Here is a 112,608-nt window from a genome sequence, read left to right on the forward strand (position 1 = left end):
TTATTTGTTCCTGTTTTAAGCTTCGACTCTTGTAAGAGTAGTTAAAAGGGGGGTAACGAGGAATTACGATGTTGTCATGCAAGCTAGTTGCACAATGATAGGAAGAGCCTTAGCTTTAATTTCATAACAACTGACTAAAAGACTCTATGCCAAAGGTGTTAATCATTGCTTGACTCGCGTAATTATTATCTTACACAAGTGATTTATTTCTAAATGAAGAGAAGATCCTGGCAGTTATGAACACAACTTAAGCAGTTGCGAAAAGAAAGCCTGCCTTTTTATTAAGTTTATATTTGGCAGTTACAGTTAAGTATATATAATTTTGCTGTCGTTGCGTCCAAATGCGTGGTCTTTGTAGGCCTCATCTATATTTCCAACTCAGACATCCTTGACATTCAGCTGTTTTTCTAAAACGTAGGCTATTTAACACAAGTATTTGCAAGTAGCTGCAAAAGCAATGCGAAACTTCCAAACGGCATATATTAAACTTATTGTAACTGACATTTTAGTCCTGTATAGATAACGTTTTCTTGTTGTTGGAAAGCTTGGAGGAAACCATTTCCGATTTACAAAAGATTGATACGGGGTTTATTGAGCAGCAACACAAGAAATGTATTTTAAATAGTGTACATAATACAAAGAGTACTTTAAAATGGCATTTTAAATTTACAACCACAATTATTTGTTCCACTGTGTGTCTGGACATTACATAGTAACAGCTGAAAATTTTTAATAGGACATTTATGCCCTGGCCAAAGATAGTGTTTATAATAAACTTAACGTAGTGTTAATACATTATGTTAATTAGATTCAGTGGTTTTGGTATGCTAGTAGAAACTAACCATGATCTGCGTGCGAATCCATGCATTTGATTGGCTGTATGTGATAGCATGTGACCTGCATATTTAAGATTTTAAAATGGATTGACAGCACTTTTCCGATTTATCTCACTAGTGTAATTATAAGTACAATAAATATGTAACACGATGTAAAACGTATGTGACATGTTATGAGTTGATTTAAGTTAGAAGCATTTATTGCAAGTGTAAATAATGTCTAGCAAAATACAATACATTTTTAGCCACTGACAAGATGTTGAAAAAATTAAATTTAGCTTATTTGACTGTGTGATGTCTACAAGGAAAGTTTCCATGTAAGAAATCAAAACGCTCGCCGTCGGTTCTCCTCAGCGAAAATCAACTCAGCTATTTGCAGTGAAAACTCGAGCTCATAGTCTAAATATTAAATAGTCAATACAAGCCTTGTGTCAAACTTGGCAGAGACCAATTGTGATCGGGCAATTTCTTATTAATTGCATCATTCTTTCTTTTTCTATGACCATAATGAAACACATAAAGAAACACTCAATAGCTTTTTTTTTTCAATTTTCCCGTTATGCTTTAAAAATATCGGCCTCAAGCTATCTTCTCCAGTGTTGATGGTCGAGGACTTAGGATAATATTCTGATGAAGTTAAAGCAGGTCTGTGTTGCGACCTACTACATCGGCAAGTTCGGCACGAGTTTGTATAGTGAAGTAAAGGGAATACTTCATTTACCCTCGGATTGTAAAGTAGCTTTTAACATAGCACATTGTACCGTTGTACAACGGCAAAGACCAGACCACAACACCGGAAACTCCATGCCCCAATCTTTACGATAAGTATGTGGGTTCTTTAACGTCCCCTGCTGACCATAACACTGCGGTTCATCGTCCTTATCCGAGAAGACTAGAACATCTAATCATTTGCAGATATGATTGCGCAAGGCAGCATATTCTCCTAAGTTATTTTAAGACCCTGAGTGTTGGTCCGGTCTGGGAGTCGAACCCGAAACCTCCCGCATGGTATTCCGGCGCTCTACCAACTGAGCTAACCGTTCGGCAGTTACAAATTGGCGGTTAAATTAAGGATTGTCTTGGAAGTTCGGGCCTCATTATACCAATTCTATCACGATTGTCTGTGAGGGGGAAGGAGTCCGCACCTCCCCCTCTATATCGCCAAGCTTGTTAAAGCTGCAACAATTTTCTCGAGCTGGGTAGCATGGCACGATGGCGTCATATGACATGGGAATTACGTCATGGTTTCCAAACTGCCGCCATCTTGGATCCACCTTCTTGGATTTTGGGAATTTTATGTGACGTCAGAAAACCAGCAAAACTGACTCAAAAGTGATCAAAACCATAACAAGTATGCTTACGTGACAACATAAGGTTTCTTAACCAAACACATACCAAATTGTTTGAGATAAATTTTAGGTAAAGTCACAAAGTTTGGTGGCACTGACTTCGATATTAAAAATGTTATTTACTTTTAATGTCCGTCCGGGAAAATTTCGGCTGGCGAGTCGAAGAGTTGCGTAGCATTAAAAGTGATAAAGGCCCCTGTATTAGGACCCATAAATCACTTTCAAGTGGAAAACGCAGTTTGTTTTGTCAAAACTTATCCGCTGGATAATGATTTATCCGGTAGACAGCGTTATCTACTGGTTTAAACAACCGGGGCCTGGTATCACAGGAAAGTGAAATGTAAACAGGAAATGAATGTTTCTGGAGGACGTTACGTACTCCCCTTCATAAGCTACAAGGAAATCCTGTAGCTACATAGATATGATTGATGGATTGTGAGCTGTTGCATATTTTGCCTCTTTGGTCTAATTGAATAAGTTTATAAGAGGGAAAGGCAAGTTGTAATAAAAAACAACACAAAAACAAACAAACAAATAAAACGCAACAAACATAGCTTCAGGTGTGAAAAGATCAGTACTAAAATAGCTACTGGAGGGCAGGCGCGTGTTTCTGGAACCTCCCAAAGCCATTTTGAACCGGATATCTATTTTTTAAACTTGAATTCTATCAATTGACGATGTCGGTCTTAGACCGACAGCAGCCCTTCATGTTTGGTACACGTAAATTTTATTGATGACCTTTAAATAAACAAAAGCTGAATGTTTGTTTGTAACATTCGATCGGCCAACATCATCAAACGTCTTCGGAACTATTGAGAAACGCACGTCAACAAACATTGCTCACTAATTGCTTGGGAGTACCCCGGGCGGCTAATTTCAGAATTCAGAAACTCTGCTATTATTGTCATCAAAGGTTGGTTGTCGCTGGCAGAATAGTTTGATACCAAACCGTAAGCGAATTCGGAAGTCAACATACCATGTTTATTTTTTCAGTTAAGTGATGGCTAAATGCTGCATGATAATAAAGACCCCGGGGAAACAACAGCATCGGACAGGACATCAAAGGGCAAGCAAACGTACTCTTCACAACTGATTACCATACGGTATCGCATTTTTGATGTCAGATATTTCACTTTGAATTGAAAAACAGGAAGTCCTAAACGAACAAAGAGGAGTTTAAGTTTGGACGGTTTGAAAACAACTCTGTGGGAGTCTGTTCCGCAGCACGCTATTTTAAAGTATAAATAAAAAGTGATTTAGTTCACTTACACCAAACCGGCACTTTTGCACACAAGTACAGTGATGTGGTAATAAAAAATGAAAACATCGAAAAACGAAGGTTTAATTTCACAATATCAGAATTTGTCCTAAATATCGCTTTTAAGTTGTAATGTAGCCACATATAAATGCGAATTTTCAATAATATACAGCCACCGTAATTATATTGCTAATAACGCTAATATCAGCGATCATTAGAATGTCATTGATTAATGTTTTCACTCCAGGGTCGTGATTGTAACAGCGATGCAATTTTGATCCTACTTTAATCCTAGGTTTAATTTTACTTTATTACTTGATGATCTAGAAGGTCGTTGAGGCAAAAAGACTGATATGTATTGTTAGCAGTGTTACCCCAAGTTATCTTCAAACAGTTGGCCAATCTTTGCTTTCAAAGGGGCCGCACAGCTCGCATTGTTAGTGGTCCCTAGCTGAATATTGCACACTCATCAGATCAAAAAAAAGATCCGCCACTCATCATTGGTGCAAAACGAGTCTTCGGTCCATTTCAGTGGGCAGTGCGTGTTTTGACTTATTAGCGGCCCTGAATACTGACTGGAGGAGCCATGATTTGGCAGAGGATCCAGACATTTGTTCTTGGTGTATTAGTCCTCGTTACCTTCTCAGGTTTGCACTTAATTGTAACTTTATAGCCCAAGTTTCATCTATTTTTACTGCCACGCCAAGGGGTTGGAGAGTAATCGTGCTTTGTGTTTTTGGTTCTAGTCGCCATGCTGATTTTCACACTGAATCTTAACGCAATTTATTGATTTTTGCTAGAAAAAAAGCAAGCCACAGAGCGTTTTAAACCTTATTCAGAACAAATTTTAAACTTTGGAAAAAAAAAATTTTTAAACCCGGAAATTTACGAAAAATTGGACTTAAAGTCAGGCAAACGAGAAATAGGACCGCAATGTGTGCATTTCTGAATTAAATCTTGATCGATCATGATTCAGTGAACAAAATCTTTAACTTCAAATAATGAATGAGGTTGGATTCGAAGTAGCGAGGATGGCTGAAACCTATCACTGGCAACGTGCTGCAAGTGTAGGCTCTATTCATGTATTTTATAGCAATGTGTTTCGCTATAATTATGCTGTCGTAACCGGGAGTGTATTTCCTTTTTTGCATGACGATGCTTTCCAAAAAAAATTTATATTGTGCAAGATTATTACATTCGAAATTCGAAGTAGCGAAAATGACTGAAATTTATCACAGGCTACATGCTCGAAGTGTCGGCTCTATACAGTACTTACTTGATAGCCAAGTGTTTCGCATATATGCTGACGTAGAACCAGGGGTGTAGTTCCGTATTTCACGAAGTAGCTTTTCAGAAAAATATAGATCTATTGTGCAAGATTATTAAATATTATCTATATCCGAATCCACTTCTTCACATAAAACAAACAGAAAGAAAGAAAGGTTAGCCAGTAAGATTGTTTTCAGTCTTGTTAATTTCCAGTTGGGTTTTCTCGTTTTATCCTTCAGTTTTGACTTTGGCTGATGTCAAATTCCACAAAACATCAAACTCGTATAGAGGGGAAAGTAAAACCTCGATTTACTCTTAGCCCGGAATCTGAGCGTAGATCAGCTTTCCAACATTTGTGCCCAGGGGAGGATTTCATGAAGACTGAAAATCTGTAATCAGTAAGAAGTAGCACAAATATGAACAAACAAATATTGCTGAGTTTACATTTACTTAATTACGTAGTGAGAAGGGGGTAAAAATAGACAGTTACTCGAGATAAAGGGTGTTACTGAATATTAGACCAATTGACGTCAACAGTTACTTGAGGCCCCGTCCACAAGTATCCGTTTTCGTTTGAAAACGCAACTTTTTCTTAGTTAATTGGCCTTATGTCCTGACTGGCATCCGTTGAAAACCGTGACAAAAACGCAACTTTTCGAAAATATCATGCTCTTCAAAGTGGAAAGTTTTGAAAAAAGCCGTTTTTATGTTTTCGCGTGGACGGTGAAAACGGAACTTTTTGAAAACGATGACGTTAAAGAATCTGATCTCGTGCAACATAAGGATGTTTTACTGCCGCACCGCCTTTTTAAAGACTTAGAGCATATCTTAGGTTGATATTTTCGTTCAGGTAAAATGTCAAGCTAAAATGTCAGGTTGGATTCTTTTACTGCCAGGCTCAATAATGAGCCTGTCTATGGGTACGCCAAGATCACCGCCGAAAAAAACCCGAAGATTTCAAGATCTGAAATTGACCAAGGATTCACGTGATCACAGTAAACACTCAGATATAAAACTGTTAAAACTCGTAAAAAGTACGGAAAACATTTGTAATTTCTGTATTTTGGCATTTGATCACATTTCACGAAGAAAACACGAACGACGATTGCAACGTTTTTTAAAGTTATTATTGTCGTGTTCAGTTTAGCTCATTGTAATTTTCTCATTTAATGTATTGTATCATTGACTCACATATACCCCGTAGGGACAAGCTAATATAGTACGTATGTATGTAAAAGATCAGAAGTCAATAAAGACTTCTAGCAAAAATTGTTAAACTATCCAGTGATACCACTGTCACACTCAAATGGTCTAAACTGTCTTGTAATGGAGATATATGTCTTATCTCTTTTGTGTTTAGAAGCTTTAAACTCAACAGTTACAAGCACAAATAAAACAACTGGGTAAGTTTCACATTTTCCTTAATTTTACCTATTGCCTTCTGAAATAAGCCCGAACGCAGGGACTATCTAATGGCTTTATCAGGCTGGAAACAGGTGCTAATTTCAATAAACCTTCGTCGAACTAAAATAAGAATTTAAGGGAAAGTGTCGCCATAATTCAGTGCTACTTGAAAATGCTATGAAGCAAGACTAGACGAAGCAAGTGCCTCGTGTTGCCTCTTGCTAGTTACGGCCCTGGCTTGATTTTGAATTAATTTCCGTTATTTTGTGACTTTTTGAGAAATTGTTGAAATTCAAGATGGCGGATTCAAGATGGCGGCTCTAATGACGTCACGTGACGTCATATGACGTCAAATCCAATTAAAATCATGTCATCTTGAAGAGTAAGCTACGGGCTCTTTTCTCAGTGCAAAATAATTTCGCTACGCCTTTTAAAAGATAACCGAAAACTCCGGGGAGGGGTTCCATCCACCCCCCCCCCCCCCCTGTACGATGGTGTTTGTACGTCCGAGGGTTAACCACTTTTTGTTATATAGCTAACGTTTAATGTTGCTGCCATACAAATTTTGGCAGTGCTAGCCACAAGTACAAGGGGCACGAGTCAGTTTTTTGCACGTGCATGAGGAAACTGAACTCCTTGTAATGTAGTTTAACGATATTAACACTTTTAATTATAATTACTACTTCGACCTTCGGGATTTATTTTCCTATTAAGAGATGAGGTATAAGCAGGAATTAGATAGAACAAAAGGTATTTCACCACAGAACGGTATTGGAACGTAATCTGAATAAATTTGAAACAACACTGAAACAAGAATCTTCCTTTTCTTAGATGCGTCCTCGCTGAAAGAACTAAATGGTCCGCTGCTCATTCAGAACCGGGGGTGTGCACACCATATCAAGCCACATTTCCAAACGGTTACTGCAAAGGTGTCATTGGTTATCAACGAGTCTATGGAACAAACCAAAACGAACTGCAACACAGCGAAAGGAAAATGTTGCGCTATCATGTAGCAAAGAGCTTTTTAGTGCAGTCACGAAGGAATTCGACAGAACAAGGCAGGAAAATAGTACTTAACCACAATTCTTTTGTTGTGCGGCAAAGCTGTCTGGATATGGTGGACGATGTTTACTGTCACCATTATTTTAAACGCTGCTACATTTCTTCAAGACCACCGCCTATTTGCAGAGAAGCATGTGAGGACTTGTTTTTTAAGGTGTGTGATCGGGAGTTCAAGATGGTGGTAGACTTCACAAAATCAACGGAGGCGTACTATTTACGCTACTATTTTGAGCTCATAAACTGCACGACTCTGCCATTTCAGAATGATTCGTCCGACTGCTATTATCCGGACAAGATACGAGGTAAGTAGAGAGGACTGGTACCTAACGACAGCGACGCTAATAAAAACGATGAAAAAAAAAAAAGAATTTATGTTCGTCGGTACTCTCTAGACTATGCTGAATTTGGTCAATTTCGCGTTGTTATTCCTTACATGAAGTGGTAAATTTACACGCAAAATAAACTTTACCAGTAAAAGTTGTATGTACTAATTAATATCTTCCTTTTTACCTTTTTTTACGAACAGATAAACTTAACATTCTGGAGAGTGAAGGTAAGTCTATTCAAATTCCTTCAGGAAATTATAATTAGTTCCACCAGGGTCCGTTAATTAAGCTTGTAATTTGCTGTAAGTAATTAATTAACATTGCAATATCGGTAGATTTTCAAGTAGATAGGTGACAAGAACATATAATAGGTGGTATGATATACCATCAATATTAGGACAGCTATTAATAAGAGTGTATGTCAATCAGATTAATTATATATTGTATTAACTCATGCGAACCTTTCAACAGGAGTTAATGGTCTTAGTTTTAATTCTGGTAATCTCTTTTATTAGAAAGGAAGCTTGCTATAACTTTGTATCAGCGAAAGGTCTTTTTTCTCAAGCCAAACATACGCAGCTTCCTAATTTTTCCGCGCTTTTTGTGTCCGTTACAATTGGCTCACTCAATGTACAACCAACAAAAGTATAATTTCGTTCCTTTACAAGTTCTGTTCGATTATAAAAAAAAACATGTTTTAACGGTCCAATCAGCAAAAGGCTTATTCTACCGAGTCAATCAGATACAGAGCTCTTATTTGTCACAGAATATGATTGCGATTTTCGAAATAAGCAACATTCTTATGCATTTTGTTTATGTAATTGAAGCTTTGTACCTAAGTAAACCTCAATTAATCTGTTGTTCGCAGACTGTTTCTACGGAGATGGACGTGGTTACCGTGGCAACAGAAGCGTCACAGTTTCCGGGTACACCTGTCAGTCGTGGAATGCTCAATGTCCCCATAAACACAATATCAATGGAAAGATTTACAAAGAGATTAGTGGAAATTGATGCCGCAATCCAGGAGGGTACGCTTTGGATGGGCCGTGGTGTTTCACCACAAATAGGACTGTCAGATGGGAGTACTGTGATGTTCCTAAATGTCCCGAACGACGTAAGTAGATTGAAATACCAAGACATATCTTCACAAATTAAACTGAAGTATTATTTTTTATTAATCTATTTCCTCGTTGTTGACTCAAATATTGATTACTGCAGGATGTTTCTCGGAGTTATTATCATACTTTACTACACAGAGAAATAAACACACGCACCTTTTCGATGGTTTAATAAATACACATACTTCATTCGATGGTTTAACATATAATACGCACTGATATTTTGCGAATTCCGTAGTACTTTTCCGAGCCCCGTAGGGGCGACAAAAAATACAAGCAATGAGCAAAATGTCCGCTCGTATTATAGGTTAAAACATCGAATAAGGGTTTTATTATTCCACCATTTTTCCACTAAGTTTGTCCATATTTCGTAAGTTTGTCCGTCCGTATTTTTGCCCTGTTCCACAGTGTAATAACTCTTACATATTTTTGCGCGTTCTTTTCCCTTTATATGGTAAAATGGCGCAATAGTTGAATAATAAGCACGTATATTTTGCGAGCATCGTAGTATTTTTCCGACCACGGTAGGGGCGTGAAAAATAGGAACAATGAGCAATAGGTTTTAAACTTGACAACTTCCTCTATAACACATAGCACCTTCAAGTCCACCAACCAATTTCCGAGGTCACAACATGAGCTCAACAAGCATAAAACTCACCTGGGAAGATGTTCCAAAGGACCTTATTCATGGAGTCTTTCTTGGATATCACGTGGTCTGCGAGAGACCCAACACGTTAGACAGACATTTTGTGGATTTGTCACCTTCAGAGCATAAATGGGTGTCCGAAGGACTCCAAAAATATACGAACTATAGTTGCTGGCTGAGGGCGTACAACAACTATGGAAATGGTACTTGGAGTGAAGAATTGGTGATTTTAACTGACGAAGATGGTATGTTGATAAAAATATAAATAGAGAAGAGGGAAGGATCTACTCATTAACTGAAAGAACATGTCATAAAGTACTATCTGTTTACTAGCAAATTTTTGCAAAATCGAATTAGAGTTAAGGGAAGGACTGTACTAAAATGGTTAAAAAGGCTAAAACGTACCCTCGCTAATAAACATGAGCTTAGCACATCAGATTTTAATTTGGTTCCCACAATAAGTTAGCAGCAGCTGAACGTGCTTTATTCAAGCATTGGGTGGTCTGACCTGAGTTGATGATGTAATTTCCTCCTATTTACCCCTTTAATTTTCTCTCAGTTGGTCATACAAACGTTCCAAAAATTGGCAAGAAATTTATTCTTAGTATAAATTTATGAACTCGGAAAAAGGAATAATAATCTGCTGATTTTTTTTACTGCCGATACTTAATCAGTTATATTAGTAAGCAAATATGCTTTATCTGTTTGATAGCCCCCGATGCTCCACCTGAAAGTCTAAACGCCTGGAATCTAAGCTCTACTAGTCTTCACATTCAGTGGGATCCAATCCTTTTCGAGTATCGGAATGGGAAAATCCTTCACTATAAAGTGGAACTAAACGCAGAAGAACAAACGAGGGAACGACAAAAAATTATAAAGTACACAGAATCGACATCACTCACACTCGAGGGACTTCAGAAGTACAGCAAGTATGTGATCAGTGTTTCTGGGATAACAAGACGAGGCAATGGTCCTGCGCGTTCAAAAGTGGTGCAAACGGACGAAGATGGTAAGAGTAAACTACGATCATAATTCTTAGCTATTCTTGGGACTAATTGCTCAAAGGTCCGGGTCGTAACCAGGTATAGGGATCAGGGATCACAGCCTTGGGATCAGGGATCACAGCCTTGGGATCGGGATCACAGCCTCGGGATCGGGATCATGGACCCGGGATCCCGGGTCACAAGTCATGGGATCCGGACGGCCAATCAGATCGGATCAGAATGGAATCAGGGATCAAATGTTGCCACATTTTAGGGATTAGGAATCAAAATTAAGAGCTAAAATTTGGGATCAGCGATGAAAAAATATACCTGGTTACGACCCTGCAAAGGTGAAACGCCTTTCAAGTCAATCAAACTTTGCATCAAGGTGATGTCAAAATATGGCTTCGACAAGCACCAAAAAATGTTGGAACTTTGATGTGCACCAAATTAAAAAACGGTGCTAAAGGCAGACAACATAATTTTTGTTACAGCGTTTGATGTGATCCATTAGGTAATTGAATTAGATTGATACCACTGTCATCTCATATATATCAAAAGGAACAACACGGTAAAATACCCAAACTATACTAGGCCGCGAATAATTAGCTACCTATGTGTTCCACTAACATTTTAGCACTGCATGTTTGTCTTCCCTTTCTTAAGTTCCAGATCGCCCTCCAAAGGACATAACTGTAGTTAGCATAGGAACAGATACAGTACAAGTTGACTGGAGCCCAGTTTCACCGGAATATACCAATGGAGAGGTGCTTGGGTACAAAGTGCTTTTCAGTGATGTTAATGACACCTCACGCGCCAACAGCAGTTTAGTGTCACCGAAAGAAACCCATTCATGGATCAAAGGATTGAAAGCCAACACCAATTATAGTTTTCAGGTTCTGGCATTCACAGCCAAGGGAAATGGGCCTAAGAGTATGTCGTACTTTGTTAGAACGTTTTCAGGTATTCAATTTTTTTTTTGTTTATTTTCTTTTAATGCTTACAGTGGTTGGATATGAAGTGCTTTACAGTGATGTCAATGATACCTCACGCGCCAACAGTACCTTGGCTTCACCGAAGGAAACCCATTCAAGGATAAACGGATTGAAAGTCAACACCAAATATAATTTTCAGATTCTTGTATTTACAGCCAAGGGAAATGGGCTTAATAGTTAGGCCTACTTGGCGAAGACTTATCTAAGTATATAAATATTATAATTCCTTGTTGCTTATCTTAATGAGTCTTTCAAAATCGGTTTCGATGTTGAATTAACTCATCAAAAGATAAAAGTATTCCTAGAGGAAATGACTTATTACATCCGTCCTTGTTTCATTTGATTTTTAGACCCACAAATGGACCCTCGCATGGGCACGGACACGTCGTCTACTGCAAAAAGTAAGTAAAAAAAAATACAATTTCTTAATAAAACTCACTACTTACATAACTTGTATCAGGTTGATGGTATATAGTTGCGTATTAAAAGTTTTTCAGGCTTTCTTTTGCCTAACAATAATTCATTGTCGTACAAAGGGATGCACGTATAGGTTGGACAACCAAGGTTGATTGTATTGCCTGGAATAAATCTTAGTTCTTTTGATTTGCATCTCATGCATTTACGAATACCTCTTGTGAAATAAGAGAAGAACAAACTCCTATTTGGTTTTATCAATCAATCAATCAATCAATCAATCAATCAACCAATCAGTCAGCCAATCAATCAATCACATTGTCTCGGCCTTTTGATCTGGCTGGTGAGTCACTGGCACGTCAATATATACGAAATCCTCGTTCTCTGGGTTACTTTAACGAGCTAGGACCGACTAAATGCCTGTTCAGTTACGCCAAACATCATATCTACGGACACCCCGTTAAGAGATTTTCGCACCTATTGACTGGGTTTCAACAAAAGGCAGACAAATGCGTGTGTAACTTGACAGCTACCTACATCATTCGTATTGAATCAGTAAAAGCTTTACCAGATAACTTGAACAGACACTTGACATTTCAGAAATCAATTCCTCGAAATATTTTGCATTGTAATTTCACACAACACAGAATTTAGCGTGATATGACTTTTGCCCAATGTGCAACACAGCGGAAAAGCTGGACAGTTCAGAACCCACTGATACTTTTTATCTTACAATATTACAGTGGGCATAATTGTTGCTGCTGTGTTTTCCGCCATCCTTGCATTTGGAGTTGTTTTCCTGGTAATATACTTGGTCCAAAAAAAGAGGATTTCAAGAAATTCCGATAATGGAAATGGTAGGATGATAAGTCATTATTAATTTAGTGTCTTTTTCGTATTTACCCTTATTGCCGTTATTTTGATGTACCTCAAGATCTCAAGAGATCATTTTAGAGATTCAACTCTTACATCTTTTTTGAAATCTTTATTTATTCTAATAAGCCTTTACTTCCTTTTTTCCTTTTGCCCGCCCATCTCGCAACTTAGAAAGGCCTTGAAAAGAACTATAGCGCTAATGGAACTTTTTACTGAGCAGTTTCCATTCTTCAAAACTATGGACAATGAAATCATGTTATGGAAATAACGTGTACCTTTAAAAGAAAATTTTAAACCTGACGGGTCTGCAATGATTACTCCCTGCTTTCTCTTCGCATTTATTTAAAATTCTCTTCATTAGTGTCCCATCGTCCAAGGGAATACAAGGTAAATCGTATGTACAGTTGGTAAACTCTGCAAGCTACTCTGCAAGCTAAAGCTCCGTTTGTTACCCAAAGACATCGTACGAAAAATTCATTTTTTTATAAGCCCGTTAAGATATTGTTTTGAATTATCATTTTGGGACCAGGGGGTGGACACCGTACTAAACGTTTGTTGTGACTCAATGGTGGGGGTTGAGATTACTAAAGACAGTAGGTATGAGGACGAAATTAAGGTTTAAGACAATTGAAAGTTTATAATTCAGTGGTTCACATATTTATTTCAATAATAGCAAGGTTCTCAATTACATCATCCTGGTTTAGGTTGTTCTGTAACACCTTACGCCGTTTCCTCTCCTGACTGGCTTAATGAAATCATCAACACTCATAGCCACGGATACGACACGATCGATGATGACAACGTTGCCACCACAACACGCGAACCAAATTACATCAATATTGCTGCTGATGGCTCGCTCGACCTTCCACCACACTTAAAGAATATTGTTACCGAGTTTGAACTGCTGTACGAGAACACACGCTACAACAGGCTGCATCGTCATGGCAGGCGGCGATCTGTTGAAGGAGGTAAGGAGCAGTGGATGGGTTTAGAAACCCCGTGTATAATAAGCTGCAAAGAGCTCTTTCTTCAACTGATCCTTGCCAAGGCAATAGATGTACAATAGGTGTGCAATCAGGTACCACTGCAACGATGGAACACAAGAAAGGCTGCTCTGTTGATCTGGGCGAGCTACGAGGGTTTGTTGGAGCTCTTCAGGGCAATATATGCAGCATTGAGATGACAGAAATGGGAACCGTGGAACAAAGATGTCGGCGCCGTTTCTCTGTTGACATGGGTCAGGTAAGAGAGTTTATTGCTCTCAGAGAAATGAAGACCTCGACCAAAGAAGAGAAAACGTCTCTAGCTGACCAACCAGAAGCAAAGGAAGAAAGTCGCAATGACAAGACTTGTTAACTGTTTATACATGGAGAGAAATGCGCTTTGATACATAAAAGGATTATCATAACATCAGCTGATCATGATGTATGACCACCTTAGTATCAACAGGATCAGGCCATTTGTTTTTGTCGCAGTTAATATCTTTATAACTCTCCGCGAATGAGCAGCTTTCGCGAAATCAGATCGCAGAATCGAAATGAAAAGATCAGTTAGCAGATCGTGAAAGCAGCGACCCTTCAAACGTAACGGCCCTTCGAAAGGCAAAAAAGGTCATATAATAACTCATAAAAGAGACTGAATAGGCTCTCACCAGGCTGCATCATTTTCCATTTTGTGCACTTCGCCACATATCAAGTACCCTGATGTTATCAATAACGTTTTTGATTCTGAGTCTCACAATAGAAAACCCTGAGGCAATTACTGTTGTTTCATGATCTAGGTCTGTGGGTGAAACCTTGTAACAGAGTGTGACCATTGGGCAGTACTTTCATGTAGTGCTGTTTTCTCTACATTTTCATTTTATTGGAAAAAAGTAAAATTGGAAATGAAATGAAGTGTTCTACGTATCATTCCTACGTATCATTTGCATGATTTACACGCAAGTTATTTACACAACGTAACGATAGGAAGAGCCAGTTCTGTCTACATGTTAAGAAATAAATGACACGAGGACAACAGAAACAATAAACTTTATTGAGGAATTAAAGATTGAGTGGCGAAACTAACGTTTTAAGCCTATTGCAGTAATACAATAAGCAAAAATGACATTTTGATTTTATTTGAAAAAAGTAAAATTGGAAATGAGGAATTATGAAAGTGTTCTCGGTTGTATCATTCCTACGTATCCTCTGATTACTTACACAATGATAGGAAGAGCCAGTTCATTGAGGAATTAAGGATAGAGTGGCGAAACTTACGTTTAAAGCTATTGCAGTAATACAATGAGTGAACATAACATAATGTGATAATGCACGTGACGTATTTGATTAACGTGACGTTAGTAAACTAGATTTATTGCGCAAGTGCAAGCTGTGTCTGTCTACAATAAATGTGGGTTTAGTGATTAAACAAAACGTCGAAAAAATTAAATTAAATATGATTGCTTGAGACGTTTCTACCTAAGAATTCAACTCGAGTTCAGACCAACTGTGATCGGTCCATATCCTACTTATAAGAATTATTTTTCCATGACCAAAGTAAAGCTAAGCATGAGAATTAAGGGGTTGGGTAAGTTGGGCAACAGTTTCGCCATGCATAAACGTGAAAGGTTTACATAGCTCACTCCGTTATTTGTCCACGCTTTACAAATATGTATCAGTCCCAAGCAGGTCTGTCTTCGGGTTTTGCTGCCACCGACTACATTGTTAGAGCCCTATACACCAACCAGGAGTTTACGATCCTCGTCTAAAAACTTACAAAAAAAATACCATCTGTGAAGTTAGTAAGCTATGGCCAAAGGTGCTTCCCATTTGTAGCACCTAGCCTATGGAACTCTCTCCCGAACTATATAAGAGAGAGCGGCTCGCTATCACTTTAAGACTTGTATAAAGACATACCTGTTTAACAAATTTTATAATTAGACTTTAAGTTAGTCAGTTAACCAATAAATTAGATAGTTCAGTTAGACAGTTAGTTAGTCACTTAGTTAATTAGTTAAGTTAGTTATAGTTAGTTTTTTTAAGATTTTAATGATTCTAGTTTTTATTTCCATTTTTACAGCTCAGCTATTTTATTTGTTAGTATTTCCTTTATCACTGATGTAAATTTTTTAAGTAAATTTTACTTTTTAATAATATTTTTACTGTAAAGCGCCATGAGCCATGGATATGGCGCTATATAAATCTTTTATTATTTATTATTATTATATAAGGTCGCTGCGTGTGTTGACGGAGGGCTGCGGTAAAGTAAGGGCAGTGATTCTACCCTTGGCAGACTTGAGGGCTCAGAGCCAAAGAGGCGTCCTAACGTATTATGCGTGTAATGTATCATTCTAACGTACCGTGGTTTTTGGTCTGCTACTGGGAAGGGGATGGACTGAAGCCTCTACCCCAACCTTACTCTTTTTAGACAAAGACTGCATTGTCTAAACGAATCTCATGTAAATGCTGCCACAGGCTCGACAGATTTCCTTTTTTAGCGCTCTATGGTCTCTATGGTAACTGCCCCGGATCAGCATTGGGTGTGGTTGCAGATACTCCAAGAACGGAAGTAGTTTAATTATAAAAAAAAGCTAATTATCTACTACTAATTATAGATCATTTCCGTCGTCATGATCTTGATTATGAATTACATCGAAGCACTTGCTTCCGTTGTTTCGTTCGTGAAGCTATTTTTACATAAAGTACTGGCTAGCTGCTGATATGGATTCTAATGAATTTTCTTGTCCTCTCAGCTGTGGGCGGCTTCTCAGCTTTCGTTAGCCATGTAGCTTTTGGCTTCTCAGCTCTTTTACACACGATACGGTCATATTGTAAGTGGTATAAAGTCAATTCTGCACCTGCTGTTTAGAGGCATCATGATTTTGCAGACTATCCTTCCACTATTTCTTGGTTTAGTCCTCAGTACCATTACAGGTAACTGTGTTTTAGTGGTAGCTTACAAGTTGCCAATCTAGGAGTTCAGGGTGTCGTGCTCAAACGCCGTTTACATGTTACTTTTGATAATATTATCTAAAAGCCGAAAAGTATAGAACAATAGCTCATAATTGTAGGATTGATTTATCATTATTGTCTCCTTTATTCCTTATTCTTTTTCATAAAGAAATTTCGAATAAGCGCGGGCGACTGGACCTAATTTTATACTAATCTAGTGTGAACTTACTGTGAGTGTCAGCTAAATATATGTACTTTATACGGTACGGCATTTGCTGTTGCTACAATTCTCGACATTTCTTTATTCAGTGAAACGTGGTTTGAGAGGGAAGTTCATCAATTGCTCTAGTTGTAATCCACGTTATATATGGCGAAAGAGAAGGAAAACAAAAATGAAATAAGATTTCTGTCGCCAAAGTGAGAGGAGTGAAGAGTGAGAGGTATATTAGGTTTGTTTTTGACACTGCAAGAAAAAGGGGTGCAGTTCAAGGATTCAGTTATTTTCCACTTGAAGTGATACTCTTCATTTCGTCTTTGCCAAAGATCAATACAATTTAAGCTGGGAATAACTAGAACTAAATCATTCGCCTTTAGCTTTATTTTAAATCTGCGTGCTGGGCATTCATTCCACTCGTGACAAGTTTCAGAAGTTTGTGCACCGAAATCTCAAACCGCCGGTTGGAAAAATCAATCTTATGACTTCATCGGCTCCAAAGCAAAACATGTTGAGCCTTAGAAACAACCTCTGTCTCTCACTTGAGACCCTGCTCTGTTTCTGTGTTAACAAGTTGCTACTTTCTTTAATTGCTTTTCAGAAGCCAAAAATTCTACAGTTACAGGAATTAATGGCACAGCTGAGTAAGTCAACTTTACTTAATTTTATTTTGAAAACGTCTTTAGGTTTTTCCGTGATAATATCAAATAGCATCGCGGAAAACATTTCACGAGTTGGTATTTGCAAAACATTTTGAATTATCTTCTGATAAGTCAAAGACCTGTCTGGGTGCGTTGCGCAAGGTTTAAAAATCAATAAGCGTCGATATCATTAAAAACAAAGTCACATATGAGATATTCTATTTATTCAACACTGTCGTCTGGCGTCTGTCAACATTCAAAAGTACAATAAACTCTCCTTTATACGAAGATACGAAGAAGAACGAGTGTTACAATAAGATACTGTGAGCCAGTTTTGGGCTAGTTCTGTAACTGCTATTTCTTTGGTACAGCGAATCATATATATGATTCGGCAAAATGAGCTACATATATCAATGCATGAGAAAATAAAAGTCCTTGTAAGGAAAATTAGCCTTGTATATTTATGTAGAATGCCTGCCTTATTAAGGGAATGAAAGCACTCACTGGGTAAACTTCTGTAGAAATAAAAATACAACAAGGACCTTCGGGATTGTACTTCCGATTAAGCTATGAAGTGAAGCAGAAGTAATATCAGTGTAGGACACATGATATTTTGTCGAACGGCGAACACGTGAATGGATATTTAGTTAGCTAACTAAAGTTAACTGGTATATTTGTTGACATTTTGCAAACAGTATCCTTTTATTCCCTTAGATGCGTGCCCGCTGACACTTCTAAACCGTCTACAGCTCATACAGAACCGGCGGTGTGCACGCCATATCAAGTCAAATTTCCAAACGGTTACTGCAAAGACATCATTGGTTATCAACGAGTCTACACCGGAACGTATCCACTAGAGCTGCACCACAATGAAAGGAGAATGTTGGGCTTTCAGAAATTTTTAAAGCGGTCACGAGGGAATTTAACAAAAGAGGGCTGGCAACTAATAATCAAAAACAATACTTTTGTTATGCGGCAAAGCTGTCTGGATATGGTGAACGATGTGTACTGTCGCCATTATTTTAAGCGCTGCTACATTTCTACCAGACCACAAGTTATTTGCAGAGAAGCATGCGATGAATTGTTCTTCAAAGTGTGTGATCGGGAGTACGAGATGGTTAAAACGTTGAAGTTTGACATAATAGACTGCACGACTCTACCATTTCGAAATAGATCATCCAACTGCTATTACCCTGACAAGATACGAGGTTAGTCCGCCGTCGTCTGCCACGTTTTGTGTTTGAGGTATTTCGAAAGGGAGAAGCCCTACAAACCCCTGCGCATCTAATTTCAGGGACCTAGGAACCAGATTATCGAAGACTGGTAGCACAAACGGCCAAACTGTTCCCTTGATATCGATATTTCCCACATTTTAAAAGTTGTAATATGGATTAATGAAGAAAAGGAGATAGGTGGGAAGGTCCGCCTTTCTACTAAAAAACACGGCCGGGAAACAAATCAAAACAGTAAAATTATTAGCACTAATATCTACATTTTGATTTTTTGATGATTAGACAAACTTGACGTTTTGGAAAGTGTAGGTAAGTTTTTTATATATATTTATTAAGGGCATACGTTTTGCTAGAGTCTGTACTTACTTATTCCTCTTCTTCCCTGGTGGGACATAAGGCGGCAACGATCTGCTTCCATCGGGACCGATCTTTTGCTACAAGTTGTGCCTCGCCCCAAGTCAAGCCCATCTCGTTTAGCTCGGCCATCACAGTACGTCTCCAGGTTGTCTTGGGCCGCTCTCGCCTCCTTTTACCAGGTGGTGTCCATTTAAGAGCGGTCTTTGGGATACAGTCTTGGTCCATTCTGAGGACATGTCCAAGCCAACGGAACCGGCGGCGTTTGATCTCAAGCACCACACTTTGGCTCTTTGTTTTGCTAGAGTCTGTACATCAATATTATGTTATGTTTACACAAGTGATCGGTTGAGAAGTAAGGTTTTGAAGTAAGCAGGTGACGGGACTATAGAAGATCACCGATAAGGAAACTGCATTTGACTGGCAAGGGTTGTACACCTTTCGGCTTGGTTTGTTAAAGCATTTGTTACGTTTTTAAATTATCATTGTTTTGCATTTGATGAGGCAGCACGCTTTAATGAGCCAATCGGTCGTTCTCTGTCCAGCCAATTGGATATAGAAGCTAACAGCAACATTACTGCTCGCGCTTTTTGTCTCGGTTACGGGTCAGCTGGGACAAGCAATCAAATAATTGGTAAAAATTTTTATTGTAATGTTGTGAATATTTTTCTTGTATTTACTTACCTTTTTCTTATTAAAACATCGTCTCTAAGTCAATTTCAATCTTTTGTTTGCAGACTGCTTCCATGGAGATGGACGCGGTTACCGTGGCAACAGAAGCGTCACAGTTTCTGGGTACACCTGTCAGTCGTGGGGTACCCAATGCCCCCATCAACACAATATCAGTGAAAAGATTTACAAATCTATTGAAGATAGTGGCAATTTATGTCGTAATCCAGGGGGGTACGATCTGAATGGGCCGTGGTGTTTCACCACAAATGGGACTGTGAGTTGGGAGCACTGTGATGTGCCTAAATGTGCTGAACGACGTAAGGGGATTGGAATACCATCATTTTACAACCAAAAAACATTCACATGATTATATTGTGCGTACAGTTCTGTACATTTAAAGGTGTTTCAAGTTGATAAGGGACTGGTCAATAAGTACAGGAGGGTGGGCCGGAGCAGAAAGGGGGTGGGTCATCATTTTTGAGCCCTCGAAAAGGGGTGGGTTATGTTATTTTGATCTACACGTAGGGGGTGGGTCATCTTATTTATTCACTAACTTTTAACTGTTATAGTTCCAAGAAAAGCTGTATTCATCAGTATATAAAATTGATAAATTTCTCTATGTAAGCAGTTTTAAATGAATTTCTAGCGATTTCAAAAGGCCCAAATATAAACATTTCCCGGGGGAAGCATGCCCCCTGACCCCCCTAGATGGCTTGTAATCATATCATTAGTTTTACCTGACTCTCTTCAACCTGCACAGATTCACGCTGGGCTTTAGGCCTTTTAATACCAGTTAACTCTTTTCTCGAACAATTTGCAAATATGAATGATGGACAGTGGTTGTATTTTATGTTATTAATTTCTGTATAAAAATATGAACTATAAAAATAAGCGAAAATAAGCCACGACGTTTCGAACTCATCTTATTCATTATCAAGTAGAATGAGTAAAATACGGTCGAGTTAAGTTTAAATGCAAATAGAAGTGATAAAGTATATTAGAATATTTTAAAAGCAGTGTTTCGCGGTCAATAGCGTTCACAGTGTTATGTGTGCGGTATTTAATTAGGTAAATACTTTCGCACGTATCGAGTCCGCCTGCGTGTTTAGTTCTGGTTTTCTCTCGCGAATTAAAAGCATTTCGTTCACTAAACAATCCAGTTTCCCTTTGCATTTCTTTAAGACGGAAAACATATTTCTTATGTCAGGACTCTCGACACCGTGGATTTCTTTTAAGTGCTTGCCAATACTGAGGTTTTGTGTTCATCTATGCGCTGATGTAGATGTCTGTGGTGTAACCCACATAATCAGCATCACACTGATCACATTTAAATGAATAAACAACGCATTGATTGTTCACCAAAGCAGGAACACTGCTTTTAAACACTGCTTTTAATTTCTATACTCTATCACCTCTTGCATTAACTTAACTCGACCGTTTTTTACTCAACTATGATATGAACTCAAGATGAGTTGCGTCGTGCTTATTTTCGCTTATTTTTATAATTAATTGTATATCGAAATGTTCTCTCATTAAAAATATGAACTCTTCAATAATTGATTATGAATTAATATCATATACTGATTCAGTTTTTTGCATATGTTTGTGTCTAAATTTTCCCATGGACTTTACACACAAATATGTGGAAAACTTACAAAAGGCTAGTATGAGAAGTGATAAATTCATCCTTCTTTGGTGTGTTAAGAAATGGAAAAAGACGTACATGGGGGTGGGTCATGTAATTTTCAACCCCCTGTTAGGGGTGGGTTAGTCAGTTTTGAGCCAGACGGAAGGGGTGGGTCACAAATTTTCGAGCCACCACTTTTCCAATTGCTCCGGACCACCCCCCCCCCCCCCTGATACTTATTGACCAGTCCCTAAGGAATTCTTGCTGACTTTTCCGCCAACGTAGTACAACAATGCCCGGTTTTAGCAAGGTTTTTTGTGGATACTTTCTAGCCGTTTCAACAATAACTGACCAAACGTGTCACTCTCTTTGTTACTCTTAAATAGGTCCAATTACTACTTTGACCGAGTTAAAGTTAAAGTTAAGTTTCCAAAGTTTATCTTTTTATCTTATAGCGCCCTCAAGCTCACCAATCAATTTCCGAGGTCACAACATGAGCTCAACAAGCATAAAACTCACTTGGGGAGATGTTCCAAAGAACACTATTCATGGAATACTTCTTGGATTTCACGTTGCCTGTGAAAGAGACGGCAACGTGTCAGACAGGCATTTCGAGACTGTGGTGCCTGCAGAGCATAAATGGATGTTTGAAGGACTGCAAAAATATAGGAATTATAGTTGCTTGCTCAGGGCGTACAATAACTATGGAAACGGTACCTGGAGTGAAGAATTGGTCATTTTAACTGATGAAGATGGTATGTTAGTAAAAGAAGGAGAGAAAAGGATATATTTACTGTTACAATGAGATTATCTGGTAAATTGTTTAATTGTACAATAATAATCCTTCTGCCGATTCCTTAAGTTTTGTTTTTACTACTCGAAAATAAACTACATGTATATCGCCCATATACTAGATGGCGAAATTTGTTTGAAATGTGATCCAATCATTCGATGTCAAGTGACCTGTAGGTGCCTTAGTACTATTTGAACACTGCACATTTTCTCCCTCTTTCTAGTTCCAGATCGCCCTCCAAAGGAAATAACAGCGGTAAGCATAGGAAGTGATACAGTACAAGTTGACTGGAATCCAGTCCCACCAGAATATACCAATGGAGAGGTGCTTGGGTACAAAGTGCTTTACAATGATGTCAACGATAGCTCACGTGTCAACAGTAGCGTAGTTTCACCAAAAAAGACCCATTCAAAGATCGAAGGATTGAAAGCCAACACCAACTATAGTTTTCAGGTTCTTGCCTTTACAGTCAAGGGAAACGGGCCTAAGAGTGTGGCGTACTTTGCTAGAACTTTCAAAGGTGTTTAAGACATTTTTTGTTTAGGTTACTTTGTACAAATTCTGTCATGTCTATTCTTTTCAGAAACGTGCGTTTTCAAACCTTTCGTTTAAAATTTGCTGTTTTGGCGGATGTTTTTCAAAGTCTGTATAGTATGTAAAAATTATTTTGTTCCCATGGTGATTAGTGTTGTCGCAAACAAAGGTATTTATTGGGCACACTCTCCTTAAGCCGGTCTACATATTTCATAACCAACAAAAACAACAACATAAACAGCTAACAAAATAGCTAGGTTAAAACGCTAGGTAGATTACAAAGTTCCTCCTTAGATCAGGCAGCGGGTAAAATATATAGCCTGCTAAATTCTCCATTTAAGCCCACAATGGCCGATAAAATTAGAATAATCATTCCTTATTGCATCGTTAAATTGAAGATGAATTCCAGTCCGTACTGCGCAATCTCGGTTGCAATGTTTATGTGAGCCTCACACGAAGGAATGTTTACAGCAAAGCTAAATATTCCGCGACAAACTTAGCTCTTTCTTCATTATTAGCACCAGATATCCTTGCAGAACAAATAATAACGAGTAGAAGAACCTTGACTCTATTTCAAACCGACGTTTCAGCTCATCGGAAATTCTTTGAACGAAACGAACTGTAATGGCGGACTAAAAATCTTCATGTATGCTGTCACCGAAGTGTAACGTTTCAACGAATTCAAAACAAAAACGAAAACAAACGCCGAGTCTGCGCAGTACGGACTGGAAATCAGCTTTAACTCACCCAAAGATATAAACTTTCATTTAGGAGAAAACGTACTACCTTCGTTCCAATTGTCTTTCAGACCTAACCAATACGAAGAACGTCGACCCTAGCACTGTAGACTCAGGAGAGTTGCATAGTGCAAAAGGTAATGAAAACAACACAAATTTTCCCATGAAGCTTAATCCTTACTAAAATGTATTAAGTTTGACTCAGGCTAGATTTGGGGGGAGAAAGAAATATTAGAATATATAACGTGCCACTAAAAAGTGCAAATGCAGAGCTGTATGTATCACTCAAATTTCATAGTAAACTTGACAGTGTTCTTAGACAAGCAAACACTGAACAAAGTCTTTTTTGTGATATGACTTTTGTGCCATGTTCAACACAAGGGAAACGCTGGACAATACAAAACCTACTGACACTTTTTATCTTTATTATTACAGTGATTATTATTGTTGTTGCGGTGTTTTTCGGCATCGTTTCACTTGGGGCAGTTGTTTTGGTGGTTTACTTTGTCCGAAAGAAGATGGGTCAGACGAGAGACTCAGAGTTTGTTGTTTTTACAAAAATGAGGACCTCCAACAAAGAAGAAAGCTCGACCTTAGCTGACCAACCAGATGCCGAGGAAGAAAGTCGCAATGACGACACATGTAAACTGTTTTTACATTGACAGAAAAACGCTTTGATATAAAGTTCTAATCACTACGACCACTTTATTCTGTAGTAACAATTAGGTCTAGTATCCAGACTGCTCGGCAACTTTTTAACAACATTTGAAATTTTAAGCAACGTTCTAGCAAACAAGCTAAGCAACTGCGAACACATTTTTCTAAACTTACTACATTTTATTCCAGTTTCCAAATATGGACTTAATCCCTGAACCTTTTGACCACTAAACAGTACTTTGATGTAGTGTTGTTTGTTTTTTTCAATTTTGTTTTCCTGTTTAAAACTTCGACTCTAGTGTGAGTAGTAAAAGGGGGCAATGAGGAGTAAATAGTAGGAAGAGCGAATATTTCTTCACCATAGCTTTAAATTCGTTACTAGTGCTAAAGGTGGTGATCATTTATTTATTCTAAATTTATAATTTTACATTGCCAGAAAAAAAGACAAAGTTGCTCAACATTACAGAAAGTGAGACCTCTTTATTCCTGTATTAATTAATTTAGATAATTTCCCTTTCCATTTTACCATTTTAATAACCCAACAATGTTTTTAGGTCACTTTTTTCGAAACGGCTTTATTTACTTTTTGTTGGAAGCTGTTGTTTGCTTTGTTATGATTCCAATTTCTTATTTTGCTCTCCTTAGCATATTTCACTCGTGTTTTTTATTTTTGTAACGTGCATATGTTTGCAGTAAGTAATTTTAGGCTTGTAAATAATAAAGATGGTAAATTTTAAGCTCGGTGATAAATAATGAATAATAATGAATTTTTCAAAAAGTGACCTAAAAACATTGTTTGTTGGGCTATTAAAATGGTAAAATGGAAAGGGAAATTGTCTAAATTAATTAATACAGGAATAAAGAGATCTCTTTTTTTGTAAGTAATTATTTTATTGTAGTAGTGTAAGTAAAGTTAGGATTGTAAGAAATGGCAAAGAAATATAATAAAAATCTGAAAAATATCATTTCTTGATTCTTGAATATCTCACACAAGTGATTTATTTGTCTTTTTATATTAGGTTTATATTTTGCAGTAACAATTACATTCATGCATTCATCCAGGTTTCCAATAGTACAGGTTGATATCCAGCAGTTCTAAAAAGTAAAAAATTGAAATGTTGAAAAATAATTGAAATTCGTTATCAGAAGGAAATTTAGTTTACATTTCCAAAAACATTTAGATTATTCGCTCTCTATTTCTATGAAGTGATCGCTGATAATATTGATGATGCCGAAGGCCGAATCAACTTTCATCTCATAAAAATGTCAATCCCTGAGCTTATAGGCACACATACACAACCTCTATTCTTGAGCTAGCATATATAGTAATGTAAGAAATCTTGATAGGTTATTTGTATCTTAATCGGACACATTGAGGTCATTAAGCGTGTGATATTTTTGAGAAATTGAAAATGTCACATCCTAAATACATACAATGGTTTATGTTTTTTTCGGTTTCGCCAGAAGGTGACACTTCTTATGGCTGAACACTTCCTAAAACCTTTTTATTAAGTGTGATCGACAATTGTTTTTCTTTAAATTGCTGGGCTTAGAAAAAAAAAAACAATTTTACAAGATACTGTATTTCAAAACTCCACGAAAAAAGGTCGTAATTAAAATAAAAATCAGCTAACATGTATATAGTATCTAAAATTATGTACTTCGCCATTTCTGAAACTGGGATTACATAATTAATGTTCCTTACTGAAGACATAGAGGATTTTTGCCAGCTGCTGAGAATGATCCCATTTTGATTGGGTGGCTTCTCAGTTGTGGTCGGCTCTCAAGCTGGGCGGGTCGCTGTAAAAAAGTACAGCTGTATTGATCGATTTTCAATTGGATCGTATATGGTGGCATGCAAGTTGCAGTTAAGACAAAAATCTGCTAAATCACCGTGACGTATTTCCTTTTAGTCAGCGTTAGTAGTACAAAATAATGGTGATCTTACCCTTGGATGACGTGAGGTCTCGTGTTAAACCTTATATTCAGACGCGGCTTTTTGGTCTGGGACTGCAAGGGGTTTGGAATCAACTAAGCCTCTACCCAAATCCTACTCTTTTTAACAAAGACTACAATGTCTAAACGAAGCTCAAATACCGTCACAGGCTCGACAATGCTCGATTACTGCCTCGGGTGATCAGCCGTTCGGTGTGGTAATGAGAGATTCGTGGCTTCCCTTACTTTCATTGCATATATTTTTGCTGGTTTTCAATTTCATTTAGGTTCCAATTTTGTTCAAACAATTTTTGACTATTTTCATCACTACTTCCTGTCCCTGTTCGCCTACTCGCCTTCTCGATGTCTCTACTGCCAAGGCAAAAACCGTTATTAATAGAAAGCACCTATTCAACGGGGATTCCGGCAAACGACAAGTTACTATAATTACAATGAATAAGTAACAGCGAGGCATTGCTTCCGTTGCTTTCGTTCATGAAGCTATTTTTGCGCAAAGTACTGTCCGGCGGCTGATACAGTTTCCACTTAATTGGCTTGCCTTCTCAGCTGTGGGTAGCTGTTCAGCTTTTTGGCTTCTCGACTCTCTGCATACACAAAACGGCCACATTTCCCGGTGTAATACCAAATTTTACACTGGCTGTGAAGAGAAACCATGATTTTGCGGACTATCCTGCCATTGGTTCTTGGATTAGTTTTCATTACCATCTCAGGTAACTTCCATGTTGGTTTAATATAAAGAACTGTGTCTTCTAAAATTACTTCAAGTTCAAACGAGTCTTCATGGAAATTTTGATATATACACCTCTCTATTATGGACAATCTCCGATCGCGATGGCCCGACAAAATTTTCACATACTTTCTTTAGAAAAAACCTTTATAATACGGCCGGGACCCTCTATAATACGGACAACGGACAAAAAATCTCGGCAGAGCAAATTCATATAAACTTATAACCACATTATTACGGACACTCCGGTGAACAGATCAGGTGATAATATTTTATGTATGTAATAGAATTTCCTGTTTGTTGCTACCTTAGACATTTTCAGAATAGGCCTTATCACGGTTTTCGACGCCATTTTGACGAGTAGGCAAAGCGGGTAGAAATAACAGTGTTTGTATGGGTATCCGACGGCAAATATGTTTTAGAAAAATTGAATTCTGGACACTTTATGAATAGTAAAGTTAAGATACATGGCAAAAGTTTTTTATTCGCCAAGTTTGAAGGTTGTCGCTGGGCTAGAAAGCGTTCAGTTACGTTTTTAATTTTTTCCATACATTTGTCTATAATTTTTCCGGAGACCCGCGTCAATCATACGAAAAAATATAGACGAACGTACGGCAAATTAAAAACGTAACTGAACGCTTTCTAGCCCAGCTAAATCCTACAAACTCGGAAAATAAAAACGTTTGCCTAGTATCTTAACTTTACAATTCATAAAATGTCCAGAAATCGATTTTTGTGAAAGATATTTGCCGTTGGATTCCCATACAAAAACTGTAATTTCTATCCCCTTTGCCTACTCGTCAAGATGGCGTCGAAAACCGTGATAAGGCCTATTGTGCTTAAAATTACTTTTTCGGTGTCCGCATTACAGAGGTTCAACTTATCTAAAAGCAAACATATAATATTTTGATCGGAATCGATTGGTGTATCGGTACAGACTCGCTAATACCTCCTCGTAATTAAAGAGAGATAGAACTAGCGCCGGCGATAGGCGTTAATTTCATACTAATTTACAAGGCTGCGCGCTAGCACTGGGTGTAAGCTCAATATCATGTACATGGTACAGTATTTGCTATTACTTCAATCTATCCATTTCCTTATTCAATAAAATATGGTTCTGAAGGCGATTTGACAATTCAATTTCATTTATTCTTCTAGCGGGAATCCGCTTTACATGTGCCACTGGCGGAAGAGAAGTAGAACAAAAACGAAATACAACTTCTGATGCTATTTATTGGCGAAACTTTAATGTAGGGAGATTCACGAGGAAGAAAAAGTGATATTAGTCTTGTTTCTGGCATTGCAACGGACATCTGGGGCATTTACTGAATTACTGAGGGTATTGTTCAAGGACAAATTCCCACTAAGTAATACTTTGTCTTTTCTTAGTTAACAGTAAGGACAATTTATAACATCTCTAAATTTATTACCCATAGCTTCTAATTCTTTGCGCTGTGTATTCGCCCGCATGTCAAGTTTGTGCATCGGAATCGATCCCAGCCAGATGGGAAAACCAAGGAAGGGCTTCCCCTCCAAAGCAAAACAACCAGGGCTTAAAAAAGCTCTCCCCACACGAGAGGCTGCCTTGTTTCTGTGGAAGCTGCTAATTTCTTTAATTGCTTTTCAGAAGCTGAAAATTCTACAGTTACAGACATTAATGGTACAGCTAAGTAAGTCAGCTTAACTTGATGTTATTTTGAAGCTTGTTAAAGTTTTGCTGTGATAAAATTACACTAACTGTTGGAAGACATGGTTTTATTACGTCAGGAAACAAATGTGCCCGCTCCATCACATAGCATCGCAGAAAAATTTCATGTGACGTAATTTTACTTGCATGAGGCAATTACCTCCTGATTAGCCAAAGAACAGCACATTTATTTCGGCTGGTCTTGGCACGTTGCACACTATTTTAAAATCATTCAGTGTAGATATCATCAAACACGAAGTCACAAAGTGGGGCATTCAACGATGTCTACTGGTTTCTTCTAATATTCAACAGATATACAATGCACTTGTTGACATGCTTTAAAATATTTCATTTTGTTGCTTAACAATTGTTCACGAGTGTATCATTGTTACAGTAGGATTGAAGCAAATGAATAAGTCAGCTATTTCGATTCTTCTTTACCTTAGATGCGCGCCCGTGACTCAACAAGTTCCACTAGCAAAGTGCTCGCCATACCAAGGCACATTTCCAAATGGTTATTGCAAAGATATCATTGGTTATCTACCCGTCTATGGAAGTTATCAAGACCTACACGAGAGCGAAACCAAGCTGCGCAACTATCAGATGGCCAAGAACTTTCTTCTCAAGACACGACAGCAAAGGGGAATCAACGGCATCTATTTCTCTGTACGACAAAGCTGTCTGGATATGGTGGACGATGTGTATTGTCATCATTACTTTAAACACTGCAACATTTCTTCCAAACCTCAATTTATTTGCAGAGAAACATGCAACAAGCTACTCTTTGAAGTATGCGATAGGGAAATAAAATTGGTGAAAACATTCGCAGAGGAGGAGCCCAGTATTTTCATGGAAATCATAAATTGCAGAACTCTGCCATTTCGAAATGAATCATCCAACTGCTACTATCCCGACAAGATACGAGGTCAGTAGAGAGGAGTGGTACCCTGGGCTATCAATTTCTTCATTTGAAGCAAGAGAAATTAGGAGGGAAAACGTGCGTGAGCAAGTCACAATTGATTTTTGTTTTAGTTTTGATTGGCTAAGGAGGTGGCGCGAGATTTTTAAGCCAATCAGTAAGCGTAGTAATGCAAAACCAAAGCAAACGAGAATTACTTTCAAAACTCGAGTGCACAAAAGAGATTAATATGCTTCGACGCATTATTTGCAGAATAAAACCTCTTATCACCTTGAGCTATAACACTGTTTCTCTGGGGGAATCAAGTACCAATTTCTTAACCGATTACGTCTGAAAAAAATTGTTCATTAAGCTGATGTTGCAACTTAACCGCACTGAGAGTTAGATTTATCGCAAAGGTTCTTTTTTCGCTGAGACTTCGTCTGTCTCCGCTTAGTCAGCATTCCACGTACTAATGTTCCCTCTTTTTCTTTTCTCTACGATTTAGACAAGCTTAATATTCTGGAAAGTCAAGGTAACAAATACTAAGAACCAAGACATACAACGGTACAACGGTTTTGCTGAAACTTGTTGGTGGACACTGGCGTTACCTTTTAATAATAACTTTATGTACCACGGGTAATTTTAGTAACAGTATCAAACAGGCAAAGAATTTGATTAGGTTCGAGAAGGTAACACCCTTAAGCTTTCAATGTAGGCGAAAAACTCCAAATATTAGCCAATCAAGTGTAAATGTAACAGCGAACGTTTCGCGAACTTTATTGCCCTGTTTACAAATTATTTCACAAAACAGTTATTAATTTTTTTTTCCAAATACGGCTTAATTTGAGGAACTACCCTAGTACGTTTTGATGAAACAATCCGTCGATTCTCACGATTTCGGAAATTTTCAAAAATCACGGTCAATCTTTTGTTGCAGAATGCTTCTACGGAGATGGACGTGGTTACCGTGGCAACAAAAGCTTTACAGTTTCCGGGCACACTTGTCAGTCGTGGGATGCCGAATGCCCCCATAAACACAATATCAATGGAACGATTTACAAAGAGATGAGTGGAAATTTATGCCGCAATCCAGGAGGGTACGCTTTGGATGGGCCGTGGTGTTTTACCTCAAATAGGACCATACGATGGGAGTCCTGTGATGTGCCTAAATGTCCCGAAAGACGTAAGTAAATTGGCATGCCAAGTTTTTAATGAATCTTACTGTATTTATTTGATTAAGCGCCCTGGGCGCTTATTAAATTTTTGGTCCTTGAGAGAGGGTGCTTATTCGAGGTGGGCGCTTATTCGAGGCTGGGCGCTTATTAAATTTTCACGATTTTCAGCAAATAGTAAGTTTATTTTCGTAACAAAACAATAAATAATAACAAAACGTGAAGATGTACCAAAGCAGAATTTTAACTGTTCATTGAAAGTTTCTGTAAAATACTAAGAAAACTCGGTCATGGGGGAAGTCTTCTTAGTAGTACTTAGTCAATTTCAATAATCAATACTCATCTTGTGCACTACAGTTTTTTTGTGGGGTGGGGGGTGGGCGCTTATTCGAGGCTGGGCGCTTATTAACTTTTCCTACCTTTTGGGTGGGCGCTTATTCGAGGTTGGGCGCTTAATCGAATAAATACGGTATGCAGTTTTTTTTACAATTTTTACGTTTTACACTCAGTTAGACAAAATGTTGTAACCATTAGTATTTATACACTTCTTATGATTTTTTTCTATTTTTATTTCGTGGTGTACCAGCAAGCTAGCTTTTTAGCTAAGTGTACCGACCCCGATAAATACAAATTGATTGATTGATTGATTGATTGATTGATTGATTGATTGATTGATTGATTGATTGATTGATTGATGCAAGCTGGAGGATCAACTAAAGTACCGAGCATGCAAATCAATTTTAGAGAAACATATCGAAATAAACCAAAGGTTTCCACTTTGTCGCTTAGAAAGTGTAAAGTATGCACATTTGCTATAATTATACAAATATAGCAGCATCTCGCTTTTATAGATTTCACCAATGTACACGATTGTGACTGACTACGGTTTCAATCTTTATCTTTCGATTTTCCACATAGCATCCTCAAGACCACCAGCCAATTTCCGCGGTCACAGTGGGAGCTCAACAAGCATAAAACTCACTTGGGGAGATGTTCCAAAGGATCACATTCATGGAGTACTTCTTGGATTTCACGTTGCGTGTGAAAGAATGGGCAACGTGTCAGACAGACATTTCGAGAATTTAGGGCCTACGGAGAATAATTGGACGTTCCAAGGACTCCAAAAATATAAGAATTATAGCTGTCAACTGAGAGCGCACAACAATTATGGAAATGGCGCTTGGAGTGAAGAGTTGGTCATTTCAACTGATGAAGATGGTATGTTTATTGAAGGAGAGACAGGGATCTAGTCATTTATCAAATAGTTCGGTACAAGCAACCATTTTCACTTAATATAAATTAGTTAGAAACAGTGGGAGACAGACGTAATCACTGACTGACGGACGGACGGACGGGACGGACTGGCTGACTGGCTGACAGCTTACTGGCTGACTGACCTACGACTAACTGGTTGACTTGCTGACTACACTTACTTCTCCTTCTCTTTCCTAATCTTAGTACCAGATCGCCCTCCAACGAACATAACCACACACAGCCTAGCAACAGATGTGATACAAGTCAGTTGGAAGCCAGTCCCTTCGGAATATACCAATGGAAAGGTGCTTGGCTATAACGTGCTTTACAAAGAAATCGACGATTTGTCACCTGCCAACAGTAGCTTAGTTTCACCGGAAGAAACACATTTGAAGATCAAAGGGTTGAAAGCCAATACCAATTATAGCTTTCAGGTTCTTGCATTTACGGCAAAGGGCAATGGGGCTAAAAGCAAGGCCTACTTCGCGAAACCTTTATCAGGTAATGATTTCCCCGTCAAACTCACACATAACTTGTATTTAACCTTTTTCGATTCTAATGACTTCTTTTAATCATGCAAGAGGCAGTTGAACAAAAAGAAGCAAATTGAACAGAGTTTCATCATTGTTTATCGAGAAAATTATTTCATTGTAAATTTTGTTCAAAATTAAGGTACATGATCTGACGGCACAACGCTTAAATAAAGTTCTCAAATGTTGGTCGTAAAATCAAATTTTGATTTACAACTGTATTGATTGTTTTGTTGACGGCATGAGTCGAAACATTACTCAATTTGTTGTTATAACATTGAATCCACAGGCAAAACTGGCTGGATGCCAAAACCCGACCCCAGTTCAGGCAAAGCACAAAGTGGAAAAGGTTGTGCAGACTTGCATGTTGTTGTCTTTGCGTTTGTTTGTTGTTTTATATCCTGGACTTGGAATGATTTCTTCCAATTGAACGAAAATTTCATTCAGCAACTGCTATCATGTTTACTTGCCTGGGCGACAAAGGTGGAATGCTATCAGTTCACCGCCTAGCGCGGTGAACACAGCGTCATAAGCCGAGCTTGTCGACCAAAAAGAATACCCAATTCTTATATTCATCTCTGGAAACTATACTATTCAAAATCTTAAACTGTAGCTGATTTGTAAAGTAAATTAAAAAGAAATTATGTTACTTTGGATTACCACACAAACAATGCATTCATTTTGAGTCTGGTTCAGTTGCTGTCACAATGTAGAATTGACACACTTTTTATGTTTATACAGTAAGCATGGCCGTGCTTGCAGTGTTGTCGGGGACAGTTGCTCTTGGCACAGTTGTATTTGCAATATACTTTGTCCGAAAGAGGAGGACGTCATTAAATGTCAACAATGAAAGTGGTAGGGTATGAAATGTAGCTTTAATTTTTGAGGGGAGCTGGTTCATAATCAGCATCAAACTTGTGTTTCTTGTTTGCAAGTTGTGCTTCCTGTTTTCGTGAATCTTCAAGTATTAACTATTTTGTACGTGAGGCGATAAGCCCCTCCTGGTAGGGATGCTTTGCTGGGGTCTAGGGACCCCTACTCCGTTTCAGACCAAGTAAAGCTCAAATTTGCTACCCCATCTCAGAATATAGAGTTAAATATACCCCATCTCAGAGCGGGAGTGGAGAAAATATTTTTTCGCACATTTCATAAATATTAATTTTACTGTTTTATTAATTTGTAAATATTCTAATTTAAGATATTACTATAAATTAGCATAACTCATTGTCCGTCAATTAAGTAATCGCGCAATCTGATTGGGCAGGCTACACAGGTGCCGTGCATTGATCGACAGACGGCTCTCGGAGCGCGCGCCCAGTTTTTCCCTAAATTTTATCAATCAAAACCTTAAATAAATCAACTCTAGCAATATTCTGTGTTTAATAGATCGGACAGTAGGTTATGCTAGAACAATGGGACGGCTCACTCTCGGTTCTCCTCGCCAACAATCTGCCGATAGAAACCACGAGCTTGCCGTCTAATTGTTAATTATAATCTTACAAATGGATGAATTTTGCTCATAATTTTAATCATATGGAAGATTGTGCCAATGGATGCACGCGTCCTAGAAGAATTTAGCCAACATGAGATTTTTAAAACAGAACAAACTACCAATCTATATCTGTTGATTATAAAATTTTCAGGTTTGAATTATCCGCTAGCTCCTTATGCCATTTCCTCGCCCGCTTGGGTTGAGAGGATCGGTACAACTGACTCCCAAGGATACGACATGCCAGACACTGTTCCCACCACAACTCGTCAACCACGTTACATCAACATTGCTGCTGATGGCTCGCTTGACCTCCCACCACACTTAAGGAACATCATTAACGAGTTTGAACAGTTGTATGAAAACACACGCTACAAGACGCTGCAGCGTCATGGCAGGCGGCGGTCAGTTGGAGGAGCAGTGGATGGGCGTGGAAACTCCGTGTATGATAGGCTGCAAAAAGGGATTATTCCAATTGCTACATGCCAAGCCAATAGATGTAGCCAAGAAGTGCAAAGGACCGTGACTTCAGCGAAAGAACACAAACTTAAGAAATGCCACTCTGTTGATCTGGGCGAGCTACGACCGTTTGTTGGAGTTCTTCACGGAGAAAAACGCAGCATGGAGGCCACAGAAGTACCGGGTACCTTGGCACACAGGTCTCGGCGCCGTTTCTCTGTTGACCTGGGTCACCTAAGGGAGTTCATTGCTCTCAGAGAAATGAAGGTCTCTACCAAAGAAGAGAGCTCGAATTTAGCTGACCAAACCAGAAGCAAAGGAAGCAGGTTGAGCACATACGGATGGTCAGGACAATACTAAATCTCTCAAATGCTAAAAAAAAATGATTATAACTACATCAAGTAGTATAAATTTGTATCATTTTAAAACAATGGTAAGCTGTCAAACAAAAGTATGCCCACAAAGCTATAAAATGTTTAATTTGCTTACCCACCTTGCAAATACGAACAAACGAAATTATTTTGTTTAAAAAACGTGGATCACGCAGTTTCGAAGACATTTTTGTTATTTTAAAGATTGTTACATTAAATGTTGATTTTGTTCATGAAAAACCAATTTCAAATGGAATTTGCAAGAAAATGTTATTTACTTTTACTTTTTTTTAAATGCCACGTCAGCACTTTTTTTTACCAGTTTTCAAACCTAGCTTACTCGAATATTTGCGCGAGTTTTTTTTTCTTGATTTTAATAGCCGTTGATAATATCTCCATATTTTTGCTTGGTCATCGGCCGGGCAAAAATTCCTCGTTATAAGTAGGCGCCGTCCTTAATACGACAAAGGATACACAAAAACGCAGTTCAATTCGCTTTGACAGGAACAATGCACCATAAAATGCTGTAAGCATAACGAGTAACTAGCAGGAAGTGATATCTTTACTTGTGATAATCTTTTATTTGGAGCAAATTATGAAAGAGAATCCAAGCTGCAGGAAGTTTTCAGTTGACAGCAAAGTAGATTGCCGTAGATTGTCCTGGAAGTACAAGTTTCCATTATATCGAGTGTGAAGAAATGCCGGTTTTATCTTGTAAATATGATCGGACCCGTCCGTACTTGGCAAATAAAGGGTAACCCTGATCTACAGTGGGAGACGCTGTGTCCTAATGGTTAGTGCGCTGGAATCCAAATTTAACAGTCCGGCTTTGAGCCCTGGCCGGGGTCACCGTGCTGTATTCTTTGGAAAGACAATTTACTCTCACATTTTCTTTTTTTCACTCAGGTGCAAGGAACCGGCGAATGAAATCCTGGGGTAACCCTACGTTAAACTAGCATCCCATCCAGGGGAGAGTAGAAATACATCTAGACATGCTAAGGAAACAGCCTTATAGGCCACTAGTCTCGAAAGCTTTACCTTAACTGATCTGAAGGCATGTCAGAGTAGCACAATGATGGGATTTTTAAATCCCACACTGTCGTATTAAAACACGACACATGTACAATGCTGTCTAGCTTAAATGTTTCGTATGAACCGAATATGAAATTTATGCTAGCTCGCGTATATAATATAACTTTATCTTGTACTTAACTATACTGTTGTTTAACATTTTGCTGTTAAACTTGAATTGACAGATAATGCTATAATGTTATATCAAGTTGCGTAGCCTTATGTGCCACCTTTCCAGCACTACAAGCTTACCCTTTGAGTCGACAAACGAATAAGAGCATTGACCAAGGTGGACGTTTGCAGTAAAAGTCACACTATTTTCCGACCAAAAAACAAACAATATTGACTTCAAGTCTATTAATCAGTATAAGCAGAATCCTACCAGTGTTCTAATGCAAACGCTGCAATGTGAACGCCTGCGCTCTTGTACACTAACAGCCATATTACATTGCGGTGGCTTGAGGTCGTCTATAAAATGGTTACGTTTTCTCGTTTCTCCGAAATTTCGAGTGAAGATTTGGAAATATTATTGAGTAATTCAACTTCCTAGAAGGCCAAACGAAAGACATTGAACGAACTGATAAAGGCGCAGCTGTAAGTTTTAATTAAGTCCCCGTTCAATTTCGCTAAAGCGTGAAGTTTTGTTGTACTTAAAAAGTTGAAATTCGTTATCAGAAGGAAATTTAGTTAACATTTTCTACAAAAACTTAGGTAATTCGCTCTCTTTTTTTTGAGTTGATCGCTGATTATATCGATGAGGCCGAAGGCCGAATCAACTTTCATCTCCTAAAAATGCCAAGCTCAAATATTTAATAAGAGAGATAGATAGAGATAGATAGATTTTATTAGAAAACTCATTGCAGCCGCCGGAGCGGCTGAATTACGAAGTACTTTACAATAAAAATTATATTATACAAAATAAAATATTAAAAACTATTTATAATTAAAATGTGTCTTGTTAATGTGTCTTACAAATAAAAAACAGTGATCTCCGGTCATAAAAACTTGTGGGAGAGTGAGAAAACTGAAAACAGATCAAGTACAAAGCACATCTCAAAGGAAAAGCGCTGGAAAAAGGCATTCTACCGATTTAACGACTAAAAGAGATATTTGTTCCTGGTTGATTCTAGACCTAGCATATATAGTAATATTAGAAATCTTGATGGGTTATTTATATCTTAAATCGGATACATTGAGGTCATTCAGCGTGTGATTATTTTAAGAAATTTAAAACGTTCTAAAATAAATACATACAGTGGTTCTTTTTTCCAGTTTTGCCCCAAGGTAACATTTCTTATGGATGAACACTTTCCAAAACCGTTTTTTTTTTTCAAGTGTGATTGACAATTCTTGAGACAATCAACAATAATTTTAAAATGCTGGGCTCAGGAAAAACAATTTTACAAGATACTGTATTTTAAAACTCCACGAAAAAGGTCGTAATATTAATAAATTTGAGCAAACACAAAGTATCTAAAATAACTCACTTTGCTGTAACTGGGTCTGGGATTACACATTTATGTTGCCTACTGAAGACGCAAAGAACTTTTGCCAGCTTCTGAGGATGATCCCGTTTTGATTGGGTGGCTTCTCAGCTGTGGGCAGCCGTCTAGCTGGGTGGGTCGCGATCGCTGTTCAGCTGTTTAGCTATTTTGCCTCTCAGCTCTAGGTATAACACGTATGGCCATGTTTCACAGCATTCACGGTCATATACGGCACGGTGTAAAGTCAATATTTCACTAGCTGTTTGGAGGAACCATGCTTATGCAGACCATTCTTTCTCTGTCCCTCGGTTTAGTTCTTGGCACCTCAGGTAGTGTATTTTAGCGCGAGCTTTCAAGGTGATGAAAGTAGTGTCACTTTTATACCACCAAGTTACAAAGTTAAACACTGATTACAGTTTACTGCAATCCTGTGCCTTTAGTTGCATGCATTGTCGGATCGGCTCTTGGTTTTTGCATTCTTAATTTACCGTCGCATGTTCAAATCTCTTGCTTTCTATTTTAATCGCAGATCAAACATGTCTAACAACTACACCTTTACTCTGTGATATACTGCGTTTGAGAAATTACCATTCCGTATTTTACTGAATGAAACGTCCGGGAGAAACGACTGTACAAGAGGATATTGATTATTTCAGACCGAATCCACGCCACATAAGGTTGAAGATGATGAAACTAAAATTAAACGCTGACGCTTAAGCTATCTGAAACTCTATTATGAACTTGTATAAACCCTTTGTATATGAACGACCTGGTTGTACATGTACAATTTAAATGCAATGTCAACTTCAGTAAAGAGTGTTCTAGCTAACATTTTAAAGTGTGGTTGAAAGGATTTGAGCTCATTACGTGAAATGGTTTACTTAATGGTATTTTTTCCTCAGTTATACATTTTCGCTAGGTGCAAAGGCCAGAAAAATCTCAATTAAGATGGTATCTTTATACGAATTTCTGGTACATTAAAAAAAACAATTTCTGATACCGAAGGGTTTCTGATCAGCTTAAAAATGCTAATATAATTAACTCAGGGAGTTTTATTACCAGCGTGAGATAAGGTGACTTATTTTCAAGCAATAATGAATTTTATGTATGCTTTAGCTCCCCATACATTTGGCTTTAAACTATAAAGTTGACATTCAGAACTGCTATTCATAAGGCTTCTACACATCAGCCTGAACTTTTACTATAATAGCTAATCGGCAGTTTCCAGGAAATGTCTAAATAAATATCTTTCCTTTTTAGATGCTGCAAACTCTACAACAACAAGCACAAAGGAGTATGTATTTATTTATTTTTTTTTTTCTGCCGCGCATAATTTTTCTTCCGCTTTCTGTGCCTGGTGTTTAATGACATTCCTTACCCTAGACCCTAGACGCGGCACCTATGGATCTGGTCATCGGGAAAAAAGTATCGGTTGTTTACCATTGAATCGGAAAAACCGGTTGGTAGACAGTTGTAGTAAATGGGGCACGTTAAAACCCGAATGGAACGTTCCACAGGGATGCGCGTGTTTCATTTCCATGTCTATTTTACGGAAGGTACGAATTTACAGAGTGAATTTGGAACTAGCAAATAGAGAAAATGGAACGCACATTTTCCATCGGGAAATTCCGTTTGGGATTTTTGGGAAGCTTACAATTTAGCCAAAATTTGGCTAACGGAAATTTCAGTTGGAATGCAAATGGAAAGGGTAATTGTTCGGGAATTCCAGACAACCTTCAGAGGCTGTCTTGCAATTCCGGTTAGAATGAACCGACTGGAATTTCTCTTACCATTTGCAAGCTGCATGTTTATCCCTTTGGAAAGGAACGTCGGAAACTTCCTTACTATTTGCACGGTTTCCCAGTTCCAGTCTCCCATCAACAAAAAACAAACCGAATTACAAATGGTAAGCGCCATCTCTTTCAGTTGGTTTGCTGATTATTTTTCATGGATTAAAAAGTAAAAGAATGTCATTCTTCATCGCCTTAGATGTCTCCCTGCAACACGGGAAAGAACACTGGGGGTGTGCATACCATACCAAGCCAAGTTTCCAAAGGGTTCCTGCAAAGACATACTGGGATATCAACCAGTCTACGCAATAAACCAAAAGGTGCTAGAAATGATCGACAGTGCGCACAGCAGGTATCAAGTAATCAAGACATTTATACGAGTAACTTCCTCGCGGAATAATGCAACGGACAATTTTTATGCTGACAGGGAAAGATGTCTAGAAAAGGAGAACGACATGACCTGTCATAATTACTTCAAACGTTGCTACATTTCGTCCAGCCCTCAGTTACTATGCAGAGAAGCTTGCGAGGATTTGATATTTAACGTGTGTAAACGGGAAGCCAAAATATTAGCGGACTTTGTAGAGCAGCGGCGGAGATCCGGTTCTTTCGACGGGTTTGGAGCCATGAACTGTTCAAAAATGCCATTTCGGAATGTATCGACTAACTGCTACTATCCTGACGAGATGCGAGGTAAGTGGAGGGGACTGCTATCCTGGGCTTTCATGCATCTGCTTCATTTGATGCAAAAGGGATTACGAAGGGGGGAAATACCCTACGTTTCCTTGCGCATTGGGTGTCGGAAAATACCGTGCCTTGTTTCCAAGCTGGCACACGAGGGGGCGTTATTTGTAAAGATAAAAGTTTTAAGCAATTCCATGATATTGGACCACCGGAGTTGGTGAGCAGGGAAGGAACTTAGGATTGATTATGGGAAAATATTCCCAAAATCTCTAGCTTCTCTTCCTATGTTAAATAGTGTTACAAAAAGGCTGAGATACAGTAATAGAAAATGCGAAATAAACCGTCAGGTACCAACTCTCAACCCCCAAAGATTACATGTTAACCTTTTCAGAAAAAGCAAAACACCATTCCCCCCTCCTCCCTCCAAAAAACGAATTTTCAAACCAAAAAAAAACTCAAGGGGAGATAACATCCACCTCCCCCCCCCCCCCCCCCCTCTTCCATTGTACCTCCGAGGGTTAAACGTATTTTTGAAAAGGAAGGCTTCATTCTAGGCAAATACAGTGCAGATACAAACTTTTACAAATCTACCTACTAAAGAAGCGACTTCCTTCAGTCTGCTGGCACGTACAGTTAAACAAATACAGTTAGAGATGATATTGTACAGGTACATTTCTTGCATTTTAGAGACTACTTTTTATTTCTTCAATGAGAAACTGTTAAACGTTTAAAGCTTTGCAGGTTCTAACATAATAGACGTGAAAATGGAAAACATGTAGCCCACAGATTTTTAATCACTAGGTTCTTACACGTGGGTGCTTACTGTAAATTAAAAGAGCGATAGTTGCAAATCTGCACATTAATACCTCTCTTTTTATTTACGTTAGACAAACTTAACGTTCTGGAGAGTCAAGGTAAGCGATATTTTGTCTTTACACATTAAGAGGTATAAAAAATCTGAAGGACAGTTAAAACGTTTTGCTTGTGACTGTGCATCGATGCCTTCGTTGGGTTGGGAGGAAGAAATTACCAATATCTAATTTCTTTTTACAGTATAAAAAGCCATGGTTATTGGATGAGGCTAAGTATGATATGAAGAATTATGCAGATCTCGGAGGGTGACCCTCCGAGATCTGCATAATTCTTCATATCATACGAAAGACGAATTCAATAATTGTTTTATTATTCATTCAAAATATTTCCAAGAGCTCTAAAAACACAAATTGAATTAAAATGGCTACTAACTTTGGCGTAAAATTTTCGCTAACAGTGGCCAATTCCTCCGGTGTCGCTGGTTTTTGGATGTTTCTCTCCTGAAGATAAGCTTAAAAATCAAGTGACTTCCCTTCGAAGCTTTTTTGATGTTTTTGCTATCTTTATCATCTAATATTTTGGCCATTTTTTCGTCGCAATGTTGAAATTTAGCGACCATTTTCGCCTTCGGCTGAGCTCTGTACAAAGCCGTTGTTGCGTGACGTCAATCGTCCAATAATTATTACGTCATTCGTCCAATAATAGAAGCGTCTTCCAAATTTGGTCGGTGCTAGCCGGTTAGTTGGAATTAGCCGGGGATTGAAAGCCAATCAGAAACGAAGAGATATTTTAAATGAATAATAATAACTATTAGTAGAATTCTACTAGTATACTTATACAAATGCTGCAATCTGATTGGCTGAGCTATAATATGCCATTATATAATTAGTGTGCAGTGGCTGAAGGTCGTCTTCAGAATGGCGACATTTTCTCGTTTCTCTGAAATTTGGAAAGGAAGTTTAGATTATTGAAAAATTCAATTCCCGAGAAGGCTAAAGGAAGGAAATTCACCGGTAAAACTTTACAATTACTAAATGAACAAATGAGCGTGAGTGCACAACTGAAAGTTTTAAATTACAATTCAGACCGCGCGCGTGATTTTCGCTAAAGCGTGGGGTTAAATATGTAGAAAAATATTTAGAAATTATTATTTGAAGGAAAATGAGTTAGAATTCTACTAAAACAATTAGATTATTCCTTCTCCATTTCTATGAGGAGATAGTTGATTCTGCCGAATCAGCTATCACCTCATAGAAATCTCGAGATCATAATCTAATTGTTAAATTTTAAAAAATGGCAATCAGCAAGGAAAATTTAATTTTAATTCACATTTAATAATTTAATATTTAGAGCTTGATATATACTTATTAAAAGAGTCGTATTGGAAACAACTTTCAGCAGAAAATGTGTGATCATTATTTAACGGCAAAATTTTAGCACGCTTTCCAGTTGTTCTCGAAACTTTGTCCCATAAATAATCAATCTTCTTTTTTTGCAGAATGCTTCTACGGAGATGGACGTGGTTACCGTGGCAACAGAAGCGTCACAATTTCTGGGTACACCTGTCAGTCGTGGAATGACCAATGTCCCCATCAGCACGATATCAATGGAACGATTTACAAAGAACTTAGCGGCAATTTATGCCGTAATCCAGGAGGGTACGCTTTGGATGGGCCGTGGTGTTTCACCACAAATAGGACCGTACGATGGGAGTACTGTGATGTGCCTAAATGTCCCAAACGGCGTAAGTAGATTGGCATGCCATCTGAAAACGTTTTTCTCAGTGCCAAAACAATGAAATTACTAGTGCACGTAAATCCTGATTCATATAAACACCTTTTTTAGTAAGAAGAAATCCAAAATTATACTTACATGATCAAAAAAACGATGGAATTGCCCCTTACTTGAGGAGCATCCCATACTGTTTTGCGGTAGAAGTCACCGGAGTTCCTTTAATTATGTTAAAGATTTTCTTCTCGAGTTTTTGTTTGTTTTTTGCCTAAGAATAACATCTCGACTTGCTTCTGCCAATGTGTTTTAAAACAATAACTCTATTATACGATACAAACTTCCGTGGAACTTGAAACATTGCAGTATCAGATATCGTGGACATGGCTAAATCGTCTTAAAGAAGTACTAAGTTTTACTTCCTGGATGCATAGGCTTTTGTTACAACGATTTTATCTTTTACGTGGTTTGCAACGAAGTTAAGTCCCAGATAACAGGGCCTTAAGAGGAAAGTAACATATGCCATGTGAGGTATAAAATCGATAACATGATACAGCATGACAAAACATGCACAGTAATTACAGGTAAACTGGAAAATCCAAAATTGCCATTTGGACCTTTGTGGCATACCTAGACCAGGATACAGTAAAATGTAATATATAGATTTAAGCAAGCCTAAAAGCGAAGCTCCCCTTTATTCATTTATTTTTTGCTGGAGTAACGTAACAATGTTTTCATTTTGATAAATATGCGGTCAAAGCTTTAATGTATACGCTGGCCCATAGGTGCAAGATAAAAATATAAATCCATCATAATCTCGAGGCAGAACAACTAATGGCCTAAAAATTAATTGAGAGTTTATTCTCTTCAGCCCTTTCTAAAGAATAGAAAATAGTTTTACGATCCACTTATCGTTTTGCTTTATACAAAATGACGTCAATATATTTTGTGGGCATATTACCGTCTTACTTTTCTTTCCTATATTTGTCTTAACATCAGCGCACTGAAATGGGTTGCTCAGTCACGTACGCAAATTTAAAACTTATCTTTTATTTCTTACCGTGTGCAAGTTTAAACAGATTTAAACGTATACTAAATCATCTCTATTCACTGTAGTTATTCAGTGTAAAAGTGGGCTACACTAAAGCAAAATAATTGTTTGAACTACTCGCGCTTTGAACTACTCGTTTCACCTCGCGCTCGAGCTAGATTGGGTAAACATGTTTTTCATAGCAAGTTTAGTATAAATAAATTTATTTTGTTCGAGCTTTTTGCTTTGTCGTCGTTTAGCACTTCGAATAACGTCACTTATACTGTATGAATTTTTTCCGCCGAGAAAATGTAAGGCTAAAAGTCGGAATAAACTCACAGCAATAAGAAATAAACTCTCACGGCAAAGGATTAGGATTCGACTTCATTGACAGCCAAAGAAAATCAACTTACGGCAGTGTACTAGTTATTCAAAATTAGAATAGTTTTAAGCAACGCCAAAAGCAGCTTGCAGCTTTTCAACAATGAAAAATAGATACTCAGCTTTATGCTTAAATGTCCCTCCAAAAATGCTTGAAAAATTGTAGGGAAAAAGTTTTCCTCCAAAAACGCTTGAAAAATGCAGAAAGAAAGGTTTCCCAAACCGTTTCTTCGTCTAAACACTGCAGGTGTAGACTGCTGTAGTTTCATACGTGACATATCGGTTGTGTAGCCGCGGGGAGCCGCGGAAAGCGCGCGAAAAACAAATCTTCGTTTCGGTTTAAGACGTTTTAAAAATTCCGGATGACTATGGCCGCCATGTTGCACGACGTACGTCGTACGCGCCTGTGAACCGTGCCGCTAGCCATGATGACCATGAAAACTCGAATACATGGTTCTGTTAATTTTCTATGGGTATGGGGCTCTGCTCTGCGGCCCTTCGGGCCGCTGGGAGCTCCGCTAAAATGAAAACAAAAATATAAAAATAAATTAAAAGTAAGATGCATATAAAATGCTTGCATAAATAGCAGCAGCTGTGTTGAGCTACAAGCAATGCTGTGTAAAATGTTGAATGTTAGTGTTACAAGAATAAAAAGTAGGATTCGTTTATCATATAGCGCCTTCAAGTCCACCAGCCAATTTCCGAGGACACAACACGAGCTCAACAAGTATAAAACTCACTTGGGGAGATGTTTCAAAGGACCTCATTCATGGAATACTTCTTGGATTTCATGTTGCTTGTGAGAGAGTCAGCAACGTGTCAGACAGGCACGTCAAGCATTTAGGGCCTACAGAGCATAATTGGACATTCAAAAGACTCCATAAATATAGGAATTATAGTTGCTGGCTGAGAGCGTACAACAACTACAGAAATGGTACCTGGAGTGAAAAATTGGTCATTTCAACGGATGAAGATGGTATGTTAAGATGGAGTGGAGGTTTGTGTTGTCATTTTTTGGCAATAACTGATTGATTGACTTGCCGACTGACTGACTGACTGACTGACTGACTGACTGACTGACTGACTGACTGACTGACTGACTGACTGACTGACTGACTGACTGACTGACTGACTGGCTGGCTGGCTGGCTGGCTGGCTGACTGACTGACTGACTGACTGACTGACTGACTGACTGAACTGATTGCCCACAAGTGACAGACTTAATACCTGACAAATAATGAAAGGATTCACTTAGCAGAACTTGCTCTGCGGTTAAAGAAGCTGACATATCAACAGAGATCACATGCATGTGCAAGATAAACAGGAGACAGAAACGCAGGAGAATTTGTGCCCTTGCTGAAGGTATATAGTCAGGCATATTGCTTAACGAACACATATTTTCTCTTTGTAGTGCCTGGTTCTGCACCTGAAAATCTGAAGGTCCGAAACAAAAATGCTACTAGTATTCATGTAGAATGGGACCCAATTCCCCTCGAGTATCAATTTGGAAAAATACTGGAATACAAGGTGGAAATAAGTGCAGAAGAACGAACAAGACAGAAACGCAAAGTTACAAATAACAAGTACACGAAATCAAGATCACTCGGGCTCGAGAGACTTAAGAAATACAACAAATATGTGATCAGTGTGTCTGGACTTACAAGACGAGGAGAAGGACCTGCTCGCTCTTTGACAGTGCAAGTTGAAGGAGATGGTAAGAACCTAAGTGAAATATGTTTGTTGGACAATAACGGAAGGAGCGTAGAAAGGAAAAATGCTTGACAAAAAGTATATGCAAGGCTTAAGCTGTAGCTCTAGTCGCACAGCTTGGAGAACAGACCTAAGTAAGCAAAGTTGATGGGCAAGGAATTCTTTTCGCCAAAGAGACACCTTCTAGAAAAACGTGTTCCAGTTCAAATTTGTTGTAAAATTGTTTTAGCGCAAAACCTGTCACATACCTTGTAGTTAAAGCAACGGAGTAAAAGATAGAAAGGAGGGAAACTTAAGTGAATCGCAGAGGCGAATGTCCTAATAGCCCATTTATAGGAAGTGCCCCCCCCCCCCGGGTAAATAGTATAACGAAACTAATTTGACTGTTTAGGTTACACTACTGAACTAGACAGACACTTCTTTCTTATCTCGGTGGTGATCTCAATATTTTGGTTAAACAAGCAGGAATCGTAATTTCGGCTGCAATGTTTTTAAATGTGTCTACCTGCATTGACCGTTTGGCCAGAAAAGTCAAAGGTACTAAAGTTGTAATCATAAATACAGTAAATAAAATACCTTTTAGCACAAACACTCAAGTGTATCTAGAATTACAAAAAAACAAAATAACAAGATTTTTTTCTTCATAACACCAATTGTCCTTCTTTTATGTTTCTTTGAAGAACAATATAGTTCGTCAACCAGGCAAATGGGCCCCAGGACCAGGTTTTATGTTGGTGTTAAATTACATCTCACTGATAAATTATTTTTTCACTTTCAATTTTTAGACCAAACTGACGGGATACCAAAAGCCTGACGGCAGCCCGGGCACCTCACAAATAGGTAATGCATACTTGCAACTGTACGTCTGGTCACTATTAAAACCTGAAAAGATCTATCACCGTAAAACGTCTTATAAATATTTCTTACGCTCATTTTAATTGCTAAAACAAGCTTGAAAGCATGATCAAAAGGAAGTTAGATAAAAAATAGTAGCTAATGCCAAATTGCTATCCTTTGATAATAGATTACTCACGCGCCCCCAGATTGCAATTCCTAAGTCAATCGGCGGTTCGCTGATCTAAAATATATGGTAAATTTATCAATACTCCGCCAAACAATTTACCAAATTGATAGATGTGAAATTGCTAAAAACATTGTACCCACCAGTTTAGTTTTCCATACGTTTGTATGCAACTAAGGGCTAAGGGCTTTGACTGGCCTTAAATTTAACTTAAACCTCCGTCTCACCTTTCAATGTTACAGTTAGCATAGTTGTGGCTGCCGTGTTGCCCGGCACAGTGGCTCTTGGGGCAGTTTCCCTGGTGATCTACTCTGTCCTAAAGAGGAAGATGTCATCAAGTCAGTTCCGCAGTAACAATGGTAGGACGAAATGTAATCTTCTATAAGTGGGAAGCGAAAATGTCTTGCTTGTTTTCATGCAGTTTGTAGAATTTACCTCGAGATGTGATCCATTCCAGTGGCTTTTCCTCGTGTTCCTATACAAATAATGAAGTGAAATGACGAGAAAGTAACCTAAATTAAGAATTTTGATCACTGCAGATCGGCAGGGCACACAGTTGTCTTTAGTCATAAGCCTAAAGATGCCACCTTTTAAATATTGTGCAAATGCAGATTAGTGACATTACAGCTATATATGCAAGACAATGTGGGAGCCATTAACTTAGGGGGAAAAGAGAACTTTACAATGACTTGAAACACAAATTTGTACTTGTGTTCTCGTTTGGTCGATCAACAGCCGTACCGGGAAAAGCCCCTTTTCTGCTTCTAAAGTGGCCTTACCACATGGCGTCATTATCGTTGAACTAAAAGCTAGTGTGTTCAACCCCGAATATGATAAAGGAAAAACGCGGTTCAACGCTATTGCGTTCAAAGTGGCTGCACCCATTTTGAATGATTTGTCGGAGCATTGTCGTGGCATTTCTGAAAATTTCCTGGCATAAGACGGATAAGAATACATTAAAACCCTAGCTGGGCGCGTGTTTCTACGTTAAAAGTTATGTGTTATCAACACTATATTCCCAAGAAAAAAAGGCATATTTCAAGTTAGAGAAAGACAATGAGAAATATATTCTTCAGTCAGTGACTCAAGCTTCTCGGAAAAAAATTTCGAGCTCTCCCAACAGAAGTCGAACCTATGACCTTCTGTGCACCAGTCGGACGCTCTACTACTGAGCTACAGGAACCTCGTGGGAGCTGGGCCATATAACTGGGTTCAAATGTGACAAACCTACCGCGTACCGCTAGGATAGTTATAAAGAAAAGCCGTGGGTGAGATATGTATGAACATAAATAATGGCATATTTTATATGCCCATCTAAGTAATCTTTGAGGAACATCATACATCATGCAGCCAACGTGTTTTAACGCTTGTTACCAGCCTGAACTTGTTTACAATTACATTTCTACGCAGGTTCAGGTTGTATAGTTGCACCTTATGCCATTTCTTCTCCCGACTGGATTGAGAGAATCGTCAACATTCATTGGAATGATGACAATGTCTCCGCCACAACTCATCAACGAAGATACATCAACATTGCTGCAGATGGATCGCTTGACCTTCCACCGCACCTGCGGGATATCGTTTTCGAGTTTGAAAGACTCTATGAGAACATACGCTACAAGCGGCTCCAGCAACATAGAAGAAGACGATCAATCGGAGGAGCAGTGGATGGGCGAGGGAAACCTGTGTATGATAGACTGCAAAGAGAGATATTTCCAACTGCTACTTGCCAAGGCAATAGATGCAGTCGAGGCGTGCAAGCGACTGCCACTGTAAAGAAGGAACACAAGCGACACCAGTCTCTTGATCTGGGAGAGCAACGAGAGTTAATCGGGGCTCTTCAGGGCAATGCATCCGACATGGAGATGACAGAAATGGGAACCGTGAAGCAAAGATGTCGGCGACGTTTCTCTGTTGATATGGGCCATGTAAGGGAGTTTATTGCTTTGAGAGAAATGAAGACCTGGACCAAAGAAGAGAACACGACTCTAGCTGACCAACCACAAGCACAAAAAGAATGTCACAATGACGCTACGTGTTAACTGTTTACAGATTGAAAGAAAAAAGCTTTGGTACAGAGAACTTATCATGACTTTAACTAATTAACGACCGCCTTATTCTGTAGCTCGGACACTTTTCAACGAACAAGCAACTGCGAACAACCTTTCCTAAACTCAGCACATTTCCAGAACCTTTCGGGCTTATTTAAAGATTTTCACATCTGTAATCTGGTTATTTTCGTACAAGTAAATTTTTAGAAACATCTTTGTGCCTTTCGAAATGGATTTTTTCGGAGGAGACAGGCTAAACGTTAGCCTGCGTACAGACGTCCCCTATTTAACTTGCAAGCAAAGGAAATAGCAGACTATGGCCACAGGCTAGCTTAACATTAGACCTCTGGCCTATGGGTTGCTGAATATCAACTAACTGTATTTCAAATATAGAATTTCTATGCGTTTAAGTCTTTGGATGAAACCTTGTAATAGTGTTTAGCCATTGAGCACTTATTTCATGTGGTGCTGCTTGTTTTTCGATTCTTTCTACGTTTTGCCAGGTGAAGGTTAGCCAGTATTTATTTTTTTAAGTATTAAACTTCGATTCTCGTGAGAGTACTAAAGGGGTAATGAGTAATAATGATACTGTTCTGATTGTTAAAAAGTGCAAGCTGGTTGCAAAATGAAAGGAAAAGCCAATACCGCGTCACTATAGCTTTGAATTCGTAACAAGTAACCGGGGGGTGGGGTTAACGTGGACGCGCGGTCCGAAAGGGAATGGTTTTCAGGCTTTTTTGTCTTGAATGGGGTATATATTTCACCCCTTTTTGTCTTAAACGGGGTATCTTTACATGGACCAATGCCAAACAAGATAGGCTTATATGCCTGCAGAGGTGTAAATTTGTAGACTATTATACAAACTTAGCCACAAGTCGAATTTTCACATATTCTTCCGTATTGCTGAGTGGCTTACGTTGATTTCGGCATTGATATTTAGCTTAATTCACGATTACAACAAAGCCAGTGAGGTACTTTTTTATGACTTAGACCGGGTATCAGAGGTTCATGTCTTAAACAGGGTCAGGGTTTAGGAGGCCGGGCCGCACCCCCCTACCTGAGATTATGTCTAGTACCCCCCCCCCCCCCCTTCGGACAAGTGACATAAAACACTCTACCAGAGGTGGGAATCATTTCTTGACTCTTGTGTATTATCTTACAAAGGTCATTTATTTCTCTTTGACCTCTTTGTATGAAGTTTAAGTTACAATTTAAGAGAGAGAATTTTGTATCAAAATGCGCGCGTGACCTTTGTAGGCCTCATCTGTATTTCAACCGGTACAAGTGATCTAACATAAGCAATAGCAAGCAGAAACAATGCATAATTATAACTCCCACACAACACATATGTAAACCAGTTAACTGAAGGTTTGTAATTGATATTTCAACTGTCTAAAAATAGCTTTTGTTGTTGTTGTTGTTGTTAAAAGGCTTGGGAAAGCCACTTCTGAACCACATAAGAGTGACTCCAGGTTTTTTGAATAGCAACACAAGTAGTGTATAATACACCACAAGGAAAGAGTGCTTTAAAATGGCACTTTAATTTACAACCACGATTATCTGTTTCAATGTGTCTAGACATTGAACAGTAATACTGAGCTACTTTAAATAGGAAATCTATGTCTCAGCCAAAGAGAGTGTGTATGATAACTTTAGTCAGTGGTAATACAACATAATTAGATGCAGTTGCTTTGGTTTGCTAGTAGAGGCTAACCACGATCTGCATGCATTTGTTTGGCTGTTGTTTGTATCACTGCCACCGCTGACATATGACCTGCATCTTCAGGATTTAAAAATAGACTAGCAACTCTTTTCATTTATCTTACTAAATTAATTATAGGTAAAATAAATATTACAATATGGTGTAAAGCAAATGTGGCATGTGATAAATCGATGTAAGTAAGATGCATTTGTTGGAAGTGTTAATAGCGTTTTTATTCAATAAATGGTTTTAATCCCTGACAAGATGATTACATTAAAATTGATTGTTTGATTATAACGAGGAACGTTTCCACGTAAGAAATCAAAATGCTTGCTTTCGTTTTCCGCGAGCGAAACGCCTCTCAGCTATTTGCAAAGAAAACTCCAGCTCATAGCTAGTCTAAAAGTTAATACATAGTCTATACAAACTTTGATTGAAATTTAAACACGACAAAAACAAAAACAGGGACAAAATCAAGCCTCTACCCCAAACTTACTCATTCTATATTTAAAAATTACTGCACTGTCTCAGTGAAGTTCGAGTAAACGCTGTTATAAGCTCAACAGATTTTCTTTATTTAGTATCCCTTTGTAACTTCCCCGGATCAGCTTTGGGTGTGGCGGCAGGAACACCGAGAACGGAAGTACCTAATAATGAAACGATTCGAAGCATTTATCTTAACGTTCTCTCATTTTCAATGCATTGCGCATCCCGTACTGCGCCGTAATTTAACGCACGATTAGCGGGCGCACATTAAGAAAAGGGCGGCTTTTTTTATATACAGCTTGGCTCGCAAGAGAGATAAATCGTCGTTTTCTCGTAAACGAGAACCAGGGCCTATCGTTTTTTTCTATTTTTCTGAGTCCAGCAATCACCTTCTTTCAATAAAATGAATAATATGAACAAATTTATGTTGTAGAAAAATAAATAATAAACGAAAAATTGTGAACTTTGCCAGCACTCGTGTTAATATAATTGCTGATATTGTAAGACGTTACGGGGCATATTCAAGGCCTTCCTGCTCCTAAACGAATAATGGGAACCCTCTTTTTATTTCAAAAGTAAAGTTCTCTTGGGATGAACAACCAGTAGGCAAAGTTTGAGCGAAAATCTATCGACAGTTCTATTTCGGTGGAATGACCTTAAAATCGTTCATCGTAGCTAGATATCATCAAACACAAAGTCACACAGTAAGACATTCTATAACATTCATCTTTATGATCGAAGCAACTCAATAAATTGACTAATTTTAATTCTTCTTTAACTTAGATGCGAGCCCGTGGCTCAAGTCCCACTAGTAATGTGCTCGCCATACCAAGCAAATTTCCAGACAGCTATTGCAATGATATCATTGATTATCTACCCGTCTATGAAAGTTACCAAGACCTTAACAAGAGCGAAACCATGCAAGCAGCGCCATTATCAGATGGCCAAGGACTTTCTTCTGAAGACACGACGGCAAAGGGGGAATCAACGGCATCTTTTCCTTTGTACGACAAAGTTGTTTGGGTATGATGGACGATGTTATTATTGCCATTAAACACTGCAACATTTCTTTCAAACCTCAATTTATTTGCAGAGAAACATGCATCAAGCTCCTTTTTGAAGTATGCGATAGGGAATTCAAAGATGTGAAAGATTTCGCAGAGCGAGAGCCCAGTTTTTTCATGGACATCATAAATTGCAGAACTCTGCCATTTCGGAATGAAACCTGCTAATTTATCCTGACAAGGTACCATGGTACCATGGGCTGTCACCTGCTACATTTGATGCATGAAGGATAAGGGAACAGGGAGAAACCCTAAAACCCCTTGTGCAAGATGTAAGAAAACAGTGCTTCTTTAATATAACTGTTATGATGAAGGGCAATTTTTGGATACAGTATCAGACGGGTAAAGAAGAATTTAATTAGGCTGGAGAAGGTAACACGCTTTATCTTTTCATTTAGGCGATATAACACATGCGAGATTTTTATCAGCCTCGGAGCGCTAGCGTTCGTAACGCGCATTTGATCATATTCACATGAAATCTGCGCGATACAAATGTAGCTTTTTTTAGTATTATCAAATGAGAATCAACTGAACATCAATAAGCATAGCCAATTAAATACAAACTGTAATACCGCAGAACACTCATAAAAACGCTTTTAATTAAATGAATAAAATTGCAACTGTTGTTAAACCTCAAACGTTTGTGCTAAATTAGTATTTTGCTTGTACCTTGGGAATCTAAGGTACATGTTTCGAGACCACAACGCTTCTAAAGTTCTCAAATGTTGTTTGTAAAATCAAATTTTGGTTTACTCCTTGTTTGTTTTATTGAAGGTCCGACGAAGAAACCTAACTCACTTTTTTTGTTTCATTTTATTCGCAGGCCAAATTGACTGGATTCCAAAATTTGACCTATGTTCAGGCAAATCACAAAGTGGAAAAGGTTATGCAGACTTGCTGCCGTTTTGTCTACAAAGAAAAAATCTGAGTCCCCGACGGTAATCGAACCCATGGCCTTCCAGATACCGGTTGGGCCCTCTAACCAACTGAGCTACGAGAGACTCGTTGTGAGCTGGGCCATTTACTATGTTGATATGTGACACGCGTCCTGCATACTGCTAGGATCGGCAATATCGAAATCATCAAATGTGTAGTAAATAATAAAGATGGTAAATTTCAAGCTCGGTGATAAATAGTGAAGAAATTATTCAACATGACACGAGCGTGGGACAAAGAAAAAATCTGAGTCCCCGACGGTAATCGAACCCATGGCCTCCCAGATACCGGTTGGGCGCTCTAACCAACTGAGCTACGAGAGACTCGTTGGGAGCTGGGCCATTTACAAGAATATGTTCCTTATAACAGATTATTTCAGCGTTCCATATCGTATCTGGGCTGAACGTTTCACATTGTGAATATTGTAAATTATCAAACTTCAGCGGATTTCAAAGACATCATTTTACTGTATGTATATATTTTGCACTGTCAAGTTCAGTTGGCCAAACTAAAGAAAAAATTCGCTAACTTGTTGATACAGAACTGACACATTTTATCTTACAATGTTACAGTGATCATAGCTGTGTCTGCCGTGTTGTCCGGGATGGCCGCTCTTGGGGCAGTTGTTTTGGCGATATTCTTTGCTCGAGAAAGAAGGATGCCATCGAATGTAAATAATGAAAATGGTAAGGTATAAAAAGTAGCTTCCTGAAGGGAGCTGGTTTATAACCAATATCAAAACTTATGCTTCCTGTTTTCATAAATCTTTCCAGTTTGCTCTTCAAACAAACTGCATGCTCTCAAATTTCGCCTGCGGACCGGAACAGTTGCATGCTTGTCATGATTTATTCGGGAGACGACTTACCTGTTCATGAAAAGAACATGCGCAAACGGGACTGTTTTTCTAGAACTGCTGTACGCGTTTTAGAGGAATTTAGACGACATGTTTTAGCAGAACAAATTGCCAATCTAAATCTGTTGATTATTGGATTTCCAGCCTTAAATTATCCACTTGCACCTTATGCCATTTCCTCCCCCGATTGGGCTGAGAGGTTGACTACAACTGATTCCCGAGGGTACTCGGGACAACCACATTACATCAACATTGCTGCTGATGGCTCGCTTGACCTTCCACCACACTTAAGGAAAATTGTTACCGAGTTTGAACAGATGTACGAGAACACACGCTACAACAGGCTGCAGCAACATAGAAGACCACGATCAATCGGAGGAGCAGTGGATGGTCATGGGAACTCCGTGTATGATAGGCTGCAAAGAGGAATTCCTCCAATTGCTAATTACCAAGAAGACTTACACAGTCAAGGTGTGCAAACTGCTGCTGTAAAGAAGGAACACAAGCGCTACCTCTCTGTTGATCTGGTCGAGCTACGAGGGCTTATTGGAGCTATTCAGGGAGATGCACGCAGCATGGAGGCGACGGAATTCCCGGATACCGTAGAGTTTATTGCTCTCAAAGAAATGAAGATCTGCACCAAAGAAGAGATCTCGACTTTAGCTGACCAACCAGAAGCACAGGAAGCAAGCCTAAATGCCATCATTTGTTGAGCCTATAGCTACGGATGCATATATGGACAGGACAATACTCAACCGTCTTCTAACATTAAGAACTGAATAACTATAAGACAGTTTTTTAAAAACTGTAAATTTGTGTCAGTCGTAAACATGGCAATGATAATGTTAATAATCTTGTAAGCTGTCAAACAGTTTTAATGCAAAAAAAGTTATATTATACAATTTGGATTAGCCCACCCTGAAACAGCCAATCCGCATGCAATGCCTCGTTTACCTTGTATGTTTGCTTATCAATCAAGGTTAATCAAGGTTCACAGCGAGTTAAACATTTATTTCTGGTTTTATATTCATTTCTGTTTTTTTTTTTGCTTGGACAATCATGAGCCGTAATAAACGTTTACGTACTTCTAAAAGTACGAAATGATTAACGGACCTTGCTCAACAGCCCTTTGAACACGTGCGTACCCAAGTACACCCTTTTTCGCGTTTGTTGAAGGGTTAATTCGCAAAGATTTTGTAAAAGCCGGAAAAGAAGTGTTCACGTAGTAAAGTATGCAAGAGAATCTAAGTCGAAGCAGTACAGTTTTTAGCAGTTTTTTTTTTGTCAGCGAGTCTTTGTCAGCTAGACAAACAGGACAAAATTCCTGTTCGAAAGTGCCATTTACTTATATGCTGAGTAAGGAAAAAGGAAAAATGCTTTGAAAAAGCGTAGATAAAAACTTTGAAATTCGAATAACAACATATGAACAGACCCCGTAGTTGACAGTAAACCGGTAACTCCTTTGATCTAAAAGCATGATAGTCAGCACGTACAATCATAGACACGGTGCCAACTAGTGTACCGTCGAACCTCTCCCAAAGGACAGCTCTATAACGGAGAGTTGTCTTGGTCCGAAAGAGAACTCTACCTTTGTTATACAGACACCTCCACAATATGATCTATCTCCCTTGTCTCTTTGGTGTGTTTATGCGAACACACCACAGCACAGCATTGCGGCAGTTATGGAAAAAGTGCTTCTAGCGATTTAATAACCAAAAACGTATGCTACGGAAAGGTACGACTTATCATGGATCAACACAAATTGTTGGGCAAGACAAACTTTTTACAGAAAGGTCGCAAAAAGATTAAAAATCAGTACACTGTTTACCAAAGTATATCAATTCGTGGGATTGCTTAATTAAGGTGTCTCGTTAGAGTCTTGTTAGTATTTTGGCCATCTGTTGAGAGTGATCTCATTTAATTGGATCGCTTGATCTCAGCTGTGGGCGGCTTTAAGTCAGTTTCAGCTCTGGGTGTGTGGTATTCAGCAATTGGGCATCTCAGCTCTCAGTACAACACGCGTTGCCATGTTTCACGGTGCAAAGTTAATTCTTCACTAGCTGTTTGGAGGAGCCATGATTATGCAGACCATTCTCTCACTGTTTTTCGGTTTAGTCCTCAGTACCTTTTCAGGTAACTTTACCGGCTTTAGCTAGTGCCTGCTTTTTGTTCAATTTCATACGTTTAGAAAAACAAATCGCTTATCAACTTTAATTCGCCACGCATTTCCACATTGCACTTGCATTGTCGGCTCACACACTCTTCGTTTTTAATTTCTTAATTTTCCTCACAAAATTTAGGCTGTGCTTAAGAAGAGATGTCAGACACGAATTAACGGGTCAAACTTTGCCCGAGTTCACTTTCTTCCGGGTCGTGTGTTGAACCGTCACTTGCACCCTTACCAAACACTCTATTTGATTTTCTCTCGTGCTCGATATACTGGGTATTCGCAATTACTTCAGAATCAATTGATCATTAATCTCAATATATTTTGTTACTGAATGTTACTAAATGAAACTATCTCCAGAAACGATTGTTTAAGAGGACTGATTATTCTAAACCGAATCTACATCACATGGCGGTTGAAGCTGAGGATAAAATTAAAACGCTGAACGTAAGCTAACTGGACCTCTAAGAAGAGCAAAAAGTAATTTCGGTTTCTTTCAGTCAATGCAACATGAGTGTAAAAATAGACGCTTTACGAAATGCTATTTCCACTTTTTGAAACTGATCGATAACTCGAGATAACGGTTGATAATTAAGATGAACAAACGTTTTGGCCGTGGCCTTTCTTCAGTGCTAAATTTAAAATTACATTCGCCATCATCCATACTTTAAACACTTTGAAAGAGCAATTCGTGAGCTAAAGGATAACTGATCAGTTTAGTTATGTCTACGTATCCAAGGCCTTGTTTACACGCCGCACGAATGTCATTCAAGCCGCAAAAATTTCGCCGGTGTTACTTGATACGAATACGCGGCTACAAGGGCGGAGAGGAGGGTTGGGGGGGGGGGGGGGGGAGGATGTATCCTTTAGCTATTTGGCTGCAAACAAAACTTTAGGTTCCACAGAATACACATACATTTCGGACCAACTTTTGACCGTGATCTTTTACTTGAGTAGCATTTAAAAATTAGCAGTCTCCTACAAATCTCTAATGTCTTTACCTTTTAGAAGCTGCTGACTGGAAAGCAAAAACCACAAATGGGACAAAAGAGTAAGTCTTCCTTAACTTGATATTACATATTACTTAGTCTTTCTTCAGGCTTTGTCTTTCATTGAGTTTGAACGCGGCACGTATGGATTTGACCAATCCTGGAGAAGAAATAACGTTTTTTGCCAAAAAACTAAAAATGTCAACTCATGAATTATCATTATAGTCAAAGACACAATTTAAAACTGGCTATGGGTTTTCTCTGATTGTCCAAGAAAACAAAACTTTTCTCTGATTGGTTTGCAGTGCCTGTCCAAGGAAAGTATCTTGGACAGGCACTGGATAACAGGCCCACTAACTGCAGGGACATCATTATCAACAGATAGTTACATAACGCTATAGTCGGATGTCCATAATGTTCGCTTGATAAAATGTATGCTATTTACAAGGCTACAATTGTAAAATTAAAATGTTGAAACCAAACGATGATGGAAAACAGCCGAAAACGTTTGGTTTCAACATCTTAATTTTACAATTTTTAACCTTTTAGTATTGTAAATAGTATACATGCTATAGTCGGAGGTAACAGACATTTTTGCAACAAACTTTTCAATTTGAAAAAGAAATAACACGGCGGAACCTAAAAACAGAGTCTTCAAAAACTACATCGAAGGTTTTCCGTTAACACTACCATTTCTGCTGCGTCCGTACTAAAACGCTGAAAAGTATACTAATAAACGAGCAATGTCCGGATGACTCAGTTGGGCCAGCAAGGCAGTGATCATCGAATCGCCCCTGTGACCGAAATTGCCAAATTAGTGTGGATGGAAGGACAAAATGCACCAAATAATATTCTTCTTAAAGAAATCGTGTTCATGTCAAAAGGGCCTTCCGCCTTTTGCCTCTATTTCAAAACGAGTCCTCGCGCAAAACGTTTTATGTGAAAATGAGTTTGATTTGCACGAAAATCAACCTGCAGGTAAGCCACATTTTCCTAAGAAACGTTTCTCACGAAGACTTTCTGACTCAGAGGCAAAAGCAAAGTCGGAATAAGCCAATATTATCATTATGCCTCAGGTGCGTGCCTGCTGTCAGCACTAAATGGTCAGCAGATGTGTCAAATGAGGTGTGCGTACCATACCAAGCCACATTTCCAAGCGGCGCCTGCAAAGACATCATTGGTTATCAACCAGTGTACGGAATAAACATAAATAAGCTAAAAATCAGCGAAAGAGGGCAGAGTAGATATCAACTAGTCAAGACATTAACCATGCAGCAACTAGTCTATTCTTCGGGAAATAATGCAGTGGACGAGTTTTTTACTTCGCGGGAAAGATGTCTGAAGATGGATGCTGACGTGTCCTGTCACAAAAGCTTTAAACGCTGCTACATTTCTTCCAGCCCTCAATTAATATGCAGAGAAATATGTGAGGATTTGGCATTCAACGTGTGTAAGCGGGAGTACAAGATAATTGAAGAGTTTGTAAAGTTGCAGCAGGGTTCCGATTACCCCTACACCTTTGAAACAACAGACTGCACAACTCTGCCATTTCGGAATGAATCGCCCAACTGCTACTATCCTGACGAGATAAGAGGTCAGTGGAAAGAGTAGGTGGTAAGGCGGTTCAGCCTGGTGCCCAAGCGACATCTTCAGGCTTATTTAAAGCGCAATGGGTTATGGGGAACGATCCCCTAAATCCCTTGCGCATTAAACGTAGGATAAGACAGTACCTGGGTAACAACGTTAGTGATGTGCATGCAGTTTGGAAATGGAAAGAATCTCTCAGCTGTTCCACATTGTCGTTGGCCCTCACTACATGTTTTATAGTTTGACACACATCCATGCTTTTAGTCAGGGGCGCACTTCACTAACGCGGCTCAGTCGATTACAAAGTAACTCAAAGCATTCAACCACATGAAAAATTTCAACCCTAAACATGTACTTCAAAATCAAAATTCATGACTCACCCGAAAAAAATAGCTTAATCGCCACCTTCGTACCTCCCTGAGTCTCCCTGCCTCCATGAAGCTCACAGCAGAATCAATCTACTTGTCGCTCGCGCTAATTGTTTATGCGCATCCCTACTGCGCACGTAATTCATGTCGCAACGCCATGCCACGTCATACCTTGAGGGCGCGCTCAGTCAAATTTCTAAAAACATATAGGTTGGGTTGCCGTTCCGCTTGCTTCGCTTGCAATTTGCCCTCTTAAATGGTCGGTGACCCCTACTTTTTTCTTCATGAATCACTTTTGTTAATTAATATCTACGTTTTGCGAGAAAATGAAGAAAATCTATCGAGTGGAAGTTTGATTTTTTTGTCACACTGACGGTTTGAATTCCGCCTTTTTTTAGCTTTCCTTTTTGCCGTACGACAGTTTCATATGCGCTTCCAGGGTTTAAATTTACAAAAACTATGGCAAAACTAGGAATAATTTATGCAACAGACGCACTTCTACAAAATTTGACCAAGATCGTTAGTCTCCGTTTACTCGTCTTCAATATTTTTAACTATAAACCCTGTAAACCATGCTGAATTACCTGCGCCGATTTTTCAAAACCAGGGTAGTTTTCCACACGCTTTCTCTCTGAAACGAAGTCGGTGACCCCAACTTTTTTTTGCATTTCTGACACAAGTAACTCATTATCTGACCGCAGCAAAAAAATTAAAGAAATCTATCGAGTAGAAATTTTTGGCGCGAACGTCCTTAATAACTCGCGTAGTCAATTTTAAGAGTGACAATATTAAAAATCGTACACTTATATATTCCTTTTGCGTTTTTATTCACGATTGCAGACAAACTTAACGTTCTGGAGAGTAAAGGTAAGAAATAGTTTGATTTTTAACAGTGAACAAGGTTCCAACATCTTCAGGACAATTTTTGACGTTTTTTGAATGTACTTCAACACCTTCGTTGGAATATAGTTTTCAAGAATAAGATCTAGTTTCTTCTTACAAAATTAATAGATTTTCTTCGGGGACTGCAACGAGAAGTGAACGAACTCATCAACTAAGGGACATGTTGTAAATTCCCCGAACTTATATTTAAAAACATGTATTGCAATTAAAAAAAAATTATCATTTAGACAGAGGAAAATTTGATTGCCAAGTTTTTACTCCTGGGTATTTGTAGTATAGCAGGGAACGGTTACTCCTTTTTAGCGGAGAAATCTCATTAATATGCTGAGCAATGTGGTATTACTTCTGTATTATAAAAAAAATGCGGTAGATTTGATTAACCAGTGGTGATGGATGTCGTGTTCTATGAGTAGGAATCCTTTTCATTTCATTCAAAAACACTGACCATTATGTAATTATGTAAACTTGCTAATTTTTTACTATATAAACAAATAATGGTAATAGGACTGCATGAGTGGAGTCCAATTCGGTCTGTAATCATACGAGTGATTAACGAAATCGGACGACCGCGAAGCGGGAGTCCGATTTGTTTAATCACGAGTATGATTACAGACCGAATTGGACGACACGATGTCCAGTTACCAATTAATCAAAACTATGACAAACTTCGAGAAACAAACAATACAAACTTTACCGGTGAAATGGTTTAAAGTCTTTGTGAATACTAAAAAAACATAACAGTTTACTCGACAACATGCACAACAACAGCGCGCAAACGATGCGTACTGTCCAATTACACAGGCATGACGCGTAAACTGTCCTATTACACTGTCCAATTACAGGCATGACCCGTACACTGTCCTATTAGTGTTCAAATCGGGCTGCTGATAACCAATCACGTTCGAGAATTTTGTTATAGTTTTGATTAAATAATTAATTATCTACTGCAGACATCACTATTGTTCTCGAGTAATGGTTTTATATTCTATGCGTCACAAAGTCAAATAACTTTTTTTGCAGACTGCTTCTATGGAGATGGACGTGGTTACCGTGGAAACAGAAACGTCACAGTTTCCAGGTACACCTGTCAGTCGTGGAATGCCCAATGTCCTCATAAACACAATATCAATGGAAGAATTTACAAAGAGATAAGTGGAAATTCATGTCGCAATCCAGGAGGGTACGCTTTGGATGGGCCGTGGTGTTTCACTACAAATAGGTCTGTGAGATGGGAGTACTGTGGTGTACCTAAATGTGCCGAACGACGTGAGTATCCAGATCAATATGACTACTTTGTTGAGTGAGAAAGAAACCCGGAGAACATCCCCGCCCCATAGAAAAGCTATGGATTTACTCTAAACAGAAAGATTGGCCTAAACTATAGGGAGTTCCTTCCGTTATTTCCAAGCTTTTCCCCTCGCGTTTGGTTTTTTTCGTTCTATTGCATACGTCGAACTACATAATGATTGCCTTCTACAAATGCATTTATAATACTTTGCCCAATTAAGGTTTTGTTAGACAGTGCCAACTATCATTTAAACAATTGCAAGTAGAATTGGTTTCTACTTCCTGGTTGTGTAGCACCGATTTTGTCTCGTATTCTACGTATTGGATTTTTATATAAAGGGTTTTAAGAGAAAAAAAAATATATTTGTTTATATAAGATAAAAAATAAAGTAAGGGGGGAAAGAAGGAAAAAAAAAAAAAGGGTTTTTTTTTAAAAGGGGGGGGGGGGGGGGGGGGGGGGGTTTGTTATTATACAACCCAAGTTGGGTATACAATGGTACTTTCAATCTTTATCTTTTTAATACTTTTAGCGCCTTCAAGTCCACCAGTCAAGTTCCGAGGTCATAACATGAGCTCAACAAGCATAAGACTCACATGGGGAGGTGTTCGAATGGACCTCATTCATGGAATACTTCTTGGATTTCACGTTGCCTGTGAAAGAGTCGGCAACGTGTCAGACAGACATTTCGAGACTTTGCTGCCTGCAAACCATAACTGGACGTTCCGAGGACTCAGAAAATATAGGAATTACAGTTGTCGGCTGAGAGCGTACAACAACTTTGGCATTGGCAATTGGAGTGAAAAATTGGTCATTTCAACTGACGAGGATGGTATGTTAAACATGGTGTAGAGGCTAAAGTATTTTTAACAATAAGTGCCTGCGTGGCTGACTGGCTGGGTGGGTTACTCTTTTGGCAGACTGACTGGGTGACTGACGGACGGACGGACGGACGGACCGACCGACCGACCGACCCTCCGACCAACTGGCCAGGATCCACTGATCAAATTTTGCTCAGAGGTTACAGTAGCTAACACATTAACAGAGATGCAGGGTCGACCTGACAAGAAGGAGACAGAAACTCGATAAAATTTTGTCTCTTTTAGACATGTTAGCAAGCGATCATACTATTTCTTCTTTTTAGTGCCTGGTTCTGCACCTGACAATCTGAAGGTCCGGAACAAAACTGCTACTAGTATTCATGTAGAATGGGACCCAATTCCCCTCGAGTATCAGCATGGAAAAATACTGCGATACAAAGTGGAGATAACTGCAGAAGACCAAACGAGACGGAGATTTAGACGAAAAGTGACAAGTAACAGGTTCACAGAATCAAGAACACTAGCGTTCAACAGACTCAAGAAATACAACAAATATGTGATCAGTGTATCTGGGCTGACAAGACGAGGAGAAGGACCTGCTCGCTCTTTGACAGTGCAAGTAGACAAAGATGGTAAGAACTAAGTAAAAAAGGCTAATTGGTAATAACAAAGGGGCGTAGAGCGTACAAAACTTTTGTAAAATATAATAGATGCCTACACTTCATACATTGAGAAGGCAGTTCCCTCGCAATGCGATTCGTACAAGAAAACGCCTCTGATATGTATCTCTTTCCATGGGAGCTAACTCCAGAAGGAGGGGTCTAAAAGTGGGGCCTTTTTACAGTACACGATGTTTCCATATTTGTTTGGGTATCTTTCAGAATAAAAAAGTCGTTCCGAGACGACGAACCAACCAGCAAATGGACCCAGTACCAGTTCAATGTATTTGTCAGATAACCGTGTAGTTCGACTCAGTTTCAATTGCCTTCTAGCGAAATTCTGTAAGAGATAAGATTAAAAATCAGAAAATCAAAGCTGTATTAACAAAACTTGAGAACATATCAGGGCTAACATCGTAATCTCAGAAACAGTAAAACTGTGACACTGAATAGGTCCTTAATGGAGGGGCGCCCATACTTGGCTAGGTTTCCGAATCATGGACCGATCGAGTGCAGATACTTAGCAAGTTCCGTCTATTGTTGGATTTAAAATAGGATTTCGATTTACTCCTTGTTGATTTTGCTTTACGTTACTAACGATTTTTCCCCATTTTGGATTCTCAGGCCTGACCGACCAAATCTCAAAACCCGATCGCGGCACGAGTACATCGCAAACAGGTAATGCAGCCTTGCCACCGTTTTCTGTCTGGATGGGGCTGCTGGTATCTCGGTCATCACTTAATTAAATGTCGGCAATTTTACAGTTATCAGTTCAGATTTCAGCTCATTTCTCAGATATCAGGAGCTCAGATATCAGTGAATTTTGCATATCTTAGTTCTCAGCTATCAGTTGAACGCGTCACTTCCCAGCTGACAGTTACAATTGTGACCAACTTTCTGCAATAAGTTAAACCCAATCCAGACCCTCTTTTCTCACTTGTTAAAATATCCCTTACACTTATTCCTTACTACCTTAAGGTTACTATTTTTAGCGACTACTAATTTTAGCGATTTTTTCTTAGCAAGATATAGCGAATATTAAATTTAGCGATTTCCGAAAATTAAAAAAAAAAAAACAATTTTAATATATAGCTAAGATGGAAATAAATGTTCAGTAATAGAACGAAGTCTCTTAAAATTGAACGGACATTATCATTGTCAGAAAGAACAAAGTGAATTGCAAATGTTAGAAAGTGGCTCCTCGTCAGGGAAATTAGTCATATTCTCCACAGTTGTTTCTTACAAATTCATATCCCTTGATAATGAATTACTCCAGCGCCCTACGCTTTAGTCTGCGTTGCAGACGAACTAAATTCCGGTATAGTAAGGATTTTGTAACACGTCCGGCTGCAACGCAGGCTACCTACGATAAGGCGGTTCACTTCTCTAAATGCTTAGTAAACTTAAGAAAACAGGCCAAAGATTTTACTGATTAAATTTGACGGTTGTCGATTTGCTTGAAAGAGTGCAGACTTCAGTTTGATTTCCCGCACTTTTGTGTGAAAGTTTTCTTACCTGGGAAGGGGTGCTTCACATAGGGTTAACCTCATTGTGCTTTTTCCCCTTGGACAAAATTGTCCAAGAAAAATTGCCATGGCAATGACTTTAGCTAAATATATTTACCTGACACCTCTTACCTTACAATGTTGCAGTAAGCATTGCTCTGGCTGTCGCCGTGCCCGGCACCGTTGCTCTTGGGGCAGTTTTGTTGGTGATAATCTTTGTCCGCAAGGGAAGGAGGATGTCATCAAATCACTTCCACAAAGAAAATGGTAGGATAAACAGAGACTATGTGTCTTCTAGTGTTTTAATGCAGTTTGTGTAGAAATCACCTCGTGATCTCTCCCTTCATTCTTGAGGCTTGTTCGCTTGTGTTCTTGCAAAGTAATTAAGTATACGCGTTAATTACGACCTAAATAGTAGCTAACTAACCTAACAAAAAATACACTTTACACATCGTGCAAATGTCTGAAGGATGAAATTTCTACAAAGTTTCTTTATGTACAACTGGTATACATTCCTTAGTGTTCTTGTATGGCCGACAAACAGCAGAACAGGACAACACCTTCCAATTTGCTATCCTTAAATAAACTTTTTTTTAGCACACGGCCTTTTCATTGAGCTACAAGAAGTAACCTGGACTTAATAAACGTAAAAAAGCGTTTGCACAAATTACATAAAAAAATGGCTATGCTCCTATTTGAGGTATACCCATCTAAGCTATCTGCGGTTAGTGAGCATAGTGCAGGCAGGGTTTACCAACTTACGTCTGCTCGTATTATTAAACTGATCTCTACATAGGTTGCACAGTTGCACCTTATGCTGTTTCCTCTCCAGACTGGATTGAGAGAATCGTCAACAGTCATCGGCACTGGAACGAGACACCAGATAATGTTCCCACCACAACTCATCAGCCAAGTTACATCAACATTGCCGATGGTTCGCTTGACCTGCCACCGCACATGCAGGATATAGCTTTAGAGTTTGAGCAACTGTATGAGAACACACACTACAAAACGCTACAGCCCTGTGGTAGGCGACGATCAGTTGGAGGAGCAGTGGATGGGCATGGGAACCCTGTGTATGATAGGCTGCAAAGAGAAATATGTCCAACTGCTACTTGCCAAGCCAATAGATGCAGTCAAGAGTTGCAAGGGACTACGACTTCAAAGAACGAACACAAGAAACGCCACTCTGTTGATCTGGGTGAGCTACGACGGTTTATTGGGGATCTTCATGGAGATGTATTCCACAGAGGGATGACAGAAATGGGTACATGGAAACAAACTTAAGATGTCGGCGTCCTTTCTCTGTTGACCTGGGCCAAACAAAACAGTTTATGGCTATCAGAGAAATCAAGTCCACCCAAGAAAAGAACACGGCTTTAGCTGATCAGCCAAAATGATGGGAATCAAGTCACCTGTGATGAAGTCATTTGAATATTGGATTGATTTTAGGGATTAACAGATGATCCTACAATATTCAGCCAATACTTTATTTGCTATACACCTGTACACGTCAAATCATTTTCTGCACCTTTCGCTTATGGCGAAGTAATAATTATGATAAACTGATAGTTTGAGTTGGCTTGGGCTAGAATGAAATATTCTTTGTTGTGTGTAAACTTAGTTGACAAAAGAAAATAAACCGCCGTAGCGCATTTTGAAAAGCTGACGTTTCGAGCTTTAGCCCTTTGTTGAAGCAATGTAATCACTTCATTATCTGTCAGTATGTCACATGCTCAGGCTTAGCTAAACAGAAGCCGGCCATCCTTTTCAAATCAGTTGATATAAACACATGTTCTAATCCACACTGTTTGTTTGTCAAATGAAATTTAGAATTTGATTTACTATTATTGAACTTAAAAATCCTTAGTAGTGAAAAGATCATGTCAAGGAAGCATCAGAAACAGCACTGACACAACTGCATGCTATTGACAAAGAAAATAAGATTTGTTTCTTAATAACTTAAGTCTTGTTACAAGTGCAGACAAGAGCAAAGAAACCTGGGCAGAATAGAAAGAGGCAAGGCTTTCTTGAAGATATCTCGAAATAGGATGCTTACTACATATGTCAACAAATCGTTGTTTTGCACCCAAAACTGTAGCCTTTGTAAGTTTCAGCTACTATCCCAGCACCACACATCCCAACAATTATGCATAACACGAGAACACTGAGTTTTTAACTTTTCGTCTTTTTAGAATGGAAAAAGACTTGACTACTACAAAAGATCGATTAGTATGAGTATTTGCTCTTATATTATATAAGCAATAGTCAACAGTACTGCTGTGCCACACTGACAATTTGTTGATACTGAGTATTATAAGCTCTACTGTTTTATAGCTGGAATTTCCCCCCAACAGTGTGCCCTTTTATTGGCTACTTTGAGGTCACATGACATTTAACAATAAAACCGTTTTTCTGCCAAAGTCTCTGAGTGGGAAACATTGCAAAATCTAAGATGTCAGAGGGTTACACTGTTACCCACAAATGTTGACCAACAAAGTCTCTATTGCACTTTATAACAAATCCCTTAATGACTGGTTCCTCGGCAAACCAGTCCCAGTCAAATCTGCCTCAATAAACATTGAGTCAATGATTCTCTTTATTTTCATTGGCTGGCAGCTTCCTGCGCAGATGTTCTTTTGCCTCCTTGCATTATCTTCCTCCCCAACAAACAGACGGGAGGAAGATTGCACTACAAGCCAAAAGAATGACTGCATAGGAGACAAACTGTCTGCTTGGCAAACCATTCAAATCTCTTGATTGCAAGGAGAAATTAGATGTACTGAGCTCACTCTTACTTCTGTTCAGCCTTAGCCATGCTGATCTAACATTGCCCTATCTATAAAATATCCATTTTTAACAAGCTGCTCGTAATGACTTCTACTGTTCTGTAAAAGATACTCCTCCACTTTGCCAGGAACAGCAATTTTACATTCAATACCTAAAAATAAATCATATTACAAACTTTTAGAAATTGGCTTTCTCGTCATGTTAGCATGCAACTTCACATGGAGTGTAAAGTAAACAAAAAAATACTTTAGTTTTTATTTGTCATTTGATTTCAAACACTAAATAAAGTCTACACATACATGTACAAGTGTGAAATATATGATTATACAAGCCAGATTCAAGTTTGTAAGGGATGGGTTATGCTCTATAAACACCATATTGATCTCAAGACTGCATTTATCATGTGCATAGTTTTACATGTAAACTGGCAAACAAAAATGGATTTTTTGGGGGTTCACTTCCCAGGAAGGCAAGAATGGTATACACTGCTTGTAGTCCCTTTCTCTCATGCCATAATCTTTGTGTCTCAAAAGGAGCACAGGGTCCCAGTGGGGGATATTCCCCTCTACAAATGATGAGGGTGCTTGTTGGGGGTGTGGCATACTGGGAGACATGGAAGAAGAGAAACTTACAAAGGTCTCTTCCATTCCTACCTCAGCCAACCAACTAATGTCAGTGTAATACAGTATCTTCATAATGTTTCTTGTGTTAGTTTCTTTTTATTTAAGTGCAGAGACGGCGGAGCCGCGGGGGCTTTAGCCCCCCCACTTTTTCTGAAAAAAAATAAAGACTTTTTACGAGAAGAGTCTCTTAAGCCCCCCACTTAAAGTCACTAGTCAGCCCCCCCAACCTGGAAAACTGCTCCGCCATCCCTGAAGTGGGCATGAAATTATTGTCACTAGTGGCTCTACGATCCTTTTGGACAACACCAAGAATAACAGCTTCTGGCTAGTTCCAATTTGAAAGTCTGCAACTCACAGACTTCTGCTCAATTATTCTGCTTGGATGACAACAGAAAATTAGTACTCTGAAGACGTTCAAGAAATTGGCTAGTGCCAAAGCTTGAAAAAACTGGAATTCCAGCCTGTCCCACAAGCAACTCTAAACGTTTGCTTGCCTGGGGGTGGGTATGGCTACATCTAGGTAGAGTTTGATGGGTATATTATTTTGCTAGTTTCTTTGACAGCTATTGTTTGGGCTCTCCATGCAGCAGTCCCTCTGAGTATAGCATGACAAGCCCAAACAGCTGCTGTGAAGGAGACTACATTTGTGTTTAACTACAGTTTCACTTGCACCTCCATATTCTTTTTTCTTTCGAGTTATTTGGGTCGGTTGAACAACGACAAATGTAGATCTAGAAAGATCTAGAAAGTTCGCAAAACTATTCCCGGAATTTAGTAATAATATTGCTAAGGGATTAATGCATACCAAGAAGTGTTGCAGTTTTTTGAATAGTTTCTTCAGCCAAGTCAATGTCCTTTTCACTTGTTACTACGACCTCCAGCTCCCCGACTCGATAGCCAAAACATGCCTGATCTAAGTCAATTAAAACGCCGTTCGGCATCTCATACACAGTTCTGTGCGTTGAGAAACATGCGATCTGTTTGCAACAAGTGTTTTGTATAATGTCCTCAACAGACGTACATCCTCTGTCAACATTTGGATAATGAGCTGTCAATCTTCCAAGAAGTTCTTTTACAATCTCTGTTTCATCCTCAATTTCACAGTTGCTTTCGATCCAGTATTTCTTTTTCAGTTTCTGAATTTTTAGTTCCCATTTGAGATCGCGCTTCCTCAACCAAAGTCCGGACAGTGTTAGTTCGTGATTAGGAGAGTCAAAGTAAACATCAGTAAATGAAGTTTGCTGAAGCAGTTTTGCTCCTTTTATCTGGATAAGTCTCTCAAAGTCTGGTGGCACACGAAATTTGCTTTCTACTTCGATTTTTTGAGGAGATCGCAAAGTTCCGCACTCCAAATCTGCCGCCATGTTTAAATTGGGACAACAGAGGCTGATGGGAATGATACAATGTCCTACCCATCCCGTCCCCTACCTAGCAGGAAATAGCGTCGAAATATGCCCTGTGTTTCGAATATAAATTCAGTATGCACCCTTATTATGACTAGATTTCCGCAGAAAATAGTCATACAGGTTTAGATTTGTACTGAAAAAACTACAATTTTCACAGTATCACCTCAGCGAATAAAGTACAAACATTCCTAACGAGGGGAGGGACAGTACATTTTTGTTCTTGTATGGGAGTGTGGGTGATTTCTCAGTCGGAAGTAACAGTCGCTTGTGCCATCGAATTAATAACATTTCCTCGTCGTTTTAACACTGTTCCTCTGGCTTTTCTGCTTTAATAACATCTGCAGAGATGCTCTATTGGATAAACTTTGCTACTGGCCGGTGAAACGCCGTAACATTTGCTAGAACATCGATCGAATCCTACGAAAGGTTTCATGTTGTTTTTGAAGGGTTGTGTCTTCGAATGGTTTTGAATTGAGCGAATTTGATCACGGAAAGCTGGAGGAAATCTAGCTTCAGGAAGGATTGTTGTGGCTAAAGAGAACTGTCTGCAATAATGTCGGTGAACCGTGGCCCAGCACAACAAATAAAACTTGCCATCGAGAAGGAAGGACAACTTCCACTGCTCACAACATTTGATCAGGTATAAACAGCTCCCGAACAGGAAACGTACCTTTATTTTGTTAGGTTTCTTCTTGCCTAGATTACATTGATTCATCTAAGATATCATTGATACGTTGTTAATATGATAAAAATGGTAAATATTCACGGCTATGCCGTTAATAAACTCTGACTGTTCCTTTGATAGAGTCGACCACTAGAGGAAATTGTCAGAGATGTCTGCTCAACGTAAGTATAAGCTTACGATATGCATGTTTCCTATCAGCAGGCAAGTTTAAACCTCCATGTGCAATGCTTAACCCATTATAGTCGAAGAAGAAGTGCAAGACAATCATAGCAACTTCACTTTCTATTTTTCTCTTTTAAGCTCCCCTGGTGGGGGGTGGATTTCAAGCACATTATTTTTATGGGGCTTATTAGAAAGAGGGGGGGGGGGGGTAGCTATTGTAGTAAATCAGAACTTTGCCAAGGGAATAAAATGACTTTTGGAGGGAATATTGTTTATTTGTGCCCACGTAGTGTCATTTGTGGCCCGAGCGCGAACTACAAGAGAGCAAATAAACAATATTCCCTCAAAAAGTCATTTTATTGTCATTATTATCAATATACAAGGCCAAATAACATCCAGAAAGGTAACAAATGCATTTAATAAAGTTAACATTTTCAATTCAATAACACAAGTACTTCGTCGCAAAATGAAAATTTTACACGATACTACTGAGGCCTATGTCTTATTGTGCAGTTGTAGTATAAAAGAGCTAGCTGCAGTGTCTCTGAAAATAATAATTAAGCAATGGGTTGATTCATGGATAATAATACTTTACAAACTTACATTTTCCGTTTGAGCCTCGGCGTAAAATTCCTGCAACTGCTTTAGTTAAATTAGTTCGACCGGAAATACAATTAAGTGAATGATGTTTTGTTTCTCGCAAGACAACAAGAAGTTGTTCTCTCTTTCTCTTCACCTTGTGCATTAATATTTTGCTTAAATCCGATTTTTTGGCTGCATTTTGTCCCATTTACCATTTCGCGAGAAACTGTTCGAGGCTGTGTTAACTTCAAAGGGAAAGCTTGCTGTATGCCTACGCACCTGAATGGTTTTCCCACGTCAGCGACGCTGATTGGTTAAAATTAATCGATGATGAACCGAGAACCAATCAGCTGCAGGGCCGTTAATGCATTAACGGCCTGCTAGGAGTCATTTGCGGCCCGCAAAGCGCGTTTTTTTCAATAGGGCGGTTTTCAATTTGGCCGCATGTATTGATAATAATTCCTAATTATTTTCCGAACTCAATCAAAAACTTGTTCAAAGACTGGTTTATAAAAAATGATACTGTTAGGCAGACCGACTGGAGTTACATTTCATAAATTGTAAATAGGACTGAGTGGAGTCCAATTCTATCTGTAGTCATGTACTTGTGATTAATAAAATTGGACAACCATGAAGCAGGCGTCAGATTTGTTAATCGCAAGTATGAGTGCAGACAGAATTGGAGAAAATGAGGTACCATTGATTACCATTATTAATTGTAACTATCGGTGTTGCAATTTCCTCAAATATGATTGGTGCATAAACTGCTGTATAACAGCATGGAGACAGCAAGGAAGAATCAATTTTAATGCATGTAATTGACATAAATGGTGTACATGTTTCCATCTAACTAAGTGAGACCCCAGTCAAATGTATTTTTGATATTGTGTAGTTCCATAAATTATCCATATGTCTCCGACAGAAGGAATTTTTCCCAAGACCCCCCATCCCTCTGGAAATTTGATTTAAGCTTCTAAAATTTCCTTACAGCTTTTGGCCTTGGAGACCTCTCCCACCCCCAGGAATTTCCAATCTCTACTGTAAGGGGAATATGGACATTTTCCAGAACCACACATTCTAAGCGTCTTGGGTACTGGAAACATATCGTAAAGTTCCGTGTATAAGCCGCACCCCCGATTTGGAAGCTCAAATTTTGGAGAAAAAAATATGCAGACAATAAAGTTTGAAGTTCAAACCTTTATTAGATGCATATGACGGTAAACAATTCTGAAACAACTTACAAGAAATGTCCGTGTGCACCAGTTCTTGTGGCACATGCGCATAGACCTAATGGGCATGATCCATTCAACCAATAATTCTGGTTTGAATTTCCGAAATTTTTGTGTCAATAGGAATGGCATTTTCCACTTGACTTAGCCTGTCACATCAAAATAGCAAGTTTGTGTCCAAATCCTGTTTGTTATCATTGCAGTCAACTTAGCTGTATGAAACAAAGAAACATACGAATACAGTGCATGCACTGGAAATTTTGTTCGGCCTTGTTGTTTCAGGAGTATGCATATGACAGAGTGGTACTGGGGTCCAAACACAAAGTCATGGTCAAACGGAACGGCAAATTTCTGGTCAGACCAGTTTAACCACAAAATTGGTCTTAAAAGGTGGACCTCATTTTCCAAAACTTTCTCATTTGGACCAAACTGATCCATTCAGTTTCAAAACCGAAATTTCCAGAAATTTTGCTTGAATGGATTGCACCCATGTTAGGGCTCTTCGGCATCACATAAGTGAGCATAAAAAATACTTTTCTCAAACCGCAATGTTTAAAATTATCCGACACAGTTAGGAGTTTCATTAAGGGCAGGCATTGGGCAAATTGACTGGTTGTGAATACGACTTTGCCTGGCTGTTTTCAACATCTGAACTGACTTCAGTTAACCAAAGAGAGGAGGTCCTTGCTGATGCTTTTCCAAGGTGCAAAACCCTTGATGCCCCCCCCCCCCCTCCAAACCTTAATGAATCCCCTACAGGAAACTACATGTAACATAGCAAAATAATAAAATAATGAAATAAATTAAACTACAAAATATATTATTATCTTTGTTCCCAATTAATGCACCCTGCTACATATGAATATTCAACTTTACATTCTATTTTAATTTGTCTGTTTCAGTTGGTCTTTACCAATTCCAGAGCAGTATGCTTTCCAATATGCTGACTATAACTGTTACATAACTGAAGAAGTAAGTGCTGCTTATGATATACTTATAGTTTGTTTGGGCAATACCCGATTCCCTCTATAGCACGCGCCTGCAGGGAATCACGGTAGTTGTATTCATCAAACCATGCGTGCGACTCAGCAACGTGCATCGTTGCCGAGTCTCGCGCAGGGTTTGATGAATACAACCACCTTGATTCATTGCAGGCGCGCGCTATAGAGGGAATCGGGAAAAGTTGGCAGAATAACTTTCATGTACATAGACTACATGCATTGATATGTAGATTTAAGGTCATTGCCCCGAAATAAAACTGAACATAGATTTTTAACCAAACTCCACCTACTGGTCTATTACTTTATTGGGACTTAAATTTTGAAATAAAAAAGGGGGTCACCACATTTGTTTAGGAGCAGGAATACCTTGTATATTCCATATAATTCCTTTATAATTCCTCTGCAAATAACTGGCAAAGTACACGTTTTTAGCGATAATTTATTTTTCAAACATAGGAATTGATTTGTTTTCATTTTACAGAAAGAATTTGATTGCTATGTACCCAAAATATGAGAAAAAATTGATAGGTCACCATACTCATTTACTAGAAAGCAACAATTTACTTCTCTCGCGGTCTAAGCCGCATAGAAAAAAGCCGCCATTTTGTTTATGTGCGCGCGCTAATTACGCGTAAAATTCTGTGCAGTAAAGATGCGCAATGCAATACAGGGCAATGACCTTAAGCTGGGAGTCGGGGAAAATGCCCATCTGTTGCATGAATTTTACCGCCTATGAAAGATGGGAAATGGGGAAATTATTAATAAGTAGATTTTCAATAATTTTTTCTTAACTAGTACCTGCTTACAAAGGTACACCCATTCACTGCCTTTTGGTAAGCAACGATAATAATTTTAGGTCCTATACACAATCTTGTTCATATTTGTTGTTCTCTCCATGTAGAACCGAAGTGGAATAAAGAATGGGGCAGTACTGAAGCTCACACTCTCATCAGTAAGTTACCTTATTCTCACTTAATTTCGTGAGTACTAAATTTCGCGATTTCCGCAATTTTTTAAAAATCGCGAAATTTAATACTCGCGAAATATAGGACACGCGAAGTGTAAAATCGCGAAATTTAATATCATATATATAATAGTAATTCGAACATGTCTCAGCTTCATGTTTTGGAGGTTTTTTTGTTTAATTTTGTCCATCAGCTATCTTCCACTGCATCACTCTCACTGTCCGAACTGTCCTCTGTAGTTAAGTTCTTCAAGATCTGGCTTTTGCAGTCGTAGATTGGTATCTATCGGGTATTTAGACTGAGGAATACCTTATGCTTTGTTATGTTTAGCTTCTTTTGTTGCTGTTTTTTACGATGACGATCGTGTTAATTATGTTGTTACAGTTCTGAGGACAAAGCTTCATATTGAAGAATTGAAAAAAACGCGAAATTTAATACACTCCAATTCTACCTTCCTCTCAAAATCGCGAAATTTAATACTCACGAAATATGGCTCCTGATTTTTCGCGAAATTTAAAACTCGCGAAATTTAGTGAGAATAAGGTATTTTTAATTCTGTCAGAAGTACTGTTTTTGCTAAAATCCACCTGTCAAGTACTTAACAATAAATTTTCTGAAGGTTTCCAACAATTTTTCAAAGCATTCAGAAGATTCTGAATGTTGTCCGAAGGTCATATGAACGTTTCTGAGCATTTTCGGAAAATTTCTGAAGATTATATCATTCTATGTTGTGGTTTAAATTTATCTTTGATTTAGAGTTTTTTCAAATCAGTTTGATTTTTAATTTCTTTTATTGGTTCAGATTAAATGACTATTGGCTAATAGCCATGCGTTTTACCTTAATTTTGTTACCAGAACAAGAACTTCCTGTTTCATCAAGGAAATTAACCACCACTTATAGAAACAGATAAAAAGTATGGTTTTGTTTCAAAACTTAACGCCTGTTTGTTTGACTCCTTAGTTTGCCATGTTTCCATGTCATGTGGAAACACGTAAATAAATGTTTTTGAGGTGTCCTGGAGGAAAAAACTGACACTGGAAACAATGCTTGCCGTTTAACAAAGCTGGGAAACATTTAGGAAACATGTGCATGCTACAAATGTTTCTGGAAACATGTTTCCTCATTTTGCCAAGCCGTTACTGTTTCTTAATAATGTCTTGCAGGCTAAACTTGCACAGGAGATATTTGAACGCTTACAATCATCCAACCCTGAAGAAAAAAGGAATGCTTTGTCAACTTTATCAAGTATATCAGAGGTAAGGCCGCTATCAGAAATATTTATTATACAAATTTGCCACTTGAAAAATTAGCTGGGTGAACAGAAAGTTGTTTAAGAATTTAAGTTTTCATAAGTTCTTATTAATAAGTAATGTTTTTACAATTTATGCACCTATCAATGTCGCTGGGGAGGGGGGGCAGGGCATAGGCAGGGGATTTTACAGCAATTGTTTGCCCGTTGTGGGGACTTTTGACTGTTTTTAAAATGGAGTTTCCTACAGCATTTTATCAAAGTTTAGTGACTCTTTTTGAACATCCACAAATGCCCTGGGGTTGGGCATTTGAACAGAAAGTCTCAGCTCAGTACATGTAAGTTCAAATGCCCGGCCTATGCCCAGCCTCCCTCCCTCCCCCCCCCCCCCTCCCCAGCACCTCAACATTGATATGTGCATTATGTATCAAGGAGAAAAAACTGACATATCTCATAATTAAGCAAAGTTGAAGAGGATGTTTTAACTTTTCAGACTTTATGATGTTTCTTGCAGTTTCAGATTCATGTCAGTATTTGCTGTTATTGTATTTTTGTAAATCTGTTTTCGGGCATTTCCACAGTTACGGACGTTACATTCAGAGTCATTTTTGAAACTTTAATCTAGCACAGGCAAAGAATAGGAAGAGGTTGTCCAATGTTACATTGATTATCATGTTTGTGCCTACTGACGCATTAATTGAGTTATAAAAGTTTTCCACTTGACTGGCCTATATGTTAAAATAGAGCAAAAAACACACCGTTACGGACGTTACATAAAAAACAACCACATGAGCAAGAGCACTGGTATTAATGGAAAATCCCTGTGAAGTGTCAGGGCTTATTGCATGAACTGCTCCAAATATTTGAAGTATAGAAGTTGTGTGAACCAAAAAGCTTCATTTCATTTAAACTCGCTTTCGCAATTATACAATGCTATGTGAACTTTAACGTTACGGACGTTACAGCCAATGTTACGGACGTTACACTGTGTGAATTATTATGTTATTTTGTAATGGTGCCTGGCCACATTTTTTTGGACATAAAAGTTCAAAATGGCTTGTATTTAACATTTTATAAATCAAACTGGTTGGTACTTTATGTTAAAGCTGTGAAATGTCCCAACACAGTATAAAGGACACTACATGCATTTTACATAAAGTACTCAGCCTTGAGCATAAGCATGCTCAAACTATCTGAGCCCACAGACATATACTGGACTCCAGTGGGTATAACCCATTCCTTCTCTAAAACACTGCTTTCTTTGAGAATTCACATATCCAAAATTGCCTTTAACTGTGGCAGAAATAATCCAAAATCACAAGCTTCAAGAATTGTAACGTCCGCAACATAACGTCCATAACAAAGTTTTGTTACCATTTTTTGGAAAATGTTGCAGTTTTTCAGGGACCACTTTTTACCAAAGTGTTTATAAAGAATATTTAGCTTTGTGGCAGAAATATCTTTGAAATCTTTTAAATGGTTGTTTTAAGAATGGAAAAAGATTGTGTAAACGTTACGGACGTTACGTAACGTCCGTAACAAAATTTACTTTGTTAATAACTATTTTTTTTTAAAGTTCAGGATGAAATTTATATTTTTTATGTGTTAACTCCTTTGAGGTATTTCTTCTGATATAACTGTTTGTAGACACAAATCATTTCCAAATTTTATAAAGCAAGTTAAAAAATGTGTCTCTCACCTATTGTTTATTATTAAAAAATAAACACTTACTTTGGAGACCCCCCCTGAATGCGTTGCTATCACAAGCGAACTGAAACTTATTTTTCTATGTACTATAACTTGTCAACAATACAGTACAGGGTATGATTTTATGTCCAATCAGTTTTTAAAAATCTGGATTTTTCACATTCTCACATGGAATTGCCCTTTCCTGTTCTTATAGGATTCAACCTTTGCCAGTGAGTTTATTAAAAGGAATGGACTTGGGCTTCTTATTAACATGGTAGAAGGCAAACCAGAGTGAGTTGAATTATTAAAATTAATGTTACAATGTATCAACCTTTGGGGGCTAGAGTCATTTGCATGCAATGTGAAACAGTCAATGTTTTTGTTTTCAAACTGCTGATTAGAAAAACCTTTATTCTCATAATTATAAGCTGATCTGTCTTTGTTTTACTCAACTTTTGATGGCTTCTGTCCACCTTCATCAGTATGAGAGTTAGAACAGCCTTCTTGCTCAGTTCTTCTTGATGCTCTGACGGCTATCAACATGTATCTAAAGGATTGAAATTGAAGTTTTACTATGCGTGTACGTACATGTATTGTACATAATTATTACTCTTCTTGCTTTTTGCAGAATCAACGAGTCTCTAGCTCACTGCCTGACATCTTTTCATGAACTGATGGATCATGGTGAAGTATCATGGGATATCCTCACACATGGATTTATAAAAAATGTAATTATACAGTCACATACTTTCTTTGACTTTCAAACCTAACATATTGAAATTTGAATTGACTTTTCCACTTTGTGACAAAAAGACAATTATAATTAATTGTTGTACATGTATGGGGACTGCAACGATTGCCCAATAGAGGCATTTACAAGGCTCTTTTTATTTTGCAGTCTTTTTTATTTTTGAAGTTTAAGTACTAATTATATATAGCTATTTGAAGTTTGCTAAATCTTAAAATGCCAAATGTTTTTTTAGTTGACAGTATTTGTGAACAAGAAGAATCCTGTAGATGCCACGGTGCTCAAGAGATGTCTATCAATCTTAGAAGCTGTGTCCACGAACAGGTTAAAAATACATTGAATGCTCTAAGATGTTTTTCAAGCTCGGTTATTGAGTGCACACCCCGCCATCAATTGAGTCACATGTTTAAGTTGTGTCTCATGAAGTTGTTGTGCTGAAATTAGTACATGCACCAGACATATGTACTGTACACATCAATTGCAGGCCAATTTTTTTTCTTGAAAATGAGATTTAGAAATACCTGCCACAGCATGCAGGTCAACATCATGTACTGCATATACAGCTGTACAGTATAATTTTTTTGTTACCACAAATTAGAATCATGTAGAACCATGTTACTACTGACATTACATTGTACATGTATGTTACTTTACCAGGGCTGCAAATAACAGTTGGTCATCGGACATTGGCCGACCAAAATTTGCTTATGTCCGACGAAATCCCAAGTGTAGTTGGACATACATGTAATGTCCAGGCAATTTTTTGATCATAAATCATTTTACAGCAAAGATAATAAAAATCTGTCTGACCACAATTTTGTTTTGCCCGACCAAGATGGTGTCTTAGTAGAACATATGTCCTTTCAAGTGAAAAAATTATTTGCAGCCCTGCTTTACTTACATGTACAGTACAGAAACAGTGTGGCAAGCTAAAGGGACATTTGGTTGATCCAGAATTTAAATTAATTGATGTGTAGTTAGCTATTGTTAGTGCTAACAGCACTAAAGCTACATTGTATATAAAAAAAAGAATTAATTTTGATAAAAAAATATTATGCAACATTTCTTCAAAAGCTAACATATAAACTTTCTTTTGTGTCCATCAGCCCCACGTTTTATCCAATTGTAGAAAAAGAAGTAGTATTTGAGAATCTCATACTCCATCTTAAAAAGTAAGTACCATACAGCACATAACACCTTATTATAGGAAATTAACGCTTGTGTAAATTAAGGTATTTGAAATTAACGCGACTTAAATTAACGCGAAACGAAGGAAATATTACTTCCCAATAAATGAAATTAACGTGAGAGAGAGGGCAACATTTCAAAATGAAGGAAATTAACGCAACGTACACAAAAAAAAAACACTTCTTGAGACAACATGAGGTGTAAAATCCGAGACGGAAACAATGTTCGTGATACATACCTAAACTTATATGGGTTGAGCAAAGAAATCTGACCGCATCGAGCGTCCACCCTGAAGAAATAATGCTTTTTCCTAGGAGATTAGAACGTCTGGAATGTATCGAAAAATGGGGCCAAATTAATGGAAATTAAGGTCGCCGAAATTAACGCTCCACTTAATTAAAAGCGTGGAAATTAACGTTAACAAAAATTAACGCGAATTTTTGTAATTCGCGTTAATTTCATGAAGCGCTAATTTCCTATAATAAGGTAAACCCTGTGGTTAACATCTATTTTCTACATTGACAGACTTAATGCACTCTGACCTATGATGTAATTGAAAAAACCCCAGATGGTTTAACCAACAAATGTATAATTCATGTATAACATTTTTGTTGTATAAATTGTTCAGAGGATGGACTGAACATGATTGCATAACAGTCATTTTTTTCTCCCAGGATTTCCTTTTGAAATGATTATACAATTTATGGTTAAGGTTAGTGTAAGAGAATAATTCATCTTCTGTAGACAGTGTCATGGCTTATAAAATTGTGTTTTTAATTCATTTTTTAGCTCTAATCAAGATATTCAGCTGTATGCCATTGCCCTTATCAACAGCCTTTTTATGCGAACAACGAATAAAAGAGTGAGTTTATGCCATCCAGTACACTTCCATATTTTACTTCATTTATTTACTAATGGTTATAATTTCTCTAGTAGTGTAGCAGCTCGCGTTAGCTTGTAATTCTACTGCTCCTCTAGTGTATCAGTTGCTGTTGTTTTGGGGGCTAGGAGCATTGTTCCGCTTGCTTTGCTTCTCTCAAAGGGTAGCAACGCATTCATGTGAGACCTTCTGAGAGCTGCTACCTGACCCTGTTGCCCAACTCCAGATCTAGAGGTCTGGGTTCAAGCCCTGGCTGGGTCATTGTGTTTTGTTTTTGTGCAATTTAACACTTAATGTTAACTCACAGTGGCTCTCTCCATTAAGGGTTTTTTTAATGGGTACCGACAAAGTGTGTGTGTGTGTGTGTGTGTGTGGGGGGGGGGTCTTCACCATGTAATTATTCTAATTAATTTCACTGGGAAATTGCAGTACAAGTCAACCTTGTTGATTCAAGTAAATTAACATGACCAAACAAATGCAATCCCATTATGCATACTTGTGGTAAAATTTTGTCCACAACATGAAAGCTACTGTACATACAGCAGTGTCTGTGAGGTATCACCAGTAGGCACTTAAGCTTACTTTTATTTTTTGAAATACTTTATAGCAATTTGCAGATACTCTTTCAAGAAAAGGAGTAAGGACATATATCATGAATGTAAGTTATTAGATTGAGTACCATTTGTTGTACAAATGTAGGTGGTGTTTTTTTTTTTAAAAAGGGAAGACGTTAGTGGAAAATTGCTCTAATCGGATGTTCTATGACTGATTAAAAGAAGACTCTAGTTGCAAATAAATAGATGCAATAACCAAACCAATTGCGAATTTGGGTGCCAGATGAACTTAGACTATAAGCAGCACCACTTTTTTCTTAGTCCCTAGAGCATAAAAAATGGCTGTGGGAAATCTAGGGACAAGACACGCCTAAAAAGCAACTGGAAGCAGAAGAAACTGCCAAATGGTACAGACATTCCTGGCATTCCTTTCCAACCAGAAAAGAAACAGAAACATTTAAAAAAAAAACAAGTTTCTGTTAAAAACATTATTTTTCAAACCATTTCTGCATCATTTCCAGCCAAGATTTCCGATTTTTTTTATCTTGTTAAGCATCTTTGGTTATGTGCATTTTCTTGCACCTAGTGTAAGCTTATTTTTGTTGAGTATTTGATACGATTAAGCATTTTTTTAAGCACTTTGGGGTTGTATTTTCATGATACACAATTTAAATTTTTTCTGGCTAATGGTAACACTTTTTTGCAGCGGTTTTAAATTAACCCAACTGTCTAGGCACTGCATTTTTTCCTTTTTTCTTAATTCTAAAACATCAAAACGTTCATTTGTCAACAGGACATAATCCGTGACTCCAAGGCCATGAAAAATGAGATGGAGCACCAGCTGTATGTGTATCAAGCCCTCATATTCCGCAGTCTGTTGGTAGACTTTGTATTCACCAAAGGAAATGCTCAAAATCAGGTTGGTCTGTTACTGCTAAAATCCAGGACTAACCAACAATGCAAGATAATAGAGAATAAAAGTAAACGTGAAGAGTGATAACGTCATGGTGCTATTTACCAGATTAAGTTCAGAGTAATGAACTTTTAGGCAATAGTTCGGTTTTAAATTAAACCAACTTCTTGTTACAGTTAGTATAAAAACAAGTCAGTCTATAAGAGCCCTTTTCACGACTACCTTTTTCTTATTAATTTGTATTACAATATAATCCAGCGTGGATGTGAGGCATTTATATTTATGGTCAATTTGTAGTTTCTTCCAGAAATTGTCTTGCAACCACATTCGATTTTGTTGTGATGTAAATGAGAAAAGTAAACCGTGGAAAGGGCTGTTAACTCTACTCTGACCTTAAGGCGAACCATGAGCTTTTGTTATTCAAATGAGGAGAAGTAAGATTCTCCTATAGGATTGAAACAGTTGACTATAGATTTCTGTATGATACATACCGTTTTATGTATTACTTTACTAACAGTACATGCATGCCCTTACTCAAGTACGAGGCTGTCCATTTTTTAACTAAACTTTGTAGCACTGGAAACATTTGGGACCATTACAGGACCATTGAAAAACAACGTTTTCCCTGGTAGTTCCTAACATATGGAAAACCGTCGTGTTAGAATTCGTCAGTGGTAATTGACTGTTGTTTCTTTTTATTTTATCAGAACCTTTATGAAAGTCTTGATACTTTGAAGCGTGCGGCATTTGAATCAGATAATGTGACGTCTAGTTCAGTCAGACCTCTCTCACAAGCAGGCGACCAGTTTAAAGACTTGAAAAGACTCGGTTTTGTGGTAAGTTCGTGGTTTGGTTCATTCATTTACACGTAAAGTAACCTTGTTCAAAAATCGACCATCTTGGAAGGGGTAGCTTGTTGACCAAATTGAACTTCCGGGGGAGGTGGGAGGAGCGGAATGGGTGGGGTGGGGCTTAACAGAGCTTAAACGATATGTCAAGAAAATGAATCATGTGAACGCAAAGTTTTTTGAGAGTTTTTACAGTTAACTACTTCTGTCATTTTTTATAGGACATTGAATCGCCAGCAAATGACTTCAGTGAAGTTCCTCCAGGTCTTTTACCTCTGCACACAATGGTTTATTTTGCGCGGAAACACGAGGAGCAGTATCGCAGGGTATTTCATTCATTTTTTCTTTATCCCACGCTCGAGTCATGTTGAGTAATTTTCTTCACTATTTATCACCGAGCTTGAAATTTACCATCTTTATTATTTATTATTTCATTATCATTTAATATTACCAACCCAGTTGACTTTCAACATTCAAAACTGTGTCAGTGCTAAAATGAGCCATAATTGAAGGCTGCCTAAATAGATGCTATGAAAAATTGAGAAGAACTCATTAAACCGAAAATGAAACGAGCGAAACGTTAGTAGAACAACCTGTCACAACATAGATACGTTGGAAACTGTCAAATAACGTGAACAAAACCTTTGAAAGACTAAAACATTTCCCGATATATTTTCGGAAAGGTCGCAAAGTTTAGGCACTACTTGGTAAAGCTGAAACGATTGCTGGCTAGTAATTGTTCTGGTGTGTGTGTGTTGTTGATTTTAACCGCCGACCGGTTACCTCAGTTGGTAGAGCGCCGGACTACCGTGCGGGAGGTCTCGGGTTCGAGTCCCAGACCGGACCAACACTCAGGGTCTTAAAATAACTGAGGAGAATATGCTGCCTTTGCAATAACAACTGCAAATGGTTAGATATTCTAGTCTTCTCGGATAAGGACGATAAACCGTAGGCCCCGTCTCCTGCATCTTCAGTGTTATGGTCAGCAGGGGACGTAAAAGAACCCACACACTTATCGTAAAGAGTAGGGCACGAAGTTCCCGGTGTTGTGGTCTGGTCTTTGCCCATTGTGCCGTTGTACTGTTGAAATGCTCGGAGATATTAGCTATGTTAAAAGCTACTCTACAATCCGAGGATAAACAAAGTATTTACATTCACTTTTGTGTCTTTTCGTCATCGGTGTTCACAACACCGAGAAATTTCTCAAGTTTGTTCATTGAAGTTTTTAAAACATCACGTTTTGAGCTCAGTGGTGACATTCCTACCATTACTTCAGTTTTATAAATGGGTATTAACAACATTAGTTTTTTTTTGTGTAAAAGAGAACTAACTGGAGACTTTTCTGCCAAGGTCATTCTGGAAAATCTCAGTCGAGGTGATGACTACGAGTGCCCGTTTGCTCGCACCAGTATTGCACTTACCAAAATGCTGTGTGAAGTCCTGGAAATCAATGGAGAGCCACGTAAGTAGAAGACTTGGTTTGTCACATAATCTTGTAATGGAAAGATTGCGTGACATGCGGCTTGGAAATGGAAGTTAAATGAAATGACCCCTCCCCCCAAGAAGGTCAAAAACGTACCACGTACCGTAAACGCGACAGTGTAGTAGTCGTTTGATTTTTTAATACGAGCCACTGAGTAGTGAGAATGAACTAGTAACAATAGCGAACTTCAAAACTTGAGACTAACGTTAGTTGGATCCCTGCGAAACGTAAAATCCTTAACTTTCTTACCATCCAGACACATTCAGTACAGTTTGTAGAGAATTGCTGGATTTCGGTTGAGCTAAATCGCCTTTCTGGGTGCACGCTTATAATAAATTGATGTAAATTCATTTTGATAGGCGGGCGATCTTTATTCATTTTTTTGCCTTAATTTTTAGCATCTGATTCCGGTAAAGAGTACTACCCGATATTTTTCACCATGGACTTTGCATTCGAAGAGTTCTTCTGCATTTGTATTCAACTTTTAAACAAGACATGGAAAGAGATGAGAGCCACTTCAGGAGATTTCAGTCGTGTTATGCAAGTGGTCAAGGATCAGATCTGCAGAGCCCTCAAAGACAAACATCTCTCTATGGAATTGTTTAAGGTACACCCTATTATTAATTACACGTTTGTTTTATGCTACATTAATTTTTATTGGCTATACACACACTGCTAATTCCGTATCCGAGCGCACACTCTATGCCTTACAATCACAATGGTATTTTCAAAAAACTATCCGACCCCTTTTCCACCTCCCATGAAAGATCAAATAGGCCATTTCCGAGTCACGCTTTGCCTTTGTTTTAAAACGAGTCTACGTGCAAAACCATTCGTATGAAAGTGAGTTTCACCTACGGGTCTATTTTCATGCAAAACAACTCATTTTCATATGAATGGTTTCGCACGTAGACTCTTTTTGAAACATAGGCAAAGGGTAACTCGGAAATGGCCTATTTACCTTACCAAGGCGGCCAAAATTTGTCGGCTTCTTTGAAAAAGTATTCCAACAGGCTCTGTGAAAGAGGTTGCCTTCCGCAGAAACTTTTTCGGAAACGTTTTGGAATGTCCCAATACCACTGTCCACCGTAGATTGGTTCTTTTACAAAAGAGGTCGCCATTTTTAATTGTCAATAAACGTTTCGATTGGTTAATTTTGTTTCAAGTGGCTCGGTTCAAGTAGAAGCCGGGCGCTCAGTAACAACTTGTTTCCTTGCAGACGAACGTGTTCAACTTAGGATATTCACAAATTGTTAAAATTCTTCAAGAAGAGATTCATGCAAGGAACATCATGGAATTAAAAGCCAAACCTGTTGTGTGAGTACAAAAGCAAGTTAGATTTACTTTTCCTGTGGTAACATCAGAAAACAGGTCTTTACGCATAATTCTTGACTCATTGATATGTGACCGGCCGTAAAGAAATCCTTCTGTAGCCACATACGTTTAAATAAGAGTGACCTTTGCCAATAAGTCATTGATCAAGAAACCTTAACAAAAGTTCTTTGTTCTTTTGAACAAGACTGAGAGAAAACATTTTAACACTTCTAAGGAAAGATGGATATCAATTATACTAAATTTTCCTGTAAAGGGCATCAAAATGTGGGCATCACTTTTGTCTTTTTTGGCTGGACGCCTTCACGCGTTTTAATTGTAATGTGTGGGGAACTCATCATTTCTTATTTTGTAATTTTCCCATATACAGAGAACTTAGAGAACAAGTGCTTCCAGAACTGAAAGAATTAGTCAAGCAACAGGTAACATTCTTTTAGCTTTTATGACAGGCTGTTTAGCGAGACAGAGCGCGGAGCTTCGACTAGTAAAGAGAAATTCTCTTAAAGAACCACTAGAGCGGTTTTCACCTGAGTGTCGAAAGTAATTCGCATTTGCTTTGGTTTTGCATTACTACACTAGTGATTGGTTTAAAACACTCGCGCCACTTTCTCAGCCAATCAGAAGTGAAACCAAAACCAATCATGACTCGCCCGCGCACGTTTTCCCGCGCTTCGTGCCGGCTACATGTATTTGCTTCGGGTTTTAATTGAATCACTGTATTGTCTGCATCCTTTGTGATTGGCCAGAGTGATTACTTTGGTATGGGTTTTACGACACTCAGTGGAAAACTACTTTAAATTCTCAGATCTAACATTCAAATAATTAACCTATATTCTGTTAAGAAAAGTGATGTTTCTACCTTGAGAAGGTAGAATAAAAGTCGTAAGGTCTTAAAAAGTAAGCCACATTATTAGACGTTGAATATAGCATTAAAGTTAAAACTCCAAATAACTTGTGTTAATTATTTACAGAGATTGGATCAGCTTATTCAAGGAGCCCAGTTTGACAGGACCCCGGGGCGAGCACGCGGGAGAGGTAAGATGACCACTAACCTGTTGGCAGACTTTAAGCGTGACTTAGCCTTGCGTGACACAGTCAGCTTACACGGGTGTTTCACGGTGAGATTCAAAAATCATGACATAGCCCAACGTGACACAGGCTGCTAGCACAGATGTTTCATTGTGTTTATAGCAGGTTTAAATCGCGACTTAGCCACAGCTGACACGGGTGTTTCACTTTGTTGGTAGATTTATATAGCGTGTAAGCCGAAAGGCTATGTCACGCTTATAAACACCAATCTAAAATCAGGCAAGACTGAACAGGCTAGAGTGAACAAATAAAAAAAATACTAGTTGCTGCTATAAAAATGCAAAAAAAAAAACGTTTACAAAACTTTTATAAAAGACGTTTCAACCAAAAAAATTCGTATTCCGACCGGCGAAGGCCAAAGTTGTTTGGTTAAAGCAAGTGATGGACAGGGAAGCCCCAAGTTGCACAGGCAGACACAGTGTTCGACCGGTGCACGGAAGGTCATAGGTTCGACTCATGTTGGGTGAGCTCGGAAATATTTACCCCGAGAAGCTTAATGAGTCACTCAATCTAATATTTTCTTGTTTTTGTTTTTGTCACATTTCAGATAAAATCTGGTATTGTAGGTTGTCACCGAATTTAAAATTTCTCCATTATGGCGACTGTCAAGAGGGCCAGGCGCCTCCTCTTGAAAATCTTCCAAACAAATGTAAGTAATGTGGTCTTTCTTTCCCTCATCTTATCCCCTGTTGAATTTTAATATCCTGTCTTGAGAAAAAAGCCTACTGGATTGGTCGAATGTATGACCATACAAATGAAAGCTTTTGAGTGCCACATCGCCAAGTAATTGTATTTTGCTTGTCGTACACTGCCTGCTATGCTTTGCTTTTGAAGGCTTGGCCAAACGGAGGCACAAGAAGTCGCAAGTGGAACTTGCGTACAAACTCGCATTGAATGGCAAAACGTACTCACAAGTTTACTCGCAAGGGTGCGCGTTACAAAAAAGCCGCTTCGAAGCTACGGGCGTAGTCCCTCACGATCAGAATGTAACGAATGACATGCAAGTCACGGCGAGTGCAAGTTATCGCAAGTCAACACAAGTGCTAACCAGAGATGCTTTCGGCCATTTAACGGCCGGCTTCACTCTGCAACATCGGCATTACCTTCTTATCACAAGTTTTCTTTTTTTTATAATAAAGAACTCAACACAAGTTTGTCTTCACTGTTGCGTTATCTCTTATTTTATCTTGTTATTATTTTCACAGTACCAATCGCCAAAATTAAAAACCTGCTGGTTGGAAAGGATTGTCCTCATAGTAAAGATCGGAAATTCAGCAAAGTAAGATATTTTAGTTTAAGTTTTGCTTGTTGAAGATATTGTTGTTTATAAAATCATTGGGACAAAAATAACATTCGTTAGGCGTTAAAGGTTAATGAAATGGGGTGAAAGTTAATAGTGTTAAAAAGAAAAATATGCACACCACTAAACAGGCTAACTTTCTTTAATTTTTAATGTTCGTTTTTCTTTAAATACACAAATCACGTATTCCTTTCTCGTTCGCAAACAACGTATTTGATTTTTGCAGAAACATGTAAAGAGACGCTAGAAATCAGTCGTTGTTTGGTGATTTTATTCTCATGTATGTGCTCTTTTTGTTTCTTCACAGGCGTATGTAACTTTATGTTTTTCTCTTATGTACGAAAGTGAGACAGAGGAGAAACATCTCGACTTTATCGCAGCAACCCCAGCAACGGTTAGTGATTAGGATACACGACCCCACAAGCATTGTGCTTTAAACCCCTATCGTGTTTAAATAAAGGTTATGGTGATGATGATGATGATGATGATGATGATGATGATTAGAATTGTCAATGAAACAATTGCAATGCAATATTGTAATTGTTCCCTTCCTATCCACCTTTACTCACGATCTGCTTCCGTCTTATCCGACCTCGTACTGTAGTTGTTTTGTTAATGTGTTGCAGTGATGGGAGCATGCCTCCCTTTGCAAGACCCCCCACAATGTAGATGTAGGCCTACCCAAGAGGCCGTGGGTTCGATTTTTCTTTGCCTCGTGTGGTTCTCTATTTCCAATTTAAAGCTAACGCTCAGAAAGATATTGCTTGGTAATTTCCAGTATTGAATATCAACTTCTTGGGAAGACACTTAGTGTTACAGTGTGTCCACGCGGTACCGGTGAATTGTTGGGATAGCCTGGCTTTATTCAGGGGGAGAAGAAGTACTTCTAGTCGCTTCCTGCCACGGAAAACTGAAGTTGAACACCTACATAAAACAACCAAGTGAATATTCGTTTGTAAAAATGAGAGGATTTTTTTTTCGTTTCAGTTTGCCATTTGGACTGATGGCTTAGCAACTTTACTCAACAAAGAGGTAAGTTTGTGAATGTTAGTTTGCCCCTTACTCCTACATATACATCGGGGACAGTCTTTTGAAAACGCTTTGGTCCCTCGCCTTCCGTTTCCAGTTCTCTCGTGGTTCTTTTCCCGCGATGAACGATGAAAGAAATGCAATGCAGTTGTCCTCCCCACCAATAATTCATCATGAAGCACTGTAGCCAAACGCTCCAAAATGGCTTGCCACCAAAAACAATATTAAGCAAATCCTTAGCAATGGCTCTAAATCTGAAGTTAAGAAGGCCCCCCTTAAATTACAACATAGCGGTGGAACGTGTCTGACTTTGCTAACGTTTCTGTTGTTGCGTCCACACAGATGCCGTCTTCGGAGTCACACGAAGAACTAGAAACACTCCTCAATATGGAAATGAAACTCAGATTATTAGACTTGGAGAATATAACGATTCCTGCGACCCCGCCTCCAGTACCGGCAGAGCCCCCGAATTTTAACTTTGTCTATGACTTTAGTTAGCTTTGTAGTAACTGAAGGTGTGCCTTTTTTGGTTCAAGTCCGAAAATAGGTTTCTACTGTGAGGTGTTGTGTATAGCTCAACTGAACTATGAAATCATCAGTAACATGTCTCGAGCGATTTTCTCACATTTGCTGCAACCAAAGTTGCGTGCACTATATGTTGCACGAGTTTTGTGTAAATGAAACATCTGCGCTGTTGAAAGGACTGTGGCACGGTTGGGTTCAGTCTTTTTAGAGCAGTTTTCAATTGAGTGTCGTAAAACCAAAACCAAAGTAATTACTCTGGCCAATCACAAAGGACATAGACAATTCAGTGAACCAATCAAAACACGAAGCAAATACATATAGCTGGTACGAAGCGCGGGAAAACGTGCGCGCGCAGGTCACGATTGGTTTTGGTTTTACTCCTGATTGGCTGAGAAAGTGGCGCGAGATTTTTAAGCCAATCACTAAGCGTAGAAATGCAAAACCAAAGCAAACGCAATTAACTTTCGACACTCAAGTGAAAACCGCTTTAATGAAGTTTTCCCAAATATTTGCTATGAAGAAATTACTTCTATGCATCTAAATGACAAAACTGTAGCTTCGTTATAATTATCTTGTTAACTGTTCAACCTAGCTGTTTTTGCGCAAGAACCCATATAGCAATCTATTTCAATCTTCTTCAATTTTTGTCCATCCGTACCTTCTGTTGTATTTGCTGTGTTGAAATGTCCCTCTTACTGTTTTGTGGGTATCTTTGAATTTCACTTAATTTGATGCCAATTAAGACTAAATTCGGTTAAAACCCGCGACACAGTTTATTTAAAACAAATGGGATCATTTATGACAATTATAAACATTTGACGGATTTTTTTTCGTGATGCTTCACATTTTTGCTTTCGAAACTTTCGGAGTTGAACCTAAAAAAGTACCCTTCATTTAAATAGTTAATATTTACTAATTAGTGGTTATAAAATGAACAATTAGTTTAAAATGCGTTTTAATATTAAGGTATTTTGATACATAGTTTGCATGATTAGAATATACCCGGGCTATTTTTATTGTTTGGAGGAAATATGTCCAGAAAGAGGTAAAAACGAGAATCTGGAATTATAGGGTAGCTAGATGTAGAATGTTTAATTAATGCATTTTGAAATTTTGTGATAAGAAACGAGCCACAAAGAGCACCTTTCCTGTTCAATTCTATGAACAGAATTGATTCTCGTTGCAATGTTTTTGATACATTTGAAGAGTTTCTCAAGAAGGTCTTGCTTTAACACTGTTTCGCCTAGTCGGGCTTTTCATTCTCATATTAAATCTGTCAATTTAACTTCGTTGCAAAAAATAAAAGAAATATGAAATAACTACTAGGGGTTAATTACAAAATAGAAAAATAACGCAGGTGCTTACACAGCCTAAACATTTCAGGTTGCATAGGGAGTTCTGAAACCCCGTGACCCTGATGTTGTTTTTTACTATGGAGCTAAGAGCTAAGGCTGTGCTCTTCTTAGAGCCCAGACCGAAATGCCGTTAATTCTGAGCAGAAGCATATCATGCTTCTGTTCTGAGGCAATGCAATAGAGCTCTGAGCCCTATTTTCTATGGTCTTGTAGGTAAGGTCTTGGAGACCGGAGCCCAGTTCAGTAAGAGTACTTTTAAGCCGCAGTGCCAGAACTATTTGGGGACATTTGCGTAAATTTGTGACATTTTGTGTGTAATCCCGAGCTGTATGCAAGAACCGTCCCGCATTCTCGCTGTGTAAACACTTGTTGGTAACTTTCTATTTCTTTTGTAAAATAGAGTAAAATAAATCTGGCATGACGTCATCATCGTAAAATGACAGGAGCTCAGTAATAGATCCTGATAATGAATACTTCAATTTTAAAATGCCCATTATTTAAGCACGGGAAGTGTTATATTTTTAAAACGAACGCTTCAACCGTGTTTACGAATATAATACTTTTTTATACTAAAGCAAAAACCAAAAGTAAATAAGAGCTCAGTTTTACAGCGCCATTGAAATCAGGCTCTTCGTTCAATCAAGTCCTAGTTCCGTAAGAAGTAATTTTAGATACTAAATAGCTAGTTGAAAATCTTTATTGCTAACAAGATTGTCAATGCTGCTTTGCAGTCGTAGTAACGAACATCTGTTCTGCTATTTAGTTAATTTTTTTTCGCGCACCGTCATGCAAAACTGTGCCCCAGTGTGCTTCGTGTAAATGATAAATTTGTCTCAATTATGGTCGAATTCCATGCAGAATAGTTTTATTTTGTATCACTGTAACTAAGCATGTTTTTATAAAAATTCAGCTATACATACCTCGACCTCTGTTATTAATTTGGAATATTTTCAATAAAACAAGCAAGTTTTATAACGTTTAAAAAAACTAAAAAGCTGTTGTCACTGACTGAAAAGTTATAAATGGAGGTCTCGATATTCTTACTAAAGAAAATCTGGACTTGGTTTTATTCTAGCAAGCATTGTAAACTTTCTTTAAAAAAAACGTTTATAACGCTTGCAATTCTACTTCAAAGTGTCCTGATTTTCTTTAGTAAGTATAGCTAAATGTTATGCATCGCGGTTTAAAATCGTGGGGGTGTGCGCGTTTTCTTAGTGAATTCAACAATTACAGAACATTCTACCATTCAAAGAAAGAAATAAAAGATCAAAACTTTACTGTATTTTTGGATCCTTACAAACATGAACCCAAACAAGTGATTCGGGGTTGGGTATGATACTGCAGTAAATCTTATATAGATTCTCAATTTAAATGCGATGAAGGAGTAAAACTGAACGCATCCTGTTGTCGAACTCGCGGCACGTCCCTCGAGCCTACAATGCGTTTGGTGTAAATTAAAGGCGGCCAAGGCCCATTTAGGAGTTTCACATTTTGTTAAGCCTGTATCTGAATGGTAAAACTGTGTTCTTTCAACCATTTTCGCCAGTAGGGACCGAGAGTGAGGCAGTATGTAACAAACGAACAAGGTACGTTTGTAGGAAAACCAAACTAATCATTAATTTGAAGTTGGGGAGGTAATTTTGCTTTAAATGCTTTAGAAACGTTTTCGTATTGCATCTGTGTGCTGCTAGCGAAACGTGATAAACCTTTGGCTTGCTTATTACTCAACAGAGGAATAATCTAGTGTTAGGTGAAAATCCAACCTAAAAGTTAGCGTTTTCAAAAACTGAAAACGCACAAGTGCTGGAGGAGGTATTCTCGCCAACCCAGGGGCGCGGTGAGGCGAATTCGAGTAAATTCGGGGTGATATTGGCGACGAGGCTACCCTGGGTGCGAGGCGCGCGGTCCGGGCAGTCAGTCAGTGGCCGCCACTCGGGCGACGGCCCGGCCGCCGAAGACACCGCGCACGAGAAAAAACCCGGACCCGGGTACGACGAGGCTAAGTGATCTAAGCAGCTATATCAGCGCGGTGTGCAGCGCGCAATGTTTATTACACCTTAGTGGGGAGAGGGGTGCCGGTTGTAGTTGGGGGAGGGGAGAGAGATGAGGCACACTAGAAATCCGAGGTCGATGTATAGTGATGGCCGTTTAAGGGCTCAGTCAAGAGAAAATAAAGAGTTCACAAAACAAGCTGTTTTCAGATTCACTTGAGGTATATTTTATTGTTTTCTCGAATCTATAATTATAAATTTCCCATTTCCCTGTAGAATGATGTGTGCAAAATAACTTACTTTCCACAGAACTTTCTTATAAAACCGTATCATCAAAACCCCGCAATCTTAACATTTTGCTTGCTGCAATCATCAAAAAAAAATACAATTAGGCATTCCTGCATTCTAGAAGAGAATTTTACGACGTAAATACCTAAGGTAAACTCACAGAAAGCGTCATTTACATTATTTTAATGGCCACTCGCTTTGTCTGCTTGCTAGGCGGAATGATTTCAGCTGAAAACATAAAAAACCGATCTAATTCGAAAGCCCTATCCCAAAACAAACTAATCTGTCATTTTTGAAGACAATTGTCACGTGGTAGCAAACAGATAAAGCAGTCCCTTAGCAAAGGAAACTATTTCACTGCCACCAAGTTTCGATTCGCCATAAACACGATCAACAAATGTTATTGGAACCTGAAAGAAAATGGAAAGCCAGAATTAGGCACTGCTTTGCATAAAACTCCTGTTTTTGAGGGGCCTAAAGAGGCATAATGACAACTGAGACTTGCCTATTATGGGACTGGAATTTGGACAAAAAAAAAAATTGGCTGGGAAATGCAACCTTCAGGGCCCTCCGTTTTTATAATTGGAGGAAGGGTGGTGACTCTCGTTGAGAGATAAACCCAAGCACGACGAGTACGAGATTGAGTACGAGTTCGACTTTTCAAACCTAGTACTTATGTTTTTTTTCTTCCCAGACGACGACGGGAACACCAGTGGAGACACCCGGAGAACGCCACCACAGAAAGACCAGAACGAGTCCAACGGAGACCCCAGGACAAATGAGATCCACAAACAAACGACGACTGAATGGGAAGGAGAGGAAAAGAGCGACCACGGGCCACAGGAGGACCGGGCCCCCCGGAAGGAGAGCGATGGGGCCGCCGCGGGTGGCGACGAGGAGGAAGCGCGAGCGGCGGCGAGAATGAGCAGGCCAGAGACACTGCCCGCACGAGCGGAGGGCGCGCGGACCTGCAGCACGGCAAACAGGAGACAACCGAGGCCCCCACACAAGGAAGAGAGGGACACACTAGGACCCAATAAAATAAACCCCAAACCCACCCCCTACACGCACCACCCCGCACGGAGAAACACTATTTTTTTGAAATAGCTGCTTGTCGATTATCACATTTCACACCAATCTTTTAAACTTATCTGCAATAGGGAGGAGTGAGGGCTTTGGAAACGTAACTGCTGGAACTCGAACAGCTTACAGTACTCAGTCGTTCTTGTTCTTGTACTCCCACTCCGATTTGAAGGTAAAGGTACAGCCTGCATTCAAGCCTAGTGGCGCATCAGGCTGAAGCTTATCCCATTTTGAGCAGCATGAAGTGACTAGGAGTATTTCTAATCCCTCCTGGATGGGATGCTAGACCATTGCAGGGTCACCCCCAGCATTAAATTCACCGGTTCCCATTTATACAAGGTGGGTGGAGAGAGGCACTATGAGAGTAAAGTGTCTTACCCAAGAACAATACACAATGACCCTAGCTCTGGCTCAAACCCAGTCCCCATGATTCGGATTCCAGCACACTAACCATTTGGTCTCCACACCTCCCACAACTCCGATCTAAAGGTCCCTAATTGTACTTATGCACCTATCAATGTTAGCCCGAGGGGGGGGCGGCACCACGGGTGACGGAGGTAGGTCCCCAGGGAGGGAGACGACGTGATGGCCCCGGGTAGGGATTGGTCACAAGAAGGTGAGGACACTGCCACCCATGGGGATGACAATTAGGGGGTGGGGTGAAAGAAAATGCAAAATCCCCCCGCCCGCCCCCGGGCTAACATTGATAGGTGCATTAAACCTTTGTCTTGACCTTTCATAAGCCCGTTAGCTTTGTTAACTGACCTCTCCTATGGTGTAACCAAACTGTCTTGCACGCACAATCATCTCCATCTGAAAGATATAACCTTTTGAAATACAGGCAGACACCAGATGCTCTAGAACGTCCTTCTTGTACAATCTAATTGAAGACAAGAGAAATAACACTTTGTTAACTCATATTGCAGTACCCCTTTTTGTTTCCAACATTAACAGTATCAGGTCGAATAAAATATGTTCCCAGTGTACACTAGGCAGTACAAAACAACACTTCCTGAGTTTAGTGCCTGCGTTAGGGGCTTGTTTTTTTTCAAGGCCTTTTGGCAGGGTACCTTTAATAAATATAATCACAGTAAATATGAAAAAATCATTAAAAGGGAACTACGGTACAAAACTAAGACTTATTTGAGATAAATGGGCTACCACTCAACGTTCATTTTTGGCTAGTTTGTTGATCTTTTGGCCTGGAGATATTAGACCTAAACAGACCCTAGATGTTCAGACATTTTTATGTTCAGAAACTGCCCTTGGCTACCATCTTAGAAAGCCAAGGGGGGGGGGGGGGGGAATGAGACATAACTGAGCAAAACAAACAACAACAACAAAAGTAACAGATAAGGGGCTTAAAATAAAGGCCCATTGTTTTAGTACCTAAAACTGCCCGTCAGATCAGACGCTCCAGGCCTGAGAAGGATCTGTGTTAAATAATTAGCCCCACGGCTGAAAAAGAGAGAAACATAATATTAAAAAGAATAGAAGCTGAGATAGAAAAATCAAAATGCATGCCTGGGAGAACTTGGAACTTTGTTTGAACCTGAGCTGTAAACTGAGCATAAAACAAGTGAATTATTGCTCTAGCTCACGCTCACATCAATAGCATTTTTTATGACAACAAATGCGGGCAATGAATAATGTGACCCAGCATGGTAGCACAACCTCTGCATTTAATTTTCTTCAATGCCATGAAGTGCACCCAGTCCCCTAAACGTTTCATCCTAACACATTTGTTGAGTATTTCTGTGCAACACACTTTATGAGTTGGTTGATGGCAAATCCTTGGTAGATATATCAGTGTCTTTCAGAAATGTGGAAAATCATAAATAAAACACTCCATTGTGGTCCACAAAAGAGGCACAAAGGGGCATACATGTAGCTGTTCGAGTAATGTCTGTGACACAAATTCAAGAACTAACATAATCAACATTCCACATATTACACTTGTCTGTACACACATGCAGTTGATAAAAAGGAACACCAACAACCATATACAGTCGAATCCCAATTACTCGAATCTTCAAGGGAAAACGAAAAAGGTTCGAGATATCGGGAGCTCGAGTTATCGAGGGTAAAATTAGTAAGAAAATGACCTGAAGGGAAATCAAAAAAGGTTCGAGTTAGCGGGAGTCGAGTTGCTGAGGGTTCGAGTTATCGGGATTCAACTGTACGTTGTGGAAGATTATGACTTGGGGCTCATAAGAACATGTGGGTTCCGCAGCTTTTTTTTTTTTTTTTTTCTCCACAGCTTATTGCAAAAAAAAAAAAAATTAAAATAATTATATTTTTACTACCTGTAAATCATTATCATCATTTTATGTTATCAAATTTTTCATGCTATTCACCTTATTAATTTTCTTCTCAGATCCCAGCCAAACACTCCTCCATCTCCAATATATCTTGTACCAGACACAACGTCATAGTTACCTTCTTTCTGTTTTCTTTTGAATGAAACAAAATGAAGAAGAGAAGAAGATTTTTTATAAACAGACAAATTCAACTGCACACAATTCCAATCAAACAGCCTTGAACAATAATTAGGACTAATAAAACAAAACAGGCTAGGTTTGTTTGGAGCATAGAAACATGTAAATATGAATTGTGTGGTTCCAGAACATGCCCATACTCCCCCACAGAAGGGATTGGAAATTCCTGTGGGTGGGAGGGGCCTCAAAGGCCAAAACCCTTAAGGTTCAAATGTACATGTGTGAATTTCCAGAAGGGTTTGGGGGGGGGGGGGGGGGGGGGGCTTAGAAAACATCCCTTCCCATGTGGGAGGTATGGAAAATATTTTATTTATGAACTACGTATACATTGTACACTTTGTCTGTGGCGATCAGTAGACTTGATTTTACTAGAATGATTCATCCAATCTTACTTTTTAAAAGCAGCAGTTTTGACAACAAGACTGTAAATACTAACCTGATAAATTCTGGAATAAATTTTGGCTGTTGAGATAAAAACAAATAATTACCGGGTAGGTCAGTTCTTTTTAAGTGAAAAATTTTGTGGTAAAATAATTTTTTAAAAGATCAAAGTCATCTGGGGGAGGGGTGAACTACTTCCCACTCCCCTACTGTGGGAAAAGGGGAGGAAAGGAAGAACTTTGGTAACGATACCAACACCTTCACCTAAGATTTAACATTGGGAATTAAAATATGTATTTTTATTTGATAACTTGGGAAAGGAGACTCAATGTTGTTTTAACATTTAGAATTGTGAATGACTGAATATTTCTTTTTGCCAAATCAATCATTTTGTAAATGTTTAATCTACCAGGGTATTTATTCCTTGCTGGTTTCCCTAATCTCTCCAGTTATCTGTCCCTCCATTGCAGTATATCCCCTTGTTACCCCCTAAATTACAGTAGAATCTGACTTCCAAACCCTCAAGTTGTCTAACCTCTTGCTAACTCAAACCAAAAGTTGTTTAGATTGGATTTGTTTTGCTCAATCAATTAGCTAAATTACAGTGTACCTATTGTGTAATTGTTTTCCTTGGAGTTAAAGAAATCAGAATTCCACTGTACAGTCATGTACTTGATGATCAAGAGTTGTATAAACTTACATGATGAGACAAATCTGCATCCATGATTATCACATAGTTGCCAGTTGCATGTTTCATTCCATGAATGTAAGCAGTACCTAAATGTTAACAATGACATTGTCTATTTCCTCCTCCAGGGATACATTTCTTTCTTACGCAAACAAATTGGGTTTATCATTTACAGGGTAAAGAGGTAAAAGGGTTAAGGTGCTGAAAACCTGAAGACCTGCAGGAAGTTAAGGAAGATTTTCAAAACTCGACGGGCATAAAGGGAAGAGGAATGCTCATTGTCTTGCTTGGGGGATAAATTACAGATTTTGGACTCACGAAGGGTGGACAGAATGACTTTAAAATATTTCTTTATATTTAGAGAGGAGGCCACATCAGCTCTAGCTAGCTGGTTTTCACGTGAGTCCTACATCCTAATCGAATTGGAATTTGGAAATGTTGGTTTTTTAGAAGCCGGGAGGAAAATTGTCAAGGTCTGATTTAGAGTTGCCTGCAATGAAATTTAAAAAAAATGTACTGTCTTGACAATCTAGACTGATCAGGCTTGAAAAAATGTTTCTTTTAGGGGTAATGCAATAAAAGCTTTAGCCATGCTCAGATTAGATTCCTTTCAGGATTTAATTCAATTTTCTGCCAAGCATATATCCCCATTCCTTTTATATGGGAATCCCCACATGGGGATTTTTTTTCAGGCTTCCTTTTACAACTGCTATGTACAACTGCAAAGATTCCATCCTGTTTTTCCTTTTCACTATAATTTACATATAAGATTTACATAAAAAACCGTGAAGATCTCATCCTCTTTTGTCAATAACTACTGCAGTGTGCCTTACCTAACCCAAGCTTGCTTGGTCTTGGTTTGAGTCTCTGTGATAATTATTAAACAAGTTATGAAGGTTTTATTAAATTCAAAATGTGTCAATCGACAACTAAAACAACAACATTACCCACTGCAGCCAGTGTAACACTACCAATGTTTTTAATCAACAACAAAAGGTAAACTAGTTGAGTGACTGTTAAGTATGTATAATAAAATTAATTTATTTTCTTACGGTACTTACAATTATATCAGTGCTATAAATCTTTTCTAGTTGCTTCGCTGCCTCTTGAGTGCCATCTGGACTTCCATCGTCAATAATTATTATCTCGTAATCATGCCCACTATAAAAACAATCAAAGAGTCTTTTCAAATGACAGAGTTGACAGTCTTCACGACCGATGTAAAACAGGCAATTGGGCGCTAAAACGGAACAATTGATAAATAAAATTGTAATTGGAATAAAGAAGCCTTTCTTACCATTCTGAGAAAGCTTTAACAATCAACCAAACGATCAAGGGAAGGTTTTCTCGCTCGTTATATGTGGGTAATAAAATGGAGTACTTGTCCTTTTTGGCCGCCATGTTGAATTTACGTGGCAGGTAAGCCGCTGGCCTGTCCTCAAAAGAACGCTGTCGCTTGTAGGCACGCAATGCCTCCCGGTCCACAGACCTGAGTTCTTGTAAAAGAGCGAAACGATTGATCTAAAGGTATTAAATCTCTTTTCCTTTTATTTAATGGGTTTTTGGTTCCTTTAGATCCTAAAAACATGAGATATAATTCAAAATTAATAATACTTCTATAGTTCATTTTCTGGTTGAGATTCAAGCAATAGTGTTTTGTCAAATTGCTCTGTAATACTGGTCCGTTCCAAGCGGTTCAACCTAATTATCAACTATCTTTGAATGCTTTTCTCGTGGTCCAGGTTAAGATATCGTTTTCACTGTCTAGGAGGTCATGGTATTAAAGTCTGCACACATGGAATATTTATTTTGTACCTATATTTACCAGCCGCTCTCAAATGTCTAAAGTTGTGTACAAGGCAAGTTGCTGGGACTGTAATGATTTTTATATTGGAAAAACAAAGCGTCGATTACATGAAAGGAAAACTGAACATTTTAAAGCACTATCAAAGAACAGTCACGCATCAGCCATTGCAGATCACATCACATCAACGGGTCACAACATCAAATGGGATCACTTTGACATTCTAGCAACAGGACGATCAGATATTCATTGTAAAATAAAGGAGACATTGTTGATTCGTGATTTAAAACCGGCCTTAAATGAAAACGTTGGCAGTGAGAAACTTTTTCTCTACTAGCCATAATATTTGTTTTTTCTTCTGCAGATTTTTAAGTCTGTTTGTTGTTAATCAACAACATTGTCATTATTTTTAAATTAGGTACCAGTCTTTATTTCACGTTTAATCTTATTGTAATCTTTTTAACGGTCACTTCTGAAGATGTATTTTTCCGACATGCGTTTTCTTGTCATGTTTGTCACCGCAGTGTGTTTTTTATTTTTATTGAAGTTAAAATGGCCTAAGAATAAGAATGTCTACTATATTTACCAGCTCATAAGTTTCTACAGATTACGCTGCGATACGCTACGAAAATGCTAAAATTTTGCTCCAAAAATGCTCGAAAGATAACATTGCTCGAAATTAAACAAATTAATACACATATGATCCACTTGTTGTTGTTGTTGTTGTTGTAAGCTGAGTAGAGTAGATAAGTAATATAACCAGTATCATTCATGTTCGAAAAACTCAATATTCCCTTAATAATTAATGTTTTGGCTGAAGATAATTACTGGAGATTTTCCATAAATCCAAACGCCAAAAGCTACCAAAAGCGAGCACAATCTGTAGCAGTCTACCTAATAGCCTTTTATGATTTTACTTTTGTCATTCCCAGGCTGCTTTTGCTTCCTAGTACCGTGCGCGGGAAAGGAATTAACTCGGACACGCAGAACTCGCGATCGCTTCGCCAGCAAAACTTAATGTTGATCTTTCGGCCAGCATACCGCTAGTTCAACCACTTAACCGCGATACTTGGCCACTCAAAAAAACTTGTCAGATGCTGTAGGTCGAAACTGCTTGAGAAATGACGTTTAAAAGAGGGGCTTTTACGAAATGCCAGTCATCTTCGTCAGTTTGGAAAGGGTGTGGGCGACAGCTTTTGTCAGTCTGAAGTACAGTGATGTCAGAGAAAAACGTCTGTGAACAAAAACAACACAATACTAACATCCGCAGCGTCAGAAAGAATATTCGCAATGTGGGTTGTGTTCACAAAGTTATAAGGAGACCAAAAAAGCTTTTTATTGAGGTAATTGGCGACGGAAGTAATAAGGGCGAGGTCGACACCCACATAATTTAACCTCAAAACTTAACAGCATTCTCAAATTGCTACAATCAGTATTTATTTCGATCAGCATATAGTTTTCTTTTTACGATCAAAAATAAATAGTCCAGCAGAAAAGTAAAGCTTCAAGAAGAAAGACTATGAAACGAGTGTCTTCAAAGTTTAATTTTCAGGTTTAACCGAAATATTTGGTCCTAAGGGAAGATATAGGCTCAATTTCTAGCCGCTTTTCGGGAAGAATAACACCATTTCATGTAAAGCTATTTAACACGTTTAATATTTTAGGCGGAAATCGAGCCAAAACGGTAGAGTATTACAATATATTTCGGTCTCCGCTATGTTTTTTCGGCCGGCCGCACTTTTTTAAGTGGACTAGTGGTCTCTTTATCGGTTCGATCGCAACAGATTTTCTGATTTTATCAAAGCGATGTTGTGATCATGAAGTTTTGATCTTGCGAATTAGCCGCAGAATGAGCTGATGAGTGCGGCCTTTATAAATGTAAAACCTTCAATGTTACAAATAGCCCCAGAAAATTATACTAAACCGTAGCAGAATGAGTTTAATTCTTCAGTTGTAAATGACACTATATACAAAATGGGGTCGATTTCTTGCCCTTTGAAACAAAAAAAGGCTCTTATACCCAGTAATTATTATTTTTTATTCAATTCTGACCTAGTCAATGCCGGTGGCCTCCGGCATGAAATTGGCAAGCATTTTATAAACATGACGCTTTTAAAGCAACATGCTTTTAGTTTAAAAAACATGTCAAATAAAGTCAGTATTCACATTATATGAATACAATAATTAGAGAAAAGAAGATGCATAAATAAAAGTTAAAAACAAGCTATTAAAAATAAATTAAATCCTCTTTATGACTAAAAGCAATATATCCTTTGATTTGAAAACAATTTTATAGCCTTTTAAATGCGGCACTTATATTCTCTATTCGGCTTTTTCAGAGGATAAACAGATAGGTGAAAATGTTATGTTGGCTGTAATCCATCACTTAAAATCTTGTCGGTAAAAAATCAAAATACAATATCGTCGGACGGATATTGTATACAGAGAAAATGTGTACGTAAATCCAGGGTTCTCAAAACGTAAATTGGCGTAACTGATCACAACATACGTGCGTGAGAATTCTGATCAGCTGACTTTTTTCTGCCCGAACTTGAACATTTGTTCTTGCGTTTGAAAAACTTCGTAGCTTTCTCCTGCTGTGTGTAAAAATGCGTCGTGTGTCTCTTCGTATGTACCCAATTTATCTTTCGCACTTCGTTGAAGAAATCCGCATAATGCAGCCTTTCTCCCAGACGTTTTGCCCAAAGTTCCGTTAAGTTGCTGCGAAGTTGTGTGCAATACAAGTTCAAAATATTTCCCCTCAGCAGCTCCATCTGTTAAAATCCCTTTGATAATTGTGCGTCCTTCTCTCGCAAGTACATGTCCTTGAAAAGGCTCGCTTACCCTGTTGCCCATATGTTGTACGATTTTACACCTGTGCGATCCAAAGAAAGGAATTTTAGCGCGCCTTCGCGTGTCCACAATCCAGTACCGTGTAGATGAGGGCGGTTGCGACTCGCACGGAACAAGTAGAATTTTAATCGAGGCTTCACTGTGCAAGTCCAGGCATGCACCCATTGTCGTATTCAAATCGTTGTTGTGCTTTGTGTTTCTTTGCTTTCTTCTCGGCGGCTTTTGTAAACTGGTATCGCTTATTGCACGGAATAAACTTTTCATAATGCCACCTGCATGCAGACAAGTTTTTCACACGGTAAGTGCGGATAACCTGAAGTTTTTCCGGCTTATTGTGGCTTTAGCTTGGGGTTCCTGTTGATCAGATGAAGACTCAATTATACAGTTTCTGTTTTTTTGTATTTAAACTTCAATATTGAATAATCTTAGTGCGATTATAGTTCTGCAGGCTTTATATTAGCTCTTGCCGAAACTTCGAGCATATTAGACAAAGACATTAAATTGTCCGTAAAATCCTCTCGACTTCAATCGATTTTTGTAGGTCCAAAATGATATTGGTTTTAATGCATCGAAAACAGTTAGTGTTTTTCGAATAAAAACATTTGCATTTCGACAAAAAAAAATAACAGCTTGAATCAATGAAAACAGATGCATGCCGCGCGGATCGAGTACAGTTTATAAAGAGATTTTAAACGTTTCCCAAGGCGCAAAATAGAATCTAATCATTTATTTGTTGATTTCGGAACTTATTTTTCAGAGACTCCTTTAAGCAGCGCAATTCTGTTTGCAAGGAAACGTCTGAACAGTCGAGAGGGCTAGGCGCCAAGAGATATTCGATTTTAGGTCAACTTATGCCGGTTCAGTTGATAGCAATAAGTTTTGAAATGAGTTTACCGATAGATTTAGATGGCAGACTTTCGTCCGGTCAAATTCAGATTGAATCTCCCAGTGAAACAACAGCGCCGATAAAATTAATTCAAAAAACATCTCACCTTCTCTTTGCATCGATGGCTTCAGACCGCTTCACGATAGCAACGGAATAAATCGTTTCAGCCTCCTTCTTTTCTCAACTGGGTGATAAACCTCCCAGACTACTAAACCTTGCGAATTTGAATTTATCTACCTTCTAGCTGCGACATCTGTCACTGAATGTTGCCACTCGCGTGGCAGTTCAGATGCAAATGAACTCAGTCTTTGAAAGACTCTGGACCGGAACTTAAGTGATGCGCTAAACACAGTTGTCGAGTTATTTATCAAGTGTAATTCACTTGGCACGTGTCACGGCGGAAATTCACTTTTATCTGACAGACCTGTTGGCAGCAATTATAAGCGAAACTCTATCCTTTCCGGCTAAGTGTACATCTTGGTGTTTTTAAAATATTAAAAGGGCTTTTCAGGTGACAGATTTATAAAAGCCAACCGAAAATTAGAGTAAATAGCTTTCGCGCCAAGTGCAAAACTATTAACGCTTTATTTGTGCCAAAAAAATTAATGGAGGCTGAAAATAAATAGTGCAAATGTAGCAGATGTACTTTTGTGCTCAGATGTGGCACATATATAAACATTTTGTTCTTCGAGGGCAGAAAACAGCAAAGCAGAATAAAGTTTTAGCGTTATTAAATAATGTTCCTTAGGCGAACCTGCTTTTGATGATAAATGAAGTGTCAAAAGCCCTGCTGAGGAAAAGAATGGCTGACCCAAATGTTTGAAAAAACAAGGCTTATTTTAAGAGGCCAGTCTGCATGAGGGCTTTATCCCACACGCTTCTATGTCAAGAGGTTAGAGAAAGGCATGATGCCAAATAACAAAAAAAATGCGAACTAAAATTAAAAGGAGCAAACGAATAGAACATTTGTTATTACTAGTTCGCGCTTTTATATCGCCATTTCCACTGATTCTGAGTTGAAGGGATTTCTGGAGCGTCTCGAAGCTAACAGAAAGAGCAAATTGCAACTTCTTTAGATTCCTTTTTGCGTGGTTTCCGCGATATTCGCGCGCGAAATGCGCGTTTGTCGCGCGAAATTGCGTTAAAACGGCCATTGAACATATTTTGCATTACACTTGATGGTGGGAAGCGAATAAGCTACGCTCTAAGTGCAAAATAAAGGATTAGCACTTCGGTTCAACGGTGAAACCGGACCGAAAACTTTTCAAAACACAAGATTATACGTCACATCCTGGTTCACTCCGCACTTCCTCTCGATATTAAATTCCTTTTAAAAGTTTTCAACAACTGAATTTGTAAACGTGACAAATTTGTTTTTTCTTTCATCGAATTATTCTTATCTCAAAAGTAAGAGAAACAGTAAAGTTTTGTAATAAAGGCATTTGCGCTAAAAATTCAAAGCCTTCCTGGTGAACTTTCACAGACAGGATCGATCTAGTTGCCTGGTTACCGGCCGAGAATTCAATTTCAACAGATTATAAAGACTATAAACGACTCCTGATTCAGCTGATTTTCAGTTCTCCATGGAGTTCTCAATAATTTGTTATTTATAGACATTGTTGGATAAATCTGAGCGTTTCTACAACGAATTCACGGCCATTGTAAGTTTCAGGTTAACACACACCTCAGCCAAAGACATACCTACATACAGATAATCTCAGATTCACCATATTTTCAACGCAAGTTGAGCCTCAATGTTTCTTGCCGGCGTACTTCTTGCACCAAACTCTTGGTTTGTCCGGCGTGAATTGAGTCCAATTCAACGATCGAAACTGACTCTTTTTAAGTTCATGATGGACGTTTCGGTTTCGCCGCGAAATATACAAATAAATTGATCTTAGAGCCTTTTAAGGTAGATCTCTTAGACTGTCGAGACACAGTCAACAAAATTATATCAAAGTTTGTTGGCCGAGTTCCGACCCTTGCGGGAAGCCAGTATCTAGTACTCGGGAGATCGGCTTATCTGTTATAGAGTCCTTGTGTTTATATGAAAACGTCGATAAGTATAAGGGATTGATCTGTATTGATAAGAGTCCGATACGGAAATTCTGCACGATAAAGGAGGTTTTGTGTATGCTTTCAGTCTGATACGGAAAATCTTAGGCACGGCGAAGTATACCTATGTAAAAAAGAATAAGGGCTTACGTGAACAAAACAACATTAATCAGTGCACTAATTAAATTTTCAAATTATCAAACCTTTCCAGACTTGTTTTGACTCCAGTGAGGTATTCTTTCATCTCATTATTTGGTGGTGATTCGTCGTCTTCTTGTGGCTGAAAAAAATTCAACTTTACACCATTGCGTGCGAACTAATTCCACTGTAAAGCTTAAAGCTTATAAAAAGCTGACGGAACTTCCAAATTCGATTGGCTCAGCGCTTTAAAGGTCGTCTACCTAAAAAATTCCTCTCTAATCAAGTTCACACACTCTACTAAGCTTTCATCAAACCAAAATAAAATCAAATTATTATGTACAGAACAATGTGGAACTGAAAAGAAATTTGATTCCTTTCGGAACAGGTGTGAAGCACGGTTTCCTCTGTGTTAGGTTATTAATTAACCACCACATGCTCATAAAATTGCTAAAGTAAATGCTCTGAAAACGGCTAATTTATTTAATTAAGAAAATAAAGGATTTACATGCATTGCTGTCTGCAAGTCCAAAATCCCCTTTCATATGCTAAAGCGGAAAGCTAGAAAAAAGTGTCTGCAGCTGCGCTATTTTGACGAGCCTAGAACTGAGATATGTGCATGATAAATCGTGTCGGGAAATGTGATAAGTTTTGAGAAGCTAAAAATTGGCAAAGAAAAGCTTTTGAGTACCTTCCAACCAATTGTGTCATTTGTTCTTAGCTTTGTGGTTTATTGGTGTGTCAAATGCGATCAAACGAAAGCCTCAGAGCGCTCAGTTGACATGTGTTTAAAATTGCTATCAGTTAACAACTATTATCTCAGCTCTAAGCCGGAAAATAGAGGAATGTATATATCCTTTCTTGATTTATTGTATATCTCGGATGTGGTCATAGCACAATTTGGAAGGATTAATTTAATTTTGGAGCTAACGTATACAATATGCGTGTCCTCAAATATTGTTTTTGTTTCTTTGCCGAGGAAATTCTTTTAATTAGAAGAAAAAAGTGTAATTTAAGATGAGCGAGACAAGATCCAACGTTTACGAAAATCTTAATTACGCGAAAAAAAAGTAAGTGTAGAATTGAGACCTCATTCGAGGGATCAGAAATATTGCAAAATAAAATAACCTAGCCTGCGAATACAGCCGCCTCTCATTCGCGTCCCTTGGTGTTTCGCTCTTCGTTGCGGGACGCGAATGAGAGGCGGCTGTATTCGCAGGCTAAAAATAACCTTAGTTCAGGAGTTTTTGTGACAGAAATATCGTTGTACTTTATCAGATGCACGTACGTAATATAGTAATTAAAAGTTATTGTTATTGTCATTTCTTTAAAAAAAAAAAATGGGAAGATTTCAATGTCATACCATGATATCTGGAGACATTACGTGTCCAATAACTGGCCGAGCCCGCAGTTTTGGTCATCGGTGTTGCTAAGCAGCATGACGTATTTGGAGTGCCTTGGAATGCTCGTGAAAGCGTTTGATTTGAGGGCGTTCACAGCTTTATTATTGATGTGGAGATACCTGTTATTTTAATAGGACAATAAATAAAACGGTCCATCCCAACGGAAATTTTCAGGAAAAAAGGTAATGGCTTCCGAGGTCAGGTATAACCTTCCACTTACCGCCTTTTACCGCAACAACCGGAATTGTCTGTATCATTTAATTGTTCGCATTACCAGACTCCTCGCGAAATAATCTTAACATTACGGGCTGCTCACCAATTAACAGAACACTACTGGAACATGCTAGTGAAATCATGATAGTTAACAAAACTAAATAAACAGAACAGAGAGGATTTAGCCGGATACTGACTTTATTTGACCATCTTCTAAAAATTAATCCTCAATAAAACCTGTCGGATTGTTTAAATCTAGCTCTCATCTTTGCCCATGTTTCTATCTTGTTCAGTGATGTTAAGCCACGCAAACTATCCATACTGCTATCCAGAGTATTTCTTTGGTGTTTTCCTATCATTTTAAACCATTATAGTAGTTTAACTTGATTGTAAGACCAATTTGTAAGGATCACAATTGCCAATTGTCAATAGCGTGACTTTTAGTATATGTAAAAAATTGTTCAATCCATAAACACCTATTTATCGCGCGTCATTCCACTTCACAGGGGGCGTGTGGAGATAAGTTAGTTCTTTAACCTTTCAGTACATTCTCGAACGTTATTATGATAATATCTACCATCTTCTTTTGGCCCTATAATATTGGCACAGTGTTACAAAAATAAACATGAGATCCAGTTATATTTTAATCTAAAAGAAAATTCTTGACAAGTCAGGAGCCCATTTCTTACACGTTGGATCCCGGGGCACTGCCCTAAAAATTTGGGATGGTGTGTCCTAAACCCTTAGCCTAGCTATTTCAGACCAAAATATGCGGTTTTCTCTACCCTATTTCAGACCTGATCAAGGAATCGAAAACCCTTTTCTGACAAGATCCTGCTTAGAAAATGTTTTGGTTTGCATAAACATTCAGTCAGAAGGGCTTCAAATTCCCGAATAACAATGACGAAAACTGTTTCTTTCAAGAATTACATCGCGTTGCTGACCAGAGTGCTCAAACCATACCCTATTTCAAAACAAAATGGTCAAAATCTTTATACCATTCCAGACCAGCTAAAACGGCTGCAAAACATGCCCTCCATTAAACACAGACATGCACCTCAAGGACCTAAAAGCTCCAAATACTGCACAGCATGAAAATATAACTTTACCGTGTTGTAAAGCTTCAATAAAGCTGGAATAAATGTGGAATTTATTCAACTATACACTGACTTTACATTTTTTAAAGCTGACCTTTATCCCAGCTTTACTCTCAAGTATAAAGGCAGATAAAGAGACTCCTTTACACCAACTTTAAATCACATTTACACACGGTAGTGTAAAGCTTGGTTTAACCACCTTTAACAACATTTATTTGATGGTGTAAAGTCGGTTATCCAACTTTACACCAGATTTAACCACCTTTAATTTAATGTAAATCCCAATTTTCGTGCTGTGCTGCTCAAAATTAAAATTAAAATAAGCTACTGATTTATTGTTGCAAACCACAATAAAAAGGGCGTTAAAAATGACAGTCAACAGAAAGAGCAACTGTTCAAAATCACCAAGGGAAAAGCCCTGGGAACGAGGTTGCTTTCTTCTATGGGTAATTTTAATTCGGACAGTAATTTCTTAAAAGAAGCGAGATCTTCAGCCGGAATTCAACAGGTAAATCATTTCAAATGCGTCTAATCGATTCTCTAAAAGAATGTTCAAGCCATGCTGTTGAAACGGCTGAATTATTTGCCCAGATACTGGTTGGGCGCTCTAACCAACTGAGCTACGAGAGACTCGTTGTGAGCTGGGCCATTTACTAGGTTGATAAGTGACACTCGTCCTGCATACTGCTAGGATCAGCAATGTCGAATTCATCAAGTTTGTAGTAAATAATGAAGATGAAGTATTCAACATGACACGATTTATTACCGAGCTTGAAATTTACCATCTTTATTATTTACTATTTGCCCGATATTTCCATTTATTTGATAAGCGGGATGTTGTTCACATAGCCGCTTTTCCTCGCCGTTTGCATTTCTAGAACAATAGGCCACGCGCGCCGCGCGCGGCGTTTCGTGTTGCGCCGTCACTTGTGCCAGCCAGCGGTTAACTACCACCACACCCAAAAAGCATTGCGCGCCCCTACTCATCCGGGACTTTGTTATAAATTCGTCCTTTTCTCGCCGATTCCAAGATGGTGAGTCCACGTGTGAAAACACTGCAAAGTATTCGACGAAATAACTCACCTTACTAATGCCTAATTGTGCTCATCTTTTCTGGACGAATGCTTTAGGTGTACAAGCGTTTAGTGGAAATTGGCCGTGTGGCTCTCATCAACTCAGGACCCGACGAGGGGAAACTTTGTGTCATCGTAGATGTTGTGGACCAAAATCGAGTAAGTTATGAGTTCGAGTGCATTTTTGGAGTTTTAATGGTATATTCGGAGGAATTATAGTTACAGTTAGTTCATTACCTCGAGTATGCCTTTATTATGGAATCATCAGTAACTTTGTCGGGGCAGAAAGCGGATTTCAAGTCAATTTTTATCTTGTTCAGTGATCGTTCGAATTCTAAAATGAACTGAGCTTAGCTGGAGTAAATCATATTTAATTGTCCGGCTGTAAAGAAAGTTATTTTATGGCAAAATAAATGCAGATCGCTTAACTTCTTGCTATTGACTCTGTTTTACGATCTAAAACTTAGTGTTAGTATTTGGGCAGTTGTTTCATTTATCAGAGTGTACATTGATCAATACATTTGACCATTAAATGCTCCAGGATATTTCTATCGAATTAAGACTAGTAATAGTTCTCACTATAAAGCTGCCCCCGCCTTTTTATAATTTGTTTTTTGTCGCCTTTAATTATTAATGCCGATGGACTGCACAATTAGGCTTCTTTTTTACTGTGTCATGCGGAATTTCTTGTTGTGTGACACCGTTGCGTCCTAAAAATATTCACAAGTTCAAGTCGAATTATATTACCTAGCGCGCGGAAATAACACCTAGCGGAAATAACACATAACACATTATTCGTGATGACACACACAAGCTTATTCCCGGGCTTATAACATTCAAAATAAACTTACAATAATTTCCAGGCCAAAAAGTCTAAAAAATTCCACGAGTAACAAAATATGGCACATTCAAAGATTCGAGAAAACAACCCACTCTTTGGATCAAATAATCTGACAGTTTGTTAGCGATACGAATTACGTTGTACCTTGTACTACATGACAAAGTTCACGCGTTTGTTTATTACTCGTTGTAACTTGTAAGATGTATACGATACAACAAACCTCCGAAAGCAAACCTTACAAATGTAACGCTTGGAACATAGGTAGCCGGCACGTAGCCAAGAACACGAAACCAATTGCTCGAAATCTTTCGACGTATTACTAACATTTGCTTCAAATATCACTTAACACAACCAAAGCAGAGAAACCGCTCGAACAAATCTGTGAACACGCGTAGGCCAAAACCGGAAAACAAAACGCTGCTAGCAGATGGCGAAGCTCGAAACGCGAAGGTGACCAAACGCGACCTCGTGGTTGCAAGTACCCGACACCACCGTGCGCGCTTGCTAAAATATTACCCGTCACGACCGTGCGCGCCTAGTTTTGTCAAATCGAGAACGCTTCGCCCATTACAAACACATTTCTTACATTTTCAACAAATATTCTTTGTCCTTGTATGTATACACGCGGGGAGTCCTAGGGTGCCTCCTCGGGTTTTGGCCTCTGGACCAAAACCCTGCGGGGGCAATTAATAGCTACTGCTTCAATGTTTAAAGTTCCTTTAAATGGCACAAAAATATACTGAAATCAAGACATCATGAAAAATCTCAAACAGTTGTTGACACCTGATGTTTATTTTTGAATCCCAAAACTCAAGTTTGACTTCTGCTATCTCTGTTTTAAGGCAATTACCCTAAACATATTTCCCTGGTTATTCCTTATTTATATGACTATCTGTAATTCCAAATCAAATTGACAGTAGTCATTCCCGTTAACTTATTTTCTTAATTCTTGCGAGGGAAATAGTAACAAACAAATTCAATGCTTAATAATTCATTTAAGACGGAATCCACTAGGAAGTCGAGTAATATTTATTAAAGTTGGACAAAAATCAATTTCCAGAATAATTTAAATCCTATTGCGTTATTTCCTACCCTTAATAAAAGGTAAAGATGTAAGTAATTATCCGTGATAACACCAACAAAAATTTCTTATCAGAGTCTGAGAAAGTGAATTTCAAAGTTTACAAGGTATGGGCAAAATCTCACGTGTAGCCATTTTGTAAATTCGTCTTAAGCGATTCAGTGGAATTCAGCGGAACTTCAAAATGTGTTTTCGATGTGTGGTGTTGTTAGAAAAGATTTCTTTTGATAAGATATTTGAAGCAGTAACAAAAAAGTTTGCAATAAGGTGGAAATAATTCTGGTACAACAATTTCTTATCAGAGTCTGAGAAAATGATATTTAAAGTTCACAAGCTATGGGCAAAAGCTTACATCTTTTAAGCGATTTAGTGGAATTCAGCGGAACTTCAAAATGTGTTTTCGATGTGTGGTGTTGTTAGAAAAGATTTCTTTTGATAAGATATTTGAAGCAGTAACACAAAAGCTTGCAATCAGGTGTAAATAGTTTTGGTACATAATTTTGTCCAATAATTACTCGAAGTCCTGGCGGATTTCCTCTTAATTTGCTTGTGCTTGTCATGCTTGTGCCTGTGATTTTACTTGCATCATTGTATCACCCATTTCAACCAAAATAGCAAACCCAAGTGATTCCTTATCCAGCCTCTTGGTCATTTCCAAAAGCGAGTTTATGTTTATGATGCAAGTAAAAACATGAGCACAGTCTTGATCAAAATTTATAGGCACCGCACCCATGTGTTGCCTTGTGCATGTTTATCGCACTCGTGAATTTCCTAGTGTGTATGTTTGTGTCATTCTTGTCAACTAGCCCTACAGTGCAGCTACTCAAACCAGGCCATGTGGAAGGAAAATGACCAATCAAAGTATTAATTGATCTTTTTATAAACAGACCAATGACATTAATGCTGCAGACAAAAGGTCAACAACAAATTTTGTAACCAAGACGAAGTGAAGGCAAATGTTACCTGAATTTGCATACTACAGCTGTATGTTGTATATACACTACAGATCCCATTCATTGTGACAAAGAATCATAGTTATTATTTGTAGTTGAAAAGCTTTGCTTAACAATGTCTCATTTTATGACTGTCAAACCAAAATTGTTGAAAACTGCTCAAAATGTAGAATCAAAACTAACCAATCAAAAATTCTAAAGTTTCCCTGAGACATCAGCATCTTCCACAACTTTGTCTGGACTGGTTCTCAAATTTTGTTGTTAAACATTTGTTTGTATTCTTCAACAGTTTTGGTTTGTGTACAAAAAAGAGTCACCATCCTTTGTTCTCAATATTAACATATGGATTGCTTACTTTTGTTTAAAGTGGCCTAGTTCTTGTAATCACTGTAAATTTTTATGGTCTGCGAGAGAAGTTTATTGTTGTGTGAATCTATAAGGAAAACTAAACTGAAGCCTTTTTTACACAGGCATTGATCGATGGGCCTTGTACCAATGTCTGCCGTAAGGCCCTTAACTTCAAGCACCTGTCCCTCACTGACTTCAAGATCACAGTAGGACCCTCTGCCAAGACTGGCCCAGTTAAGAAGGCCTTTGAGAAAGGAGAGATCCTTGAGAAATGGGAAAAGACAGCATGGGCTAAGAAGCTAGCCACAAAAAAGAAGCGAACAACTCTCACTGACTTTGATCGCTTCAAGCTCAAGCTGGCCAAGCAGAAGGTAGGCCATTGTTACAGATGCATTTGTCATCTTACAAGTACAAGTATTGTGTTTTATTGTACTTTTTAATGTGATTTTATAAGTGATTTAACTTTGTCGACAAATGATTCTTCTGGGAGCCGAAAATTAATGGCAGCCATATTTGCATTGGGTCTGTTTAAATTATTTAAAACTATTTAAATAGTTCTACTTAGTGTGGCATTTGGTACCTACATGTACATGCAGGCTTTTAGTCAGGTGGGAGTCCAGGAGTCATATAGATGGCCAGTTTTCAGAGAAAATTAATATGAATAACTGTAAACAGAGGGCTTTTTTTAGCAAATTTGGAAATCTTTAGATACCTTTGCACTCACAACTGCAGAAAAACACCTTGCATGCTCCTCAGGCCCTCCTATGGGGACAAAGTCAGGCCTTGTAAAAACTTTGGATTCCCACTTTTTAAATCCTGACTCTTAAAGCCTGCCTGCATGTAGGAAAACCCTTGCTTGTGTATTTGGCACAGGTTCACTGTCTGCATGTATGCAGTGTCTGAGTAAAGCTTTTGTTTTACTTTAACAGAAAAACCGAGTCCTCAAAGCTGAACTCAAGAAGTTGCGGAAAGAGGCCAAGTTGTAATCTTGCTGTTAAGATTCAAATAAAATTTTTTGTTTGAGAAGATATGAAGGTTTTGTCTTTATCTTGTCATGCCTTGAACAATAAAATACCCATCTACAGCTAGAGTTGGAGCTATAGTGGTGGTTGTAATATATCAAACAATAGAGGCAGTGTTTCATAAGGATATCCAAACACCAAGAAGACAGTTGAAAATACGACGTAGCGGAGTATTTTTGGCGAAATTTGAGGTGTTTGGATAGCCAATGAAACACTGTCTCTATTGTTTAATCTACATGTATCTTCTCAATCTAAACAAAATATACAGAGTAAACAGAGAAATAAAATTGTAAAAATAAATGCTAATTAAGACCGGGTATCCAAACCTCCTTCACGATGAATTATAAGTAAGTTTGAGGTGATAATAATTTATTATAAGGCAAGTGATTCTTCAGGATAAAGTGAGTTCTCTAATTGGCTGCTACTCAGTAGGAATCTTTTTTTGACTTCCTTGAAAATCTTTATTGTTTGTAAAATATGTTAAAAAAAGGTTGAGGCTGCACTTGGACCATACAAAATTTTCTGATTTCTTTTACCTTTTGCACGGTTCCTTCCCCTTGCATTTTACCTCGTAGTCACAACTAGAAGCAACGATGTACTCAATGGAAAATGCACATACTGTATTTGTAAAATGTGCCACCTTCCATATATTAAAATTCAATTTGGTAGTGAGGCCTATAGGGCACAATCAAAAGAAATTTTACAGGCATGTTCATTTCTTTT

General features: G+C 38.4%; 7 protein-coding genes and 2 pseudogenes across 13 annotated transcripts; 6 read left to right on the plus strand and 3 right to left on the minus strand.

The window, feature by feature from the left end:
- The first annotated feature begins 4,016 nt into the window (after positions 1-4,016).
- LOC144648260 (uncharacterized) lies at positions 4,017-13,892 on the plus strand (annotated as a pseudogene). Its single transcript, XR_013569676.1, has 12 exons — positions 4,017-4,090; positions 6,073-6,115; positions 6,948-7,480; positions 7,705-7,731; positions 8,373-8,618; positions 9,217-9,513; positions 9,981-10,277; positions 10,918-11,214; positions 11,597-11,647; positions 12,404-12,517; positions 12,898-12,923; positions 13,210-13,892. The product of XR_013569676.1 is annotated as an uncharacterized LOC144648260 (transcript).
- Positions 13,893-16,359: 2,467 nt separating this feature from the next.
- Positions 16,360-36,418, plus strand: LOC144648261 (protein sidekick-2-like). Its single transcript, XM_078507878.1, has 18 exons — positions 16,360-16,450; positions 17,284-17,326; positions 18,038-18,531; positions 18,838-18,864; positions 19,647-19,898; positions 21,664-21,963; positions 22,225-22,521; positions 23,344-23,409; positions 23,708-23,932; positions 27,771-27,888; positions 28,746-29,224; positions 29,706-29,732; positions 30,138-30,383; positions 31,291-31,590; positions 31,831-32,127; positions 32,446-32,505; positions 32,898-33,011; positions 33,800-36,418. The coding sequence occupies exons 1-18, from the start codon at positions 16,393-16,395 to the stop codon at positions 34,462-34,464; spliced, it is 4,068 nt and encodes a 1,355-aa protein (XP_078364004.1). The 5' UTR covers positions 16,360-16,392; the 3' UTR covers positions 34,465-36,418.
- Positions 36,419-37,304: 886 nt separating this feature from the next.
- Positions 37,305-48,872, plus strand: LOC144648262 (uncharacterized). Its single transcript, XM_078507880.1, has 10 exons — positions 37,305-37,359; positions 38,291-38,324; positions 39,020-39,513; positions 40,392-40,418; positions 41,816-42,061; positions 44,133-44,432; positions 44,868-45,217; positions 45,952-46,006; positions 46,430-46,546; positions 47,598-48,872. The coding sequence occupies exons 1-10, from the start codon at positions 37,305-37,307 to the stop codon at positions 48,227-48,229; spliced, it is 2,310 nt and encodes a 769-aa protein (XP_078364006.1). The 3' UTR covers positions 48,230-48,872.
- Positions 48,873-55,354: 6,482 nt separating this feature from the next.
- Positions 55,355-65,115, plus strand: LOC144648263 (uncharacterized; annotated as a pseudogene). Its single transcript, XR_013569677.1, has 10 exons — positions 55,355-55,412; positions 56,455-56,497; positions 57,512-58,042; positions 59,169-59,257; positions 60,314-60,559; positions 61,111-61,410; positions 61,723-62,031; positions 62,683-62,736; positions 63,711-63,830; positions 64,360-65,115. The product of XR_013569677.1 is annotated as an uncharacterized LOC144648263 (transcript).
- A 636-nt stretch (positions 65,116-65,751) lies between these two features.
- Positions 65,752-68,379, minus strand: LOC144649985 (thiamine-triphosphatase-like). 2 transcript variants are annotated; one of them, XR_013569988.1, is made up of 3 exons: positions 67,782-68,379; positions 67,007-67,126; positions 66,369-66,504 (listed from the first exon to the last, which is right to left on the minus strand). XR_013569988.1 is itself a non-coding variant. In XM_078509608.1 (2 exons), exons 1-2 carry the CDS (start codon positions 68,338-68,340, stop codon positions 66,374-66,376), a joined length of 690 nt encoding a protein of 229 aa, XP_078365734.1. In that variant the 5' UTR covers positions 68,341-68,379; the 3' UTR covers positions 65,752-66,373. The 2 variants fall into 2 exon arrangements, 1 of the variants encoding a protein (XP_078365734.1); XM_078509608.1 differs by lacking the exon at positions 67,007-67,126 and having other exon boundaries at positions 65,752-66,504.
- Positions 68,380-68,536: 157 nt separating this feature from the next.
- LOC144649958 (engulfment and cell motility protein 1-like) lies at positions 68,537-90,483 on the plus strand. Its single transcript, XM_078509557.1, has 24 exons — positions 68,537-69,022; positions 69,188-69,228; positions 71,943-72,012; positions 72,943-72,993; positions 74,171-74,263; positions 76,160-76,236; positions 76,574-76,673; positions 76,929-77,017; positions 77,800-77,865; positions 78,671-78,743; positions 79,369-79,419; positions 80,109-80,234; positions 80,936-81,064; positions 81,298-81,402; positions 82,427-82,538; positions 82,958-83,166; positions 83,779-83,876; positions 84,262-84,313; positions 84,863-84,926; positions 85,528-85,629; positions 86,186-86,259; positions 86,588-86,674; positions 87,268-87,312; positions 87,652-90,483. The coding sequence occupies exons 1-24, from the start codon at positions 68,936-68,938 to the stop codon at positions 87,805-87,807; spliced, it is 2,157 nt and encodes a 718-aa protein (XP_078365683.1). The 5' UTR covers positions 68,537-68,935; the 3' UTR covers positions 87,808-90,483.
- A 900-nt stretch (positions 90,484-91,383) lies between these two features.
- On the minus strand, positions 91,384-97,591 carry LOC144649983 (dolichol-phosphate mannosyltransferase subunit 1-like). The gene is made up of 9 exons (XM_078509606.1): positions 97,416-97,591; positions 97,180-97,279; positions 96,952-96,985; positions 96,131-96,207; positions 95,486-95,511; positions 94,909-95,004; positions 93,941-94,009; positions 93,317-93,431; positions 91,384-91,878 (listed from the first exon to the last, which is right to left on the minus strand). Exons 1-9 carry the CDS (start codon positions 97,517-97,519, stop codon positions 91,774-91,776), a joined length of 726 nt encoding a protein of 241 aa, XP_078365732.1. The 5' UTR covers positions 97,520-97,591; the 3' UTR covers positions 91,384-91,773.
- A 2,255-nt stretch (positions 97,592-99,846) lies between these two features.
- LOC144649988 (uncharacterized) lies at positions 99,847-104,133 on the minus strand. Of its 3 annotated transcripts, XM_078509614.1 has the most exons (3): positions 104,118-104,133; positions 103,920-103,996; positions 99,847-101,129 (listed from the first exon to the last, which is right to left on the minus strand). In XM_078509614.1, the coding sequence occupies exon 3, from the start codon at positions 101,037-101,039 to the stop codon at positions 100,449-100,451; it is 591 nt and encodes a 196-aa protein (XP_078365740.1). In that variant the 5' UTR covers positions 101,040-101,129; positions 103,920-103,996; positions 104,118-104,133; the 3' UTR covers positions 99,847-100,448. The 3 variants fall into 3 exon arrangements, with proteins under 3 accessions (XP_078365740.1, XP_078365741.1, XP_078365739.1); XM_078509615.1 differs by lacking the exons at positions 103,920-103,996; positions 104,118-104,133 and adding an exon at positions 103,363-103,773; XM_078509613.1 differs by lacking the exons at positions 103,920-103,996; positions 104,118-104,133 and adding an exon at positions 101,768-102,727.
- LOC144650001 (large ribosomal subunit protein eL14-like) lies at positions 101,026-111,891 on the plus strand. Of its 2 annotated transcripts, none has more exons than XM_078509634.1 (4): positions 101,026-101,073; positions 107,698-107,799; positions 110,986-111,234; positions 111,793-111,891. In XM_078509634.1, exons 1-4 carry the CDS (start codon positions 101,041-101,043, stop codon positions 111,847-111,849), a joined length of 441 nt encoding a protein of 146 aa, XP_078365760.1. In that variant the 5' UTR covers positions 101,026-101,040; the 3' UTR covers positions 111,850-111,891. The 2 variants fall into 2 exon arrangements, with proteins under 2 accessions (XP_078365760.1, XP_078365761.1); XM_078509635.1 differs by lacking the exon at positions 101,026-101,073 and adding an exon at positions 107,582-107,601.
- Positions 111,892-112,608: the final 717 nt, after the last annotated feature.

The sequence above is a fragment of the Oculina patagonica genome, chromosome 4 (assembly GCF_052425735.1).
Source record: "Oculina patagonica isolate OP01 chromosome 4, crgOcupat, whole genome shotgun sequence".
Taxonomy (NCBI): Eukaryota; Metazoa; Cnidaria; class Anthozoa; order Scleractinia; family Oculinidae; genus Oculina; species Oculina patagonica.

What these genes read in the sequence shown, in the direction of transcription:
- LOC144648262 (XM_078507880.1), top strand. Translation starts at nt 37,305, where the DNA reads ATGCTTATGCAGACCATTCTTTCTCTGTCCCTCGGTTTAGTTCTTGGC. An exon ending in GCCTAAATGTCCCAAACGGC is followed by an intron (nt 42,062 to 44,132) that starts GTAAGTAGATTG and finishes TTTATCATATAG; the next exon opens with CGCCTTCAAGTCCACCAGCC. An exon ending in CCCGGGCACCTCACAAATAG is followed by an intron (nt 46,007 to 46,429) that starts GTAATGCATACT and finishes TCAATGTTACAG; the next exon opens with TTAGCATAGTTGTGGCTGCC.
- LOC144649958 (XM_078509557.1), top strand. Translation starts at nt 68,936, where the DNA reads ATGTCGGTGAACCGTGGCCCAGCACAACAAATAAAACTTGCCATCGAG. An exon ending in TGAAAATCTTCCAAACAAAT is followed by an intron (nt 85,630 to 86,185) that starts GTAAGTAATGTG and finishes TTATTTTCACAG; the next exon opens with TACCAATCGCCAAAATTAAA. An exon ending in CAACTTTACTCAACAAAGAG is followed by an intron (nt 87,313 to 87,651) that starts GTAAGTTTGTGA and finishes GCGTCCACACAG; the next exon opens with ATGCCGTCTTCGGAGTCACA.
- LOC144649985 (XM_078509608.1), bottom strand. Translation starts at nt 68,340, where the DNA reads ATGGCGGCAGATTTGGAGTGCGGAACTTTGCGATCTCCTCAAAAAATC. An exon ending in AAAAACTGCAACACTTCTTG is followed by an intron (nt 66,505 to 67,781) that starts GTATGCATTAAT and finishes ATTTATTTTTAG; the next exon opens with GTATTGAATGTAAAATTGCT.
- LOC144650001 (XM_078509634.1), top strand. Translation starts at nt 101,041, where the DNA reads ATGCCACCTGCATGCAGACAAGTTTTTCACACG. An exon ending in GCAGACAAGTTTTTCACACG is followed by an intron (nt 101,074 to 107,697) that starts GTAAGTGCGGAT and finishes CGAATGCTTTAG; the next exon opens with GTGTACAAGCGTTTAGTGGA. An exon ending in TCAAGCTGGCCAAGCAGAAG is followed by an intron (nt 111,235 to 111,792) that starts GTAGGCCATTGT and finishes TTACTTTAACAG; the next exon opens with AAAAACCGAGTCCTCAAAGC.
- LOC144648261 (XM_078507878.1), top strand. Translation starts at nt 16,393, where the DNA reads ATGATTTTGCAGACTATCCTTCCACTATTTCTTGGTTTAGTCCTCAGT. An exon ending in TAATATTCTGGAAAGTCAAG is followed by an intron (nt 29,733 to 30,137) that starts GTAACAAATACT and finishes CTTTTGTTGCAG; the next exon opens with AATGCTTCTACGGAGATGGA. An exon ending in CTTCGCGAAACCTTTATCAG is followed by an intron (nt 32,128 to 32,445) that starts GTAATGATTTCC and finishes TTGAATCCACAG; the next exon opens with GCAAAACTGGCTGGATGCCA.
- LOC144649983 (XM_078509606.1), bottom strand. Translation starts at nt 97,519, where the DNA reads ATGGCGGCCAAAAAGGACAAGTACTCCATTTTATTACCCACATATAAC. An exon ending in ACCAAGCAAGCTTGGGTTAG is followed by an intron (nt 96,208 to 96,951) that starts GTAAGGCACACT and finishes GTTAACATTTAG; the next exon opens with GTACTGCTTACATTCATGGA. An exon ending in TTTATTCCAGAATTTATCAG is followed by an intron (nt 95,005 to 95,485) that starts GTTAGTATTTAC and finishes TTCATTCAAAAG; the next exon opens with AAAACAGAAAGAAGGTAACT.
- LOC144649988 (XM_078509614.1), bottom strand. Translation starts at nt 101,039, where the DNA reads ATGAAAAGTTTATTCCGTGCAATAAGCGATACCAGTTTACAAAAGCCG.